We start from the raw sequence: 144,179 nt of genomic DNA, 5'->3' as shown, positions 1-144,179 counted from the left end.
CGCACACCCCCTTTAAGCCTACGCAAAGCCCCCCCGCCCGCCAATGGCCCGTACAAGTCAATCGCACGCACAAGTACGACACGCACCCCCGATCAAGCCTACGCGAACACCCCCACCCGCCAACGGCCCGTACAAGTCAATCGCACGCACAAGTACGACACGCACACCCCCCATCAATCCTACACGAAGCCCCCCACCCGCCAACGGCTCATACAAGTCAATCACACGCACAAGTACGACATGCACCCCCGATAAAGCCTACGCGAACCCTCCCACCCGCCAACGGCCCGTACAAGTCAATCGCACGTACAAGTACAACACGCACACCCCCCATCAAGCCTACGTGAACCCCCGACCCGCCAACGGCCCGTACAAGTCAATCACACGCACAAGTACGACACGCACACCCCTTTAAGCCTACGCAAAGCCCCCCCACCCGCCAATGGCCCGTACAAGTCAATCGCACGCACAAGTACGACATGCACCCCCGATCAAGCCTACGCGAACACCCCCACCCGCCAACGGCCCGTACAAGTCAATCGCACGCACAAGTACGACACGCACACCCCCCATCAAGCCTACACGAAGCCCCCCACCCGCCAACGGCTCATACAAGTCAATCGCACGCACAAGTACGACATGCACCCCCGATAAAGCCTACGCGAACCCTCCCACCCGCCAACGGCCCGTACAAGTCAATCGCACGTACAAGTACGACACGCACACCCCCCATCAAGCCTACGCAAAGCCCCCTACCCGCCAACGGCCCGTACAAGTCAATCGCACGCACAAGTACGACACGCACCCCCCCATCAAGCCTAGCGAACCCCCCCACCCGCCAACGGCCCGTACAAGTCAATCGACATGCATACCCCCCATCAAGCCTACGCGAAGCCCCCCACCCGCCAACAGCTTGTACAACACACCCGCACGCACAAGTACGACACGCACACATCCCCATCAAGCCTACGTGAAGCCCCCCACCCGCCAACGGCCCGTACAAGTCAATCGCACGCACCAGTACAACACGCACCCCCCATCAAGCCTACACGAACCCCCCCACCTGCCAAAGGCCCGTACAAGTCAATCGCACGCACGAGTACGACACGCACACCCCCATCAAGCCTACACGAAGCCCCCCACCCGCCAACGGCCCGTACAAGTCAATTGCACGCACAAATACGACACGCACACCCCCCATCAAGCCTAAACGAACCTCCCCACCCGCCAACAGCCTGTAGAACACACCCGCACGCACAAGTACGACACGCACAACCCCCATCAAGGCAACGCGAACCCCCCACCCTCCAACGGCCCGTACAAGTCAATCGCATGCACAAGTATGACACGCACCCCCCATCAATCCTACGCGAACCCCCCACCCGCCAACAGCCCGTACAAGTCAATCGCACGCACAAGTACAACACGCACACCCCCATCAAGCCTACGTGAAGCCCCCCACCCGCCAACGGCCCGCACAACACACCCACACGCACAAGTACGACACGCACACCCCCCATCAAGCCTACGTGAAGCCCCCCACCCGCCAACGGCCCATACAAGTCAATCGCATGCACAAGTACGACACGCACACCCCCCATCAAGCCTACGTGAACCCCCGACCCACCAACGGCCCGTACAAGTCAATCGCACGCACAAGTACGACACGCACACCCCCTTTAAGCCTACGCAAAGCCCCCCCACCCGCCAATGGCCCGTACAAGTCAATCGCACGCACAAGTACGACACGCACCCCCGATCAAGCCTACGCGAACACCCCCACCCGCCAACGGCCCGTACAAGTCAATCACACGCACAAGTACGACACGCACACCCCCATCAAGCCTACACGAAGCCCCCCACCCGCCAACGGCTCATACAAGTCAATCGCACGCACAAGTACGACATGCACCCCCGATCAAGCCTACGCGAACCCTCCCACCCGCCAACGGCCCGTACAAGTCAATCGCACGTACAAGTACGACACGCACACCCCCCATCAAGCCTACGCAAAGCCCCCTACCCGCCAACGGCCCGTACAAGTCAATCGCACGCACAAGTACGACACGCACCCCCCCATCAAGCCTAGCGAACCCCCCACCCGCCAACGGCCCGTACAAGTCAATCGACACGCATACCCCCCATCAAGCCTACGCGAAGCCCACCACCCGCCAACAGCTTGTACAACACACCCGCACGCACAAGTACGACACGCACACCTCCCCATCAAGCCTACGTGAAGCCCCCCACCCGCCAACGGCCCGTACAAGTCAATCGCACGCACCAGTACAACACGCACCCCCCATCAAGCCTACACGAACCCCCCCACCTGCCAACGGCCCGTACAAGTCAATCGCACGCACAAGTACGACACGCACACCCCCCATCAAGCCTACACGAAGCCCCCCACCCGCCAACGGCCCGTACAAGTCAATCGCACGCACAAATACGACACGCACACCCCCCATCAAGCCTACGCGAACCTCCCCACCCGCCAACAGCCTGTAGAACACACCCGCACGCACAAGTACGACACGCACACCCCCCATCAAGGCAACGCGAACCCCCCACCCTCCAACGGCCCGTACAAGTCAATCGCATGCACAAGTATGACACGCACCCCCCCATCAATCCTACGCGAACCCCCCACCCGCCAACAGCCCGTACAAGTCAATCGCACGCACAAGTACGACACGCACACCCCCATCAAGCCTACGTGAAGCCCCCCACCCGCCAACGGCCCGCACAACACACCCACACGCACAAGTACGACACGCACACCCCCCATCAAGCCTACGTGAAGCCCCCCACCCGCCAACGGCCCGTACAAGTCAATCGCATGCACAAGTACGACATGCACACACCCTATCAAGCCTACGTGAACCCCCGACCCGCCAACGGCCTGTACAAGTCAATCGCACGCACAAGTACGACACGCACACCCCCTTTAAGCCTACGCAAAGCCCCCCCACCCGCCAATGGCCCGTACAAGTCAATCGCACGCACAAGTACGACACGCACCCCCGATCAAGCCTACGCGAACACCCCCACCCGCCAACGGCCCGTACAAGTCAATCGCACGCACAAGTACGACACGCACACCCCCCTCAAGCCTACACGAAGCCCGCCAACGGCTCATACAAGTCAATCGCACACACAAGTACGACATGCACCCCCGATCAAGCCTACGCGAACCCTCCCACCCGCCAACGGCCCGTACAAGTCAACCGACACGCATACCCCCCATCAAGCCTACGCAAAGCCCCCCACCCGCCAACAGCTCGTACAACACACCCGCACGCACAAGTACGACACGCACACCTCCCCATCAAGCCTACGTGAAGCTCCCCACCCGCCAACGGCCCGTACAAGTCAATCGCACGCACCATTACAACACGCACCCCCCATCAAGCCTACACGAACCCCCCCACCTGCCAACGGCCCGTACAAGTCAATCGCACGCACAAGTACGACACGCACACCCCCCATCAAGCCTACACGAAGCCCCCCACTCGCCAACGGCACGTACAAGTCAATCGCACGCACAAGTACGACATGCACACCCCCCCATCAAGCCTACGCGAACCTCCCCACCCGCCAACAGCCCGTAGAACACACCCGCACGCACAAGTACGACACGCACACCCCCCATCAAGGCAACGCGAACCCCCCACCCTCCAACGGCCCGTACAAGTCAATCGCATGCACAAGTACGACACGCACCCCCCCATCAATCCTACGCGAACCCCCCACCTGCCAACAGCCCGTACAAGTCAATCGCACGCACAAGTACGACACGCACACCCCCATCAAGCCTACGTGAAGCCCCCCACCCGCCAACGGCCCGCACAACACACCCACACACACAAGTACGACACGCACACCCCATCAAGCCTACGCAAAGCCCCCCACCCGCCAACGGCCCGTACAAGTCAATCACACGCACAAGTACGACAGGCATGCCCCCCATCAAGCCTACGCGAAGCCCCCAACCTGCCAACGGGCCGTACCACACACCCGCACGCACAAGTACGACACGCACACCCCCCATCAAGGCAACGCAAACCCCCCCACCCGCCAACGGCCCGTACAAGTCAATCGCACGAACAAGTACGACACGCCCCCCCATCAAGCCTACGCGAACCCCCCCCGCCAACGGCCCGTACAACACACCCGCATGCACAAGTATGACACGCACACCCCCCATCAAGCCTACGCGAAGCCCCCCACCCGCCAATGGCCCATACAAGTCGATCGCACGCACAAGTACGACACGCACACACCCCCATCAAGCCTACGCGAACCCCCCCACCCGCCAACGGCCCGTGCAAGTCAATCGCACGCACAAGTACAACACGCACACCCCCCCATCAAGCCTACGTGAAGCCCCCACCCGCCAACGGCCCGTACAACACACCCGCACGCACAAGTACGACACGCACACCCCCCATCAAGCCTACGTGAAGCCCCCCACCCGCCAACGGCCCGTACAAGTCAATCGCATGCACAAGTACGGCACGCACACCCCCCATCAAGCCTACGTGAACCCCAGACCCGCCAACGGCCCGTACAAGTCAATCGCATGCACAAGTACGACACGCACACCCCCATCAAGCCTACGGAAAGCCCCCCACCCGCCAATGGCCCGTACAAGTCAATCGCACGCACAAGTACGACACGCACCCCCGATCAAGCCTACGCGAACACCCCCACCCGCCAACGGCTCATACAAGTCAATCGCACGCACAAGTACGACACGCACACCCCCCATCAAGGCAACGCAAACCCCCCCACCCGCCAACGGCCCGTACAAGTCAATCGCACGAACAAGTACGACACGCCACCCCATCAAGCCTACGCGAACCCCCCCCGCCAACGGCCCGTACAACACACCCGCATGCACAAGTATGACACGCACACCCCCCATCAAGCCTACGCGAAGCCCCCCACCCGCCAATGGCCCATACAAGTCGATCGCACGCACAAGTACAACACGCACACACCCCCATCAAGCCTACGCGAACCCCCCCACCCGCCAACGGCCCATGCAAGTCAATCGCACGCACAAGTACAACACGCACACCCCCCATCAAGCCTACGTGAAGCCCCCACCCGCCAACGGCCCGTACAACACACCCGCACGCACAAGTACGACACGCACACCCCCCATCAAGCCTACGTGATGCCCCCCACCCGCCAACGGCCCGTACAAGTCAATCGCATGCACAAGTACGACACGCACACCCCCCATCAAGCCTACGTGAACCCCCGACCCGCCAACGGCCCGTACAAGTCAATCGCATGCACAAGTACGACAGGCACACCCCCATCAAGCCTACGGAAAGCCCCCCACCCGCCAATGGCCCGTACAAGTCAATCGCACGCACAAGTACGACACGCACCCCCGATCAAGCCTACGCGAACACCCCCACCCGCCAACGGCTCATACAAGTCAATCGCACGTACAAGTACGACACGCACACCCCCCATCAAGCCTACACGAAGCCCCCCACCCGCCAACGGCTCATACAAGTCAATCGCACGCAAAAGTACGACACGCACCCCCCATCAAGCCTACGCGAACCCCCCCACCTGCCAACAGCCCGTACAAGTCAATCGCACGCACAAGTACGACACGCACACCCCCATCAAGCCTCGCGAAGACCCCCACCCGCCAACAGCCCGTACAACACACCTGCACGTACAAGTACGACACGCACACCTCCCCATCAAGCCTACGCGAAGCCCCCCACCCGCCAACAGCCCATACAAGGCAATCGCATGCACAAGTACGACATGCACACACCCCCATCAAGCCTATGCGAAGTCCCCCACCCACCAACGGCCCGTACAACACACCCACACGCAGAAGTACGACACGCACCCCCCCCCACCAAGGCAACGCGAACCCTCCACCCGCCAACGGCCCGTACAAGTCAATGGCACGCACAAGTACGACACGCACCCCCCCATCAAGCCTACGCGAACCCCCGCACCCGCCAACGGCCCGTACAAGTCAATCGCACGCACAAGTACGACACACACACATAACGCCAACACCTAGTCCAGCACAAGGACTTTGCTAACGAGTCGCACTACAACACTGAACATGTCTCCTGTGTACACACCATTGAGAATCAATGTCCTGGTCACAGCCAAACAGGCAAACAGAGGTCAACACTAACACCCACCCCATATAACACACACACCACCAATTCAAATTAAGCCACACCCACTATTTGACCAATAAAAGGGTCCACACATATAACCCATCATCCTTTGCAACATACCCATTCTTGCGAAGGCACAGACATCTCACCAACAATTGCAGCCACACACCTTCACACATACACCCTATCTCATCTACACCCACACCACCCCTTCACAGTCAGACCCACACACCCTCATCCATACACACCATCACCCCCTCAATCACATACACCCCACACCATGACCAAACCCAAGAATCCAAAGTTCACTAACCCGGAGAATGAGATACTTACAGATGAAGTCATCAGAGTCGAGCCACAGCTGTTTGGCGCATTGGTCCAAAAGACCAGCATGGCAGAAAAAACACACCTGTGGGAGAGGATCATAGACCGGGTCAATGCTGTTGCACCCATCAGGCGCACCAGGGGGAAATGCCAGTCCAGGTGGTATGAGCTGCGGAGGATGGTGAAGAAGAAAATGGACCAGGACTACGCCTCTGCACACCACACTGGAGGTGGTGGTCCCCACAGACCTCCAATATACCATCCCTGGGAGGAGAAAGTAATGGCCCTGCTGCCACTGGTGGGAGTACACGGAATTGAAGGAGCCGTTGAGTCTGGTGAGTGTACAAAAAAACATGTTACATGGGTAGACTTAAACAGTGCCCAGCAGCATGGGGTGGGTGGCTATGAGTCCCAGCAGTACACAACCGAATGGGGGCAGTTGCAAGGGGGAGGCACAAAGGGTGGAAGGTGTAGGGTAAGAGGCTGCTCCCATCCCATATGTCCCAGGGACATACCCAAGCACCATGCCCAATGCACAGGGATAGGGAAATATCACTCAAGATAGTAGACCACAGCTCATAAACTATTTCATGTTGCTGACACACCTTTCGGAGATGCATCATTTTGTGACACAGTAAGGCAGTATTGCAAGCGAGCGAGCACAAACAACCTGTTGTCCTCCCTCCCTCTGACTCCCTCCATCCCTGTCTCCATCCCTCTGTTGCCCTTCTCCCTCCCTCTGTCTCCCTCCCTCCCTCTGTATCCATCCCTCTGACTCCCTCCATCCCTGTTGCCCTTTCTCTCTGTCTCCCTCTGCCTATGTCTCCCTCCCTCTGTCTCCCTCCATCCCTCTGACTCCCTCCATCCCCGTCTTCATCCCTCTGTTGCCCTACTCCCTCCCTCTGTCTCCCTCCATCCCTCTGACTCCCTCCATCCCTGTCTCCATCCCTCTGTTGCCCTCCTCCCTCGCTCTGTCTCCCTCCATCCCTCTGACTGTCTCCCTCTGTCTGTCACCCTCTGTCTCACTCCCTCTGTCTCCCTCCCTCTGTCTCCCTCCCTCCCTCTGTCTCCCTCCCTCTGACTCCCTCCATCACTGTTGCCCTCTCTCTCTGTCTCCCTCTGCCTATGTCTCCCTCCCTCTGTCTCCCTCCATCCCTCTGACTCCCTCCATCCCTGTCTCCATCCCTCTGTTGCCCTCCTCCCTCCCTCTGTCTCCCTCCATCCCTCTGACTGTCTCCCTCTGTCTGTCACCCTCTGTCTCACTCCCTCTGTCTCCCTCCCTCTCACTCCCTCCCTCCCTCTGTCTCCCTCCCTCTGACTCCCTCCATCCCTGTCGCCCTCTCCCTCTGTCTCCCTCTGCCTATGTCTCCCTCCCTCTATCTCCCTCCATCCCTCTGACTCCCTCCATCGCTGTGTCCATCCCTCTGTTGCCCTCCTCCCTCCCTCTGTCTCCCTCCATCCCTCTGACTGTCTCCCTCTGTCTGTCACCCTCTGTCTCACTCCCTCTGTCTCCCTCCCTCTGTCTCCCTCCATACCTCCCTCTGTCTCCCTCCCTCTGACTCCCTCCATCCCTGTCGCCCTCTCTCTCTGTCTCCCTCTGCCTATGTCTCCCTCCCTCTGCCTCCCTCCATCCCTCTGACTCCCTCCATCCCTGTCTCCATCCCTCTGTTGCCCTCCTCCCTCCCTCTGTCTCCCTCCATCCCTCTGACTGTCTCCCTCTGTCTGTCACCCTCTGTCTCACTCCCTCTGTCTCCCTCCCTCTGTCTCCCTCCCTCTGACTCCCTCCATCCCTGTCGCCCTCTCTCTCTGTCTCCCTCTGCCTATGTCTCCCTCCCTCTATCTCCCTCCATCCCTCTGACTCCCTCCATCGCTGTGTCCATCCCTCTGTTGCCCTCCTCCCTCCCTCTGTCTCCCTCCATCCCTCTGACTGTCTCCCTCTGTCTGTCACCCTCTGTCTCACTCCCTCTGTCTCCCTCCCTCTGTCTCCCTCCCTCCCTCCCTCTGTCTCCCTCCCTCTGACTCCCTCCATCCATGTCGCCCTCTCTCTCTGTCTCCCTCTGCCTATGTCTCCCTCCCTCTGCCTCCCTCCATCCCTCTGACTCCCTCCATCCCTGTCTCCATCCCTCTGTTGCCCTCCTCCCTCCCTCTGTCTCCCTCCATCCCTCTGACTGTCTCCCTCTGTCTGTCACCCTCTATCTCACTCCCTCTGTCTCCCTCCCTCTCACTCCCTCCCTCCCTCTGTCTCCCTCCCTCTGACTCCCTCCATCCCTGTCGCCCTCTCTCTCTGTCTCCCTCTGCCTATGTCTCCCTCCCTCTATCTCCCTCCATCCCTCTGACTCCCTCCATCGCTGTGTCCATCCCTCTGTTGCCCTCCTCCCTCCCTCTGTCTCCCTCCATCCCTCTGACTGTCTCCCTCTGTCTGTCACCCTCTGTCTCACTCCCTCTGTCTCCCTCCCTCTGTCTCCCTCCCTCTGACTCCCTCCATCCCTGTCGCCCTCTCTCTCTGTCTCCCTCTGCCTATTTCTCCCTCCCTCTGCCTCCCTCCATCCCTCTGACTCCCTCCATCCCTGTCTCCATCCCTCTGTTGCCCTCCTCCCTCCCTCTGTCTCCCTCCATCCCTCTGACTGTCTCCCTCTGTCTGTCACCCTCTGTCTCACTCCCTTTGTCTCCCTCCCTCTGTCTCCCTCCCTCCCTCTGTCTCCCTCCCTCTGACTCCCTCCATCCCTGTCGCCCTCTCTCTCTGTCTCCCTCTGCCTATGCCTCCCTCCCTCTGTCTCCCTCCATCCCTCTGACTCCCTCCATCCCTGTCTCCATCCCTCTGTTGCCCTCCTCCCTCCCTCTGTCTCCCTCCATCCCTCTGACTGTCTCCCTCTGTCTGTCACCTTCTGTCTCACTCCCTCTGTCTCTTTCCCTCTGTCTCCCTCCCTCCCTCTGTCTCCCTCCCTCTGTATCCATCCCTCAGTGTTCCTCCCACTGTCACCTCACCCCAGCTCCCTGGGCACACACACAGTTGCACAGGCCTCATACAGACCATAGAGCTGAGTGTTTAGGGATGTCTCCTAATTACCAGCAGTCATCTACTAAGTGCCTGCAACACACCCACCATTTGCATGCGAGACTGTACTGTGTCAGGACACACAGTTTGGAAAGCTCTGTAGTACACAATGGGCACAGGTGTAGGCAGCACAAGTCACTCCTGTGATCATTGCAAACACAAACACCAGGACAAGGTCACACATCCTGTGCAGGAACACACAACCACGATTATGCCAGCATGCTACATGAGGGGACAGCCACATCATGAATGATGGATGCTTGCAAATCACACGCAAACTACTAGCATGGCCTGTCATACACCCCCCTTACAGAAACTCATCCCCTGGGGACAGGCAATGGAGTGCAACACTGTCCCAATTGTCATGTACCACAACTAAACACTCACTCATATGAATACGCATACAACTTTTACATGCACATTGCAGATGCTCCAGTCCATTGTGCCTCTCACACAATGCACGTGCACCATCTCATGAACGTTGTTGATGCACTTAAGTACCAACATGGACATGGGTATTGACAAGGAGATGCGTCTTGTAGAAGTGCCACGTTCCTAAGCCATGATCTAGAAGTGGGTGTACAGGTCCAGGGATGTTGGCATTGGTTGCCCATCACGGAACAGCAACACCTATCCAAAGAAGAAGATTTTATGCAATTAAATAATGCACTGTCTCTTACATGAACATGCTGCATCTAAACTCTGTGCATGCTTCACGCAGACATAAGGATTAACACCGTATCCTGGATGTTGCGTGAACCTGAGCACTCCTGTATATGTCTTGTGCTGGCAAGACAAGACACAGCAATGGCTATGTCAGTCATTGTCAAGAGAATGGAAGAAGGAAAATACCCCAGAGTACATGTCAAATTACGACCACTACTATCACAACTGAACAATGACGACAATGTAAAGCTTGTGGAACTGTGATGCAGATAATGTCTAACTCAGGTCACTCCTACTCAAGAGCTTTGCAATTCCCTGAATACTTTCTTTTTAAATAAAATCATCACTATAAAGCAGAGTATTTTAAATTCACCTCCACTTCCTCTGGATGATGTTTATTATAACACGGCTATTTTAGAAACTTTCCCTCCCATTGATGATAAAATGTTGTCTGTCCTCCTTACACGTGTTAAATCTGGCTCGCCGGATGACACTTGTCCCCCACATATTTTCAAGGAGGTGGGGCTAGCAATCCCACAAGGCGTCCTTCCGTTATTAAACGGATCGTTGTCACAGGGCAATGTGCCTAGCCGTCTAAAGAAAGCCTTGCTCATCCCACTCATGAAAAAAAGCAGGAGCAGATCCTTATGATCCGATAAATTATAGGCCAATATCTTTATTACCATATGTATCAAAAATTCTGGAAGCCCACGTCTCTACTTGCGTGTCCCAATTCATAGAGAATTCTGAATACCTTGAACCTAATCAGGCCGGCTTCTGTCCCTGTCACTCGACTGAAGCCGTGATTCTTGCTGTCCAAAACACCTTAAGACGCAATGCAGATAGAGGCATCCACCAGGCCCTGGTGCTTTCAGATCTGTCGGCAGCGTTCGACACGGTTGATTACACTATTCTCATCAACCGTGTCGAACAAGCCGGCCTCAGGGGTCCTGCTTTAAGATGGATGGCCTCCTTTATTACAGGTCGCCCGCAAGCAGTAAGACTTGGCGCTTTCACAGCTCCTTTAACACCCACTACTTGTGGGGTACCGCAGGGTTCATCATTGTCACCTTTATTATTTAATCTTTATCTCCGCCCATTACTTTATTCCTTGAAGAATGCCAATGTCACCATTTACAACTATGCGGATGACCTCCAACTTGGTTTTCCTCTTAACACTCCAGACTCTGTGGTGGAATTTGAGAACACCATGATTCACATACAGAGGTGGATGAGTCTTAATCATCTAAAGCTTAACCCGGGCAAGACAGAACTTGTCTTGCCTGGGAAAAGCGAACTGACTTGGAGTCCATGCTTTTGGCCATCTAGCATGGGGGCTCCACCTATGAGATCGCTCTCGGTTAAGAGTCTGGGAGTCACACTTAGTGCTGATCTTTCCCTGAAAAAACAAGTTGGTACAGTAGTCTCCGCTAGTTTCTTTCAACTTAAAAAAAATTAAAAAATAGCCCAGTTTCTCACGCAAGCCGCACTTACTCAGGTTGTTATTGCCCTTGTCTTGTCCCGACTGGACTTCTCAAACAGTCTCTTCCTGGGAATCCCAGCGGGCCTGCAAAAAAGACTCCAACTTGTTCAAAATCAAGCCGCTAGGCTTGTTCTTAAACAAGCAAAATGGCAGCCTATTAGACCTGGCTTGAAACAACTTCACTGGTTGCCACTCGCACAGCGAATTGCGTTTAAAACTGGGTGTATCATTTTTAAAACTTTACAGGACTTAGGCCCGAAATTTATAAAAAATCTTTGTTTCAGATATAACCCTTCATTAAACCTTCATTCTGCTAATAAAGCTTTATTGGTTGTTCCCTATTTTAAAAAAAAACGTCTTGGCGGCTGTTGTTTTGACCATCTGGCAGCCACTTTTTGGAACACGCTACCGCTTTCTTTAAAAATGAGTCCAGATCTCTTCACTTTTAGACACTCTTTGAAAACCTGGCTTTTTAATCAGGCTTATTGCTGAAATCTTCAATTGTTGTGTTGTTGGGTTTTGTAATATTGGTTTGTTCTCTGCTATAGCGCCATGAAGCCCTCGGGCGTACGAGCGCTTAACAAATAAATTGTAACATAATATAACATAACATAACATAACTAATTAAGATGTCACTTGATAGTGCATTAACAGTGTCTGTCTCTCCCACACACAGAGCAACATGTGGAGCCCCCCCCCCCAACCAGGGGGGAGAAGGTTCCCAGTCCCAGGCTCAGCAGGACCCTGACCCCACCGACAGCGACGCCACTCAACGCACTGTGGATGAACCCAACCAACCTGGCTCCTCTGGATCCCAAACCCCTGCAGCAACTGTACCAGCAACATCTCTGCCGACCACCGGAACCATTCCCACCACATCCCAGCAGACAGGTCAGAGCCCTGCCCATGATCCACAAGAGAGCCTGTCTGAAAATGAGGGACACCTTTGTCAGGCACCCCATAGGTGGCTGACAACCTCCACCCTGCCAGCACTCGGGGGCCCGTCGATCGGATGTGCCCACAAGCGCAGGCCGTGCTTGTGTGGGTCAGGGTGGTGGGAGTGGCGCAAGGCGGAGGCGAGATTCTGGCCAGTCAGCTGCAGGGCCTGGTATGCCTGAACTGACTAACATCCTGTAGGCATACCGGCGGGACACCAGAGAGGTAAGCCAGCTAGCGGAGGCCCTCAACCAGGTGAAACAACAGCAGGCTGAGCAAATTGCCAGGCAAGACCAACATTATGGCCGGGTGGAGGCTAGTCTGGCTGAGCTCTTGACGGTGCATCGGGAAATGAGCCAATCTCTACGTCAGATTGCTGCCAACATGCAGCATCCTCCCTGTGTCACAAGGCCAGCTACATCAAGGCAAAGTGCAACACCAGCCACAGGGAGGGAGGAGGAGGAGGAGGAACTGTCTGACGTCGCGTCCCATGCATCCTCCATGCCTGCACGTGAGGGTCCCCCTAGGAAGGTGGGTCGTCCACGGCTAAGACGTTGAGAGGCAGTGGGCCATGCACAACTCCCAGGACACCTGACCTGGAATATTGCCCTTGGGTGCAACAGCATCACCTATGAGACTCTCCCACATGGACTTGCTGGTCACAGTCTGCCCAATGATGCCAAGCACTGTGGCCTGGACTCTGTTGACTCAAACTGTAAGGCATCTCATCTCCAGCAGTGAACTTTGGATTCCACCCCTTTCAGTACAGCACCTAATCACGTTTCCTGCACAAGATCACCCAATAAATATTCTAAACATCATACGCATTTGGTGAGTTATCTTGTACCCACAGTATAAAATGATATGTGTGTGCAAACGTATGCAATGCAAGGGTATTCAACAAACTGCAGCCATCCACACACTTGGATCTGATTCCGGGTGAGGGCACACATCGTTCACAAGTTCCTAACAACTAGAAACATGGATGGAAAGACACACCTGTGTGGGATAGTAAATGCTGGAGGGGGGTTTGGATCACAAAACTGCAATAACAGCCATGCCCAGGAGAGTCATTTTGAGGCATACAGCTCAGTGTGACAAAAGTAGTTAGTCCACGTAGGGAGTACCTACATCTGTATCCTCAGGCATGTGAACTATCATCAGCATGATGCTGTACTGTGGATGTGATGAATGGAGCACAGGACAAGGGTGGCAGGACAGACAGTGGGCAATGGGCTGTAGCCCTCTACCCAAGCACACCCGATTAGGTGACCTCCCCCTATGGAGCTACAAGTACCATACTCCTGTGATGTGTGCAACACATACAGAACAACTACCCACGTCTGACAATTATCTACACCACAATGTGCAAATCACACCACACACAAGAGACGTGGTCATGGTGTGTGTCCCCTGTGGCTACTTGACTGACTGTGACGGCTATGTTGAAGTAGTGTGACCAGGTCGTGTACTGCCACGTGACTGTAAGGAAACCAATTTTTGCTGCTGTGGTGTGGACAAGGTAACACTGTACAATATTGTGCCTATGGAAGGGGGGTGTGTGCTGTACAAGGCACATGACCTGGTGGTACGTTGGCACACTGTCATGTGGCTCAGCATAGTCTTGCCAGTATGTGTTGCACACACAGGCATAGAAGCTGTAATGGGTGAGTTTGAGGCATCGTGATACCAGGAGGATGATTGTCTGGTATTCTCTGTGTGTAGTGTGGCAGGAGCATGCTCTACAAACGGATGGAAGGAGGGGTATCCTGTAGGCGAGTGTGGTCCTGGATAGTGTGCGCTGCATTGTGGCTGTGTATGCAGCAGCAGGAATGAGTGAAGACATGACGGCAGGAGGGGTGTGACAACTTGAAAAACAAGCACATACCACAAGGGCATTGGCAAGCCACAAACTGACATGTGTATGTGAATGCAGGAGTGTCTGCTTCACTCAGGGTCACTGCAAATAAAATGGCACAGTAATCACCAGAGATCTCGGTCACTGGATCAGGCCCCTTAGGGACAAGTGGGGCACAGGACACACAGCGTCAGCAGGTGTAGACTACAGCTAGTGTGTTCCAAGCTAAACAGCAGCTACACAGCCATCTACCTCACACACAATATAGTATTTTAGCCTTAACCAACACCATGCATGTAGTCACTGTACACGTAAACACATAACAAGCATAAGCTTACATCATGCCATACAGTGGTAACTAGACATAATATCGACTCCATAATATCGAATGGACAAAATATTGAGTTAAAAATATCGACAATAATAAAATATCGATAACAAAAATATCGTTGGCAAAAATATCGATTAAAATAATGTTAAAAAAATATCGAGTACAAAAATATCGACTCAAAAAAATCGACAAGACAAAATATCGATAAATAGTGAAAGTAAAAAATATCGATAATATGTAGAAAAAATGTTAAAAAATAAATAACATTTTTTAATATTAATATAAATTGTAGTTAATGTTTAGGAGCGGGATGTTGGGTTAATAGGGGATAAGGGTGGGGAGTAATTTAAAATAATTAATTAATTAATATATGTTTGTAAATAATTTTTATTATTAATTAATTTGTAAATAATTAATATTAATTAGTTAATTAATTAATATAATTTTGTACATATTTTTATTAGTAATTAATTGGTAATTAATTAATATTAATTAGTTAATTACATTAAATAGAGTAATTATTATATATATAATATTTTGTTATTGTTAATTAAATAATTGGGAAAAAATTATATTAATTATTACATTAAATTAATTACAGCTAATGTGCTAATATATTAACTTCTTTGTTATTTTTATAAATTGTCGTTAATGTTTAGGAGCGGGATGTTGGGTTAATAGGGGATAAGGGTGGGGAGTAATTTAAAATAAATGATTAATTAATATATGTTTGTAAATATTTTTAATTATTAATTTATTTGTTAATAATTAATTTTAAATAGTTAATTAATTAATATAATTTTGTACATATTTTTTATTATTAATTAATTGGTAATTAATTAATATTAATTAGTTAATTGCATTATTTAGAATAATTTTTTTATATATAATATTTTGTTATTGTAAATTAATTAATTGGGAAAAATATTATTAATTATTACATAACATTAATTGCAGCTAATGTGCTAATATATTAACTTCTTTGTTATTGTTAATAATAATTAATTGGTAATTAAATAATAATAATTAATTTTGGGTAAAGGAGTATTTTTAGGGTTCAGGGTCAGTTTTGGGTTTTTGGGTAAAGGGGGATTTTTAGTGTTCAGGGTCAGTTTTGGGTTTTTGGTTAAAGGGGTATTTTTAGTGTTCAGGGTCAGTTTTCAGTCTTTAGGTAAGGGGGTATTTTTATGGTTCAGGGTCAGTTTTGGGTTTTTGGGTAAAGGGGTATTTTTTAGGGTTCAGGGTCAGTTACAAGTTCTTGGGTAAAGGGGTATTTTTAGGGTTCAGGGTCAGTTTTCAGTTCTTGGGTAAAGGGGTATATTTTTGGGTTCAGGGTCAGTTTTCAGTTTTTGGGTAAAGGGGTATTTTTAGGGTTCAGGGTCAGTTTTCAGTTTTTGGGTAAAGGGGTATTTTTAGGGTTCAGGGTCAGTTTGGGGTTTTTGGGTAAAGGGGTATTTTTTAGGGTTCAGGGTCAGTTTGAAGTTCTTGGGTAAAGGGGTATTTTTAGGGTTCAGGGTCAGTTTTCAGTTCTTGGGTAAAGGGGTATATTTTTGGGTTCAGGGTCAGTTTTCAGTTTTTGGGTAAAGGGGTATATTTTATGGTTCAGGGTCAGTTTTCAGTTTTTGGGTAAAGGGGTATTTTTAGGGTTCAGGGTCAGTTTTCAGTTTTTGGGTAAAGGGGTATTTTTTGGGTTCAGGGTCAGTTTTGGGTTTTTGGGTAAAGGGGTATTTTTTAGGGTTCAGGGTCAGTTTTAAGTTCTTGGGTAAAGGGGTATTTTTAGGGTTCAGGGTCAGTTTTCAGTTCTTGGGTAAAGGGGTATATTTTTGCCTTCAGGGTCAGTTTTCAGTTTTTGGGTAAAGGGGTATTTTTAGGGTTCAGGGTCAGTTTTTAGTTTTTGGGTAAAGGGGTATTTTTTGGGTTCAGGGTAAGTTTTCAGTTTTTGGGTAAAGGGGTATTTTTAGGGTTCAGGGTCAGTTTTGTGTTTTTGGGTAAAGGGGTATTTTAGGGTTATTGGTCAGTGTCCAGCACCTTCCATGATATTAGCTTGACTGGAGTAGCAATAGTAAATATTAATTGGTCAGTGTCCAGCACATTTGCATATAATTGTACATTACCGTGTTATTATATTATAAAATAATGCAACATGGATGTTTTCAAAAAACTTTATTAATTTATTTTTATTTTTTTATGTGTACTACAATACAATCACAATCAAAAATAACATAACATTTTTTGGAAATGTAGTATTTGCAGAATAACACATTATCATTTATGTACATGTTGTAAATTATCACACAACATTATTTAACAACATTTTTTCTGTAAATAAACTTATTTATCATCATTAACTTTGAGTAACAAGTATTTATATTGAAATAAATAAAAAACCAGTTTTTTTTCAGCTTCTTCCATTTATATTTAATAATGTTAATATTATATATTAATATTATTAAATATTTATTTTTTAATTTACATTTTTATAAAGTAACATGACAATTATTATGTTTGCTCAAGATATGGAAATACAAATTAAGACATTTTTTGGTACATATTTCAGACAATGTTGTTTTTAAATGAAACATATAAATATATTATGTTGTCAACTTTATAACTGTATAGGGGAAGAATATGTTTAATAATAATATCTGGTATTGTCAAAAGATTATTTATGCAATGATATACTTTTATAATACTTAGAAATTATTATAAAACATTTTGTAATAATTAATAAAAATAATAACAAATATATTTATTATTATTATTATTATTAATTACTAAACATAATCATTTATCTCTTCTTTTCTGAAAAACATACATTCAGAGAAATAAAAATACATTATTTCAGGGTATTGGTTATATATTAAATGGTTATAATTTTTTTATTAATAACAATAAATAAGTTATATTATTTATTATTATTAATTATTACCATAAACAATTATAATGTTTAGTTATAAACAAACACAAAGTTATTCAAACAAATGTACACAATAAGAAATTATTTACATATATTATTTCAAGTGTTACAACATTTTTTAATATTATTAACATATAATAATTACTACATATTAATTAATATTAAATATATTTATATTTTTTAAACAGTGTAAATTATAATGAGTCTAGTGTATTAATTTGTTAAAATAACAATGTGTATGTATTATATTTTTTAACAAAAACATTGTATTTTCTATGATACCTTTTCTAAAATGGTTTAAGGTGACTACTTTTTTACCGCGTAAGGTTATTGCGCTTCATTCAGGACTGGAGAAGCTCGCGGTTGGGAGTTGCTTTGCGTGGAGAGAGGTAAGGTTAATTTTACATACAATTTATAACAGAGTGGTAATGTTTGAGGGTATATTCGAACTGTGTAGTGTTTTTGTGTGTATGTATGAATTGTTTATGTAGCGTTTAGGTGAAATGTCGTCGTTATAGATGCGTCGTGTATGTTTTAGTTCTAGTGTTATTTTAAGTGTTAGGAAATGTCTTCTTACATGGTTAATGTTAATTGTGAGTGTATTTACAAATGTTATGGGCTATTTGTGGGTGGGTTTCGTTATGTATGTTTTTTTACAGGTTCCGGTTCCTCGCATGAAAACTACATGGAAGGAAGCGTGTTTTTTTCAGGAGAAACTAATGTATGACTTATTATGGTTTTATTTTGACATGTATCTCCTATTTTTCGTGTTTGCCAGGAGCGGTTTTTAAATTTTTTTAACATTTTTCGGGTTTTTGGAGGGTTTCGTATTGGATTGATACATTGATATGCGTGACCGTTTTTTTAAAGTTGTGTGTATATCACTTTAAATACTAAAGTGTCCACACTACTGTTTTCGGGATTTCCTGGAGCGTTTATTTCATTTTTACATATTTTTCGGGTTTTGGAGGGTTTCCCCTATTGGAATTGTCCTACATTGCAATGGATTGTATGGATTGTATTTTGCTTCATTACGTCTTTTTCATCTACAAAAATTGTAAGTATTTAAAGTACTTTTTTTATTGGGTGGGAAATGTCGATCTTTATGTAATGTGTATGTGTGATGTAATTATAAATATTGCATATTTGTTCAGAACTAATGTCCCAAATTTTGATAAGTTTCTTAAACAAATATGTATTATTTATAATTGTTTAGAAATGTTTATGATTTTTATATTTACCATTATTGTAAGAAGACATTAGTATATTTTGTAGACATTTTTATAGTAGGCTTTTAGCTATTATTGACAGGTATTCTAATCCTCTAGTTGTAGGATATAGTGTGACTTGACTTTGCAGTAGTCGGAACATTTGTTTAGTTTGTTTAGTTAGTTTTGGACCAATTTGGGTCACAGATTGTTCCATTCTTAGTTCTTGATAGCTTTGTTCTTTTTTCAAAGCTTCTAGTAGGTTATGAAATGTGGGTTTGGCTCTGCTTGTGGTAGCTTGGAAAGCATTATGCCACCCTTCTACACTGTTGTTTGTTTTAGCCTCTTGGTTTAAAGTACTAAGATAGACATTCCACCAAGGGATTTGGAATTTGGGTTGGCGTCGATGTCCAGATCTGTGCAACCTTCCCACCCAAGTATCTTCGAAATAGTCCAGTAATGGGGTTAGTTTATCTTCATTTCTCTTGTAAGATGTGCTGTCAATTAATAAATTATAGTGTTCCGCTACATCGGTAACAGGAACGTAGGCCAGTGCTATCAATTTTTTAATTTGATAGGCAAAGGTGCTATCTGTTGAGTATAGAATACTTAAAGTTGATTTCTGGAGATGTCTCCATATGCTCTGATTGAAATGATAGTAGCAACCATGGATTGCTGTGTGGGGAAATGTTTTCAAAATGCTATTAATTATAGCTAATTCGAAATCAATAATTATTTTTTGTGGAAAATAATTATTGATTTCATTTTTGAGAACATTTAATATTTCTGTATAAGTGTTTTGCTGTTTGTTAGGTAGCAAACAGTAAATGAAAGGGATGTTATAGTTATGGTATAAACCGTGGATGGAATATAGTTGATAAAAAGGTTTTGGGCATGGTTTAAATGTTCCATCCATCATCCATTGGGGACATTGTTGGATTTTTCTTAAATTACTTGCAGTTGCAAACATTATGATTCTGTTTGTACTACTTTCATTGTCAAAAAGGATACATTTGTCTTTATTGTGTGTGATGCACATTTCTGGTGAAATAATAATTTCCTCAAAAGTAGTAGGGTTGGGTTGGGTTGTGGTAGTGAGTCTTTTAGTGTATGCAATTGTGCGTTTAAGGGAGTCAATAGAGGGTAGTTGACCTGAAGCATGGGCTGGGACTTTTAGCAGTTCTTCTTTAAGGATTTGTGTTGTTGGTTTATCACTTTGTGTGCTAGCAGTTTTTATACTTTCTAAAGCATATCTTATTTCAATTTCTGTGACATTGGGGGGATGATTGTGTTCCCTGGTAAATAACACATTAGTTTCCTCAGTAGTAACCCTTCCATAACATTTGTTTGAGTAATATTTGGTACATTTCCAGAAAACTTTTCTACCACTTTGTCTTTCCTGATTATAAACATAACCCATATAACATAACAGTAATTTATTTTTCTGTGACATAACAAATTCTGCACCTTCTGTCATTTTGTTTTACTTGTTCTAGGAAAGAGTAGAAAGAAACAAAATCAAATACATATATTTCACTTTGTGGTGCAAACATAATTAATGATGTATTTATACTTACAGTTACTAAAAGTAGTAATCACAAATGCAGAACTGTATTTTGAAGGATTTTCTTGTATGTATTTCTTTATTTACTGTTGGTATGAAAATATAGAAATGCTAAGTTAATGTTTACACATAACAAACGTTTTTCCTAGGAAAAAGCAGTTTTCTATTTTGCTTAGTAGTACATTTGATGTAAACATTACATATACTTACTTGTTTAAATAGTTGAGTTGTAGTATTTGGTGGAGTACATCAAGGTAGTAAAGTTCAGATCTGTAGAGAAGATAGAATAAATAAATGTAAAATATTATAAATAATATTTGGAACCGTTGGGAAATTTGAAATATTTAAAAGTATACATACTTCTAAATAAGTAGTTTTGTTTGCTGTAGGTAGAATAGATGTATGATGTATTCAGAATATCTGTAGAGGAAATATAAAATAAATAACATGGTGTTAAGAACTTTGTTTTTTTTGTTGTTGTTGCCCAAAAAATTTATTGGTTGAGCCACCAGTCTCCTTAGTAGAGACATCTTTATTGCAAGAGGACCTACGGGCACCTCTTTTTGGAGCCATCTTCTTCAGATGTCGGAACAACAGGCCGCAGCAGCACTTCTTCCTGGCACTGATGCTCAACGATGATGCGGAGTTTTGTGCACCTAAACGCAAACGAAGACAGAGGAACATCAGTAAATATAAATGTTGCATATGTAGCGCTTGAATAAACAGTTTGCAAGTAGGCATTTATGAATACACACGTGCACACTGCACACCACCACACAATATGGAAATTTCAAAATTAGGATTTGCTAAATTTTTGGGAAACAGGAATTTAACATTGATCCAAGAGAGCAAACACACAGAGGGTTGTACTTTCATGTACCCCTGACTCCGCCTGGGCACAATGGGTGAAAGCAAGGCACAATGGGTGCAGGCCTATGTCTCAAAGCTCACTGCCTGCCTTCAAAATGGCCGCTTGACCCCCCCATCCACATGGCCAGGACCATGCCTCAAAATGGCCACCACCAACATAGCCAGCACCCAACCCCTACTCCAAAAAGTCAAAAAACACAACACAAATCAAATCACCACAATCCAATGCCATCCATCCATTTTCAGAAGGCTTATGCTGCCTGCTGGTGGTTTTCCGGTGCAAAATTGCAATTTTTACAATTTCGCGAGTGCGAGATTGTTGCTTCACGGTGCGAACGTGGCAAAAACCCGCAAAAACCGCGAACAGACCGATTCTGGGCCCCCCTGGGCATAATGGATGACATCAGAGCACAGTGGGTGCAGGCCTATGGCACAAAGCACACAAACTGGCTTACAAATGGCCCCTAGACCCCCACCCACACGGGACCAGACAATAAAATGGCCCCCACCCACATAGCAAGCCCCCAACACCACCCCAAAAAGTCCTAAAACACACAAAAATCAGCACAATCCAATGCCATCCATGCCCTGGCCAGAATCATGTTAAAAAAGAATTCAACAAAACAGTTGTATCATGCATGCACCCATAAATAAGCCTGGTGGTTTTCTATTCATGTGCAGCAGAATTGTAATTTTTACAATTTCGCGAGTGCGAGATTGTTGCTGCGCGGGACACGAGCAGTGCGAACACAAGCAAAAACATCCTCAGCTCGCGAACTTGCAGATTTTCCCCCCAAAAAGTCGAAAAAAAAGCAACACACACAAAAATCACCACAAACAAACAACATCAACTTACTTCTTTGTGAAATCAAATTTCGAATCCAAAAGTAATCCAAAAGGCCTCAAATCCAAATATCCAGCAGCAACCACAAAAAGTAATCCTTCCCAGTCAAGATCGAAATCAAAGTGGCCAGGAAATGGAGGAGCTTGCTGGACAGGAACAGGAAGTAGGAGACTGGGGCACTTCCTTCACCCCACCCCTATGGGAGGAGCTTGCTGGACAGGAACAGGAAGTTGGAGACTGGGCCACTTCCTTTACTAATTTTTGTACTTTCGCTAGTGCGAGATTGTTCCTGCCCGTGCCGCGGACCGCGAGCAGCGCGAGCAGTGCGAACACAAACAAAAAATCCGCTTTGCGCGGATTTTGCGTATTCTCGCCGCATCCGCGAGAGTTTGCGGATTGCGGATTCTCCGAAAATACGAAAAATCCGCGAGCGTAACGGATTTTACGCCCATGCTTAGTCTTAGTAAGCATCTTCCTTTGCAAATCATCATGTTGGAGGGGGGTCTGTGACACCTGTTGGTACCTTACATGTAGCTCCACATGTGCACTGTGACAGCCCTTCTTCATATTTTGGCACTGATCTTGGGTCTCAACATGTATTTTCAGCACGAGTCAGCCTCAGTGGCCTTTCTCCATGGTACATTTTCTAATTGTCATGTGTTAGCTACAGGTGCACGCTGTACTGTACAAGTGTACTAAATTTGGCTTGTGCATACTCACACTGGGCAGTGCGTGTGTGCATACTCTCAAAATATGGTGCATGTAGTTTGTAAATAATATTGATGGTCAGCCACACAATGTGGCTTTGGGTGTAGACAGCTGTGATGCCAGTGTGAGGTGTTGGGACATTTGGTTCAGGTCCCAGGATGGCATCACATGGCAGTTCAGGCAGGACTTTTCCCATGTGGCACAAGGTCAAAGCAAAACAAACATGAGCAGGTCTGGCTTTGGGTGGCAGGGTGGGCAAATGAACTGTGATGCATCATCAGCTATCCTGTTGTCAGGCAGTGGCTCATCATTGTGTCTCTCATACAAGTTTTTGCCTTGCCTGTTGCTTGTATCCTACTATACATTGAGCATTGTCTCTCTTACAGTTGGCCAAAACTAGACTTAGCATTGTGCAGAGTTCTGTGGCATGAGACTCATGATGCATGCCATGTTTATAATTGTGCCCAAAGGATTTGTAGCTGATATGTCTGATGTGTATAGGTGACTGATATGTTTTTCTTATTCTCCTTGCCAACAGCATCATCATCTGAATCTGGAGGAGACACAGGCGTGGACCAGGCAGAGGGACCCAGCGACAGTGCCACCTGCTTTGAGGAGTCAGAGGGAGGCAGTGGCACGGAGGGTGAGGAGAGTCTGTAGGCCGGACGACATGTGACTGACACATCCTACCATGCGGACGGCTCCGAATCAGACTCTCAGGAGGAGGGGGAATATGCAGCAATGGTCACTTCTTCATCTTTGGCTGGCCTCCCCTCCTCCAGTACCATCTCCACCCTCCCAGTTGTTAGTGTCCCTAGGATCCCTGCTAGCCCCTGTGGCTCCTTTGTTCCCGGCACCGCAGCCCTTGCCCCTGCATCCCCTGCTGCCCTCAGTGCTGAGTCTGTGGACCTACTCTGGCAGCTTGTAGTAGGTTAGACATCAATGTTGACTGTCCTCCATGGACATACCCAACTTATTACACAGTGGAGAAGTGTGGCTCAGTGGTTAGAGGCGGCAGACCCGGAAGCCGAGATCGGCCGTGGACCAGGGTTCGATTCCCCGCCTCGGCGGGTCACGGGCTCTAAAATTCCACGGACTCGATAATTCTCGCTACGGTGCCTACTCGACTCACGGGGTCACACTCTGCGACTCTGGGCAATAGCTTGCTTAATCTCCACTACGGCCCCTCGCGGCGGGATGCCTGGCTTTCACCTTGTGGATACCCTGCCGGGGTATCTCACAGGGGAATACCAGGACGGGTTCCCTAAGCAAGCGCTTAGATACCGTGTCGGTGATTTGCGCTATATAAATACATGTACATTTACAGTTGGTCTCGTTCATGGAGGGCATGTCATCTGCCATGTCTGATCTACGTCGGAGTGTGGCTGCCATAGAGTCAACACTGATGGCAGCTCTGTACACCCAGCAGCATCTGTCCCCCCCTCCTTCAGACCCATCCACCTCTGCCTCTCCCATACCTACCCAACATACACGCAGACGCCACAGGTCAGACACAACACCAGACACACCCAGCACACCCACAGGGCAGAAGAAGATCAAAGCTCCACGGACCCAATCTCAAGGGGATGTAGGCACACCCACAGGGAGAGGGGACACAGCTCACACACACATCCACAGACCCAGGAGAACAGAATCACAGCCCACCACCAATGTGTCCCCGGGTTCAGGTGGTAGTTTTTCCGAACTGGCTGAAGTGTGCAGCCAAGTTTATCTTGCTACTTTCAGCGATGCACCGGCCAGTGTGGATGAATCCACAACACCTGAACCCACTCGACCTGTCCTTCCCTCTCCTGTCCATGCGGTGCCGGAGGATTCCACAGATGATGCCCCCAGAGTTACCACAGCGGATTGAACTAACTACATGTGCAGGCAAGTTTGGGTGTGAGCACATCCATGAAGGCCCACACTGTTTTTCTGACTTGTTTGGACTAGCCATTGGCATTTTATGAGCAGGGACTCTTATTTACGTTTTCGATTTTGAACCATCTGAATAAAGCTATTTATTTCAGCTTCTGAACTTTAGTTTGTCTGATGATGTCTGTGACTGCTATGTGCCTGGGAGCTGGTGTGATGTTCAAAATTGGGTATGTTAACATGTGTCTATCTCCTGATGGTAATGAGGTTAACAATGGTATGTTTTTGATTTAACGGCTGGGGACTGGTGGGCACTGGTGGTGGTGTTAGCCACACACACACTCTGATGCTGGGCACTGGTGGGTACTAGTGGGGGTGTTAGCCACACACACACTCTGATGCTGGGCACTGGTGTGCACTGGTGGGGGTGCTAGCCACACACACACTCTGATGCTGGGCACTGGTGGGCACTGGTGGGGGTCTTAGCCACACACACACTCTGATGCTGGGCACTGGTGGGCACTGGTGGGGGTCTTAGCCACACACACACTCAGATGCTGGGCACTGGTGGGCACTGGTGGTGGTGTTAGCCACACACACACTCTGATGCTGGGCACTGGTGGTGGTGTTAGCCCCACACACACTCTGATGCTGGGCACTGGTGGGCACTGGTGGTGGTGTTAGCCACACACACTCTGATGCTGGGCACTGGTGGTGGTGTTAGCCACACACACACTCTAATGCAGGGCACTGGTGGGCACTGGTGGGGGTCTTAGCCACACACACACTCTGATGCTGGGCACTGGTGGGCACTGGTGGGGGTGTTAGCCACACACACACTCTGATGCTGGGCACTGGTGGGGGTCTTAGCCACACACACACTCTGATGCTGGGCACTGGTGGGGGTCTTAGCCACACACACACTCTGATGCTCGACACTGGTGGGCACTGGTGGGGGTGTTAGCCACACACACACTCTGATGCTGGACACTGGTGGGCACTGGTGGGGGTCTTAGCCACACGCACACTCTGATGCTGGGCACTGGTGTGCACTGGTGGGGGTGCTAGCCACACACACACTCTGATGCTGGGCACTGGTGGGCACTGGTGGGGGTCTTAGCCACACACACACTCTGATGCTGGGCACTGGTGGGCACTGGTGGGGGTCTTAGCCACACACACACTCAGATGCTGGGCACTGGTGGGCACTGGTGGTGGTGTTAGCCACACACACACTCTGATGCTGGGCACTGGTGGTGGTGTTAGCCCCACACACACTCTGATGCTGGGCACTGGTGGGCACTGGTGGTGGTGTTAGCCACACACACTCTGATGCTGGGCACTGGTGGTGGTGTTAGCCACACACACACTCTAATGCAGGGCACTGGTGGGCACTGGTGGGGGTCTTAGCCACACACACACTCTGATGCTGGGCACTGGTGGGCACTGGTGGGGGTGTTAGCCACACACACACTCTGATGCTGGGCACTGGTGGGGGTCTTAGCCACACACACACTCTGATGCTGGGCACTGGTGGGGGTCTTAGCCACACACACACTCTGATGCTCGACACTGGTGGGCACTGGTGGGGGTGTTAGCCACACACACACTCTCATGCTGGATACTGGTGGGCACTGGTGGGGGTCTTAGCCACACGCACACTCTGATGCTGGGCACTGGTGGGCACTGGTGGGGGTCATAGCCACACACACACTCTGATGCTGGGCACTGGTGGTGGTGTTAGCCACACACACACTCTGATGTTGGGCACTGAGGGTGGTGTTAGCCACACACACACACTCTGATGCTGGGCACTGCTGGGCACTGGTGGTGGTGTTAGCCACACACACACTCTGATGCTGGGCAGTGGTGGGCACTGGTGGGGGTCTTTGCCACACACACACTCTGATGCTGGGCACTGGTGGGGGTGTTAGCCACACACACACTCTGATGCTGGGCACTGGTGGTGGTGTTAGCCACACACACACTCTGATGCTGGGCACTGGTGAGCACTGGTGGTGGTGTTAGCCACACACACACTCTGATGCTCGGCACTGGTGGTGGTGTTAGCCACACACACTCTCTGATGCTGGGCACTGGTGGGCACTGGTGGGGGTCTTATCCACACACACACTCTGATGCTGGGCACTGGTGGACACTGGTGGGGGTCTTAGCCACACACAAACTCTGATGCTGGGCACTGGTGGGCACTGTTGGGGGTGTTAGCCACACACACACTCTGATGCTGGGCACTGGTGGTGGTGTTAGCCACACACACACTCTGATGCTGGGCACTGGTGGGCACTGGTGGGGGTCTTAGCCACACACACACTATGATGCTGGGCACTGGTGGGCACTGGTGGTGGTGTTAGCCTCACACAAACTCTGATGCTGGGCACTGGTGGTGGTGTTAGCCACACAAACACTCTGATGCTGGGCACTGGTGGGCACTGGTGGGGGTCTTAGCCACACACACATTCTAATGCTGGGCACTGCTGGGTGTGTTTTCTACACACCTCTTACACTTACACTGACATGGCAGACGTATGTCCGACACGTCTCCGTATTACACTGGTGATATGCGGTGACGTACCGTACCCCGAGTTCGATGACGTAGGTGCGGCACGTCTCCGTATTACACTGGTGATGTGCGGGAGTGTGTGGCGCAACGTTCCCAGACATTACAGTCGTGCAATGGAGATGTGTGCGTGTGGCACCACGTACAGGTATGTTGGACTTCGTTGTACTCACCGTCTGCGCCGTCGTCGGTTTCTATGTACGAGGTGGTGGCCGTACAGGATTGGGATGAGACGGACGATGGAGTTCATGTCTTGTTTGTCGCGTACCGTGGTGCGGTTGTGCCGGAGTCTAGTTTTACGGTAGTTTTCAGCTCTCGTACAAAAAGAGCCGTACGGAGTGTGTTCTACACGGATCGTACTTCCTGGTTCGGGAGACGCGGTCTATTTACGTTCGGACGTAGCGTGGAGCGTCATCCGACTTACTGTACGGAGTTTTTTACGAGGCGTACGGAGTGATGCTTTTGGTTGGGATCGTACTTGCTGGTTCATACGGGGACGATTCGTATGCGGAAAAATGCTCCGAACGGCAATTTGAAGCGCTTTTTACCGGATCGGAATCGACCCCCAGGTGTGTAGATCAATGAGAAAAACAACTCTGTTTGTGCTGACTTGAAACACGTCAGGAAGGCACCACAGTTCATGATTCAATATCTCAGGAGAAGGGAAAATGGAAGAACTGATGTTCACAAAAACGAATAAAAATAAATTTTACACATCCACATCTCAGTGAGTGAGTTGACTAGGAATTAAAGACCTGTCATCTATGCAACTGCCTGTCTACAAAAGTTACTCAACACACCCTAAACATGCCAGAACTCCCGAAGCATGGAGAGAATTACCATTGACTTTTTTGGTCCACTCGATAACGGATATCACCTGATGGTGGTTGTGGATGAATACTCGTAATTTCCATTAACTGACTCTCATCCACCACTCAAGAATGAGTCATTGAGAAACTGGATGGCATGTTTGCGATATGGAGTGTTCCAGACATACTAAAATCTGACAATGGACCACAATCTGGAGTTCAATGACTTCTGAGAGCATCTAAGTTTAGAGAATCAAAGAGCACTCCTCTGTGATTGCAGGCCAACGGACTGGTTGAGAGATTTATAAGTATGCTAAAGAAAGATGCGTGCAGAGTACTACTCTTGAAAAGCTCAATTTACAAACTTTGTTAAACCCTATATTGTGAGCTTACTGTTCGACACCTTGCTTGACCACCAGAGAAAGTCCGTCAACATTGAGGTTTGGGAGAGCAATAACAACCAAGATACCCCAGTGGACCAATCAGAGACAAAGAGATAAGAAAGCAACTTGTTTGAGGGACTTGGTTCAGAAACAATAGATGAAAACATATGCTGACAGAAGAGAACATACAGAAAGTATTGTCTTCCAAAAAGGAGACGGAAGGCTCTCATGGGAGATGCGGAAAAGAAGATCCTGTGACTGCCCAGCGCCCTTAGCAGTCTATTACCAGAGACTCTTCTCACTTAAAGCATTTGATTTCTTGTTCACTAGATCTCCAAGGTGAAGGAGAGACTGATTCTGAAGCATTAGTGACTGATGTTGCCTTTTCACCAACCCAACTTATCTTGGGTCATGACGGTGACCGGTCTCAACTTTGCACAACATGGTCAGGTCGAACAATTACAGTGCCAAAGAGATTAATTGAAGAGATTTAAATGTACATATGTAGATGTCTTTATTTTTTGTTTACCAGAGGGGTAGATTTTGTTACCAATGATGTAAACTTTTGGGTTCCTGATGAACTCCGTTGAGCTATGACGTAATGAATAGAGTGTATTGCAGTGAAGGAACTTATGGGCACCCCGGCTGTGAAGAGGCTACATATGACAGTTACTATTGTAGTGCTCCTGGCTTACTAACTTTTCCAGAAGTAGGACAGGAGTACACCAGCTCTACTCCTGAAATAAAGGAGTAAGTCAACAGTACTATTAAGAGTAAGTCACCACTACTCAAAGAACAATCATAGTGACTGCAGCACAAATTCTCAGGCAAATCACTTCTTAATACTTTGCAGTCCTACGCAATACAGGCATTATCTCATGGGTGGGCCTCAGTACCAGCAACAGAGTGAACTTAAGGTATGTTAAGTCAGATTGTTGGCATAACTCATTAGCGAAATTTCATAAGTGAAATGCTACAGCTTCATGCATGGAGGAGTCAGCATCTGAGATCTTTTTACAAAGATCAATGTCCGGGTAAAAACCATGTCAATTGTATTGGTCTTGGAAGCTACTATAATTTCATTATAGTAGCACATCTTTTAACGTATTCATGCACAAAAAGAATAAAGAGTACCATTAAAGAGTTTCAGCGTTTTACAATTTATAACATTATTGCATTTAGAATATGGCAATAAGAAATGTGGGAGGGGGCATATGTTGGGTTTGGAGGATGCTACAGGTATGCTGAATTTCACAGTAAAATGAAAAAGTACATTCATAAATTAATATAATTTCATTACCAGAATCCATTCAGACAGCTGCCTTAAGCCTGTGCGAAAATTAGTGGGGCTCTTTTATTTAACAGAATAAAGTTACAAACAGAATGAGGTGGAAAAACCAAGGAAGACTTGTGGTACTCTCATGACATTGATGCTCTATTGAGATAGAAGGATGAGATCATTAAATGTAAGTGGTGTAGATAAAATTAAAAAGTGCATCTCTTTTATCACAGTACAAATTTATGAGAAGCATATTACCTTCTTTTCTTCCGTTCCTCGTCCCATTCCTTGCTCAGTGGAGTGAGTGCACCCATTCACTAGCCTTTATCCCTTACTGCAAAGCTGTTTTCCCTTTCCGTGAAAGGGTCATAAGAAAAAGATCCTTAAAACTCCTCTCCTTCACCCTGCACTTCCTGGTTTTTCCTATGTGTGCCCTGTCAACTGAAGGGCTGCTGAGGGTTGGGCACCCTGCCCCTCCTGTGTCAGAAGCTCACCTCCAGGAGATTGTTAAGAAGTTGTCAGAGGCATATAAAAAACATCCCAGCAAGAGTTCTTCTCCATTATCCCCTAGATCTTCAATCGGTTCTGCTTGATCTGCGTCTTCTCCTTCATCAGTTTACTCCTGGGCTTCCACGGATTACAATGAGGAAAAACTGGGCTTTTCCTCTGAAGCAGCTTCTAGAGGGAAATATATTTTGAAGAAGGACCTGGAGCCTGTGGTTTTGTATCTTTCTTCCAACCTTTAGCATCCTGCAGCTTTAGAACAGCCCAGTACTAATGGTAAATAGTTCTGCCAGTTCATACGGCCAACTGTTTATGAATTGCTGGTTATTTCTGCTATCCAGACTCTTACAGCAAGAAGGGAGATACCCGGAAAGAGTCTCGGTTGCTCGGTTTGTATGGGGGCTATAACCTTTGTCTAAGGAAGAGAATGAATTGTCTCTGGTCCTTGGCTTGGATCCTGTGATTATCAACATCACTGGAAAACCATCTTAGCTGCCAGAGAATGTGACTTTGAGTGACCGGGTGGGTAGGAAAGTGGAAGCTGCTTTGAAGAAAGCTCATGGTGGTCTCAGCCTTTCTTTGTGGTCCGAACTTTATGATGTATAATATTTCTCAGTCAATGGTAAAGAATTTCCAGGCTCTGTCTACTGCTATTCAAGAGGGCAAAAACCTTCATGAATTTTTGTGTTGCATGGAAGTACAGGCTAAATTTCTCTTGGATACAGCCTTCAATACTTCAATATATGCTTCTGCAAAGGCCTCTGCTAGTTCTGTAGCTGCAAAACGCCATTTACAATTATGAGTTTGGAAGGTGGAGGTGATGCAAAAGAATTGTTTATTACATATGTCTTTTGGTGGCAGTAATCTTTTGGTGATGAATTAGAGGATGTTCTTAAAAGGTTCTTCAAGAGCTAGATGCATATTAAGCCATTCCAAAGCAAACATAAGGAGATGATGGATAGAGTGTTAACTTTTTTCAGACACTCACCCCCAGTCACAGATCTGGGTTAAATCCATCATCATTCTTTAGCTCACTTTGCCACCCCAGTTCAGCTTTGAAAGAAAGCGTAGCCTCTCTGGTTCTCAAGCAGAGTCGGAGTGAGGTTGTGGATGTTACTCTTGTGTGTTCCTCATCCAAAAGGCCTCAAGCGACTATCGGTTGATTTTAGACCTTTGGTTCCTGAACAAGTTCATTCCTACGGTACACTTTAAATTGAATACCTTACAGTAGGTAATTCCTTTGGTTTTACTGGGAGACTTTTTTGCATAATCTAATCTCCATGATGCAAATCTTCATGTACCTGTAGCTCCTGCCTCCAAGCAGATTTTCAGATTTGCAGTGGTGTCTCAGCACTGGCAGTTCTGGGTGCTCCCATGTGGACTAAATGCCACTGTTTAGATCTTTACAAAGGTTCTTACTCCAGTGATAGGTCTACTGCATTCACAGGGGATCATTGTCAATCCCTGTCTGGAAGATCTGGTCATTCAAGCCCCCTCGGAGCACCAGGTTCTATTGGATACCGCTGGCATGTTTCAAACCTTGGATGATTATGGTTTAATTGTCAACCTTTCAAAGTCTCTTCTTGTCCTTTCTCGTATAGTGAAGTATGTAGGGGAAGTTTCCGACAAAGCACAGGGAACTGTCTTCCTTCCTGAAGCCAGATGGACTAAGTTGAGATGAGTGATCCTGCATGTTCTTTGAGTCTGGGAGGTCTTGTCAAGAGATTGGTTACCACTTCAGGGGCAGATGGTAAGCTGGATATTTGAACATCCCTTTGATAGCTGAGGTCTCTGTCACAGTGGTGTAGTTGTTTACTGTTCTCTGTCCTATGATTTTTAGACAGTGACTTTGGACGTCATCCCTTGTGCTCACCTTCACCTGGGTCATGTGGTTCGACAAATCTTGCTCCAGTAGACTCCAATTGAGGAAGATTACGATGTGCAGATCCCCGTGTCAGCATCCATCAGACAGGAACTCTCCTGTCAGTTCATCTCTCCTTCTCTTGAGAAAGGTACCCCTCTTTGCTATCCAAACCACTTGATTCTAACCACAGATGCCAGCAGTTTAGGCTCGAGTGCAGTGTTGGAGGGTCATTCAGCCCAGGGTCTCTGGTCTTTGTTGGACAACACACAATCATCGACCTGGAAGGAACTAAGAGGGATGAATGCACTGTTTGCCTTCTCAGGGACCCTGACGGGTCACTATGTGGTAGTCCATGTCAACAACTGGCTGAAAATGTTGGCTATAAATCTCCAGTTTGCCATTGGACTAGCTCACCCCATCGGCTCCTGGGCAGAAGCTAATCACCTGGGATTTAGGGCAATCCACATCCAGGGAGTGTTGAATTGTCAAGTGGATCAATTGAGTCAAGAATTTCCATCTTCTCATGAGTCGGTTCCAGTTCCTTAGGTATTCTCCTAAATGTGCATGCAATGGGAGGTTACAATTTTGGACTTCTTTACCAACCCCTTGAACTCCAAACTACCTCTGTTTTTCTCCAGGTTCCTTTCTTGTGGTGCTTTGAGCACTGATGTCCTTATGAGTCCTTGACATCCAGTTCTCCTCTAGATGTTCCCTTCAATATCATTGATTCCTCAGTTCGTATCTCGACTTCTCAAGGAACAAGCTGAGGTAGTATTGGTGTTTCCATTGTGGGTCCTGGGGCTTGGTTCCCTCTTCTAAAGCTCCTGGCTCTGGAATGAGAAAGGCTCTGTCCTCTGAATCTGTCTCTGCTGCCTGTCCCTGTTTTTTGTCTGCAGACACTGGCCAAATTAATACTTTCAGTCAGGTGGGTGAGAGGGAGGCTTACTTGAATAAAGGTCTTCCTTTGTCTGTATCCCATTCCCTACAATCGGGAAGCTGTGCTTCCACTAATAAGGCTTATGAACATCATTCGATTTCCTTTGGTAGATGGTGCAGGAGAGTTTTGTCTCCCGTTTCTGCTTCTACTACTGACAATGTTTAGTTTCTTCAAGAAGGGTTTGGTAAAGGCCTATCAGTTTCAACCCTTAAGCTTCAATGGTTCTTCATACTTTCTATGCTCCCTGGGACACTTAGTCTTCCATTGAACTAATGGCCTCTAAACGTTTTAAGGGTTTTTGTCTTCTTAGACCTAAGATCCATGTTGCTTTGCCTCTGTGGGATCTTCCCCTGTCCTCTTGCTCTTTTATGAGTTGTGTTATGAGTCCTTGGTGTCCATTGCTCTTAAATTCCAAACCTTGAAGGTTTTCTTTTTGGTGGCCTTTACCACTGCAAGATGTTTGAGGGAACACATTAATCTTGTCTGTCACCATCCATGTTTATGAATTTTTGTTGACTGAGTAGTTCTATCTCTAGATCCTAAGCTCTTGCCAAAGGTCAGTTCTGCGTTTTATCATGACCAAAAGATGTTCTGCATATTCTGCAATAGGAAGGCGTTCACCCTTTTCTCCCTCTGTTATTGTGGTACTGTTAATATGGAAGTAGTTGATGCTAAAATGATAAACAATACATTCATGTATGAGAACAAAACCTCATCTTCATTAACAAATTCCCCCATTGTGAACTACACATCAGCCTGATTCTCAAAAACGTAATCCACCATAAACTCAGATGCCACATGATTTAGGAATATATAGCCAATCAGAATACAGTACACACAGTGATCATGCACTCCCCATGCCGTACATCTGGACTAGTTTCCCACTGGCCACCCTGTGTCCATGCAAGGTTGAGGCCCACCTGGACTTTCCATTAGGCAATTAATTTATGACTCCAAAGGCAGCAGCTTATATTCCTAACCGTACATGGTCCTCCGGAAATAAAAAGGTCTCCCAGACTGTGAATTGATACAGTCATCACATGCTTCGCCTGTAACTGTTCTCCCTGCCCCTCTGTTTAACTAAACAAACGAATTCTGTTTTGCCAGTCCCCTCTTGTCTCTTGTGTTTTCAAGATATTTTGTGTTCAAGCAACAGTCACGGCTCTCAAGATTTATCTCTCAAGATCTTCAGAGATTAGACATTCTGATAGCTTTTTTCTCAATTTTAGTCATGTGAAGAAGAATGAAAAACAGTCTTCCTCTATCCCAGCCTGGTTGGTGAAAACGGGTATTTTCTCAGGTTATCTGGCACAAGGTAAAAAAATACCTGGAGGGATCAAAGCTCAGTCTACTAGAAGTATGGCAGATTCGTATGCTGAGTCGTCTGGTATTTCCCTTGGGCACATCTGCAGAGCTGCGACGTGGTCCTTGCCTTCCACTTTCATTTCCTGTTACAAGTTACATATTGATCAGGGGTCTGAATTTTGTTTTTGTTCAGGAATATTTAAGGCTACTAGGTCTGCTTCATAGTCTTTTTTCTTTGTGGTCTCCCTGTTCCTCTTGTTGACTGTTGTTTAGTGTCCTTAGCTTTTCGGGCGTCAGGAACTTGTCTGGAGGTTTTTTCTTGTCCTGTTCTTTCTACTTCTGTAAGATTGACAAATAAAAAAATCTTCTTGTGTGTCTCTATTTTCTGGGGCTGCTGAAAGAGGTTTTTGCTTTTGAATACCTCCACCAAGTAGGGAATGGGACCAGGAAAGGAATAAGAGGAGAAAATGCTTGGATTACTTATATTCTTCATTACTCCAATTCTGCCTTACTCCTCCCATTCATTACGACTCTCCTTCCCCGCTCTGTTCTTTCATCAGCCACATTTTTTGGGCTTTGTATTGAACAAAAAGTGCAAGGAGAAGGGTAGGGTTTTTATGGATGTTTTCATTTAACCCTTTCATAGAAAAGGAAAAACAGATTTGCAATAGTGGATACAGGGGAGTAAAAAGGGCACACTCTCTTCACTGTGTAAGTAATGGGACAGGAAAGGGAGAATCGGGGTAAGGAAGATTACTGGTAAGTAATCCGAGCATTTCACAAGTTTAAAATAAGACCCTACAAGGAGCCCATTAAAAGAGGCAGTTGTGTTTCTGGTGATTTATTGATATACTAATATATTGCTACCGGGTTACTTTTTCCTCAGAAATACTAATTCTTTTGTCCTCAAACTATATGCAGAGACCACTTTGCAATTCTGCATAATTAACTGGTGTACACTTTATCATCATCCCAAATCGCTATGCAATCCTCGTAAAAGCTTATGACATCCATCAAAATGTCATGAGCGATCACCTGGCATTAAGTGTGAGCATAGCTATTCCAAATCGAGCTCCTGGTAAATCACACAATAATACCACGTGGGCTAAGAATATAGAACTTGATAGGAAAAACGGATACACTATCCATTGGGCGAGTCGGGATACGACGGATTTAAGTAAAGTAATTGTTAATAAAGCACTAGATCCAATCCAAATATGCCTAACTGATTGCCCTACCCACAAGGAAGTTCTAAACGTCTTTAGTTGCATCACCGAGGTGGTTAGAAATATATTGACCTCAAACAGCAAAGGCCTGCGAAACTTCAAGAAGGGCTTGTTCAATAATGAGTGTACTAAAAGCAACTCAAACTTAAAGAAAACCCTACACAGAGTGGTAAGGGACAACTATGAGATTAGGGCTTGAAGGAAGGTGTATAACGTAGCCAGAAAAAATAGGATGAATGAGCTGGAAGATAAGGCTTGGAACAACCTCACCAAAGCACCTGAGCGTAAAGAGAGTTGGAATTTTTGGATGGAAGTAAATGCCCCATTCCTTAATAGCAAAAGAGACGCACCATCAGTTGAGGTGGCCATTGAAGAAAGAGTCTGGATTGACTTTTTCACTAACGTTTATTCAATACAGAGGACAAACGAATACACATCCCAGACCTATGATATTGATGGGGCAGACCAGCCTTTTTTTCCCATCGAGTTCCACATTTCACTCCAAGATGTTAAGACTGCCGTTAATGGAAGTAAGAGTGGTAAGGCTGCCGGTCCCAATGGGATACCAATCGATCTATACAAGTCTAATCTGGAGATTTGGGGCCCAGTTTTACTAGAGTCTTACAAGCGTGCTGATCTAAAGGCTTTATAAGTACATGGTCCGAATCAATCATTGTCCCCATTTTTAAAAAAGGTGACCGCGAAAACCCTGCTTGCTACCGACCAATATCCTTGTTGGATTCTTTAATGAAGGCAGCGGGCAGGATTGTTTTAGATCGACTACAGGCATGGACCGAAGAAGAGAGTATTTTAAGTGATGTCCAGTATGGATTTAGAGAGCAACGAGCAGATTTTAAATTTCAATATTTTAATCAGTAAATATACGCAGGCCAAAACAGGGAACCTCTATTTGGCCTTCGTAGACCTCACAGCCGCCTTTGATTGTGTTGTTCATAGTAAGCTGTGGGGTGTTCTCAAGCATTTAAAGGTTGACCCTGTTTTAATCCGTTTTTTAAAGCAATTGTACTCTGGAGCCACAGCAAAAGTCTGTTATGGAGTAGAGGGCGAGTGTACGGCCCCATTTAAAGTAGAACGGGGCGTGAGGCAGGAGTGTGTCTTGGCACCACTCCTGTTCTCATTATACACAAATGCCTTGGAGCAGGAGTTGGTGTCACACCAGGGATCCCCCAACAGTAAATACAAGGCCAATATCGTCTCTACTCTATGCCGAGGACACAGTACTAATGGCCCGCACCCAAATCGGTTTACAGAGGACGCTTTCCTTTTATTCTAGTTTCATGGACAGGCTGGGTTTAAAATTGAATGCCAAGAAAAGCTTTGTCATGTCATGCGGGAGAGGGAATATTAAGAAGATAAGCTATCAGGCAGGGGGAAATATGGTGGAAACAATTAACTCGTTTAGCTATTTGGGCGTTCTTTTCGATAGATCCGGCTCTTGGGCTCCAGCAGTTAAAGCTAGGAGCTTACTTTTTATGTAGTCTACTGCGGACCTAGCACATTTTTTAAAAAAACTGGGGAAAAGGCCGTCTGAAGTGTTATTAAAAATCTATCAAGCAAAATGCGTGAGCATAGCAGTGTACGGGGCTTGTATATGGGGTTTCCAAGATAGCCTATTAATCCAACGTATTGAAAACGCTTTTTTAAGGTTTGTTCTAGCCGTCCCAACAAGTGCCCCGGTTTTTAATTGCCATTCTGAGTTAGGGCTGGTTTATATTTCTGATTTAATAAAGGTCCAACCTCTACTGCTGTGGCACAGAATTTGGTCGTCAGAGAGTACGGGCCTTAACAGAGAAATAATAACAGATGCCCACAAAATGTTATGGCTAAAATATATTAAAAATGTTATGCAGGACATTGTTCACCCGGAATACTATACTTCTCCAGACAATATGAGGTCTATCAATCGCAAGGAGTTTAAAAAAGTTTGCATGACTCACCTGGAAGAAACCAGGTTAACCCTCGAGAATGATAAACCAATGGTGCCCAAACACCAAATTATCACTATCACGTGTGATATCCAACCTTACCTGCTACATGTAATGGACGGGTATGACAGATATCTATTGACTAGATTTAGATTCGGGACCTTCCATCATTTGATTTCCCTCCCTGCCATTAACGATTGGTCAAGGGAACCTCGTTGCTGCCCTTGCGACATTTCCCTGCAGAGCACCATACACGCCATTTTGTTTTGTAAGTACTACAGTAGCGAAAGGCGTAGATGGATAATACCCCTATTAAAACAGGGAGGATGGAGGCAATGTTGCCCAGCCTTTATGCACTTCGAGATGCTGGGAAATTTTTACTGTATTGGCTCAATGGTGAGCTATTTAAAGGGTGTGTTGAGGGTCAGGAAATCTTTAAATAACTGAATCAATGGATAAGAAATGTGATGGCCATTTGAAGTGTTAAATGGATTGATTATGATTGCCTCAGATAATTAGAAAATGTTTGCATTGCACACTATGAATTTTTGGACGTTTACCAGTGATAACTGTGTGTTAATGAATTTTTTCGTTTTAATTATGATGATGTAATAATAATAATATAATCTTTATTCGTTTTTTAGCATTTGCAAAAACCATAAAAGATATCATAAAAATACAAACAATCACGAGAAAGAAAAATGCAATCAATTGTACAATTTGAAAATGAGGAATAAAAGATATCAACAATTTACTTAAAATTGTGGGTAGGTGCTACATTTTTTTTAAAGGTTATTTCTGTGTCTTATAATGCATTTAAGAAAGTTTAGTACGTGGTACACGGTGGATTCAGAGTCCAAATATTGTAGGGCCAACATAGCAGGGCGGCATTGTCTGTGACCCCATTTTTTTAGTAGGGGAATAAGCCATATTTTTCGATGGGGATGGAAAAACTTGCAGAACAGTATTGTGTGGATGGTGGACTGTATGGAAAGACCGTCACATGGACATGGATCCATCTGAGTGTTCCAGTTGTTTTTTTCCGGAAATGTCACTAGTCTGAAAAAAAGGTTCATTCTGAACCTGGTGAGGAGCATCTTTTCGTATGTCGAGATCTCTATAGTCAAATATAGCTGCATTTTCAGGGACTGCTGCGTCATAATTGCATGCATGACAGATTTTTTTGCAATCGATGAAGACAATCTCAGGGATTCCAGGTGGCTCAACGCAGTTCGCTTCAGATCTTTTTTGGATATGTTTTTTAAGTTTTCTGGTTCGTGGTAGTATTGTGGTAACCCTAAGTCGGTAAAAAAATGTCTTACATAGGAGAGCCAAGCTATTTTATTGGCATGGTCCAAACCCATGGTATCCTGTAAGATGCTTTTGGTCAAATTATTTTTTTCCGACAGCCATACTCGCCTCCAAAGCATAAGTGGTTGGATTTTAATTAGATCTTCGATATATGAGATTCCCAGTTCGATATGTGAGGCATAGGTGGAAGTGCCTCGTGGAGTTGATAAAAGGAATCTTAAGAAAATATTTTCTTCTTTTTGTATGGAGCAGATGGATGTATGACCCCAGATCCCTGCACCATATAGCGCTATAGATTGACATTTTGCAGCATATATCTGTAATAGTTCTGCTGGTGGTCTTTTTCCGAGCTTGTTTGAGAATTTGATCAGCGCCATAATTGCACGTTTAAATAGATGTCTCCTAGCCTCAACAGCCGCTTTCCAGTTCAGGGCGTCATCTATCATTACCCCTAGATAAGGGTATTGTGAGGTTTTTTCAATTTTTTGATTGTTCAGAAAAGTGGACTTGGATACTTTTCTTGGTCCGCCAACCACCATAACAAAGGTTTTTTTGATGTTAATGTGCAAATCCAAGGCACCCATGAAATCTGCATATTTTGATAGAGATTTCTGCAATTCGATGGGAGTTCGTGCTAGGATGACCGCATCGTCAGCGTAGAGTAGTGCAGGGACCAAGCGATCTTTTGCTCTTGGAAGGTCCTTCCCCCCTCTCAGCATGGCCTCTTCTAGTCCGTTGGTGTAGAGTGAGAAGAGGAAGGGGGCCAGGACACAGCCTTGCCTCACACCTCGCTCTACGCTGAATTGCGCCGTCAATTCTCCTCTTGTCCCATATCTCACTCTTGCGGTAGCTTTACTGTAGAGCTCCCTTAAAAAATCCAAGAGGGGGGATCAACCCCCATGGTGCCCAACAGTGACCAAAGCTTTGCATGTGAGACGCAATCGAAGGCAGAAGACAAGTCCACATATACCATGTAGATGGCACCAGGTTTACCATGGGTGTACTTAGATGTAAGGAGGCTTAAGTTTAGGACCTGTTCAATTGTTCCAAAGCCCTCCCTAAAGCCAAACTGTAGGTGCGAGAGGATGTTTTTATCTTCTACCCATTGTTGTAACTTTCCGAGGAGGACTCAGCCGACTAGTTTGCCCAAAGAGTCAAGAAGGGAGATTGGGCGATAGCACTTAGGGTCTTGTCGGTCCCCCTTCTTATAGATTGGGACCATGATGGAAGAAGACCATGAATCTAGCAGGCCGAGTTTCGATGTTGCTATGCAGACTCTTGTAATTATTGGTACCCAGAGATCGGGAAGATACTTAAATAAATCAGCTGGGACCCCGTCAGGGCCTGGGGCTTTTCCAGATTTACTTGAAGAAAGTGCCATTTCAAAGTCGTGCAGATCTACCTCCAGTTGTATGGGATAGGTTACTGGTTTGGAATAGGGCTCATAATCTTCGGTGTTAGTTTGCTGTTTGAAGATTTTTGAGAAATGGTTCACCCACGTATCCTCATCAATAGCTACATCGATTTTTGGTGCGTTAGAGTCGGTTAGCAGAGGGGATTTGACTATTTTCCAGAATGCCTGACTGTCTTTCTGGAGCGCACTCTTATGCAGGGCTTTCCACAAGGATTGTTTTAACTCTTTTTTTCTTGTGCTTCTAGCAGTGTTATACTCCCGTCGAAGAGCTTGGATGGTGGTTTTATCTCTGATTGGATTTCCGAGTGCTTTCCTCAAGTTGGTCTGCGCTTTGGTACAGTCACGGTTGAACCAACCTGTAGAGGTTTTCTTATTTTGTATAGGTGCATTGGTTAGCAGATTTTTGACTTGTTCTATTATTTGGTTGAATTTTTCCAAGATTTGGTTAGGCTCTGCATGTGGGTCAAGACAGATCAAGATGTTGTTATAAGTGGTTGTTACTAGCCGCTTTGTAAGAATGTTGGGGTCCACTTTTTCCCATTTTATCGTGAATCCGTTAGTTTTACCCAGCTCGAGCCTGTTCTGATTTAGCATATTTGCTATGGTTGTCATCGATGACCTTTGTCGGGTTATTTGAACTTTTAAGCTTAATGCAGAATGATCACTAAGGTTGTTTTCGAGGATTAACATACTGTTAATTTGATCTTTCAATCCTTCTGTCACTATTACATAGTCCACAGTGGTTTCGTGGCCCCTTCCTCTGTAAGTGGGTTCCAGCCTGTTATTAAACTCTTGAATGGGGTTTATGATTTGCAAGTCCAGATCAAAGAGTATTCTATTCATGGTGAGCCCCACTCCTGAATGGATGAAGTGGACAAGGGGATTATCATGTTCGTCTACCAAACCACAATTGACATTGTTGGAGCAGGAATGAAGGTTAAAATCTCCTCCCCAGATTACGTGGGAATTTTCTTTCTTCTGTTTAGGATGGCAATGTTCAGCTATTTTTTCCTCAATTCGTAAAAGAACGGCTACAAATTTGTCTTCCACTAGGTTGTTATATATATTGACTATTGTGATGGGAGGATTTTTGCCAGTTATGAGGGTAAGAATCTGGAAGTTCGATAGTAGATCAACCTCATGGATCTTTGTATCAGCAATTGTATTTGCCAGGTAGGTTACCAATCCCCCTTTGGGTCTACCTGAAGTGCTGGTAAGGGCAGGAGATGTAAATGTCCTGTACCCCACGAGATGGAGGGGGGTCGTTGCCCAGGTCTCTTGTAGGCAGATAATTTGTGTGTGCTTCAAGAAGCCGGCAACAGAACCATCCTCAATTTTCTTTCTGAGGCCCGCCACATTCCAGAAGACTATCGAGAGCTGGGTGGATGTATTGTCTAAAGCTATATTTTTCGTTTGTGGAGGGGTAGGAGGGGAGGTACGCAGATCCGGAGTTATTCGAGAGGCCTCCGGATTTTTGGTTTTTGGTCAATCGACCATTTCCAGGCCACTGAACCTGTTCATGGTCGAAATACCTCGCCAATTTTGTCCATTATTGTTATCTCTATAATTTGACCCAAATGATTGATGGTGTGGTCTCTCCCATTGCTCCCAAGTTCTGGGTCTGTTTTGTGGGCCCACAATCTGCCAGGGTGCTTCTCTCTGCTGGGGATTTCGATTTACTAGCCACCAAGAGTCATCGTGGTTGCTGTAATGCGGTGGTAGTCTTGGCCCAACGGCCTCTAGCTCCCACGGCTGCGGAATTGGTTTCCGCCAGATGTTATCAGTGTGGCGAGTATGGTTGTGGGTGTTATACCTTTTTGGGTAAAAGTAGGACAGAGATCTTGTTGCAATCCCCCCCGAGGTGATGTTGAATTCCCGGGAGCAGATGTACTCAGCTATACTGGGTTCCTCGAACGTGATTACAATGCAATCACCCCGGAGGGTTTTTTTCCTGTAACCTACCCACGGGGTCCGACATACTGACGCTATTTTACTATTCCAGTGGAGCGGGACGGGGCGATTTGTATTCAACCAGTGCTGGACCTTATTCTGTAGAGACCAATTGGGCTCTATTCCCTCGCCTGTAAGTTCTGGTACCCCTGTCATAACTATCACATATGGAGAAGCCTCAGGTGGCATATTTAAAGTGGGTCTTTGATCAGTCGGCCTTCCTGGGGCATTTTTTGGAGGGTTTGTGTTTATTGCTGCGGGAGTACTAGGGGCCGGTGTATTTATAGTTGGGGTAATTGCTGTTGGAGTTAGTTGGGAGCTGGTTTGTAAGGAGATAGTCACGGGCTTGGGAACTGGTTTTTGTGCAGCCGGGGGATTGACTACTGTTAGAAAAGTTGGTGTAAATTGTGTTTTGGTCTGTACAGGAGGTAAGGTGACAGATTTCTTAGCTGCAGAAAGAGTAGTCGTAGAACTTTCGGGTGGTTTTTGGTGCGATTGTAGGGGGATAGGTTTAAGAGAGCCTAAGATTTTTGTTAATTGGCTCTCCATATTAGTGAGTCTGGATTCTAGCGGGCGAATGTAAGAATTCAGGAGAGAGGCTATCTCCTTCATTAGCCTCGCTAGTTCTCGCTCTCTGCCTGATTGCTGTGGGCTTGGGGATTCTGGAATTAAAGAATCTTGTAGATCTTGAGGTAAATGATGTACTATTACTGCATTGTTTATTAAGGGAGTAGGATGGTGGGATAGGGTTGGGAGGTTTGAGTCATCGACCAGAATTGAATGATCGGTTACTTTGGTATTTTCGATGGACTCAGTAGTCTTCCTTACATTTCTTTTCTTTACAGCTCCCTCCCGCCTCCCTCTCATTTGCCTTGTTTTTTCAGGCGTTGGTTCAGGGAAGATGTCTGGGGTTTTTTCCAGATCACTTTCTACTGAAATTTGTGACACTGAGAGGTCTACATTGTTTGGAAGACTAAGCCTATTTGCGTTCACCGCAGTTTGAATAGGTGCTGACTGTATTTCTGGGGTTTTTGCAGTTGCCAGTAGTCCCAATGAAGATCGACGAGCGATTTCAAGTTCAGTTGAGACCCTTCTCTCAATTAAGCTTATGCTTTGGTCGATAAATGTGTTTGCTTTGGCTAAAAAGTCGTCCATTGGGCCCAATAGTATTTCTCCTATACCATTCTTGTTTGGTTTTTTCAGCTTGGTAGATCTTGTATTCATTTTCGTGGTCATTTTCCAATAGTTATGCGTTGATGGCTCTTTTTATGTTAGCTTTCAGGTAATAGGGATGTTCATTAAACGTAGGTAATACCTGTATTGGGAATGACCACAAAGTTGAACTTAGGGGGGTGGGCCGGACCGGACTCTCACGTTCTCGAACGGCCTCAAACGGCCCGCTCTTTGCCCGGTCTTCGCCCCGGCCTTAGCCCCGTGCGCGTCCCGCGTGCGCGTTACTGCCACAGATTATATGGAAAGGTCAGGTGGAGGGGCGGGAAGAGGACCAGCTGCGGCCGATCAGCGCCGCGCTGCACGCTGGTCCTCGCAGTCCCGCCTCAAACCTTAGGGTCCAAAAGTCAACTGGCAGAGGTCGCGTTGGTGCTCCTATGCACTTTGGAAGGTCCAGGGACAGATGGCAAGCAGAGTCCTTAGCCTGCGAGCGGCTCCCGCGGAGCGGGGGCCGCGAGGCGTTGCTTGGAAAACAGGAAGGAGAACAGTTGAAGGGAACAGCACTCTCGGCAATTCAGCTCCAAAGCAGGTACCCAGGCTGCTCACACACCGCGATGTTTTTGACGGGTGGAGGGGCGGGATGAGGACCAGCTGCGGCCGATCAGCGCCGCGCTGCACGCTGGTCCTCGCAGTCCCGCCTCAAACCTTAGGGTCCAAAAGTCAACTGGCAGAGGTCGCGTTGGTGCTCCTATGCACTTTGGAAGGTCCAGGGACAGATGGCAAGCAGAGTCCTTAGCCTGCGAGCGGCCCCCGAGGCGTTGCTTGGAAAACAGGAAGGAGAACAGTTGAAGGGAACAGCACTCTCGGCAATTCAGCTCCAAAGCAGGTACCCAGGCTGCTCACACACCGCGATGTTTTTGACGGGTGGAGGGGCGGGAAGAGGACCAGCTGCGGCCAATCAGCGCCGCGCTGCACGCTGGTCCTCGCAGTCCCGCCTCAAACCTTAGGGTCCAAAAGTCAACTGGCAGAGGTCGCGTTGGTGCTCCTATGCACTTTGGAAGGTCCAGGGACAGATGGCAAGCAGAGTCCTTAGCCTGCGAGCGGCACCCGCGGAGCGGGGGCCGCGAGGCGTTGCTTGGAAAACAGGAAGGAGAACAGTTGAAGGGAACAGCACTCTCGGCAATTCAGCTCCAAAGCAGGTACCCCCTATGATGATGTACTTATCTTTTATATGTATGCTGTTATGATTTTAATGTTTAAAATCGAATAAAGCTCGTTTCTGATTTTGATTCTGAACTGGGGTACATGGATCGGTCAGCTTAAGATATAGCTTTTAAAGCCACACAAACTGCTTGTTAGCACCAAACTATGCCGAAGATCAAACAGATGATGCTCGGTCCCACAAAGAAGAAAACACCACTTAAAATGCTGCTTACACCGTGCAGGGCTGAGAACATTTGGAACTATATGGTTATCAATATGTGCACAAGCATTTTGAACATAACTGGATACTAGAATTGAATAGCACAATGCAGGCAGACACGTCCATTTTACTATAACTGAGCAGTCATTCACATTTTGTCTTTTGTCCTACTAGAACCACTCTTTAAAACATAATTTAGAAGCAAGCAGCGCCCCTGTTCAAGAGGGTTTATATTTTTTACAACATTCATGACAAGCATGTGGGAAGACAAAATTGAGAGTTGGTTGCCTAGTTTCACACCATGCGAGCAAGTAAGGACTAGAACATGTGATTTCTGAAGTCACAATGAACAATTTTTGCCACCATGTGCCCTACAACTTACACAAACATTTCAGCAGCATATACAATCCACTGGGCTGACCGACCGTGACCGCTTCATTCCATGCAAGTGTGTTGTAAGAAATACATTTTTCCATATACTTACAAATCAAATCCATTTTGAATTTTTCAACAAAATTGAACCGGTTTTTACTGTAGTGGAAAAAGGACGGACAAAATTGGGTGAGATTAAATGTTTCAAATGAATTGGAAATATTAGTTAATGCTATTTTATGTGTGATCAGAGCGATTTGGTAATGGTATTTTTCCGTCACCATTGTGCAGCATGCATTATTAAAAATGTGTTTTGCCATTACTAATGTCGAAATTATAATGTTGGTATGACAATGTGTTCACAGACATGCTAAATGGTGTGTGCTTTTTTAACAAGACGTCTTGGGTGCCATTACACCTACTAGTAAAAACCTGCTATTTAATGTTTTTTTAATGACAGAAGTGTGGTTATTTGAAAACACATCATTACATGGATAAACAGGGCAGAATCTGTCTGAATACAGCCAGTAGTGGTCAGCGGAGGGAGTGCTGCTGGGCAGTGACTTGGGGCAGGGGAGGGTCAGGGTGGGGTTTAGTAAACTATGGAATACAACCAAATACAGGTAAGTAAACATATAAATAAAGAAAACACATTTTGTTGCCCGCACTGTATTGCCAAATTCGATGCAGTGAGTGCAACAAAATTCGTTTTTATTTATTTATATGTTTACTTACCTGTATTTGGCTATATTCCATAGTTTACTACCCCCACCCTGCCCCTTCCCCCGCCCCACGTCACCACCCGGCTGCACTGAAGTTCAAGACTGGCTGACAAAGAATCACCTGAAACTCAACCCCGATAAGACAGAAACACTCCTCATCTCAAACAAAGAAGATAACCCTCAAATCATCGAGTGGCTAAAGTCGATCGATGCTCTCAAGGGTAACCTCACGCTAGCCGACTCCGTTAAATCCCTGGGCTTCACCTTAGACCCTAAACTAACCCTGTCAAATCACATTAAGAACTCGGCGAAAAGCGCTTTCTTCAACCTCAGACTTTTGAACAAAATTAAACCTTACATTCCCAACAAGGACCTCAAACTAGCCACGCAATCTCTAGTTCTATCAAGACTGGACTATGGGAACTCAATCCTAACAGGCATCCCCAAATCCCACCTGGCTCCACTAAAAACAACACTTCACGCGGCAGCAAGAATGATCACAGGCTGCAAAAAATATGATCACATCTCCCCGGCTCTCAAAGAACTCGAATGGCTCCCTGTGGAAATGCGAAGTACCTTCAGAACGGCCTGCCTAACCCACAAGGCCCTCCACACCAGCAAACCGGAATACCTGGCTAACAAGCTCAAAAAAGCAGGCCAAGCCAGAAACTTGAGAAGCTCTAATTCCCTGCTGCTCATCCTACCAAAAACCAGAAGGAAAAGAACTGCGGATTGCTCTTTCTCAGGAAATGCCCCCAAAATATGGAACGCCATCCCCCCGCACATCAGAACTCTACCGTCCTATGCAGAATTCAAGAGCCAACCTAAATCCTTGTACCTGATCCGCTCCCTTGGTTATGGATAACTTGGAGCTGCAAACGTCTCAGAATCCATGCGTTATTGTTGAATCCAGTACTGAGAAGCCCTGCTGTCCGAACTTTTCTTCTTTCCAAATTGTCTGTCGCCGATTGCTTTTATTGGGTTTGTTTCATGTTGTTCTCTTTTTCATGCCCACTACTGTGAAGCGCTCTGATACCTTCGGGTCTTGTTAGCGCTATAGAAAACTTCTAAATAAATAAATAAAAAATAAAACTCCCACCACCGACTGCTACTTAGTACAGCAGAAAAGTAGTGTAGAATCTGTGCTAGTTAGAACGCATCAAATATGAGATGTGAATCTGTGCTAATTGACAGAACATATAGCTACATCGGGGCATATTTACAAGCCCCTTGTGCCGCCGGTGCATCACTTTTAGGGACACACCGATGGAGCAGTGTGCTGGCCCATATTAACAAGACCACACAAAGCCGCCCTGAATGGCTTTTCATGGCCTTGTAAATACGGCCCCTATTCGCGCATCACTTTGCATGAAAGGGGCGTGCAATGGGTATTGCTATGGGTGTTCAAACGCAACACCCATGTATTCTGCTGCATTCCTAGATATACAATGTTGCGTAGATCTGGAAATACATCATAATTTTACTCCTACCCAGGGAAGGAGCAATGAGGAGAAATATTTGTATTTCTCCTAGTATTTTTCCTCTTGCTATGCGTGCCACATTAGCGTGATAGCATCTCCAGGATTGATGGGAGCATGCTAACCCAGTGCTCATTTTGAGGCTGTGGGTCTTTGCCAGCAATTACTCAACTGTTTGACAGCCCGGGGACTTGCTGGGTCTACAGAGCGCTTGTTGGACTGGCGGTAAATAGCATACCGACCAACCCAACATGTACACTGAATTGGCAGCAGTAATGCTCAAATAGCAGGCTTCAACCCCACCCGCTGCCTCACTCTTGCGTTGTATACAGCACGAGCTGGGGCTAAATATAATGGCATTGTTATGCCATTTAATTTATGTTTTTTACCTGCTGTGTGCGCAGCAGGTGAGGTGACGCTCCTCCACTCTTGTTGTAAATTAGGTCCATAGTGTAGAATGTGCTATTTAGCAAGCTAACTGGTTAAATAGTGTTGTTTCTGAGGTATTTCACAGGGAATCCAAAAATAATAATGTAGTTTATCTTCATTATTTAACTCAACGCATACTCAATTTTGAATCAATCCTGTTGAAGAGGACATTTGGAAAATATAGTGTACAGCCTGTGTTAATTATTAGAAAATGTGGAAACATTATGGAGAATATTTGATATTTTAACGCACCTTCAGACAAATAAGGCAAGAGACTGTTCTATTAAATAAGGACAATGTGATAAATAGCCGTTATTCATTTTAATGACTCTGAATGGCAGGAATGTATCGTGTATGTGTGGATTTCTAAGCAATACAAGTAACTGTTGTGCCCCACAGCTCCGGGAGGAATTAGCACACATTTAGAAAACCAACATACTCACTGTGCTAGAATTGCACATTAAAAATGCTTTAAATGCTGTAGAAATAATCACTTTTGGAAAATGACTAGTAGGAAAAGTGCAAACGCATAATGTTTGGAATCCTAGTAAATGAAATGGGAAAATACATTAGTTAGTCACATGTAGGATTGAGAATGTATGCTTAAATTGTTTGTAAATGAATGTGTGTTTTAAAACATGTTTACACCAGGAAACCATTTCTTAACGTGATTATTAACAAGGCCCAACAGTTTTTTCACTTGACTCTTGCTCACAGTTACATGAATTAGACATTTAATAAACTGCTTAGCATTAGTGACATCCTTTAGAAATGACTACAACATCATGTTCATCCGGCTCCCTATCCCATGTTCACTCATGTTAGGATACAAAAGGCTTATTAAAACAGCTTATGTTACTTAGAGATTTTTATGAATGCTGTTTCCGAATAACCTTGATAGTTGCATTCTTATTAGTGACTAGCTTTTTTTCATACACTGATCTCATAGTACATCCTTTAGCTTAGGTAAGAGGGTTCTCTTGAGAACCTTCCCTCATGTAACAAATGCAGTGAGAATTGTATTGATCATGGCGACGGGAGTACAGACTTTAGGATTCGGAAAAAGATGCATTGTATGACGGATAACACCATTTCATGAACTATTCTCATTGGATATCGACAGAGTACGCCTACAGAATTGTTACAAAAGTAGGAATCTATATTTTTGAGTGTTCCTAGTTAGTTTAGGCTGAGACACCTATTCACTTTACTCATCCTCATTATCTGAGACTTACCTATTATTTAATTCCTTTGACTTTTCCAGCCTGTGATCTGCTGCAGGATCTTTCTTTGCCCTGAAACTGCTCTTTATAGAGATTTGATTTCATTGGCTATTTTTCTGAGGTGACAACTTTTGGAATATTAGTGATCAATGCTAATGCAAGGATTGCACATTACAGTTGGTAATGCAGCTGTAGGGACCTTGACTGAGTTTCCAGCACTACTCTTTATAATAAGTTCATCTCTTATTTGCTCTTCTCCAGAGGAACTCTTCATGAATTCTATTTTAGAATATGTCTCTTAGTTAGCGTACGAGGTTTCTTAATGTAACACTGTGTATTTTTCAATGCTGACTTCTAACCAACTTACTAAATTGAATAAAGATAATTAGAGATACTAACTTCATGATAAGTAAAAGTTTATGAAACCTTCACCAACTTCTCATCATTAACTAATCGACTGATCTAAATGTCATTGATGTTTAATTATTTTGAAGGCGCTCTAATTCACCCACAGTGGAAAAGGTTCATCAACTTTTCTGGAGCCACAAGGATTCTCCACAGCGAAATTTGGAAATGAGTGTATATTAAGATTGAACCATCTTGGTGAATCCTTGGGCTTTAGCAGTTTCTGGTGGCAGCAATTATGGTTCAACACCCAGAATAGAGCTAAAAGGCTTATTTATGAGCCCTTGCGTCACTTTTGCGCCGCCGGTGCATCTCTTTTTGTGACGCAGCAGAGGCGTAAAAAATGTGCCTTGTTGCACCATATTTACAAAGTGACGCATCTAGATAGATGCGTCACTTTGTAAACCTCTGCCCAACATTATACCTTTGCCACGTATAGTGTATGCAGGGGGGTAGTTCCCACGCAAGTAAGCCTTGTAGAAGTGATGCAGTGAAATCTATAAAATTTCACTGCACCACTTCTAAGTCGCAAATGCGTCAATATCTTACGCCTGTCTCACGTCAGACATACGACCGACGCAGACACATTTCACATGGGACTTGCCCATGTGTAATGACCCATTGCTGAAGTTGCGTCACTTTTGTGACAACCTCCAGCAATGCGTCATTTTTGCGCCTATAGATACGTCAGAAATACTGACGTATCTGTAACTCCTTACGACATGATGTGTCATACTGTAAATATTACGCATCATTGGTGTCCCAAAGAGGGTGCAATGAAAAGTGACGCATCACTGTTTTCTCACAGCGATGAGTCACTTTTCATAAATGAGGCCCAAAGTATCTAAAACTGTTTACATAATTCCTGATTGCAGTTTCTAGTGCCCAAATCCAGATGGAATGACAAGCAGTTACAGTCCTGGCAGTCATGGTTTGGAGGTCTGAGTATCAATATGGAGAATAATGTTGTGGTTGTGAAAGTAGAGTAAATGTGTTTTCTTTCATAGTTAAATCAAATATTAAGAGAATAGTATTAAGAAGTTGTTGTAGTGATGAAGATGATCTCATGCTCCAAGAAGCCAAAAGATCCTGGGATATTAATCTTGTTTTGCAAAGAGATCAGTAGATGTGAAGTGTGAGGTACCATCACTTCCATCAGTAACTATAGGGACAAATATTGGCAATTAATTAACTTTGTTAATGTTGGTGAAACCTTATGGCGCTCTACGGTGAAGTTGCATTAATTGGTGTGGATTTTCGCCAGTTGAAAAGTCACTTACAATTGTGGAATACTCTTGAGTGAATGTAGATCTAAATTTTCCTTGTAAAGAAGACTTAAGCAAACAAGATTGGTCAAAAAAGCGTTTAAATAGCGATGAAGAAGAAAATTGTAAAGGAGGTTGGATGATGCAAGAGTGAGAAGTTGAAGTCAAAGGGCCTCATTTATGAAAAGTGGCGCATCACTGCATGAAAACAGCGATGCGTCACTTTTCACTGCGCCCTCCTTGCGACACTAATGATGTGTCATATTCACAGTATGATGCATCATGGCACAAGGAGTTACATATACGTCAGTATTTCTGACGTATATATATGCCGCAAAAGTGACGCATTGCTGGAGTGTGTCACAAAAGTGACGCAACTCCAGCAATGTGTCCTTTCACATGGACTGAGCCCCATGTGAAAGGGCCTGCGTCAGTCATACACCTGATGTGAGGCAGGCGTAAGAAATCGACGCATTTGTGTCCTAGAAGTGGCGCAGTGAAATCTTATAGATTTTACTGCGTCACTTCCATGACCCTTTCTTGCATCAAAACGCCCCCTTGCACTTTGTAAATATGGCGCAACAAGGCACATTTTTTACGCCACTGCTGCGTCATAAAAAGTGACGCACCGGCGGCGTAAAAGTGACGCACAGCCTCATAAATGAGGCCCATAGTGTTTCGTGCTGAGATTGGCTGGTTGATGTGTTTCGCTCTGTCATTGGTTGATTGGTGTTCTGTACTTCATTGCGTATTGGATGTTGTCAGTTCGAGCTATGGTCATGGATTGGACAAAAATTAAAACTGTTATTTGATTGGCAATCAGAAAGTTTGACGAATACGGAACAAAATAACAACTTCAGTTTTCGTAAAACAAATCAATAAATTGGGATGTTAAAATGAAATGATTTTAAGACATTTGTGAAAGGGGATGCAACCATTCCTGTTCAGAAAGGTATGGAATCGCCTTCTGAGGATGCTCCAGCTTACATAATTACTACTGATCATGGAGTAAATACATGTTAATAACTAAAACAATGGATGAGGATTACGGAGGAAGGTGCATTAAGCTTTCCTAGATTTGGAACTTTTAGTACCAGGATCTAGATCATTCTAGGGGAACATTTTATGAAATGAAGCCACCACCTTGACCCATGCAATATGAAGCTTTACACATCTGGGAAAAGGTTGGGAAAGAGAAAGCAGAGGAAAAATATCAGAGGAGAGCAGGAAGAGCAATGAAAAAGTATGCAAATGCTCAATGGGATGAACAACAGCATAGGTGGAGGAAATTAATTATCAAAAGAACCAGACAGTACCCAGTAATTACATCAAGGATTAAGGATAAGGATAAGGACACAGTAAAGCGTGAGGGGAGGATTCAGATACTGATTCAGGACATAAGATATTGGAGGAAATTTTGTCATCCCGACCATCTTCTGTAACCTATACAGATCCAGGAGAGATAAGTGTTAGTGCTAGTCAGACTGTGGCTACTGCTCCAGTACTTCCAGATCCACATTCTATTGAATGTCCTTTTACAGGTTTTGCAAATTGCCCCAACCATAGTGAGAGGACCAATAACCGTGGCTACAAATGAAACTGATGCAGTTGCGTCATCAGTGGCTCCTACCGCACCACCCCAAATTGAGAGAAAACCAGAGGTCACGACAACTCCTGTTGTTGATATACTGACAACTCAGTTAGTATTGTGGAGGCCTCACAAAAATTTACAAGATGAAGAATGGACTTTGGTCTTTACCATTCCTTTAGGTTCTAATTAGTTATCCGGAAGTGGAGGCAGAGGATTAACATCTTGGATTGAGAAATTGACTAGGGAAAGAAGGGCAGAGGGTACTGAACTTACAAAAGATACAGAAATTTAACAGGACAAACCTCTAGATATTCCAACACTAAAGATTGATACAGAGGAATAAATTAGAGGGTGCTTACATTTTGATCATTTGGATCGATATGAGAGACCTGCAATTATCTATCTATGAAAAGAGATTACTAGAAGAGCAGATATCACACACACAGTCATTTGGTAGCAGTGGCAAGGAAGTATGATGTGGATCTTACTAATAATGTGCACATAAGGCAAAATCAAAGAGTTGAAATAGATGGTCAAGCAATTGAAAATGTGAGAGTTGCAGGTATGCAGGCACACAATATAGAATTTATTAAGTGCATGTGTAGATGGAAAGATGTGGAGAAGATGGGACTTAGATGGGCAAGAAAACATGAAAAGAAAAAGAAGGAAACCAAGGGGAAGCAGAAGGAAGAGAGAGAGAAGTGACAGAATAGCCATTGAAGGAAGTAGTAGGTGGTGATTATGTACATATTCCATGGAATAGAGGTAACTCTATTGCATTTAAAAAGAATTTCCCAAAGCTGAGAGATAAGCCAGTGCAGTGGTGGAAAGGTTCATAAAGATTTTGAAAGTGTTGTGGAAAGACCTAGATACATTCGTTGACATTGTGCTCCCAGCAGATTTATGGTTAGAGTATGAGATATCTGTACAGTGGCTGACGGCTGAGTCTCAGAGAGAAAAGGTAAAGGGTGCACTGTCACCAATAGTGATGGAAAAGTATGAGGCAGAAATTCCTTCAAAAGATATTGATTGGCTGAAAATTAAAAGAACATCCCAGAAGCCAAAAGAAATGGTTCATGAACATTGCACCCCAGGTCGCTCCCTACGCTGCACGGCTCCTCCTGAGTCTCTGCCCCGCTTCACCGCCACCGCCGAGGGTTCGCCGCTGGTGTGCCCCGGGTGACTGCTGTACCGCTAACCTTCTTTCCCCATTTGACTCTGTTGTCTTAATTTTGTGCATTATTGTATTTTGTATTCAGCCTGTTACTGTGTCCTAGGCGTCCCTTTGCGCCCTTCCCTCTGTGCCCCCCAGCCAACCGCTTCCCACCGCTGCCTCCCTGCGGCCCACCCCCTTTGCCTTCGGCCGTCCCGTGCCTCGCCCATTGGCCGCCCCGCTCCCGCCTCCCAGCTGCTCCTCCTCCCACTTCGCCTCTTATGGAGGCCACGCTGCGACCGCGCAGCGGACGCGCGCCGCTGGTGCGCCGAAGACGTGCCAAAGGCAAGCCTGTATGCGCCCGTCCACGCCTGGACCGCGCCCAGCGCCAGAACCCCTGGACCCCGCGCCCCCGTGCCCCCGCGCCACAGTCCCTCGTATCCGGAAAACCACCGCCGGCGGCAGATCCTTCTCCTACCTCGCCGCCAAGACCTGGAACACTCTCCCTGCCAGCCTACGACAGACTCAGGACCTGCTGGCCTTCAGAAGACTCCTCAAGACCTGGCTCTTCGATCAGTAGCGCCCCCCCCAGCGCCTTGAGACCCTCACGGGATGTAGTGCGCTTTACAAATGCAATGATTGATTGATTGATTGATTGCAAAAGGTTGTTGCATATTTTTAAACAGCACAGTGGAAGCTAATATCCTGAAGAGAAGAAGGATATGAAGATTTTTGTGCCACAATTTGTTCTAGGGTTGAAACCTGAGATTAGTTATCACATTATGCAAAATGCCATCTGTTGGCATACAAAATCACTTGATGAAATTCAGCCATATGCAAAACATTGCAGTGACAAATTGGACAGGAAGCAGAGGAAAATAAAAGAGAAATTCATGTTGGCTCTTCGAAGTTAGCTCAGAAAGGGTTTCGTAATCCGTTGTTGGCTGGAAATCAGGGTATGAAACAGGGAGATGTTCCCCAAGCTGGGTTTACAGCAAATCAAAATGGCATGTGAATAGCACATGGATGGGGTAGAGGTGTGGGATCCGGAACAGATGTTGCTGCCTTAAAGAAAGTTACTCTCTGTCACATTTGCAATAGGGTGGGGCATTGGAAATGAAAATGTCGATTTAATTCTGACAATATTTCAGGACAAGCACAATACCCCATGAATAACAGGTAAGAGAATGCACCTATGACATATGCAAAACCCAATGCAGAATCAAAGCCAAATGATACCCGGTATACCGGGTCAAATGGGAAATCTCAGAATGAACATAAACCAGTTGCCGGAATTAAATCCAAATCAAGGTAAAAAAAGGCAATGTCGCAAATTTAAAATTTGAGTCAGAATATGTTTGGGCAATTTCCTTTGTTTTAATTTGATGAGGTCAGCCTTGCAAATTCCCAATGACAGTGCCTAAGAGAAGAAGAGGATTGTGTACTTGGTGCAGTACTAGAGTTAGACCAAACTGGCCCATATGTAGATGCTAATGTCTTTGGTCATGAGGTGTCATTTTTGATCAGCACAGGAGCTACCAGAATCACAGTTAGAACAGTGTAAGTTCCAGACTTACCTTTCTCAGGAAGTAACAATCCAAGTAATTGGGGTAGCAAATAAACAGATGTCAATTCCTATTTCAGAAGAAGTTCCAATCAGAATAGGGACATTTGAAGAGAAACATCAATTTGTGGTTTGCGATTCAAGCCCAGTGCATTTGTTAGGAAGGGACTTGTTATGTAAACTAAACTGCACAATTTATTGCACGCTGTACATTGTTGCTTTTCAAACTCATGATGAGGATGTCGATTTCAAATTAGTTAAACCAAATTCTGACTCAGGAATGTTTACTTTGCTAACTGTTGCTGCATTGCCAGAAGATCTCATAGCAATTGTAAATGCTGAAGTCTTTACAGGAAAGGATATTGGACTTATAAAAGTTGTAGAACGAGTACAGGTCCAAATAAAGCCAAATGCAATTTTTCCAAGAACGCCTTACCCATTTGTCAGCGGCGACAATTACTGAGATACAATCCTTACTTGAGGACATTGTTCAGAAAACATTTCGGCAGTCCTTGTATTTCACCTATAATGGGTATCCAAAACCCAAATGGAAAATATAGAATAGTGCAGGATTTAAGGAAAAAAATTATAATGTGGTGTCCTGTTGTCCCATTGTGCCAAATCCTGCGACTATGCCTTTTCAAATTCACTGAAATTCAGAATGATTTAGTCATTGATTTGTATCAGGCTTTCTTCCCAGTGCTCCTGCATGAAGATTGACAGTTTTTATTTTCATTTGTGTTCCAACAGAGAACAATCACGTGGTGGCATGTCCCACAAGGGTATACAGAGCCTCCTTCTATTTTCAATCAGATTCTAAAGAAAAATCTTGAGTTTCTACAAATACCATGTGACTCAGCTTTAATCCAGTATATTGACAATTTCCTGGTAGCTTCATATACGCGAGAAGCTTGCAAAAAATAACACCTTTGAATTATTGAATCACCTGGCAAGAAATGGACACAAAGTGTCTCCAAGTAAACTGCAGTACCATCAAAAAGAGGTTCATTATCTGGGACACATCATCATGAAAGGTGGAAGGAAGGTGTCACCAAAAAGAGTGGGAGACATTTTACAAAATAATCCACCACGGACACAGAGAGAGCTCAGGATGTTTTTGGAATCATTGGCTATTTTCAACAGTGAATGCCACGTTTTTCATTGAAGAAAAAGTCCCTATCAAGGTTGACACATCAAGATGTGGTTGATCCAATCCCCTGGGACAAAGAATGCACACAAGGCTTCCTAGAACTGAAAGATAAATTATGTCGCACAACAGCTCTAGGAATGCCAGACTATACAAAAGACTGTACTTTATTTTGTAGTGAAAGAGATGGAATGTGCACTCTCAGTGTCAACACAGATGCATGGAGGAGCCAAAGACCTGTGGCTTACTTTAAAACTGCCCTTGATCCTGTAGTGTCAGGACTCCCCAGTTGCTTGAAGGTCGTGGCTGTGGTAAGTGTGATTCTGGAAAAGAGCATACATATAGTGATGGGGCATCCTTCACTTGTAATGGTACCACATTCTGTTAATTTGTTACTTATCAGAACTAAAACACAGTATCTGATGCATAATAGACTCAGCAAGTATGAACAGACTCTGCTTCCACCAGACATTGTTACAATCAGGCTCTGTAATGTGTTGAATGTTTTGACTCTATTGCATTTGATTGAAACAGAAGACAGAATTGATGATTTTCATCATGATTTCCTAAGTGTCACTGAACTATGCATGAAACTACATCCAGATATTAAGGCTGAACCTCTAATTGAGTGCAACTATGTTCTATTTGTTGATGGTACATTCCTGAGAAGTAGTGAAGGCAGACTAAGAGCAGCATGTGCTGTGTATACTATAAATGATGTGGTTGAATCCTCCTGGCTCTAATCTGTTTTCTCTGCACAAGTTGCAGAATTAATTGCCCTTACCCATGCCTGCAGTTTAACTTCTCAATTGAGAGTCACTATCTTTATGGACAGCCAATATGGTTTCATTGCAGTCCATGATTTTGGGCAATTATGGATGCAGAGTGAGTTTTTGACTTTGACAGGTTCCCCAATCAGGAATGGACAACATGGGAAAGAACTGCTTGAAGCATTGCTCCTGCCTGAAGAAATTGCTGTGGTGAAACGCCCGGGATACCAAATAGGCAGTGCATATGTTGCCCTAGGCAATAGATACACTGAGTCTGTAGCGAGACATTGTTCCCTGTTAGCATGCACAATAAATGGAGATTTCTCAGTAAATTATGATTTCACTAGCAGATCTAATGAAGAAAGTGATTTTGCAATGATGATGGAAATAACTGATACTTGGTAAGAATTAAAGAGAGTACAGGAAACTGTGCCTGAAGCTGAACAGAATGGGTGGATGCGAGCAGGTTGCATGAAAAAGGCAAATAATATTTGGATGTCAGGGATGGGAGACAAGTGTTACCAGAGAGCTTGTTGTTTCCAATGGCTAGGCATTACAATGTTTAGGGACCAATGGGATGGTTAGGTTGTTTTCATACAGAGTTGGTTCAACCCAAGATTTTGAATGATTGCTGATGAGAATTGTAGGAGATGTGTCACACGCCAACAACTGAATGTAGAGAAAAAGGCATCAGTCTGAAGCACACATCTAGGAATCTCAGTTGGTCCTTTATGGAGATGCCTGTTCAAAATGGGCTGAGATATATCCTTGTGATCATCTGTGTATTCTCCCGATAGGGATGACAGTCTCACAGTAGTAAAACTGTTTTTGCGAGAAATAATACCTAGGTTCAGAATGCCGCTCCTTCTTGAGTCAGATAGAGAAAGACACTTCAACAACGAAGTGAAGAACATGCTATGTGCTGCATTACAGACTGATTAAAAGGGACACTGTAGCTACAGACCAGAAGTATCAGGCATCATTGAGCAAATGAATGGAAGAAGCAAATCCAGGTTGGTAAAAGTCTGTTTTTGACATCCCTGAAATGACCATAAGCAATACCATTGGTACTAATGAGTGTTTGATGCATTCCAGATATGAAGACAAGAATATCCTACATGAAATACTCATGTGAAGAGCCATGAAGTTACCTGCTGTTCCAACCAACGCCTTAGTGAATATCACTGATGATATGATTATGGACCAATGCAAGGCCCTCGCTGATATGATTCATTCCGTTTCTCATTAGGTGTCAGCTGCTACACAAGATCCTCATCACGAACAGTGCCACGATCTCAACCCTGGAGATTGTGTCATTGTCAAGAAGCACATTCAAAAACTTGTCTTGAACCCAGATGCAAAGCCTCCTATCAAATTTTGCTCATGGCAAACACTGCTGTTAGATGAGTCGGAGTTCCAAACGTGATTCAGGCTTCATGCACCAGAAGAGTGAGCAATCCAAAAGACGCATTACTGGCCTATGATCTTGAAGAAGAGCACAAGTGGTTGCACAAGAGGTGGAGAGACGAGTCCGACCTGTAGTACCTGCAGGAAAGAAAGCAGGAATACAAGCAGAAGCACAATGAAAAGTAAGGAGTGAAGACGAAAGACAAGAGCAAGTGCCTGAAATAATCGCAGAGTAAGATTGAGGTCTCCAGTGAGGAAGAAGAAAAGACTGAGTTAACAGAACAAGGAGAAGAACAAAATCCAACTGAAGGAGCACGTTCTAAAATGAAAAGACGATGTTGACAATCTGAGTTGCCAAAATGTTAAGGCAAAGAAAGACTAAAGAGGAGTCTGTCAATAGAACAAATTCAAGAAGTTGTGCCTGAAGAAAGTGAGACGGAAGAAGAAAACTCACTTGATCCAAATAATCAAGTATTGAGAAGATCCAAAAGGACTCAAGTATCTAGTAGAAGATATTCTGCACCTGAATGGTCCTACCACGTGAACACTGCACTTTATGTGACTTTTGAAGATCTGTGCAAGGTAAATCCTGAACTGTTAGTACCTCTCTGAAAACAAAATAATTCATTGTGGTTTACAGTTTATATTCTAAGAAAAAAAATGAAATATGAAGATAAAGAAAACAGCTATGAACTGTGATTATTAGTGGTTGTTATTTTAGTTATTTGTTTTACAGTAGACTAACCTAGGCCCAAGAAGAAAGTTGCAGAAGAGTTGGGGATTACCTTTTAGGAGAACACAGAGTAGAGTCAAGGATTGTCTATTAGGAAAGTCCCAAAGAGAAAGAAGAAACATTTTTAAAAAAAACAAGTAAACAATTTCCTCATAAGCTAGCTACTGACTCAAAAAGATGTGTTACATTAGAAGGCATTGTAAATGCATTGGCCCCGATTCACAAAGGTAAAGTGAGATGAAAGTCTAACTTTACGACTTTTGGTATTCACAAAGAATATTTCTGCTCGTAAATGCCCTTCATGAATACCGAAAGTCGTAAAGTTCAACTTTTGGTATTCACAAAGGGCATTTATGAGTATTAAATGCCCTTTGTGAATACCAAAAGTCATAAAGTTAGACTTTCATCCTACATTACCTTTGTGAATCGGGCCCTCCATGTGTGTGATTTTCATAATGACAGTTATCATGATATCTATAGTATTAATAGGATTTTATTTAACAGCCGATCCAGAAACGTCTACAATTAACTATACAAATGCTCAGAATCTTAGCAATGACACATTTACTAAAACTTTCACAAATTTGAAAAAGGAGGATTATTCTACAAATGTGTAGCGCAAGAATACACAAATGCTTTAAATGTTGTGGATTGTTAGTCTTGTGTACATTCAGTTTCAGAAGAAGTCACCACCTCTTTGTTTCCTATGTCTTATGTAGTCTCCTGTAGTATTTTGCCTTCCCTGATGTATAGGCGAGGACATTTTGAATACTTTCATTTCAAATTAAGATTTAGTTTTGCCACAAGTGCCCTTAAGAGAGCATGAATTTCCACCTGCAAAGGAAAACAATGGACACAGCTTGATATTATTTTTTTCCTGCACTTGCCTTCAAATACTGCAGAGCTTATAAAAATAATATGACCTGCTTAATGCATCCCAAAGAGAAAGTATACATTATGGCCCTAAATGAAAGGCACATGACGATAACTAAGTCTGCAGATAAAAATGGAGAGGTGTTGGAAAATGCATGGAAGGAGGAGAACGAATTCAGGATGAAATTAATTTCTCCAAAACTTATATTGGACAGTCAACATGAAGGGAAAGTTTGTTTGTGTAAAAGATGAACATAAAAATGAACAAGACATGTGGGGACTAGCAGTTGTGGACACACATTAAAAAATTAGAGTGAACATTGCACATTTTAAAGGGAGGCTAAAATGTAATTCCTAGAGTATATTATATATATGGGCAAAATGCTTATTTTTTACTACCGGCTGACTGGGAAGGAACATGCTTTTTAGGTATACTAATTCCGAAAATGTATCATGTTTCCAGCATGGAAGCATTAACTCTAGCACCATCAGGTCGACATAACTGCGTTACAGAAAGTGGATCTTCCTTAGTGGGAGATATATTCAGAGCAGTGATACCACCAGTAGGAGTAATACTAAATGATGAAAAAAAAATCAGTAATCCAGCTATCATAGTAGATAAAATGGCAACTAGCACATCTGGAGCTTTACTCTTAATTAAAACAGAACTAATTGCTATATGGTTTGCAGGGCACATATCAAATCTGAGACCCCGAATTGCAGGAATTGGAAACACTTGGGGGTCGATTCCGATTCGGGAAAAAAAACCTCCGTACGATTTGTATCCGGAGCCCTCTCTGTACAAATCGTACCCGTCCGTCCGAGTCACGTAGTGCGATCCGTATTCCGTGAATCCGTCCGAATCGCCGCGATCCGTACGTATTGCAAGGCTGAAACCGTGAACCGTACGTCTCGTACACATGCCTTACGACTCGTACACATGCCGTACGACCCGACGAGTACGATCCGGACGGGGGTATGAGGATGTGATTCCTACGGTCCACGTCAGGTAAGGGCGAGTCATACGGAAAAGCACACAATCACATACACACCGTAGGGTCCGTACCATCCATGATCGCAGGGGTACGGTGCGTACCCCTGCGATCATGGTGTGTACGCACCGTACCCCAAGTACGATGGGTGTATGCACCGTACCCCATGTACGATGGGTGTATGCACCGTACCCTTGCGATCATGGGTGGTACGGACCGTACGGTGTGTATGTGTTTGTGTGCTTTTCCGTACCCATCGTACATGGGGTACGGTGCGTACACCCATTGTACATGGGGTACGGTGCGTACACCCCATGATCGCAGGAGTAAGCACCGTACCCCTGCGATCATGTGGGGTAAGCACCGTACACGGGGGGCCGTTCCATACCTGTTTTGGCGTGAACTCTGCTTTTATGGCTGTTTTCAGCTCCCGTAGAAAAAGGGTCATACGGTGCGTCCCCGACACGTATCGTACTTGCTGGGTCATAAAAAACAGCCTCGAACCGTACAGATGTCGCGTACAGCGGGTTCCGAGGGAGAATCGTACAGAGATTAGAGTCGTACGGTCTCTGTACGACTCGTACGGAGTACGGCTCCTGGTACGAATCGTACTTCGTCGTAGGTACGGGGGACGTTGCAGGGTACGATCTGACGGAAAAAAAGTTCCAAACGGCTATTCGGAGCAGTTTTTCCCGAATCGGAATCGCCTCCTAAGTCTGTATAAAAAGTTTGGGAAATGAATAAATACAATTGGTTGTTGGTTCTTGATGGCTGCAAAGGGTATAATACATTCTATATTAAATGCCTATACTAATATTAGGATTATGTTTAATGTTACTGTATGTCATATAGATGAGCTGCAAATATTTATTATGCAAAGCGTTTCAAAAAGGATACAGGTTTAATGGGGATAATGAATGATTATTGTATGAAAACATTATAACATAGGAGGGGGACAAAAAGAAAAGACGGGATACACTTAAGGATGAAAGAAACCACCTTTTAGATTCAATTTGAAAGTGAAACCAAATTGTGATGATGATTTACATCATCAAAAGGGAGGGAGTTTGGGAAAAATGAGCACACATTTAGAAAACCAACTTATCCACTGTGCTAGAATTGCAGATTAGAAGTGCTTTAAATGCTGTAAAAATGTTCACATTTAGAAAATGACTTATAGGAAAAATGTAAATGCATAACGTTTAGAATCCTAAGAAATGAACTGTGAAAATACATTAGTTAATCATGCGTAGGATTGAGAATGTCAGCTAGAATGCTTGTAAATTAATGCGTGTTTCAAAAAAGTGTTTGCACCAGGTAAACATTTTTAACGTGTATATTAACAAGGTCCAAAAGTCTTTTCACCCAACTCTTGCTCACAGTTACATTGAAAAAGATATTTAGTAAACTGATAAGCATTAGTGACATCATTTAGAAATGTGCTGACTATAACATCTTGTTCATCAGCTTCTCACCCCATGTTAGACGATAATGTAAGGAATAAGAGCTTACTAAACCTGCTTATGATAAAAGATGACTTAGGGCTAGATATAGGTAATTCTCATTTACAGACTCTAGAATACCGAATTTTACCGATTCGGTATTCTAGATTCGGTAAATGAGATGTAGTTAAAAATTCGGTATTTTTTACCGAATCTGTAGGATTCTGTATTTACCGAATCGGTATTTACCGATTCGGTAAAAATACCGATTTTGCAAGGGGGACAGGGTGTCAAAGTGACACCCTGTCCCCTTTGCAAAATAGGTACCCCTGATACTGGCTTGTGTGCCATGTGACACACATACATGCCTTTAGGGCACAGGTGTACATGCACAGATGTGCATGTACACAGGAATTCGTTATTTACCATGGAATAGTATTCCATGGTAAATAACGATTCGGTAAGGGCCTGTGGCACTGATTACAGTGCCACCTACATGTAGATTTACCGATTCGGTAAATATACCGATTCGGTATTTTAACGAATCGGTAAATTTACAGAATCGGTAAATATACCGATTTGTCATATTTTCAGGCCCCTACATCTCCATCTGCAAATACCGGTCGGTAACGGCCGAAATCGGCCGTTACCGACCGGTATTTGCCTTCCTACATCTGGCCCTTAGAGACTTTTAAGAATGCTGTTTCCAAATAACAATTTTAGTTGCTTTCATTATACTGACTAGCCATTGTTCATTCATTGAGCTCCTAGTGTATCCTTTAGCCTCTATATGAGGGTTCTCACGAGAACCTTCCTTCATGTAACAAATGCAGTAACAATTGTATCGATCATGGCGACAAGAGCGCTGACTGTGGGATTCGGAAGAAGAAGCATTGTATGGCTGATGACTCCACTTTATGAACTATTCTCATTGGATATTGACAGAGGACTCTACAGAATTGTTACTAAAGAATGAATCTATATTAATGAGTGTTCCTAGCTTGTTAAGGCAGAGACACCTATTCATTTCTCATCCTCATTCTCTGAGACTTACCCAATATTTTATTCCTTTGACTTTTCCAGTGGTCCTGATGCTGGATCTTTCTTTGACCTAAGACTCTTCTTTAAAGAGTTTTGATTTCCTTGGCTATGTCCCTGAGATGGCAACCTTTGGATTATGAGTGATCAATGCTACTGCAAGGATCACACTTTTACTTACAGTTGGTACTGCAGCTGTAGGAAACTCTTTATGAGAAGTTAATCTCTTATTCGTTCTTCTCCAGAAGAACTCTTAATGGGTTCTATTTTAGAATAGGTCCCTTATTTAGTTTATTGCTTTCTTTATGGAATACTGTATTTTTTCCGATACTGACTTATGTTAAGTAGGGATCGGAGGAGGACGGGTCAGCTGGGAGGCGGGAGTGGGAAGGACACACTGGAGGGGGAGGGGTCACGGGGGAGCAGCAGCATTGGAAAATGAAGGAAAGAGCAATAAGAGGGAAAGAGAAAAACGAAGGAGAGAGCAGAGGGAAAGAGTGAGAGCAGAGGGAAAGAGCGAAAAGAAAGGAGAGAGCAGTGAGAAAAAGTAAAAAAATTAAGGAGAGATCAGAGAGAGGAAGGAGAGAGCAGAGGGAAAGAGTGAAAAATGAAGGAGAGAGCAGAGTGGAAGAGTGAAAAACAAAGGAGAGAGCAAAATAGTACAAAGAAGAGGCAAGAGAGGCAGAGTCATAGCAGCAGAAGAGCAGAGTTCTCACCCACTGGACCACCAGGGACGAGATGCAGGCAGGATCCTGCGGTGGAGAAGGGCCTCTTCTGACAGAGACACAAGAAACACTTACAATTTTTATTTTAACCATGGTGCTCTAATATGCAGTATACATGCCACTATAAGTAAGAAAATGCCCAACACAAATACGGTCAGCATAGTAAGTAATCCATAAATCATACAAGGAACTGTCATGGTTTTAGACAGAGTAGACTACCCCCTCCCTTTCTAAAGACACAAAGTGATTATATGTCAAAAAATCTCTGGGAGTTTGCAGTGGACCCCTACCTTAATAGGCACAGATGATAGTTCTACGTATCAAGAGTAGTCACAACCTCTTCTCTGAAAAAGCTCTCGACAAGTGTGCATTTGCATGCCTGTGCATACCTTCATGACAAAGAGTATGTGCTCCCAAACAACAGCTGCATTTGTGTGTTGTGTCTAGGTGCTAGAGCCTGACCAAACAGAATAACAAATGTCATTGTTGTTTGGCTTTGTCTACCATGTTCAGACTAAATCCCAGGTAAGAGTAGAACGCAAAAACAACGGCAAGTTCTATCTGAAAATACAGCATGGCACGGAGCAAAATACGTTTGTATAGTAATGTGTGCAAAGAGAGAACAGCCTGCAAGGTGCTTAGGCTTACTTTAGGGAAAATTACAATGTGCCTGACCAGGACATAGGAAAGTGAGATGGCATGGCACAAAAGGATAGGAATGCAAACAAGGTCATGGATTGGCATGTTTCACACTTAATTGATGTCTTTCTCCCTTCGGTTTCATTCATTTTTCATTGTGCTCTCTCTCCCCTCCTATGTAGTATTTGATATATGCATATTTTTTCGATAGACTTACCGGTTCAATTGTTCTTTTTGTAATATTCCTCTTAATTTCAGTCCAGATTTCAGATGTCTTCCTTTTCCTGATTAATCATACCAAGTTATGTGTTACCTTGGGGTTGTTCAAGCTGATTGTTATTATACCTCATGATGGTCCCCTTGCTCGTCTTCCCACGTTCCCCCTAGTATGAATTTGGTCTTTTTCAGACCTTTCTCGTTAATTTCTATTCCCTCCTTCTCTTGCCTTTCCTTGACTATCTGTCTCTATCTTCTCTCACTTTCATCTTTCTCTTTCTCTCTTCTTTCTTTTCTCTCTTTGGATTTCCTCATAGGATTCTCCCTTTTTGGTCTTAATGCTTTGTGGTTGGCTGCTTGTATTGGTGCTGCTTGTTTGCTTTCTCTCATCCATGTATTGTATTTTCTTTTTTCTGCAAGATTATGTCTGACTTGAATGTGTTGTCCCTTAATGTTAAGGGTTTGAACCATCCAGTCAAGAGGTCAAAAATATTGGATTATTGCAAATCTCTTTCCTCGGATCTAGTTCTTTTTCAGGAAACGAAGGTCTCTACCAGAGAGGCACTTTTCCTAAAGAAGGAGTGGGTATCAGATGTTGTCTGCTCCGATGCTTGTGGTAAAAGAAATGGGGTTATCACTTTAATCTCTAAAAATTCGGGCTTGTCCATAGTCTCTTCTGAGCACGATACCGAGGGTCGCTGGCTATTAACTAAGCTGTCTGATGGCAATGCTGATCTTTATGTCATGAATATTTATGCCCCTAACAAGGATGATCCGTATTTTTGGAAAGCAGTTACCAAAAAATTGAACGACACACCTCACTCGGGTAATCTTATTGTTGGTGGGGATTTCAATTTACCAATGGATCCCAGTCTAGATAGAAATTCAGCTTTTCAGTTTCGCCCTCCTAAATCGCATAAACAACTAATTAATATGTGTTCTATATCTCATCTTGAGGATATATGGCGTCTACATAACCCCACTGGTAGTGATTTTTCTTTCTTTTCTTCCCCTCATTCTACCTTTTCGCGGATTGACTATTTATTGGTACACTCCTCTCTGGTTTCTTCTTCCTCCTCTCCGCTTATACACCCTATTCTGATTTCTGATCATGCGGCGGTTACTTTTACGTTGCTGTCCTTTGCTCCTAAGACAAGACCTCGCTCCTGGGGATTAAATACTGAAATTTTGCATGATGATTCCCAGATTCGTGAATTCTCCAATGAAATTAATACTTTTTTTCTTGAGAATGAAGGCTCAGTTACTTCCCCAATTGTCCTCTGGGATTCATTTAAGTGTACTTTCCGTGGTCAGGTTATTAAGTGTATGTCGAAAAGGAATGCTGCTATCAAAAAGGAACTTTCCGATTTGGCAACTGAGATAAAAAATCTAGAAGCTCTCTTTCGACATTCTAAAGATAAATCCTGCCTACAGTCGATTAAGCAATTAAAATATACATATAATACCATAGTAACCAAGAGAGCCCATATTGGGGTTCAGGCTCAGAAATCCAAAAGGCTATTGTTAAAAAAACGAGCTGGTAAGATTCTTGCGGCTACCCTAAAATTTCAGGAATCCTCTTATAACTCTTCTCAGATTTCTTCTATTAATGATCACCTGGGCAATAAAAAAATTCAGACTGAGGAAATTCTTGAAGTTTTTCGTGGTTTTTATAATAACCTATATACTCCTTCTAATCAATCCTCTTTTGAGCAATGTCAAGAGTTCTTAAAATCTGTCCCAGTAAAATCTATTTCTGTGGAGGATAGTAGTTCTTTAAATGGACCAATTACCTCTGACGAAATTATTGCTGCAATTAAAACCACTCGTTCTGGAAAAGCTCCAGGGCCTGATGGATACCCTATTTTGTTTTCCAAAACCTTTCTTCCTTTGATTGTTCCCAAGCTTCAATCTGTTTTTGATGCCTTTATTAAGGATGGATCTGTTTCTGGTTCTGCTGCTGATGCCACCATTGTAGTGATTCCAAAAGAGGGAAAAGATCACTCTGACCCCAAAAACTTCCGTCCTATTTCCCTTCTTAACATGGAAGCTAAGATTTTTGCTAAAATCCTAGCTAAGCGTTTGGAATCCTTCATTCCTAAACTGGTGCATCCATCTCAAACGGGTTTTGTAAAGGGTCGTCTCGCGCGGGATAATATTAGAACCTTTTCTCATGTTCTCAGTTCAGCTAAACGCTCCAAGCTCCCGGCCGCTGCTTTGGCTCTCGATGCAGAAAAAGGCCTTCGATAAGGTCTCTTGGCCTTTTCTACGTGCTGTATTATGTGCACATAATCTTGGTGACTCCTTTATTCATATGGTCATGTCCCTCTATTCACAACCCCGAGCCAACATAAGAGTCAATGGTGCTACGTCGTCCTTTTTTAATCTTCGCCAGGGCACTAGACAGGGATGTCCTTTATCTCCACTTTTGTTTTTATTATCCATTGATCCCCTCCTTAGACTCTTTGACATACATCCAGATATTAAGGGTTTTTCTTTTGGCCCTCACCGGATTAAAACTGCGGCTTACGCGGATGATGTCCTTATTTTCTCAGATGATATTGCTTTGGCCATTCCTGCTATTTCTGATACCATCTCTCTTTTTTCAAAGGTTTCAGGATACACCTTAAATAAGGACAAGACTGAGATGTTCCCACTGAATGCTTATTGTTTTTCTACGCATATGGGCTCTGCTGGCTTTAATTGGCAATCTAAGCAATTGAAGTATTTGGGTATCTATTTTTGTTCCACCTTGTATGATGCAGTTGCTTATAATGAAAATCAGACTATTCTTAAAGTACGGCGTCTGTTGGACACCTGGTCTCCGAAACACATTTCATGGTGGGGGCGCCTTCAGACTCTTAAAATGATGATTACGCCTATTATTAATTTTGTCTCTTCCATGTTCCCAGTAAAGTTATCTGTTTCCTTCTTTCATGACATTGATGTTCTTACTTCTAAATTTTTATGGAATAATAAAAGGGCTAGAATTGCTTATAAATTTTTACGACAACCTTATGATATGGGAGATTGTAACTTTCCCGATTGGGAAAAATATCAAACTGCCTTTCTGGTATCTCAAGGTGCTCTCTGGTTTTCATCCCCTCCTATTAATGTTCCATCTTGATCAAAGTGGCACTGGCTAAGGTGCGCCTTCATCCTACTTTCCCTACGATTAGTCTCTTTCAATTATGGATTAGGACTGGTCACGTAGCTTCTATAATTTATACATTTTTACAATCTACTTCAATACCTACCCATACTGTAGCTCAGCAAAAATGATTACACCATTTTGAACAGAGTGTCACGGACCCTATTTCTTCAGACACCTGGCAGATGATTGGTAAATTTTCTCTTTGTAATAAAATCACCCCATCGTTAATGCAATCTAAATTTTTCTCCGTTAACCTTCTCCATTGGACTCCTACTCGCTTACACTCGTTGAATCTCAAAGAGGACAATCTTTGTTGGAGTTGTACCTTATTACCAGGCGATTTTCCTCATATGTTCTTTGACTGTTCCCTTCTTCAACCCTTTTGGGATCTCATTCACAAACACCTCACGCTCATTTTTGGTATTCAGTTTCAACTATCTTTTCCATTAATCCTATTAGGCCCTTTAGCATCCCCAGTCCCTCTTCCCTTAGATTCCATGGAATTACAGCTGTTAGATCTTTTATTGACTGTTGCAGTTAAAGTAATTTTAATGGAGTGTAAATCATTTTCTTCAGTTTCTTATCATACTTGGTGGGCTTGGGTTTCCTTTTTACACAGTGCTCATACCTCGGTTGATCACGCCCATCTTTCTCCGTCTATTGCTAGTGGTGTTTGGACTGCTTTGGATACCTACATGGATTTATCTTCCAAAGGGTTGGTTGTACAATACCCCTTTGATATGTCTGGTTGAATGGTGTCTTGTCTGTTGGGATGGTCCGGTGGAAATCCTCCTCTCTCTTTCTTTTCTTGCTTTTTCTCTCTTTCTCTTTCTTCTCTTCTTTTCTCTCTTTTCTTCTTTCTTCTCTCTTCTTTCCCTTCCTTTCTTTTCCTTGGGTACTCTAACTGATAGTGATACTCTTGATTCTTGTTTCTGATATATATTAATTGTTTTTACTATACTTAATTTATTTATCGGATTCTGGCGGGCTACCTTTGTTACAGATGTCTCTTTTACAACGCATGCTTGCCTACTATATTTTGATTGTTTTTATCCTATCTCAATTGTATCACTGACACTTGTATTGTGTATCTTCATTTGCTTTTTCAAAATAATAAAATTCTTTGAAGTGAAAAAATAATAATAATAATGCATTGAAAGAATGGCACAATGTTCAGAATTCACAAGGACTTGCCATTACCACCAGGGAGGCCCAACATTTCAAGTATTGTAGGGCCCACTGAATGACTATCTGAATTTGTGGATGTGTTTCTACAACCTTTTGTGATGAATTTGCCCTCCCATATATGCAACACCAAACATATACGGAATTTATTGAACTATGTAACATGGAAACATGGCATGCTAATGGTGACACTTAATGTTGCGTCACCATATACAAATATCATGCATGAGAAGGGGATTACAGCACTCTCACACATACTTAAGCTTCAATCTTCCAGCTTACGGGTGCACACGGAAATGTTGTTAACATGACTGAAATTATCTTAAAAAATAATGTGTTTCTGTTTAATAATGATTTGTGTAGACAATTGAAAGGGACTGCGTTGGGTTCCAGATTTGCCACCTTTTACGTAAACCTCTTATGGGGTGGCTGGAAGACGGGCAGATCTGGGGCCCACGCAGTGCAAGATGGAATGATCACATTTTGTATTTTGGTATCTTATGGATGACTGTGTCATGATATGGATAGGAAATGTGACACAAATTGAGAGTTTTTGTGAATGTATTAATATAAATGACGCAAATATACAGCTCACACATCACTATATTGAGGAGAGGATTGTCTTTATTGATGTGAAACCTTTCAACGAAGACAGTAGAATTCACAGCACACTATATCAGGAGCCAACCTCTCGTAATTCAGTTTTACCTGCATTTAGCTCACATTCCTAATGTCAGAAAAATGTGATTCCGTTTGGAGAAATAATGCTAGCAAGACACAACTATATTGATGAACAGGAGTTTCACTAAAGTGTTTACAATACATGGAGGTGAGATTTCTGTAGAGAGGTTACAACCCACATGTGATTAGAACAGCTAGAAATAGGATCTTACATGTTGATAGGGAACATACCTTAGGTGGGGGTAAATGTCAAAAGGAAAAGTCAAAAAGTGTTTGTTTGATCAGCAACTTTAGCTTGCTATTATATGGATTTTGCAAATGCCTGCAGAGACACTGGCACTTTCTACGAGTGAAAAGAATGTTGAATAAATGTGAATCAGATTGACCAAATATTACTTTTCATGGCGGCAGGTCCATAAAGATTCTACTGCGCCCCAGTTACTCTAAATAACAGCAACAGACATATTGGTTAACACATCACACACTAAAGTTTTATAAATGTGACCATTGTAGGATGTGCAGATGGGCATTGGACAAAACAAAACGTTTAAAAAATGGAGATATATAAGAATATACAATATGTTCAAATATCAACTGTAGCACCAAAGATTTGGTGTATGTTATTGTAAGTGTAACCGTGTATATATGGGAAATACATTAGAGCTCTGGGAGACAGGGATGGCGGACATTTGAGGGCACTTAAATAAGGAGATGTTAGGAACTCAATTGAGCTCCATGGTATTGAATACAGAGCACAGGGACACCACAAGAGCTTTAAATTGTTTGGAATTGATCAGGTGAACAGGGATCCCATAAGTGGAAATAGCTAATTGAGTCTACAGTAACGTGAAGCCATGTGACTATTGAAATTACGAGTGGTTGAAGAAGGGTTAAACCTAGACAATGAATTGTAGTATTTCCTAGGAGTCTGAGATATTGCTGTATTGCGATGGGTGCATCATTGCCTCACAATCACTATACTACTAGTGAAGAGTTATGTGATTTGGGCCCATGTTTTTTCTCGTATGGTATTGTTTCATATGCCATGCTCTTACACTAGCTGTGGGGAGAAATGTTTCAGTTTAATCCATTGGTTCGAACACTGGAATACTGGGGTAGCTGCAACAGGGCTGGAAAAATAACCATAAATATAATATGATTTGATTCGTACGGTTGATACATACATCCCTATATTTGGTGCAATATTGAAATAAGTAAGAGGCATGTTGGTTTAATGAGCGGCTGGCTTGAAAGATGATAAGAGGGCTAGTGGCATGATTTATTCAAATGATACAATAGCATTGCTGGTAACTGATGAGGGAGTACACTATTAAGCGACACTGTGAAGAGACTTTTTTGTATGCTTAACTAGATACGGGAATTTAGATGGATATGACCAAAAAGGCTGTGAATAATAGTAGGCAATGCATTGACCAAGACTTGTGCACAGGTTGTTGAAAAGGGAGAATATATACTTGGCAGGTTACTGATACTTAAAGAAGGCGCCCAAAAATTTGAGAAAAGGGCAGTTATCACTTGTCTTGATGATAGGTTGATTTGGAAAGGCTGGTTCATTTTTTAAAGATATAATTTGTTCTCTAAAGATACTATTTGTGCTGATATTTACAGCAAAAAGATATGTGCCCAAGGAGGATGCCGCGATACCAGATAGACACATTGTGGTAAATTTAAAGATGGATGCCAGATTTCAAAGGGGGGTTTGTCCTATAATCATATAACCTATACTGATATATACAGCAACAAGGCTGGTTCATTCTCTAAACATATAATCGGTACTCTAAAGATATACTTTGTGTCAATATTTGCAGCAAAAAGATAGTGCCCAAATCTGACGCTGCGATATTAGATGAAGACGTTTAGGTTATTTAAAAATGGTGACTGGATTTAAAAGGCTGGCCCGCCTCTAATCATGCTACAAGTGCCTATATTCACAGCAACAAAATGGCGCCCAAGTAGGATGCTGTAATGCTAGGTATACTCACTTTAGGATATTTTGCATGGATTGAGTTGGGTTTGCACGGTGAATAGTGGAAGCAGTGAGGGAGGGAGAGACAGGGAGAGTCTGGCATTAACGGCAGTTGGGCGAAGGTCCCTTATGCGGTTGTATGATTTCTTTTAAGAGATATGGCTCCTCCGACTGCAGTGATTAAGCGGACACACTATCTCTCTCCTAAAACATGTGGTTTTGAACTTGGTAAGTGTTAGTGCAGTGGAGAGTGGGGCGTGGATCCAATGAGGGAAGTGGCATTTTGACGTATTGCCATATGGATTGAAGCCTTGAAATGTTGTCTAATTATTACTTATAGTGATACAGTCGAAAGTCTAATAACGTTCTTGGGCTCTGCACCGTACTGGTGACAGTTTTCTGGGTGTGAGGTAGGTAGCTCATCCGTACATTTAATGAGCAGGAGGTTTAGGTATTATGATAGTGGTCTATAATATGTTCTCGATTTTCTTATAGAATAATTGAATAAAAAGAAATGCATTTGTAACACTAATGGTGTTTTGGAATCTTTGGTGATGCTCATATGTCTAAGCATTATGTTTTAGGCAAAGTTTGAGTTAATTTATTTAGTTTTAGATATGCGCCTTAGTGATCAAGGAATGGTATTTGCGTGACGTTTAACTATGAGCACATTGAGGCTTTTTTAAGTTGATGGAGGAGCAATCTGCATGTGATACAAGGGGTTATAGATACATTTGAATAATGATACAATTATAAACAAATTATGAATTAAGTGTTTACTGATGTGTTGATTATGTTCGATACACTAGACTTGTATACTAATTTAACTGATGCATAGGCGTCCACTGTAAAGCTACTCTGATTTTAATATGAGTAGCTTGCACATTATGCCACAAGGTGACTGTTTTCATGCTGAGGACATATGTTTGGCTTATGTAAAATACAGGCTTTTGTTTTATTTTAGCCCTGATGAGGCCCAATAACGACTAAACACGTGTTGGCAGTGGGCAGAGGACCAATGAAGATTGAATATTTACTGATAATGAAATCCAACATTTGAAGAATTTTTTCACAATTTTGAGTATAATGGGCGTGAACTTAAGGCTGTGTAACTGGTACTTTTATCAACTAGAAAGGGGTTGCTCCAAGAAATGCTTAGCACTAGGCTATAACGGTTGGATTTAATGTGCGAAAACCATGGGATAAGATGCTTTTTGCCTGTGCTCGGGACATCTTTGGCAACGAGTCTATAATGCCGTAACTATATAGGAAGGTTAGTACACATTTTTGTATGTGGGATTTCCACATACAGGCTTTGTCAATCATGACCCCAAGTAGTTGAACTAATCTACAATGTGCAGATTCGACCCTCATCAACTGAATCTAGGCTCTATATGTTGTATGGGATTTGAACACTATGATCTTGTTTTTTATAGTGTTCACTTCTAAGCCACGATGGTTACAAACATTTACGAATTTGTTAAGCAAAGTTTGAAGCTCAGATGGAGTACGGGATAGGAGAAGGCTGTCATCTGAAAATAGCAACGCTGGGATGGATGAACTGCCCAGCATTAGAGAGTCAGGAATGCAAGCACTCAGATGTCTAACTACATCATTTAAGTACAAAGAGAACAAGGTTGGGCCGAGGATGCATCCCTGGCTCACTCCTTGATTGACTGGTATGTGATAAGTCAACTTTCGCCCCTCCCCATCATACTTGAGAATAATTTTAGTTCACATATTCAAATGAGTACGTCTAATAGAGCAGGATTAATTCCCAATTTAGCTAAGGTTTAACACAATTGCTGTCTCGGGATGGGATCTAAGGCCACCATAAAGTCCATGAAAGCCAGGTTTAAATGGTCCCTAGAGAACCTACGGTATTTCCAAACAATAAGGGCAAATCTAAAAATCTAATCAATTGTGCTCACCCTAGAGTGAAAGCCTGCCTGAAAAGGAGATCGAATATCAGTCTCATCAATCCACTCAAGTATTCCTTACTATTAGTGAGAGGAACGTTGAAGTTTCACCTTCAGAACTCAAAAGGAGTAATGTTGTCGCTGAATAGCAGCCATGCAGTCAGGGAATACCAGAATCGTGGAGTTGTCCATCATCAAAGGCCCGGGCCCTAGAATGCAGCAGGATTACAATCTCCAAAATGTAGCATCTTAGCCATCATGCTTCTGGGCAACGCACCCAGCTTAGGAGGTATACTGGGAACTATATGTCCCCTTTCAATTCTGAAGAAACTGATACACGTTCTGTGTCCAAAGCCATTCTGATCCACTCCTCAAGGAAGTTTTCTGAGTCCATGCCCTCCTTGCCTTAAGGAAAGCCCACAAATTTCTGTTTACTTCAATAGTGCCTGCATCCGGCATGTTGCGGTGTGTATTTGAGAAACTGCACCTTCTTCAAAATGTCTGTCATTGCTGCCTTCAACATGTAGGGCAACCTTTTTTAGACAATACTCGGTTCTAGTTACCTTTTAAAACTATTTTATTGCTCCACCCTCACCAGGGAGCGAGCCAGTGCCACAAGCCTATTTTCTAGAGTCATCTTAGTGTTAATTAGAGTCTTTGGACTTGAGTCCAGTGTGGTAGTGCCTGCTGAGCCAGCAGCCACCAACAACGTAGGAACCTGAACACAACCAGGTGGCTCTAGGTAGGGCTCCACTGATTCTACGTGCACATTAACTTTACCTACTCTCAGTTTTCCTATACTGCGACCCTGGGAGGGAGTATCCAGCATCAAATGCAGCACAGTCTTTGGCTCTTCAGCTGGCAGGGTCCACCGTGCATCTGCATGAGGCCAGGTTCTCTTCATTACACAGGGGATGACTGTCCTTTGGGTCTCCCAGGCAGTTTCTTACTTCCTCATAGAAGCTTACTTCCTGATGTGGTTAACTGTACCTACTAACCAAGTAAATGGAAATTGGACCAATGTCTCCTCCACAGTTCAGCTTTGAAATAGGCCAATCCATGTCTGCACGCACTATGGACCCACCGTTCACCTGAGAATCCCCATTGTCCTTTGTTCAATGGCACTGTGGGCCACCATTGTTCTCCTACTGGCTGTCCGAGATCTTATTGTCAGTGGCAACTGTCAGCAATTAGCACTGAATTGCAGTGCGGCTGGTGACTTTTGAAACCAGTGAGGTGTACTTTTAAACTTTGATTTTAGCCTGTGTAATTGTGTCACATTTGAATTTGAACTGAGTCAGTCACTGCTCGCACCCGATTCCGCCCAGCAGATTAATTGCTGATGCGGAGAGGGTTGCCATAGCAACGCCGCCCTTCGGCTACAGGCCACGCCCCTACACGCTGCTCACGCCCACAGCCAGCCCATAAGAAGCGACGCGCTGATCACTAGCGCTGTCGCTCAGACTCTCTCGTGAGGCGGGAGATTTTATGCTCGCTGCGACTTGAAAACTGCTTTAAACCTTGATTTTAGCCTGTGTAATTGTGTCACATTTGAATTTGAACTGAGTCAGTCACTGCTCGCACCCGATTCCGCCCAGCAGATTAATTGCTGATGCGGAGAGGGTTGCCATAGCAACGCCGCCCTTCGGCTACAGGCCACGCCCCTACACGCTGCTCACGCCCACAGCCAGCCCTTAAGAAGCGACGCGCTGATCACTAGCGCTGTCGCTCAGACTCTCTCGTGAGGCGGGAGATTTTATGCTCGCTGCGACTTGAAAACTGCTTTTAAACCTTGATTTTAGCCTGTGTAATTGTGTCACATTTGAATTTGAACTGAGTCAGTCACTGCTCGCACCCGATTCCGCCCAGCAGATTAATTGCTGATGCGGAGAGGGTTGCCATAGCAACGCCGCCCTTCGGCTACAGGCCACGCCCCTACACGCTGCTCACGCCCACAGCCAGCCCATAAGAAGCGACGCGCTGATCACTAGCGCTGTCGCTCAGACTCTCTCGTGAGGCGGGAGATTTTATGCTCGCTGCGACTTGAAAACTGCTTTTAAACCTTGATTTTAGCCTGTGTAATTGTGTCACATTTGAATTTGAACTGAGTCAGTCACTGCTCGCACCCGATTCCGCCCAGCAGATTAATTGCTGATGCGGAGAGGGTTGCCATAGCAACGCCGCCCTTCGGCTACAGGCCACGCCCCTACACGCTGCTCACGCCCACAGCCACCCTTCCAGTTCTACTTACATGTACAGGAACCGGAAGCGCAGCGGACGAGCGCAGCAGGCGCGATGAATGCGCGCCGAAGGCGCGCATAAGGCAAGCTCGTCTGCGCTCGTCCGCGCCGAGGACGGGCCTAGGGCCACCCCCCCTGCATCATCTTGCTCCCGGTCCATCATTAACTCCCCACCACTATCCTACTCCTTCGCTGAACTCCTCACCATCAAATCCTATGCAGAGAATGCCCATTCCATACCTTGCCTCAACTTTAACAACCCTTGGATAGGACCGCTTAAATGTCCTACCTGCACAGAGACGCGGCCTATACACCCCACACTTTCTCCCCGTTCAGTGTCAGCAGCACTCATAAATGTGCGTTCTCTATCAAAACACAAAATTGAAATCGCCGATTTCATAGATGCGCATAATTTAGACATACTATTTATCACCGAGACATGGGGAGACGAATCGTCTGGCCCTGACTTCAGAGTTGCAACGCCTAGTAATTACTGTGTAAGTAGGTTAGACAGACCACTAAGGAAGGGCGGGGGAATAGCGATTATTCACAAGGACCACCTTAAACTTACTACTACAGAGACCAACCTTCCTGAATGCGAGGCTCTCCTTTTTGCCATATGCCTCTCCAGTAAGACAACCTTTAAAGGCATGCTAATTTACCGCCCCCCAGGATCCAGAACGAAATTTCTCTCACTTTTAGACAAAGTCATTGAGATGTCAATGGGATCCCCTCAATTTACCATCTTGGGTGATTTCAACTTTCATCTTGAATCTCTTGAAGACCCCGATACTGCAACAATACTCGGGGACCTAGAGGCAGCTGGTCTGTCACAAATCGTTAAACTACCTACACATTTAGCAGGACACACCCTAGATGGTCTCTTCACGAACAACTCAGAGATCTCTATTACGAAGGTCCTCCCTTTAATTTGGACAGATCACTCCGCAATCTGCTTCTCTATTCCCATTAATTCCGGTCCACGCCCCCAGATAAATTCCCGGTCCACGAATTTCAGAGACTGGAAGAATATCAATCTTGACCACCTGACCCAGATAATACATGACAGCCCGGGGCTAAATAAACAGGACCCCTCTGCAGCTTCGGATACCTACTTAAACAATCTGAACGAAGCATGTAACAAGTTAGCACCCATAAGAACATTTCACCGGAACAGAAATCAACCATCAGCCCCTTGGTTTTCTGAATCTCTCAGATTACAGCGTCAACATTGCAGAAACCTAGAAAGGCAGTGGCGTCGCCACTTCAATATCTCTGACAAACTGACCTACAAAAATGCCCTCTCCAATTACAAAAAACTCTTAACTGCTGAAAAAACCACCTACTACACCAAGCAAATTGATGAGGCCAAAAACTCTCCAGGGAAACTATTCCAGGTGGTAACATATCTCTCTAATCCTCTGTTACCCCGGTCAGAGGGATCTCAGGCCCTTGCAGACGCACTGGCCAAATTCTTTGAGGACAAGGTCAGTGCTATTTTTTCCACCTTTTCGCCTGACCCTTCTCTACCTTCTACCAAACCATCTACCCCAGATAAAACCCCGAAATTTGTAGCCTTTGAAAACACCTCGGTAGAAGCCATCCAGCCCTTGATCGTCCAAACCAAATCCGGCTCACCTTTGGACCCATGCCCTCCAAGCGTTCTTAACCGCATTTCAGAAACCATTGCCCCTCCACTAACTACTATCTGCAATGCAATGTTTACATCCGGCACCTACCCCTCAGTATGGAAGGAAGCCATTATCAAACCTTTAATCAAAAAGCCCACTCTAGACCCTTCCCTGCCAGCCAGCTATAGGCCCATTGCATGCCTCCCATTCCCGGCCAAGATTTTTGAAAAGATCATGAATCTCCAGTTGTCAACCTTTATTCACAACAACAACCTACTGGATGACACCCAGTTTGGGTTCCGCCAGGGACATGGCACGGAGACTGCGCTCCTAAAAGCTGCGGACGAGATACGGTCCACTATGGACAATGGAGGAGCCGCAATCCTAATACTCTTAGACTTGTCCGCCGCCTTCGACACGGTCGATCACGTTACCTTGATCGACCGTGTCGCAGCTATAGGGATAAAAGGCAAAGCTAAGGAGCTTCTCGCTTCATTTTTGTCCAACCGCTCACAATCTGTGAAGCTGGGCCAATACACCTCCCAGACCTTTTCTCTGCCTTGTGGTGTACCCCAGGGATCCTTGCTAAGCCCGACACTGTTCAATATATACGTGTCGGACTTGGCGAGGGTCATCAAATCTCACGGAATCCTCCTCACTACATACGCTGACGATACCCAGTTGGTGTTGTCCATATACGACGATGGTTCCGCTGTAGCTGCGAATTTCCAATCCGGAATGAATGCGATAAGCTCCTGGATGTCATCAAACTGTCTGAAGCTTAACTCTGATAAGACAGAGGTGATGACATTCGGGAGACTACAGCCGTCCTGGTCTCCACAATGGTGGCCACACCAGATGGGACATCCTCCAGAACCAGTATCTAAAGTGCGAAATCTGGGGGTTGTCTTTGACAACAAGCTGTCATTCCAGCAGCACGCCAATTCTGTGGTTTCCTCCTCTTTTTACATTCTAAAAAGGATCAAAAAACTTATTCCCTACCTACCATCATCTGCAGGCAAAACCTTAGTCAGTACATTAGTTTTCTCTAAAACTGATTACTGCAATGCCCTATTTCTCAATGCACAACAAAAGGTCCTCAATAAATTGCAGACAGTGCAAAATGCAGCGGCTAGGACCCTGCTATCTATTCCCAAATTTGCACCTGTTTCCCCCTACATCCGACAGCTACACTGGCTGCCTTTGAGGAGCCGTATTAAATTTAAAGCGTTATGTATAGCTTACAAGGCTATCCACAACCATGGACCGCTATACTTAAGACAAGCCTTCCGCCCGCTTGAACATCCTAGGACACTACGCTCATCCTCGGCTCACCTGCTAATAGTCCCCCGCACTAGGAGGGTCAACTGGGGAGACAAACGTTTCACGGTTGGCACAGCCAAATTATGGAACACACTACCCCTCCACATCAAATGTGCTCCAACCCTGCTCAACTTCAGAAAAAATCTGAAAACTTGGCTGTTCTCAGCCTAAAATCTCACCCACCCGCCAGAGAGTTCAGCAACTTTAGCGCCGAGACACCTTCGGGTATTTGCGCGCTCTAAAAATCGATAAAAATAAAAATAAATAAATAAAAATACAAGTTGGGGATCAGTGACATCACAAGAAAGAGAAGAGAGTGAGCCTGACCAACAAATGGGCACTTTAGGGGTGGCTCCCTCTGAAAATATTTTTAAAAAGAAAGTCATTTAAAAAAAAAAACTATTTAACATACAATTAGGCCTAGGGTCAAAAATGTTAAACAATTCTAGCAACTCCTTTTTTTTAATTAAATTGATCTACGTGCGTGTGCAATTGTACCTTTTAGTACTTGGGTAGCGCAAATTCTGTTCTAATAGAAGCACAAGAAGAAAGGCGTTCAATGTCATTAGGCACTGTTAGGGTCACGTGATGAGGAAATATGCAGGAAACGGATTTGATAGGAAGAATGCGAAGCATCGGTCAGTGGCTCGATACCACACAGTGAGATTGACCTTTCATTAAATTTGATTATATTTGCAATACAACCGCTGCGTACACCCCCAGGATAATTGGAATTGGCGGTGCTGTTGTCATTTTTTTATCAGACTCGTGGGCAATTATACACTTCCAGTGCATCGGAGCATGGTATGGGCATGGGGTGTGGACTGCATAAATGATCCTTCCCAGTGCATCCGAACAAGTTCTTGACATGAGGCTACTGTGCAAATGGACTACTACATGTTCATCTGAGCCTGTCCTGGACTTGGGTTCAGGGGGGCAATCCAGATTCAGTCAGCAGCCTCACGGGCCACTCACTTTACACCAGTCACCACTCGAGAAATGTTCATGGTCAAGCAGCTTGGTCAATGTGCCAGCTTGAGTCACAGTGCTGTCAGTGCCAGTGAGCACAGCCTAAACATGCTTATCTCCATTCCCAGGCGTGTGCTCTGTAAGGTACTTTAGGGCATATTTACAAGTAAGTAATGGAAAGCAGAGCTGCAGCAAATTTTGAAGTGCCACAATCCGCCATTATCAAAATGCAGGGATGTACCGTATTCACAACAATATGGCGCAACCCCCTGTTGTCCCTAGCGCTGGTTCTACAAATAGCTGCCTAACACCGACACAGATACCCTTGAGCCATAGTGCAAGGGTGCCTGAATTGCAGGGAATGATTCTTTATGTGCAAGAATGTGTCAATCAATCAATCAATAATCACGATTTATTACTTCAATTGTTTATGTGACGCAAGGGACACCTTACAGCATGTAAACAATAATTAATGGCATTTTGCTATTTGTATGTGTGCAGCACACATAGAGAGAGTTGCAGTACACAAGGTCACATTCATATTTTAGGCACAGGAAGATTAAGTAATTTAGCTAGAACGGGCTATTGATCTGACACCGATACTTGAACCTTTCTTCACCGTAGCAAAGTCGACAGCTCAGACTGTAATGTAACCTCTCTACTTCTCCCCTAAATATAAATATATAGAAGAAAAAAGTCATGAGGCTGATCATGAAATCTTGCTCCTATAAGTAGTATATTATGCCTCATAAATGTTTGAATCAGTCCAGTTGTGATCTGGAGATACTTGCACATAGAGGATCATTATTTTTATAGTAATAGGCGGCCTCAACCTCACTTTGCACAGGCATTGTAAAGAATGGTGATGTTTTGGTGTTTTGGTTCATATTCTATGTTATAACAGAGGTTCATACTTGGGTTCTGCAGGGTGCCTCTTCAATGTCGAACAAAAGGCTAAACATGCCAACGAGCCAGACTTAGATTAAGGCTTGTGACCTGCCCCACTGAAATCTTATGTTTTTTCATTTATTTACTGAGAATCGCTGTTAGACCTGGCACCGTTGGCGTCGGTCTCCCTTCCATTTTTGTTGTTGCCTCATGTATTTTTGCGGGTGTTAGATGCTTTGGGCACTGTGCCACTGCTGTCCAGTGCCACAGTTCAAGTGCTCCCTATTGTAAATTGAAGTATGAATCAGTGGTTCCATGTTTGGCTATTTGGTTTACTTGTCAGACCTTAGTCTAGTGCTCTGAGTGTGCCCAGGGCGTGTAAATCCAAATGCTGCTGGTGGGCCTGCAGCACTGGTTGTGCCACCCACAGAAGCAGCCTTGTAAAATGTGTCTAAGGTCTGCCATTGCAGAGCCTGCGTGCAGTCTGGTACTGTCATGCTGACTGGGCAAGTGCACCCACTTGCCAGTCCCTAAACCTTCCCTTTTCTTCATATCAGTCACCTCTATAGTAGGCCCAAGGGCTGGGTGCATTGTAAGGATAAGGTAGGACAAGCCCTGATGTGTGTGGCATGGCCTAATAGTGAATTACAGCCATTTTCGTGTTTCACTATTGCAAGGCTACCTGTTTCCATAGGCCAAAATGGGCTGTTAGAGTTATTACATTTTATAATCCTAACTGTCTCAGAGAACATGGTAGAAATTTGAATTTAGTATGCCTGAACTCAGAATAATAAAATACATCTATTAGTAACATTTATTTTAATATTCTGTGTTTGCAAATACCACTTTTAGAAAGTAGGTCTTTGCTTGTCTAACCATTCAAACCTGCCCCTTCTAGGTTGTGTATTCCTATGTCTGGTTTTGAGAGTTACAGAGCTGGGGAATTCCAGGAGACAGGCTGAGTCACCCAGTGGTGAATAGAGAGATCTGCATCTAGATGGGAGGGAGGAGTTGCAACTGAACCTTGAATAGGGCTGTGCCTGCCTTCCACAATGCTGGCTCCACCCCCTGGGGAGTGGCTGATGTCTCTGCCCTGCACAGAGAAAGAAGAGAAGGAGTGCTGTAAACAAAGTGCTCCAGGACTGTACTTGCCTTCCACAATGCTGGCTCAACCTCCTGTGGGGCGTCTGATGTTTCTGTCCTGCACTGTGAAAGGAAAGTAGAAGTCTGGTAAACAGACTGCTTCAGAACTGGTTTGGACTGGGCAAAGGCCCCTCTCCGCTCAGAGAACAAAGGATTTTGGGGTATAAATATTGGGACTCTGATCCCATGAAATTAGATCACTTTGGACTACAAGAAGAAACTTTTACTGAGGAGAGGAACCTGAAGAAACTGAGGAGAGACTATTCCCAAGCTGAAGTGCTGCTTGGGGGATTGGCCTGCAGTGGTTGCCTTACGGCCAAAGGAAGGAGAAAGGAACTTTGTTTACTTTGCTTTCAAATTGTGAAGGATCTCCAAGGGCTTGGAAAAGAGCTTGGCTCCTGCTGAAGTCTCAGGGACAACAGACTTCACCCCCCAGCTCCCCAGAGTTCTTGTGGAACTGCGTGCTGTTGTTTTGGGACTTGTGAGGAACTGTGTGTTGCAAGGAGCTGGAAGCGCGACTCAACGAGAAGAAGCGTGTCGCCGTCGCTGTGCCTGCCGTCGCAACCTCGAAGGAGGGTGTTGCAGCTGGAACTGTCGCACTGTACCGCATCGGAGAGAAGCGTGCCGCAACGAAGACAAAGCGTGTTGCCGTCGCTGCTGCCGCCATCGCAACACCGAAGAAGGAGGGTGTCGCCGCTGTAGTTGTCGCACTGCACCGCATCAGGAGAAGAATCTCGCAACGAGGTCGGAGCGTGTCGCCATCGCTGTGCCTGCTGTCGCAACTCCGAAGGAGGGTATCACGCTGGAACTGTTGCATTGCACCGCATCGACCAAGAGCACCTCGCATCCCTGAGAAGCTCACCGATATCGGAGCTGCTGCCATCGCATTTCGGATGTCGCCGCTGTTGTTGTCGCATCGAGCGGAAGCTTCAAGCATCGTAGAAGAAGAGCGTCGCCGCTGGAGCTGTTGTCGTCGCATCATTAGGGTGTCGCCGCTCCAGTCCACGCATCGAACCGAGGACTTCTCGCATCCCCGAGAAGCATGCTGCATCTGGAAGATCTTCATGTCTTTATTTCTTTGTATCTGAACTTTGCTGCATTTCCCATCGCTGCGACATTGCTTGTCGTGGAAGCGCAACGCAACTTAAGGTACAGTGACGCAGAGTGTCGCATCTCTGAACTGAACTGAATTAAGCTTAAATGTACCATCTTAAAGTAATCCTATTGTGTATTTTTGTCGTTTATGTTCTTGTGGTAACTCTATATAAAGTCTACATATTTTTTTATATAAAACCTGTCTGGTGTCCATTTGTAGTGTTGTCACTGGGTTACTGTATGTGGTCACAACTGTTTAACTTGCAATGCCTCTGAAATAAGCCTTGACTGCTCGTGCCACACAACCTAGAGGGTGAGCAGGGGTTATTTTAGGAGTGTAATCCCCTTGTCCTGACTGGAGGAGAGGGTCCCTATTTGTCACAAGTACCTACCTGTGCCAACTAGAGACCCCAAAATCTAACATTGGCAGTCAGCAGTGAGGATTCTGGATTTTCATTTGTGACTCATGTGCAGTGACTGGTGAACACTACTTAGTGAATGCAGACCATAACGATACCACATACTTTTTGGTAGATTCCTTTTTGGATTTTTGTTCTATTTTTGAAGGATTCCTAATTCAGTGGAGAGAGCAGAATCTGTAGTCTCCCTTAATTGCGAATGGGAAGAAGAGAGGCTGGAATGCTACACAGTAAAGCAGCTGAAGTACTTTTGCAAGAAATTCAAGGTTTCCACTGCTGGGTGCACCAAGAAAGAAGAATTCTACAAGGCGCTGAGGGCCTGGGTAGAAGCAAGAAAAACTCCTGAGATTGAGGAGGATGATGATGCAGAAGTACAACAGGAAGAGCCATTGGGCTTGGGAAAGAAGATAATACCTTCCCCTGCAGGTAGCAATGCTTCTAACAAGAGTCTGTCTCCAGAGGAGCTGGAGGACAGAGAGAGATCAAGAAGGCATGAAATGGAGATGACCAGGTTCAAGGTGGATAGGCAGCTGGAATTAGAAAATAGAAAGTTAGACCTTGAGGAAAAGAAAATGCAGTTTGAGCATGAAAAAGTTTTGAGGGAGTTGGAGTTTAAAACCAAAGGTTTAGCAGCTACTCCCTCTGGAAGCAGCATACTGTCAGTACATACAGAAAGTAGAGTGTATATTCCCATGGATGTGGTGAAGGAGTTTTACAAATATGATGATATGGGTCAGTGGTTCAGAGCCTATGAGGTAGCCATGTCTTCCCACCGGGTCCCTGAGAGAGATTGGGGAGCGGGGTTGTGGGAAGGTTCCTTAGTGAGGGTCGGGATATATTGTTTGACTTGCCTTCTGAAGTCCAAAATTCATACAGCCACCTGAAAGATGCATTGATGTCTAGATATGGTTTAACAACTGAGCTCTATAGGCAGAGGTTCAGGAAATGCAAAAAGTTAGAAAACTGTACTTGGGTTGAATATGTCACTTTCTTTTGAAGAGCATTGGATGTTTGGGTAAAGGGCAGCAAGGTTATTGAATTTCAAGATCTCTTTAATTTGATTGCATGGGAGCACTTGTCTGATAATTGTTTTCAGAGTTGTGCCAGCATCTGATAGATAGCAAGCTGACTAACCCTAGGAAGGTTGCTGAGGAGGCGGAGTGCTGGGTTAGCACCCGGGTCCACAAGGGTCACATGGGAGACTCAGCCAAAGGTGGGCAGGGACCCCATCAGAAGAGTGGGGGGGACAAGGGCAAACAGAAGGAGTTCCGCAAAGGGCCCCAAAGTAGTCCCCAAGGGAACCCTGTGAAAGGTTCCCAGCCCCCCCTGAGAGAAAGCAAGGGGCCCGACAGGTATCCTGTTCCCCAGGGGCCCCTGAAATGTTACAAGTGTGGTGACCTGGGTCATAAGACAAATGATACCAGGTGCCGCCTGTTTGGTAAACAAGTACCCACTGGTGCTCCGCCCCGGCAGATGGCTAGTGTAGCCTTGGGGGAGGAGATTGATGTCCAAGGTGGGTGGGGTCCCGCACAGATGACCCTTGTCTCTTTAGGAGACTGTGGGACGGTCTCAGAAGCTCAGCTACCCAGGAACACTAAGAAATATGGGGAGCGAGTTACCGTCAATGGCCAAAAGGTGGAGGCTCTCAGAGACACAAGAGCCAGTGTGACAGCTGTCAGGTGTCAAATGGTATCTCAAGAGCAGATTGTCCCTCATGCATTTTGCCGAGTTGTTAACACCGACAACACAGAGAGCCTTTGTCCAATTGCTCAGGTTCCCTTTGAGTGGGGGGGTCCTCTGGTACTCTTCAGGTAGCTGTGAGGCCCGCCATGCCTGTTGACTGTTTGTTGGGAAATGAGTTGGAGAGCTCCCCTTGGGAAAAGGTGGATAAGACAACTCACTTGAAGATGGTGGGACTGCCTGACTGGGCATGCGTGACCACCCGGTCAATGTCAGCCAGTATGGGTTCTCAAGAGGACATAGAGCCTGAGAGGGAGGGCCAGGACCCTGCCGAAGAGAGAAGTGGCGAGGGGTGCGGGAAAACGGCCCGAAGTATCCACGGCCCAGGAGGAGGTAGACCCTGAGGGGGATGCCCTGGAGCCTACCGGGGAGCAAGTAGCTGAACTGGGGGACCTGCCTGAGCTGACCCATTGGCAGCAAGAACGAGGCCCCTCCTGGGAGGAATTGTAAAAGGAGCAGAGAGAGTGCCCTTCTCTTGTGGACTTGCGGCAACAGGCTGCAAGCCAGGCAGCAGGTGATCAGTCAGGGTCACACTTGATTTACTGGGAGCCTAAGGTTGCTGAGCCGTCTTCAGCCAGGCTTGCTTGAATCCAGTGGCAAAGTGAGCAAGGGACTCACGTCTGAGCATAGCCTGCCAACTTATGGCAAACAAAGCGGTACAAAAGGGGGTGGTGATGGACGGAGCATCTGAACCAATCAAACACTCACACCCAGTCAACAGATCTGGGTTTAATCCATCACCGTTCTTTAGCCCCTCTCTGCCACCCCAGTTCAGACATGTCCATATGCAAATCAGTCTGACCCTGTGCCTCATGGGAACAGTCCAGCCCGAACTGCCAAGCCATGCCTTCCCTGGACCGGAATTAAGCTTCCTAGGACCGGTTTCTGGCATTTCAGCCGTCTTCAGCCAGGCTTGCTTGAGTCCAGTGGTAAAGTGAGCACGGGACTCACGTCTGAGCATACCCTGCCAACTTATGGCGAACAAAGCGGTACAAAAGGGGGTGGTGATGGATGGAGCATCTGAACCAATAAAACACTCACACCCAGTCAACAGATCTGGGTTTAATCCATCACTGTTCTTTAGCCCACTCTGCCACCCCAGTTCAGACATGGCCATATGCAAATCAGTCTGACCTTGTGCCTCATGGGAACAGTCCAGCCCGAACTGCCAAGTCATGCCTTCCCTGGACCGGAATTAAGCTTCCTAGGACCGGTTTCTGGCATTTCAGCGGTCTTCAGCCAGGCTTGCTTGAATCCAGTGGCAAAGTGAGCAAGGGACTCACGTCTGAGCATACCCTGCCAACTTATGGCGAACAAAGCGGTACAAAAGGGGGTGGTGATGGACGGAGCATCTGAACCAATCAAACACTCACACCCAGTCAACAGATCTGGGATTAATCCATCACCGTTCTTTAGCCCACTCTGCCACCCCAGTTCAGACATGGCCATATGCAAATCAGTCTGACCCTGTGCCTCATGGGAACAGTCCAGCCCGAACTGCCAAGCCATGCCTTCCCTGGACCGGAATCAAGCTTCCTAGGACCTTTTTCTGGCATTTCAGCCGTCTTCAGCCAGGGTTGAGTGTTTGATTGGTTCAGATGCTCCGTCTCCGATGCGCCAACACTGCCAACTGCCACGGCCTAGTTCCCGCGTGGCAAGCCGCGGTCTTTCCCAGCGGCTGGCGCCAACCTCCGAACTGCCCACAGCTTCAGCAGCAGTCCCGGGCAACCCTGCCCCACGTCGATTTTCAGGGACGGATCGTAGGAGCGCTTCAAGACTTTCACCGATGAGGGAGGTCGGTTCAGTTAACACTCCGATGCTCTTTCAGCTAAGTCGCAGCCAGTTATTTAGGATAAATGATGGATTTTGTTTCCAGGCAGCAGGAGCCTCACGCAAGTGCGGCCATTCTGCTTGCGCGCTCTCTAGCACCCCCCAGGGGTCAATCGATGATATTGGTGCTGTTGGACCTCTCTGCTGCGTTCAACACAGTCTCACATGAGTTATTGTTCAGGAGATTGGAAGAGATTGGACTAAGAGGCTCCGCCCTCCGGTGGATGATGAGCTTTCTCTCCTCTAAGACCCAGACCATTAACCATTGTCCTTATCGCTCGGCGTATGTGAAGCTGACCAAGGGAGTTCCCACGGGCTTGTGTCTGAGCCCTATTCTGTTCAATATCTATGTGGCTCCCTTGGCAAACCTTCTCAGAACCTGTGGTTGTATTCCCATCTCCTACGCCGATGATACACAGCTGCTATTTCTCCTCAATAAAATTACCTCATCTGTGCAGTTGGCTATCTCTTCTGGAATGAAGGCTATCTCCAATTGGATGAGAGGTAATTACCTCCAATTCATCTTGGGGAAGACAGAAATCATGCTCTTCGGAGACGCACCCTTATTCTGGACAGTTGATTGGTATCATGTAACCTGGGCACTCCCCCATCCCTAAATCTACTGGCAAGACCATAGGCATTTGCCTGGACCAGGCTCTCACCCTGAAAGATCATGCAGCTCAGACAGCTGGCTCCTGCTTTTATATGCTGAGCCTAATATGCAGAGTATTTCCCCTGCTTCCCAACTCCACTCAGAAGACCCTGGCCGAGGCACTGATACTGAGCCGCCTGGATTATTGCAATGGCCTCTTGGCCTCGGCCAATGAGTCCTCGCTTTGTAGATTTCAGGTAGTCCAGATCACGGTGGTGCGACTGGTCCTAAATGCCCGCCTATCTTGCCAAGAAATGTACGCCATACACACCCTCAAGGTCCCTCCGCTCTGGAACCAAATCACTACTTGTGGTCCCTTGAGTAAGGAAGGCCAGACTAGGTGGAAAGGCTTTCTCCCAAGTCAGTCCTCTTTACTGGAACCAACTCCCTTTGTACTTGAGGCAATGCCCTGATTAACTCCAATTCAGGAAGCACCTTAAGACCTTTCTTTTTCTGTCTTTAATCCTGATCCAGTCCCTCAGCTTTCCAATTGCCTGTCCGCAGCACAGAGATACCCCTTCAGTGGTCGATTCAGGCACTATATAAATAAATAAATAAATAGCCCTTGCACTCACCTCCATTTTTAATACAATTTTTTAAACAAGGTACTTCCCAAAACTGCTTGAATTTGTTCAGTATTACCCCTGCTAAAGAATCAGAGTCTTGATCCCAAGGACCCAAATAACTTTCGACTGATATCCTGCCTTCCACTACCAGTGAAAATGATTGAGAAGGCAATGAATGTGCAACTCAGTGCCTTCCTATGAGATAACCAAGTGTTGGACCCTACGCAATACGGTTTTAGAGAAGATCACAGTACTGAGTTGGCACTAATTAAAGCCACAGAAAAGGTTAGGGAAGCCCTGAATAAGGGAGGTAAGGCCGCCTTGGTTCTGCTTGACCGATAGGCAGCCTTTAATATGGTGCATCATGACTCACTGATGGACCGTTTTTTGGCATGCGATGTTCAAGGTAAAGCTTGGAAGCTCCTAAAATCATTTTTATCTGGGGGTTCACTAATAGTCACGCTGGATCAATTTCACTCTAAACCTTTTACCCTGCCTTGCGGAGTGCAACAGGGGCCTTCGCTCAGCCCCCTACTGTTTAATGTGTACGTTTCATCACTTGCCTCACTGATCAGCTGCTTTGGTTTTAATCTAACATCCTACGCTGATGATACACATATCGTCCTGTTGCTGCGGCCATGTTAGGGAACTGAACTAGATTATCAGTTCCACTACTGTATGGAAGCTGTTGGGAGATTGATGACACAAAATTGCCTGAAATTAAATTCATGCAAGACAGATGTCATCCTTTTTGGGAATAATGCCAAATTTTCGACTCCTAACATGTGCCAATAACACTGGGCACTCTTCCTACACCTTCAAGGAAGGTAAAAAAACTTAGGCATCATGGTTGATGACAAGCTTTACTTTCATGATCAGATCAATACCTTGCCATCTGCCACCTTCTATGTGCTTAGGATGATCAAACAATTCTCCCCTTTCTAGGGGCTTAAATCCAGAGGACAGTGGTCACAGCCCTTGTCCTGTCTAGGCTCTATTATTGTAATGGCCTCTATCAGAACCTACAGGAACACTTCATGAACAAACTACAACTGCTGCAAAACGCGGCAGTGAGATTGCTGTCGGGCATACCTAAATTTGCGTCCATCTCCAAGGAAATTAGTAAACTTCACTGGCTGCCGGTCAGGAAATGGGTGTGCTTTAAAGCCCTGTGTACAGTTTACCAGGCTCTTCAAGGAGTAGGCCCTGAGTATCTGAAACAGAATATTCAATGGTACTGGCCTAAAAGGACCCTGTGTTCCATGGAACCCAAGTTGGTGAGAGTACCATCATAAAAACGCCTCTTGGGGTGGAAGAAGCTTTGCTGGGCATGCTGCAAAAGCCTGGAATTACCTTCCTTTTTTCCTGAGAAACAGCACAGATCTTCTGACATTTAGGTAAGAGTCTAAAGACCTTGCTTTTTAACCTGTAATAACAGTGTTCTGTTTGTTACCCAAGGGATAATAACTAGCACCAGGACACCTCCGGGTAACCGCTGCGCTTTATAAGTTCCAATAACATAACATGATTGCTAGTTAAAAAACCTTTGAAATAAACTGAAAAAAACACAGGTTTCAGAGAGGTTATAGTCAGTAATCAGCATTTGAAAAACCTTAGATATTCAATGAAAAACCCACAGGTTTCTGGGACGTTATAGTTAGGATGACATTTCACTCGTACAAAACCAGAGAAATTCGGCTGTTATAGTTAGCTGAGCTAACTATAACTCGTGCCCACGCAATGTATGGGTGATGGCATCACTTATTACATCACTCATGACATTGTCAGTGACATCACTAATGACATCTCAAATGGTATCCCTGATGACATTACGGATGACATCATGCACTTAATATCTGATGCACCTCCTCACACCCTAAAATAACCTTTGTTAATGTTAATGTTATTGGTATTTATAGAGTGCTAACTGTTACCTGAAGGTGTTCTGGCGCTGTGTGAAAGCCTACAGAGGACTAAAGCGATATGGGAGATTAGCAGGATCCATTTGAAAACAACCATGTCTTCAGTGTCTTCCTAAAGGCCAAAAGATTGGTCACGCTCTCAAGTAAAATGGCATAACATTCCATGATCTGGCTGCATAAGCTATAAAGCTTCTGACACCCCAGTTGGCTTTCTTTAGCCAAGGGATAATCACAAATTTTGTATCAGATGATCACAGTGCTCTTGGTGTATATCAGCGGAATCGCTGTTTTAGAAATTCTGGTCCGGTTCCCTGGAGGGCTTTAACGACCAGACATAGAGACTTAAACTGAGTACGTTTCCTGACCGGCAGCCAGTGAAGTGTTTTTATTTTGGCTGAGATTGATTCAAACTTTGGTGTACCTGTAAGGAGTCTGGCCTCTGGATTCTGCAGAATCTGAAGATTATTATTTGACTCCTTCTGGATATTAAGGTATAGACTGTTGCAATAGTCTAATCTGGACATTATTAATGCAGTAACAACTGTTTGTTGCGTATCTTTGGGTAGTAGTGGCATAATTGTTTTGCAAGAGCTTAGGATGTAGAAAGTCCATGAAGCCACTGTGTTCACCTGGTCCCTGAAACTCAGTTTCTCATCTATCCAAACCCCCAGATTCTTCACCTTCCTAATAGGAGTGAGGAGCGGACCTAAAACCTCTGGCCAACAATTAGGGGTCCAGAAGTTAGGTTTGTTGCTAAACAACACAACCTCCATTTTGGTGGAGTTGAATTTCAAGCAGTTTGGGGCATCCATCTACCCACGGTGTTCATACAATACTGCAGTCTTGACGCAGTTTCCTGGATCACTTCTGGTTGAATAGTCACCACAATTTGGGTGTCATCCGCGTAGGAAGTCAAAGCGAAACCAAAAGATTCAATCAAGGGTGCCAGTGAGGACACATAAATATTAAAAAGTGTCAGACTCAGTGATGACCCCTGAGGCACACCGCAGGGTAGAGAGAATGATTCTGCTTCAAATTCGTCCAGGGCCACTGTTTGCATTCCGTCAGAAAGAAAAGATTTGAGAAGTTTCCAGGCAATGAACTTGACTTCTATTGCATCCAATCGGTCCATCAGCAAGGCATGATGGACTGTGTCGAATGCTGCAGATAAGTCCAACATGATAAATACAGCTTTCCCTCCTTGGTCCAGAATTGTCCTAATCTCCTCTGTTGACTTGAGGAGTGCAGTTGCGTACTGTGGCCCTCTCTAAAACCATACTGAGATGGGTGAGCACCTGAGAATCATGTAGAAACTTGTTGAGTTGGGCATTCATGTTTCTTTCTATGATTATTGCTGGGAGAGGCAATCTGGATATAGGTCTAAAATAGTTTGGATCCTTAGCATCCAGGCTGGGTTTCTTCAGCAAAGGCAAGATTGATGCGTATTTCCAATCTTTAGGAAAATAACCTTCTGTGTAAATGTTATTAATGATGAAGGTCAGTTTTCGTGAAACTGGCTCTTCAGCTAGTTTTACTACCAAACTCGGGCATGGATCATTAGGGGAGCCTGACTTCACTTTCGCCAATAGATTGAGGGTGTCTGATTCCTTTAAAAAAGGCAAATCTGTCTAGTCGTGGGGCATCATTATTTGCTTTGATCTGATCCGTTGCCAAATCAATCATTGTTTTGGATGAGGAGTCCAAAAAAGTTAGGAAGATACCGTTTATTTTATCGAAAAATAATTTGGCAATTTTATTGCAGTTCTTTACTAGCTGGAATGGTTGGAGAGCATGGGAGGGTTACGGTTTTATTATTTTAAAAAGCTCTTTAGGTGTTCTTTTTTGCAGATTTGATTCTATTAGTAATATACTCTTGTTTAGTAATTTGAAGCAGCTGTTTGAAGTATACAAAGCTTACTTTATAGTCCTTGTTGTCCTTTTCCTTATATTCCTTCATCCAGTTTCTTTCCAGGTGCTTACAGTCCAATCTTAGGCTCCTGAGAATACCAGGGGTAGGAAGGCTGCTGCCTTGTGCAGTGAAGGCATTTTTTGGGTGCTAACTTGTACCCTGCTGCTTTTAACCATTTAGTATATGACCTAGTCACTTCGTCCATATCACTAGGTGTTGAGGTAGTAGGCGAGGTTAGCAATTGGTGTAGCTTCTCGGCTTCTATCTTGTTCCATGCTCTTTTCTCTAAATATTTTGAGGCTAATTTCAGAACCGTACGGTCCAACATGGTAAGCTCAAACAGTACTGCCGAGTGGTCTGACCATACCAGGGGAAGGATGCCCGTGAATGTCGAGTGCAAATTATTTGAAAAAATGCCGTTTAACCTATGGCCAGCCTGGTGAGTTGCACCTATCACCTGTTGTTCTAAATGTCTGACCTTCATCAGATCCACCAGACAAATGGTATCAGGGTCAGTGATAATATACTCAAGATGATAACTAAAATCTTATAGGAATTGTTGCTAATTCTGTTTTCTTGTACGCTGCCAAGTTGTGTTAGTGTTAAAAATCGTCCTCTCGGACCCGGTGGCGTACAGATGAGAGAGCCTCTAAAAATATAGTGATGTGAAAGATAAAGAGAAAACTCTAGCGCTTCACATTCCACATTAGCTTTAGGATTAAAATTTGCTGCGATAGATTTGTGGTAGATGACCGCTAGTCCCCTCCTTTCCTCGCTAGTCTGGTTAGCATGTAGCAGAGGTAAACGGGAGGTGTGGCTTTCACTTGGTCCGGACCAAACGCCTGTCAGTCCATGATTCCGTGATGAATGCAACGAGAATCTTCTCATCCTCAATAAGAGAGGCACATTTAAGGCTGTGTTTGACCAGAGACCTAGCATTAAAAAGGGCACATTTCCGAACAGAGAGGGAGGCATCCTTTCCACTCGATGTTTGCTGATGTTTCAATGTAGCTATAGATTGAAGCATAAACTCTGGTGACTTAGTTTTGCACCCTGGACAGGTTGTTTGTGCCTCAGGGGGCCTAGAGTCAGGACGAAGGCTACAGCAGTTCTGGGTTGACATGATAAGATTTAGTTGATTCAGATCTTTACTGGAGTAATGTTTTTTTAACCATACCTGGTAAAATTTGTGCAGAGGGGCTGTCGCTGAGCATGGAACGAGCATGGTTGGGCACAGACGGGCTTGCCTTTGGCACGTCTTTGGCGCACCGGCGGCGCGCTCTTGCCATTGGCTGTTTACATATTGTCAGGGGCATGAAGACTAGCCCGCTGACCTCTCTACCACCAAAATGTCTGCCCAGGTATCGGAAGTACTGCACACAGCCTGCAGAAGACTTCGTGCTGAGAACCTGAGATCCTGAGTCAGCTGGTGAGTGTACAAGTGCGGAATGCGCACAGTTAAAACAATAAAAGCAGTTTTAAAATGCAGGCAGTATCGGAGCTAAAGTGCAACTGCAGCAATGATGAACAAATACAATTCTAGGTCTCTCCCGGCTCAAGCCTCAGGAGGACAATAAATGAGCCAAATTAAATACTAAAAACTGTTTTAAAATGCAGCGAGTAACAAAGCTAATGTGCAAACGCAGCAATACAGAGCAAATACAATGTAGGTCTCTCCCGGCGCAAGCCTCAGGAGGACTTCACCACCTACATACACCTACTCTAAAATACAAACTACCATTCTCATAACCATAGACACACCAATACCAGTTAGTGCATACCCACTCGATGATTCATAGGTCTACACAGACATCCACTCACCCATACAGTCACTCATAAATGCAGTCACTCATCAACACAGCCACTGATATATGCACTCATACACCTATACAGATACTCACACACCACCACTCACCCGTAGAGTTATCCCACACCTAGTCAGTCACTCAAAGAATCAATCACACAGCAGCATACTCATTATACATTTATACACACACACCACCTCACTTATTCATACAGATACTAACAAATACTTACTCTCTTATACAATCACTGACACAAGCACACACTCATCCATACAGCCACTCTCACAATCACCCACTCACACAAACATGCAGGGAGTCACACAACCCACCCTCCCACACAGACACTCAGGCATTCATAAAGGTACTCATAAAACCAATCAATAACCCATCTAGACATTCATGTAGCTACTCACCAACCCATGCAGCCACTTACACACCAACTGACAGACTGATACAGAATTGACACAGATTAGTAACTAACCCATGCATTCAGTAAGACACGCTTAATCACTCATGTATACAGTCAGTCATGCACATACTAAATCATCCATTTAGACACTCATACACCCACTGCATCTTCAATACACCTTGGCGTATATATATATAAAACAAATTTGTCAGAAACACAAGTCACTGGATGATGTCATGAGTGATGTCATCAGTGATGTCATTTGAGATGTCATGAGTGATGTTATCAGTGATGTCCTTGACCATGTCATGAGTGATGTAATATGTGATGTAGTCAGCAGTGCATTGTAGGGGTGCGAGTTATAGTGAGCTCAGTTAACTATAACGGCCGAATATCTCTGGTTTTGTATGAATAGAATGTCAGCCTAATTATAACATTTCTGAAACCTGTGTTTTTTTCTGTGAATATCTAAGGTTTTTCTGCTAATTACTCACTATAATGTTCATGAAACCTGTGTTTTTTTCAGTTAATATTTATATATATGTTGGATTTCCAACATTTCTGAAGCTTCAGTGGCAAACTTCATCAGATACAGCTCCAGGTTGTCCTGCAGGAGGATTTTGAGCGCCATAAAAACAGATGAAGTTTAGAGGTAGAAATCTTGATCAGGCAAAAACATGAAAAGGGTTTGCCCAATGAGAGGGTTTCAGTGGCTGCGAAATTTCAATTTCTCCTGCCAATATTAACAGGTTCAAATGGACCTCATCCAGCAGTAATCTGGCTTTGAGAGGAATTTGGCAGATACAAACCTCAACCTTACGCTACTGGATGGTTCTGACTTACTTCAAAAAAGAAGAATAGGAAGGAACAAACTGTGACCGGTCAAAACACTTAGGACCCCATTAGGATGGCAGGCAGATTGCCCCAGCCAGGCTAACGGTAGTCACCCCGGCCTGGCGGGGGCAATCCGCCCGCCATCCTCACCTAAATGACCCCCTGCCATATTAGTATGCCCCGGTCACCTTGCAACCGGGGCAGAATAGGTCTAATATGGTAGCGATGTCTAATAGACACCGCCAGCCATAGTAGCATGGGCTTGTTTAGATGCCTTTCCGTGGCGGTAGGCATGCGGTCCCAGAGTGAAGGAGAGGTGAGGATGCACATGGGGGTACCTGTGGTACCCCCCTACATTTGCATAAACAAAGCGGCAGGCACCACGCGGTGCCTGCCGCTTTGTTTATGCAAATGCATACGTGCATTTTTAGCATTGTGGCGGGCGGTGCTGAGAGCACCGCCGCCCGCCACAATGCTAAAAATGCAGGATACACCCGCCACAGTGGTGGGTGCATCCTAATATCCCCCACGGGACCCCCGCCCTTATGGCGGGCGGTCCCAATCACCGATAGGATGGCGGGCGGACTGAGTCCGCCCGCCATTCTAATGACCCCCTTAGTATGTCCAATTTACATGCCATTGTGGTGGGCACTTTAATTTTCTTTTGCCTGAAAGCATTAAAAATGCACATCTCTCTTTCCACTTATTGTATTTCTTCATATTGGTGTGAAATGTTCTTGCTAAAATGTTCTTACATTTTAGAAACTCTTTTTGGATATGTATTGAGTTATGTTTTTAATTTTTATTGTTTAAGTATTGCTAAATACATTGCTCATTTTCCTAAATTAAGATTGTTCTTCTATGCCATAGCTACCAGGGGCTGAAATGAGATATAAATGATTGAAGCTGTGCTTCCCAAGCAACAGCCACAATCCTTTTTCCGCTTGAACGACAAAGTCATTAAATTAACCTGTGCTTAATACTCTGGTAGCTTGGTACAAAATCATTCAGCTTAGAGACAATATGTAAAGTATTTATGCAGCAGCTCAAAAAATAATAAAGTGAAAACAGAACAAAAAACACACACAATTTGGAAAAATACAATAAAATGTAATACATTATTTGACAGGAAAATAACAAAAACAAATCAATAAAAGCAGATGTATGCACATTTAAAGATTTGAGGTAAGTATAGCACCTTAAAGGAGGAGGTGACCACCGCGTTTAGAGCGCTCAGTGCGAATTTCTGCATAGCGCTGTGTTGTGGCTCGCGCTCTGCATTTTAAAAACCCTTTTGCCTATCTTTGTTAATTTCTGTGCATTTACCCTTGTTTTTACCCCCCTGCTGCCGCGACCCCCCCTGGCCCTTACCGCATTTAAAATACATTCAACCACCGCTATTTTGCGGGTCCGGGCTCCGGGGCTCCTGGGTCACGTGACGACGCCGCCATCTTGGGAAGGCTGTTCCCTTCCTTGTTGGGGGTTAGCGCGCTAGCGCTTTGTACCACCAATCGCCTACTTAAGGCGAGCTTGGACTCGGGGTCAGCCTGGAGGAGGTGACCACCGCGTTTAGAGCGCTCAGAGCGAATTTCTGCATAGCGCTGTGTTGTGGCTCGCGCTCTGCATTTTAAAAACCCTTTTGCCTATCTTTGTTAATTTCTGTGCATTTACCCTTGTTTTTACCCCCCTGCTGCCGCGACCCCCCCTGGCCCTTACCGCATTTAAAATACATTCAACCACCGCTATTTTGCGGGTCCGGGCTCCGGGGCTCCTGGGTCACGTGACGACGCCGCCATCTTGGGAAGGCTGTTCCCTTCCTTGTTGGGGGTTAGCGCGCTAGCGCTTTGTACCACCAATCGCCTACTTAAGGCGAGCTTGGACTCGGGGTCAGCCTGGAGGAGGTGACCACCGCGTTTAGAGCGCTCAGACCGAATTTCTGCATAGCGCTGTGTTGTGGCTCGCGCTCTGCATTTTAAAAACCCTTTTGCCTATCTTTGTTAATTTCTGTGCATTTACCCTTGTTTTTACCCCCCTGCTGCCGCGACCCCCCCTGGCCCTTACCGCATTTAAAATACATTCAACCACCGCTATTTTGCGGGTCCGGGCTCCGGGGCTCCTGGGTCACGTGACGACGCCGCCATCTTGGGAAGGCTGTTCCCTTCCTTGTTGGGGGTTAGCGCGCTAGCGCTTTGTACCACCAATCGCCTACTTAAGGCGAGCTTGGACTCGGGGTCAGCCTGGAGGAGGTGACCACCGCGTTTAGAGCGCTCAGAGCGAATTTCTGCATAGCGCTGTGTTGTGGCTCGCGCTCTGCATTTTAAAAACCCTTTTGCCTATCTTTGTTAATTTCTGTGCATTTACCCTTGTTTTTACCCCCCTGCTGCCGCGACCCCCCTGGCCCTTACCGCATTTAAAATACATTCAACCACCGCTATTTTGCGGGTCCGGGCTCCGGGTCTCCTGGGTCACGTGACGACGCCGCCATCTTGGGAAGGCTGTTCCCTTCCTTGTTGGGGGTTAGCGCGCTAGCGCTTTGTACCACCAATCGCCTATTTAATGCTCGCCTGGAGCGTAGCGGTCTAGCATAGCGGTCGCGCCCTCGCTACGCCTGAGTCTCGCCAGAGTCCTGCCCGTCTGCGCCCGTCAGCGCTAAGGCAGGGCTAGGGCAGGGGACTCTGGCTCCCACAGGATGATATCTGCTGAGACCTTGCGTTTACTGCAATATGAGGTAAGCGACTGCTTTCATGGTTCCTTGGATCCTCTAAGTGGCCCTTTCCAATGTCCCACATGTCCTTTCAAACTTCCTATGCCTTTGCCTATTAAGGGTCTCCTGTCTAGGCCCCCAGCAGATAATAAACTGGATGCCGTTGTAGATACAACTACTCAATTTACCCTTAAAGTTTTCCATCTAAATGTCAGATCTCTGACATGTCATTCTCAAGAAGTTTGTTCCCTGATTACTGATGATCATCCGGATATTTTCTTTTTCACGGAAACCTGGCTGCATGATCAATCCATGGCGGTTTTGAATTTAGCCCTCCCTGTGGGTTATACCATGCACTCCCTCCCTCGCAATGCTAGAGGTGGAGGTATAGCAGTTGTGGTAAAAACTTGCTACCCCTGCATTTGGAAACCTATCACTATAGCAGGATGTGAGAGTGCACTGTTTAACATCTCAGTAAACCCCCACTTTACCTTCTCGGGACTATTAATTTATAGGCCCCCTGGTCCTGATGGCGCTTTTCGTCAAAGTCTACCGGAGGTGGTCTCTTCCCTAGTGCTAAAAACTGCTAACTTTACGATTATTGGCGACCTTAACTTACATATGGATGCCCCACTTTCCAACTCGGTCCACAGTTTATTAGCAGATCTTGAAGCGCTTCAATTAATTCAAATGGTACAACTACCGACTCATTCTCGCCACTTATCTATTTTTGATAACTATAGCTTTTAATCTGTACCTTTATTGGTTTGTGAAATTGTTTTAATAAACTATGTGTTATGTATGATTAGTAACTTTTATGATGATGTCATGCGAATGATTTGCTATTTTATGTTTATTGTTTAATAAATAATCCAACTCTTTAAGTAAGCCATAGCCAGTTGTTTATTCTTATTATTATTATTGTTATCCAAATACTAATTGCCTAGGTCGTTGCCTTTCAAATATATTACTTTCCCTGATCTAGGAATCATACTCAGGGGGTCCTTGTTAAATATACGTCGACAACTACCGACTCACACAGGTGGCCACTTATTAGATCCCTTTCTTACGAATCTTGCCACTAATATCACAGTGCTTCATCCCAGACCTATGGCATGGACTGATCACCATCTGATTGAAACTCGTATAATCACTACCATCTCATCCCCCAGAAATAACACCCAAGCCAGTTTCAAACGCCCCTGGAGAAACTTGAAGTTAGAGCATTTTCATCAGCTTCTGATGAAATACCATCCTCTACCCCCCACCGAAGTTTCCCGTGGCTACGATAGTTTCTGTGATTGGCTAAATCACTCGTTAGATATGCTTATTCCAGCCAAGTGGAGTAAGACTAGATCCAGCCCCTCCAGTCCTTGGTATGATGAATCGCTCAAAAAACTCAAAGTCTCCTGTAAAAAAGCGGAACGCGCATGGCGTAAAACTTATGATACTGACCTCAAGGCGGCCTATAGGGCCTGCACTAGAGTGTATCATCGGGCCATATGCGCAGCTAGGGCTGCTTTTTACTCCCAGGAGATAAAGAACAGCACTAATCCCACCAAGGTCATCTTCAGGGTGTGTAGGGACCTTACAAGCAAAAGGATTAACTCTGCTACTCTCGAACCCTCCATGGCACACTGCGAGGATCTGGCCTCGTTCTTTGTCGAAAAGGTGGAGACCATTTATAGGTCATTCTCTCATCTTTCCATCAGGGAGAATATGCCTACATCATTGGTTTCCAAACCATTGCTGATTATTCCCAGCCCGACTTTGGATGAGTTTAAAGCCTTGACGATTAAAGTCAAATCCGGTTCCCCGGATGACCCCATGAGACCTATTCAATTCCGGGAACTTGCTGAATGTTGCTATCCTGCCTTGCATAATCTCATTAATATGTCCTTCAGCACGGGCAGTGTTCCTAAGGCTTGGAAACAGGCGACGGTTATTCCTATTCTTAAAAAACCCGCCTTGGATCCTACTAAGCCAGAACACTATCGACCCATTTCCCTACTCCCCTGGTCAGCCAAGTTAGCATAAGCGCATGCTAATTATATCTTATCATCTCACCTGCAGGAGTCGAATATACTGGATAACTCCCAGAACGGATTCCGTGCAGGTCATAGCACCGAGACTGCTTTCTTGGCTGTGGTGGAGCACATCAGGAAGCTGTTGGACCAGGGGCAGACGGCGGCACTGATCCTTTTGGATCTCAGTGCCGCCTTTGATACGGTGTCCCACCAGATTCTTTTACATCGTCTGGTGGAGGCTGGAGTTGGTGAGGTGGCACTTGAGTGGTTTCGTTCCTTTCTTAAGGATCGGGGCTTCAAAGTATCTACACCCCCTTTTGTCTCTGCTCCTCGCCCCATACTTCAGGGTGTCCCCCAAGGATCGGCTCTTAGCCCTACCTTATTTAATTTGTATGTTCAGCCATTGGCGGAGGTAGTCCAGCGCTTTGGTCTCTCCTTGGTGTCATACGCCGATGACACGCAGCTGGCGGTGGCACTCAACGGCGATTCCAACATGGATGCCCCCACCTTTCAGTCAGCTCTAAAAGCCGTGGCTGGCCTCCAAGACTGAGGTCATTATTTTTGGTAGGGAAAGCGGATTATGGGGAGATCAATGGTGGCCCTCTGAATTAGGCCCTGTCCCCACCCCCGTGACTGAAGTCAGAAACCTCGGGTGTGGTTTGACGATAAGCTTTCGTTTACCTCCCACACTAAACGAGTGGCTGGTACATGCTTAGGTACTCTGCAGTGTCTTCGGCCTATTTTTAAGTTCTTCGATGCGGAGACTAGACAGATTATAGTCCAAGCTCTGGTTCTTACCAGACTGGACTATGCCAGCTCTCTGTTTTTGGGCCTAAATCAGGCCGAGCTTTCCCGCCTTCAGAGGGTCCAAAACGCGGCGGCCAGGATGCTAGTCGGCCTCCCAAAGTTTGTCTCGGCTCGTCGAACTATTCAAGATCTCCACTGGCTACCGGTAGGGCAACGTATTAAGTTTAAAGCTTTATGCTTGACTTTTAAAATTCTTAAATTAGCCTCCCCTCCTATCCTTTCACAGACGATTCTTCACTATGTCCCTGCCAGAGCCCTTCGCTCTGCTGGATTAAATCTTGCCATTGTGCCACGTTTTAAAAAAGCTAGAATGGGTGGACGTTCGTTTTCCGTGCAGGCGGCAGCCCTTTGGAACTCTCTGCCGGCTCCTCTCCGCTCCATCCCTGACTTGCTCCCTTTCAGGAGGGCTTTAAAAACCTTCCTCTTTTCCACAGTTTAGACCCTGTTTTTCTCTGATCTTCTCTGATGTGTTGTGTTATTCAATCCTCCAAAGCGCCGGGACGCCACTTGGCTGCGGCATCCGCGCGCTATATAAAATAAAAATAACATAACATAACATAAAGCGCAAAGCACCACTCGTGGCTTTCAGATAATGCTAGATCGGGTGAAAGTCACAAGTTCTGACCGACTGTGATGGAGGGCTAGTCAGACACAAGGACCAGGTTTTTCCCACTGAAAAAGATACTTTCCGAGGTCTAGTGTGAAGAGTTCCATTTGCGAGGGAGGAGACCACGAGGACCAGGGATAGTGTTGCGGATGTTCGTCGCTGTTTTGCTAAGATCCTATCGGATGGCTCGGACAGTCGTTGCTGGAAATTTGCATTTGCGGTTGCTGCGGGCAGTCTATGCATTTGCATGAAGTGCAGATCTCCAGTTGACGTTCGTCACTGGTGGTCACTGTAGACCAAAGAGTCTGGCTCACTTATAATTTCAAAGGGAGGATACCACAATGAACATATACTATAGATCTATATACTCTAGATCAAGGTTCTTCAAAGCTGGTCCTGGAGGGCCGGATCCATGCCAGATTTATAAGATAACTGCATTTAGCTACTTGGGTGTATGTTAAAAATCTGGCATCGATCCGGCCTTCCATGACCGACTTTGGAGAACCCTTCTCTAGAGATAGTTAGAAATTACATAATCAAGATTCTAAAGGAATTTAGAACCTTCATTGTACAGAAATACGATTTGAAATAAGCAACTTCAAATACTCACAAAAAGAAGATTATAAGAGTCGAAAATCGCTACCATAATATCAATTTCATATTCACAATACATTTAAATGTAACTGTGTTGGCAAACTAGGAGCCCTGTTTTTAGTTAGGAAGAAATATGGGTCGAAAGAGGAAATAACGTTTTAAAGCAGCTACATTCTTTTTGATAAAATACTTTTGCAAGTAGGTCAAAGAAACGTTGCAGCTCTTCGTGAGAATCAAACATGGCTATTAAGCCAGGTAGTCGAGAAAACAACAAAGATGTTATTGGAATAAAGTGACACTGGCGTTTCTCTGAGGAAACACATTACACATTTGACGCCCAAACTTCAATAATGAATGGAAACAATTGTTTCTAAAATAAACCTGCTGTTGTGTAGTTTATCACAACAAATGCCAAGGGTATCTAGGGTTTTCCAAACAGGGGTCAGCATATTAACACATATAATTTAGATCAGTCACATTCAAGTGATCTCAGTTATACATGAACGATGTTTAAGGATTTGGACATGCGAATAAAGAGAACATTGAAAGCTGGCATTTATGGCAATGTTTACAATTAGCCAAAAGAAGAGTAACTATAGAAACAACCCTGATGATGGTAAACCATGACGGGTCCTAATAATAAAAGTGTTTAGGCACCTGAGGTCATCACAAATCACTCTCTTTTCGGAGAAAAGACACCAGCCTAGCATCGGCAGAAATAGTGGTGCTAGGGTACAGGCAGAGGGCAGACGGGGTAGAGAGAATCAGATATAAGTAGGTGCAAATATGTAAACCAGAAGTAGGGGTAGAAGTAAGTTAGAGGCACTGCTAGAAGTATGATGGTACATATACAGGCACCAGGTTCACATAATGTGAAGCGAAGTGTAGTGCTACTAGTGCATACATGGCCAACACTGTAGTAGGGAACAGGTACGTTTAGAAGAAATATAGTTTAGTTATTGGCAAACATAGTAGGGTATAAGTAAAATTACCACAATATAGGCAGGGATAGAGATTACTGCGTAAAGGCCGGGCTTAAAGTATTATTGTAGAGGCAGGAACAGCAATATTAAGGAATAGGTAGAGCTACCAGGGCATAGGTATGGATATAGCTCATAGGGTATTTGTTTTATAGGTATTAGAAATAGCATATTAGTATGAATAAAAATACTACAGTATTAGTAGGAGTCAAGGTACCAGTGTGTAGTGTGGACCAGTGTCACACAGGTATAAACAGCGGAAATGTACACTGTATAGCATGGGCATATGTAAAAGTAGATGAAAGAGGTTACCGGTGATGTAACAAGGTCTAGGCAGGCATAGAAGTATGAGAGTAGCGTTAGAGGGTACAGGTAAAGTAGGGCTATAGGTACTTGTGTGCAGGTAGGAGTAAATGTACTAAGGTTTAGATTTGGATACAAGTAATTTTCCTAGGTTAGACATGGAGAGCGAGAGGTACTGGTTTGAGGCAGAGGTGGAAATACTAAGATATAGGTAGGAGTAAATGTAATAGCATGCAGAGAAGGACAGATGTGGTATCGATAGTTAGAAATAGAAGTACAGTGAGGATAATGTACTGAGATATACCTAGGAATAATGGTTGTGCTTACTTTGAGCCAATGACTGCACTTGGTAGGCACCAGCACTTATTTTTGAGAACTAGGACTTTTTTTCATCTTCAGAATTTGACACTGATCAAGAGAGTGAAAGGGATCAAATGGAAAAAGAAGGATGAAGAGAAAGACAGGAAAAAGTGACATAAGTAGAAAACAGCCATGAACAGGGAGCAATAGAGTACAGTTTGGGGGGAAAGTTGGATGGTACTTAGAATGGAGGGTATAGCTTGAATAAAGAACTAGAGTCACAAGGGTAAGGGTAGAAGAGCTGAGTAAAAGTCCTAGGGTACCACTGGGGTAGGGGTCAAGTAGGGCTTAATGTATTAGGGTACAGGTATCAGTAAGAAGGCTAAACTATAGGTAGGGGTAATGATGTATATGCAGCTGTGGATCACTGACAAAATATTGGCAACAAAAATATAGAATGGACAGAATATTGACACCAAAATATCGAAGATCAGAATATCAACTGCCTATCTACAAACAGGTAAGTACAAAAATTTCGAAGACAAAATATTATTGTTTAAAATAAAGTTTGTAAAAAATAATGATTTTTTTAAATATGTTAAAAAGTAATATCAACTTAATTAAATAATCAATATATTTAAATAAAACATACTTAAAGTTAATTTAAAAATATTAGAATTAATAAATAATATATACAATCTCTAAAAATAAATTTAGATCAGCGTTGGATAGCGGGAGGGTAAAATGTACTATTCCCACTCCCGTGAGTGCAACAGTAGGGAAAGCGTTGGATAGCGGGAAAGTAAAAATTACTATTCCCACTCCAGTAAGTGCAACAGTAGGGAAAGCATTGGATAGCGGGAGGGTAAAAATTGCTATTCCCACTCCAGTGAGTGCAACACTAGGGAAAGCATTGGATAGCGTAGGGGGAAAAATTATTATTCCCACTCCAGAGATTGCAACAGTAAGGAAAGCGCTGGATTGCTCAGGGGTAAAAATTACTTTTCCCACTCCAGTGAGTGCAACAGTAGGGAAAGTAATGATTAATTTTTAAATAAAAATAAATTAATTATCAATAGCAATAAAAATTTATTAAAATGAATTACCAATTACGAAATATTTAATAATGAATTAGTTATAAATACCAATAAATATTATTTATTAAAAAGTAATTACATATTAATAATTAATTAACAACCGATTAATTATCAATACACAAAAGTAATTTCAGTAATTACTTAATTACAATTAAATTACTGCCCACCCTATTCCCCTATAAACCCACAACCTGCTCCAAATAATAAATTAATACAATTAACATAATTATCAATTAATCAATTAATAAAAAATAATGACCAATTAATAAAAAATAATTACCAATTAATAATTAATTGACAATAAATTAATTTTCAATACCAATAAATAAAAATAAATATTTACTTAATTACAATTAAAATACTTCCCACCCTATTCCCCTATAAACACACAACCAGCTACAGAACTAAAACGCAAAATTACATAAAAAATAATTAATAATTCCTAAAAATTCATATTTAATTTACTATAATTAAATTACTTCCCACCCTATTCCCCTATAAACCCACAACCCGCTACGGATTTAAATCACGCAAAAATTGAAAAACATAAAATTACTTACTTTAAAATAAATAAACATACATTACAAAAATATTATATTCTTTTAACACATATACTAACATACAAAACACTAAAAAAATCAATATTATAAAAAATTCGATATATTTTAATGTCTATATTATGTATTTCGATATTTTGACAGTCGATATTACTTACCTGCATTTCGATATTATTAACCACTATATTATGTCCATTCGATATTATGTCCAATCTATATTTTGACTTCGATATTCTGTCCATTCTATATTTTCTATTCAATATTGTGTATAGTTACCGTAGCTGTATCAGGTATAGGTAGAGTGACAAGGATTCAGAGTCCATTATCTGCCTGTTTTTCAGCCTTGCCTTGTACAGGTAGTTGTATCATTTATCTGCTGTGTTAGAGGTATTTGATTACAATTAGTTGCTTTTTTTCCAGTTCTACCTTTTTCCACCCTAAGAAGCTGTACACTGATGCATGCTTTTGAACTAGAATCCTTCATGTTGAGAGTTATTGACGCGCAGCAGTGTGTGTGTGTGTGTATGTGATATGAGGGGATTATGCTGCTTGGAGAAGCTTAATGAGAACTACTGACTGCTTCTTTTCCAGCCCCTCCCCCCTGTTACTCTCAGCCAGCACCATAAGATGCAGTCTACTGAAATGTGATTTTGCTCTGCAAAGTTATTTTTTCAGAGCTGTTGATATGCTTTTTGCACTGATACATTCATTCACATGTGGATTCAACTTGTGTGGTGTGAGCAACTGTAAGAAGCCTAATGGAAAGTATTGACTCCTCCTTTAGAGCCCCACTCCTCTCCCGCACTCACCACCAAAAGAGGCATAACTCTGATACAGTGTCAGCACTGCAGATGAAGGGTGTAAAATGCATTACTGGGCCAGGAATGCTGTCAATTGGAATCTAGAATCCCTTTAAAACTGAACACATCTCTGGGAACTGCTTGCTGTATGTGCTATGAGTACCACGGACTAAACCTACCCACAGTGTGTTTATTCAGTAGGGAATGGCCCCACATTCCCAAACTATTTGTCCACTTCCTGGCATGTGTGCTAAATACTATATCACAATTTAACTTTTTATCTTTATTTAACCATGTTGAAGTTTAGATCACAGGCGTTAGCAATTATAAGATCGGACTATGTGTGACCACAGCATAGGCTTGTTGACCTGGAACAAATATTCGTATAGAGGTTTGTCTGAGAAAGAACCCTGAGCGTCTTTCTTTAGCCAGGAAAAAAGACCTTGCAATTTGTTTTGCTAACAATGCTGTAACATTGTTACAGACACCTGGTTGGTAGAGTGCCCCCTTATTTGATAACGCTGAATGTATGATACAAGATCAGGAGAATGTGGGGCTTAGGTTATTATTCAGATCTGGCCCTAGGCTGGTACTCCCCCAGTACCCCGATATGCCTGAAAGACAGCCTAAGTCTTCCACTCAGGAGGGCGGTTATCACAACATGGGCAGATCTGATGACAACTGAGGGGTTGCATCCTACGGAAGTCTTAAAGGCAAAAACTGGAAATAACCTGTCCAAGTTTAAATTTATCCAACTGTCTTCTTGGTTTGCAGACTCAAAACGGGAGATAGGGGGTGATTGTGAGCTAGAGCTTCTTCTCCAAGACACAAGTCCTAAGAGTAAGGAGGTTGCAAAGGCGTGTGAGAAAGTTTTGGAGGCTGAGGAGAAGAAGCTATCACCTCCCCACCTTGTCTGGAGAGGAGTCTTCCGGGAGATAGACAATAAACCGGTTTGGAATAACTCCCTGAGGCTCCTGTCTCCCACTATCAAACTAGCCAACTTGAAGAGGAATAATTTTTTCATCATTAACCGACTCTACTTGACACCATTCAAAGTTGCTAAGTTTTGCCCCCCCCCCAGACTCCTCCCAAGTGTAAAAGGTGTGGTTGTGTGGAAGTCAAGGACGTACAATTTTTTTTCTATGTCCCAGGTTAAGTGACTACTAGGGAGGGATAGAACTATCTTTCAAATATATTCTTGGTGTGGAGATCAGTTTGAATGCAGTGCTGGTTCTTTTTGGAGTAGATGAGATAACAAGCAACCTTCTAAGGTGACATCAAAGAGGGCTGCTCTTCTATCTGATATTAACTGCTAGAAGATAAATCTGTAAGAAGTGGGTATGGTGGCTAGATCAGGGCTCAGAAATTGTCCGCCGACTGGCTATATGGTCTGACTTCTCAATTTGGTGCAGTTCTTTGGGAACCGGCTAAACATTCAAATGATTACACCACGGCACCAACAGAGGTGAAGGTCCTGTATGGTGTCTGGATTCTGGGCAAATGCAGTGACCTCAGGGCGGACAGATCAATTGTGCAGTCTCCTGAGAGTTGCAGACGCTTCTGGTGGTATGAGGATTAAGAAAATAAAAGTTGTTGACAGGTTTACTGAAACTGACAAAAAGGCATCCATTTTAATTGTTGTAGACATTCAGCTATCAAGACCAAAGAGAGAATCTGACTGGATATTAATAAATAATGCTGATCTTCAACTGGGGATACCAATATGTCTTCCTTTATTCTAGTTAATTTATATAGCCATACAGATTTTATTAATGTATTTAAACAAAAGAAATAGCCACACCAACAATTAAGCAACTTGATTACTTTTTAACCTTAGGTAATACTTACATTAGTATATTAGCAGGTGATTTTAGTCTGAAAACATCTTGTCCAAATGGTTGTAACTTTGCTTGAACAACTTATATTGTTAAGGAGCGCCTGGGCTATAATAAGCCCATTTTCATTACCAGCGGGCATAATCACAATAAGATCTTTATTGGCAGAATGGGACTTGATCTGCTTTTATGTTTTAGTTTCAGATAATAAAGTAGCCAGGCAGACCTTTTTATTTGTTTCTAAATTGTCTCTTATGGATTATATATTTGCCCCCCAGAACATTATAATAAGTTCAGTTTGAGCTGAGGGATACAAGACATGGCATTCATTGAACTTGTATGTTTATGATTCTCCTCTAAAACCTTAGCCAGTCCCTCTGTAAACAGTAACATATCTTCATACACCCTCATTTCCAGTTGTGGTATTTTACCTTGAGTGTTAACTCCAACGTTAGAATTAGAAGTGGGTCAAGGCCCAGAAATATTTGAAATGGATCAATCTGGGGACCATGTGAAGTTAAAATAGTTTTCGCATGGTTCTGTTTATATCATATGTGCTAGGCCCAGCTGCACAAGTGGGGTACCACTTTGTATTGGAGGATGTTTTAGAATGCTCTGTGACTGATTGGATACCCACAGATTCCGCGTGCTCTCCTTACCGAAATGTGAGGGAAAAGCATGATTTAGTTCAAGTTTGAGGCTTGCTCGGAACTTTGGTTAAGGAATCATAGTGGGATCCATGGAATTCACACCACCCTGACCTCCTCTGGGTGTATAGTTTTCAGAAATGTATTCATTTAGTAGGTTTCCCTGAGCTAGACATCGTCAAAAAGGGTTGGTTTTCATGCCAAAAACCTGATGTTGATACATCACTTTTTGAGGCTTTTCTCATCGCGGGCGATAGTTCGGCCTACACAAGTGGTATATGGTGTTTATCCAGAGAAGTGTGGAAACACAGAATAGTAGGAGATTTGTTATTATAATATGGATTTATCTCCATTTTTGTCTTTCAAATGTGCACCAGTGTGAAGAAAAGAGCACAGTTTGCAAAATTCCTTCTAAATCACATGATAGAGGTGTACAAATATTCACTGTTCCTAAACTCAGTATCAAGTGTCCATTTCAAAAGTACATAGGTTTCCTTCATACCTATTTTTTATTCATTAGATTTTACCATAGGAATTGCTGCATGGTAGGTACACAATGAAAAAACGCATAAACTGCAGCGCAGTTGTTGGTATTGGGTATTATCTTTTTGCGAACAACCAACCATCACTATGTATCCATGGATTTGAAAGGGGCTGATGGACATAATGCAAAGTTACTTTCATGAAATGGACTTAGAGCCAAAAAATTACACATGAAGATTGCTAACAATGACTATTTTTTCAAACATATTGTAATTTTCTGCCTTCCACGGTTTGTTTCTGTTGGAAAATCATGAGAGCAATCTGCACAAATGACCACTTGTTGAATTTCACAAGCTTAAATAATTTTCAGAAATGTATAGCTTTCCAGATGCCCCCATGGTTTTTAGATCTGTTTCCATCACAAACCATAAACAAATTAAAACCATAAACAAATTGTAAAAAATGGCTTACGGGTTACAAAAATGCAAAAACTGTGATAAAAAGTGTTTTTTAGTTAGACCTGTCAGCTCTACAGTGGTTTCCCCCAAACATTTTGTCTTCTCCCCTCTTGTTTTGCAGAATTCATTTTTGTTGGCCTTAGGATTTAGGACACACTTCACCTCAACTAACCAGTGCTAAAGTGCTTGTGCTCACTCCTAAAATATGGTACAATTTGCTTACATCTGATTGGAATATTTAAGTTACTTATAAGTCCCCAGTAAAGTGGCATACCATCTACCCAGGGCTGGTAAACAAATGCTACTAGTGGTCCTGAAGCATTAATTGTGAAACCCACCTACGTAGCCCCTTAAACATGTCTCAGGCCTGCCATTATAACGTGTGTGCAATTTTAAACTGCCAATTTGAATTTGTAAAATAAACCTTTTGCCAAGCCTGTAACACACTTTTGTAATACATTTAAGTCAACCCTAGGATAGGCCCTAAACAGATCATAGTGCAGGGTGTATTGAACTAAAAAGTTAGACATGTGCGTTTAAGTTTTACATGTCCTGGTGGTGAAAAACTCATATTTATTTTTTACTCATGTGAGACCTACCCCTCCCATATGATAAAATCTGGCTACCTTATGCTTAGTAAGTGATAACTTTTGTTTGGGGGCAGGTAGAAAAGGTGTGGTTGGCGTCTAAGGAATTGTAATTTATGATCATCTTTACTGGTAAAGTTGTATTTTAAGTCACAATTCTGAAAATACCAATTGTGACAAAAAAAGGACTTGTTCTCACCATTCGGTGCCTGCAGCCTGTTTCCTGGGTCATATGACTAGGAATGGTTGGCTGTTGGCCTTTGTGTATTCTCCCAGACAGCCACACAATAGGGGGACTGGATGGGAAGCGGGCTGTGCACATCCCCACTTGCACTTAGGCCTTGATTGCAGGTCTGGCAGTTTACGGACCGTCAGACTTGCGGGTGGCATGGCTGTCTCCTGACCGCCCTATTACAATTAGAATGGATGGACTGTCATTACCACTGCCAGTGCCCCGCCACAGCCGTAGGGAAAAGCGTTCCCTGGCCGTAGTGAAGCAGTACAGAGGCATCAATATGCTTGGCAAGACCACCCCAGTCCTGTCAGGAATATACTTGACGTATGATGAAATGAATCCGCATCTTAAGAGTGTGGATCGCACTATCACACATTTTGCGACGTTAGGTTACAAATTCAATTTTGCAAAGTCGCATATTGCCTTTTTGGCAGTCCTTTTTCTTGCTTAGGAGATCATTAATGAAGGTAGGAGTTAGCCCCCAATTTCTTTTCGAAATATGCTCATTTGCAACCTCCATCTACTCAGTCATTGCTGAATTTCTTGAATTTTGGCAGGACTTACATTCATGATTATGCCCAGCGTATCAAACCTCTATATGCATTGATGCGACCTTCTTTTTCATCTTCCAGTTGGCTTCTGGAGCATACCGGAGTACTTAGGTCTTTGCAGTCTGATCTCCTTGCGACTAAATTCTCATTAACTAGAGACAATACCACTAATTTGGTCATATGGATTGTACCAGGTGCCTTAGGCTTCACCGACGTGACTTTTAATGAAGGGGATACTGGTCCCATAGCTTACAAATCACATTTGTATACCCCTGCTGAAATGCGCTTCTCTTCTATGGAAATTCTTTTGACAGCTGTACAGATGGCTATGCTAAAGTAACACTTTCTAGCTTAAGGAAAACACATTTCATGGTTTCGCCAGTGCCCACTTTAGAAGCTGTCATGAAGGCGAGTGCACTCAATTCTAAAGCCTTGCATCCTTGTTGGATACAATGAGCTAGTTCTTTTGTAGTGTAGTTCCTATATACCCAATAGTCTCTGCGCATTGGAATAGTATATCCTGTAGTTTAGACGTAGGACTGAGGTCGACTAGGTCTCCACCGAACATAGTAGACTTAATTGTGTATGTGCCAGCTAGCTCAGAGGTCACTAGAAACGTTTTCGAATGAACAAGAAGGGATTAGTTTCTGACAACCGCTTAAAACATGTCAACTTTGTTCCCCAAGTATAAGAAATACATCTCTAGAGTCGAGGATACAATAGATAGTTATTTCACTCAGTCAATCGTGCATGCTTCGTTTCACCAGAGGTTCAGAGAAATAGAGAGACGGGCTTTTTCAATAAAAAGTATTTATTGAACAGTCTTCTTTCTCAAGCATAAGAAATGAACTGCTACAATCGTAATACTTGTTGTAAAGTACAATGCGTACAGTACGAAGAGTATTATAAAAGAATACTGTAAAAGCATGATATGGTTTCTAAGCCATATAGTACATAAAATACATACATTGATAAATAATGACTAAAAGTACTCAACTGGTGCTTCTAAAATACGCCTACCCCGGTATACCTTACCTAGGTCTAGTACAAGGGAAGAAGTATGTGAGGTGAAGCTTAGTTTAAGTATTCTTTGCCAAGAATCTAATCCAAGAATTCTCTTAGGGTCTAATCAGCTCTGTACCTTGGTTTTAGAATGTAGGAGGTCTGGTATCTCTCTCTCAGGACTCGATTTCCCAGCAACCCGCAAGGGTAGCCTGAAAACACTGGAGCTGGATTTCTCGGCTGCAGAAAGTACAGCGTCTCTCAGTGCGTCAACTGGAGGGTCCGCTTCCTTCGGCACTTGCAGCAGCAGGGCGCGTCGGGCAAGTAGATAGTCGAACTGCTCCAAACCACTGTGTGTTTGTTTGGACAAGTGTGGGCATATTTATACCTTGAAGGTGCTGAGTTTGACGTGAGATTGGACATGATAACGTCATTAGGGGCTTAATTCTCTGAAAACTCTATGAGTTTTTGGATAAATTAATATTCATGCAGGGGGAAGGTTCTGACTGCTGAAGGCGGGTTTTTCCAAGAAATCGTTGTAGATTTTCGGAACTAGTGGAAGTAGCCAAGCCGTATTAGGACTCCTTGAGCTATGTCTTAAAATGGTTATGATTTCAATGCCTATATAAGGATTCAGTCCTTTATGCCTATATAAGGGCATAAATCAGGAAAATTACACTAGGGTCCTAAAACGCTATACAACACCCACTCCACGTGTTATATCTTATATTACTAAATCTATAAGCATAAAAGACATAACTCAAGCATGAGTTCATAATCCCACCCAAAATACATGAAATGCACCAAAACATGGTTTATACACATACATGAGTATTTGTCTTGCACGTATTTTATAAGCAATACTGTCATTAAAGATTGCTATCTAAATGAATTATAAAATGACATTAATGAAATGGCTCTAAATTTACAGAAGAAAAAAAAGGTCGAGACCATTCCATAGCATAATATATAAAATGCCATATATTGTCTATAGGAAGTATCAAATGAATTTCTTGTTCTCTAAGAATAGTTCTACTTTAAGCAGATAACTTTGTGCCAATTGACAAAAGTTCTATTCTGGGATGGAGAGAAAACATTTTCAAATGTAGATTGTAGAAACATGGAGTTCCCAAGTTAGAGGGTTTGTTTTGAAAAACCGAAGGCCGAATTTCAGAGTTCATGGAACGCTGTGTGCACTTTTCAAGTTATTCTCGGTGGCGGGAGAAAACATCAAATCATCTAAGCTGGTAAAGAACCGTCTACCACAGTTGATGAAAGTGGAACTACTTCATCGAGTAGATCAAATGTGCATAGATGAGAAGCATCGCAGTCAGCGTCATCCGCATTAGCAATGTTCGATGTAGATGGTACCTGTGTGCCTGTTGTTCCACATACCTCACCAATAGCTGGATTCGCCGGTGAGATCTCAATGAATGCCGTCATCAGGATTGGCAGCCATTGGGGGTAACACGATGTATGAGTCGTAACGGGACCCAGCAAAGTGTCAACATCCGTTGGCAGTGCTGATGGAAGTGTAAGACAACTGTCTAACACACATTCTTTTCCGCAAAGCAGGCATCGTAGAACAGGTAAGATGCAATCTTGACAGATTGGTCTGAATGAAAGGAACCAAGTGGTATTCAGATATCTTAAACGAACCAAGCCAAGAATCTGTGTAATTCTGTCACGATACCGCATGGCCAGGAGAGCCCGTTCCGTTGTAGTCTGGGTATCGTCGGTGACTGGATTTGCCATATTGGAGCAGAAGGAACAAAAATAGAATTCCTTCTACGAGTCCCAAAATGAGAGGCAGCCCACCAAACACAGAGTGCGCGAAATTTGGAAAAATGCCGAGGACTGCTTCGAATGGTGCTAACAGTCCTGAAAAGATCGTCTTAAATACATGTGCGATACCACTGGTATCAGACATCTTTAAGATTTGACCTAACATTTCTGCAAAATGTACTGGGCAGTTTGTTGATAATAATGCATGTATTTCTGCAGAAGTCCTTGCAACTTGCAGATCTTACGTTTCTCTAGACGAGGTCAGTGGCACAGTTTTTTGTAAAAGAATGGCTTTCATTCTGCTTAGAGTATCAATTCGTATAGAAGAGATATTCAGTGAAGGCCATAACGCCGTGTCTCCGTCTGTCTTGCTTTTTGGATACAAGAATTGCATACAACAAGTGTCCCTGGCCGACACAGTAACTAGATAGGCTTTTCCTGGCAACATGCCACAACAGCTGTGATCATTGAGCATCACGTAGCTACCATGGGAAAGCTGCCTGAAAATCTGGTCTATCACTGCTGCTGGACTACCGTGCATGTGGCAAGAAAGGGTATGTAAAGAACCTTCGCAGGTTCCATGTAAATTAATACCTTCACATAAAAGTGTACCGCTTAGTGAGTTTTTAAATTTTTTTGTACTAAGAAATATCTCCTTTCCCCCACTCCAACATTTGTGTGTGTATGGTAAAGTCCAGGTTGGCTTTATGTATCCTTTACCCAACCTTTCATACAGGCCTGCTGGTATATGCCGTTGACAATACTGAAATTGGAAAATCGTCACTGGTATCGTGATGGTGCCATGTATTATCCATTTTACGACAGACTTCTCAGAAACTGTTAATGGTAATCTTTCCAGTTTTTCAATGCTCAGCATCGTATAGTCTGCTCCTCTTTGTGCCAAAGAGATTTGTTTATCTGTAAGGTTAAAGACAGTAAACAATGACGTGGTATTGATTAGACGCCATGGCACGTAGCCTGAAAGGAGACTTTGTAACGTCCAGCCTAGCAGCATTATAGAACGTAATTGAGATTGGCCATGTTATAACATTAGCAAATCCTGTTTTAATATGTCAATGGCAGATGATACAATGCTGTCCAAAGAATATATTCTGGAGGACAGAGTCGTTAACCCATTGTCCACTACAGAGAGTGCTCTCTCTAAATTAATATGATCAATTTCACGTATTTTGTCTGCAGTTTCCATTTGTGTTATTTTCCAACCTTCGTTGTACGCAGCGTATATACCGGCCTATATGAAATGTTTTTGACATTGTTAACGAGGCCCTAGTAAGAAGTCTTGTAAGTCAACCCCTTCTTTAAATAAAGTTAAGTGTTGTTTAATTTCAGGAAGTGTGAATATCTGTAGCCACTGAAGGCATAGTTTTCCTACACTGTAAGTTGTTATTATCCCTGGATGTTGTCTCTGGGAATATCTCGGATCTGGCCTATTCATTTTGAACCCTTTTGTTCTGTTCATGAATATATATTGACAGTTGTTTGTGTCTATGGGCCAGATTAACCATTGTTTCCAATCAGGATTGGTTCTGTTGTGTTTTAAAATCTGTTTCACATCTACCTCCTCATCTGCAGTGTTATTACTGTCAGGCGTGGGCTTAGGTATTGACGGTTTGTTAAATCTTTTATCTTAGCTATGCCAAGGCATGATGTTTGTTAAACAGTGTCATTTAAAAATATAATTTGTTCTGTGATAATGCAGGCTCTGAACAAGACTTCTAAACCCTGCACCTGCCAGTCTTTTGTGCCCTAGACAGTTTTTGTCTCAAAGTTGTCTTTCCAAAAGTTAAACCCTAATGTAGACAGCTGAGCATAAAAGTTTGCAGAATAAATGTGTTTAGTATTGGTCAACACGTTTTTCATTCCTGTCTTATTTACATTTTTAAAATAAAATGTTTCTGGATTTGTCACATTAAAACCTGTTAAGTATGGAAATTTCTCATAAAAGGTTTTAGAGCTGCCTTTGGTGGCGTTGGACAATGTTCCCATTGATTGTAAGTGAAAACATTTCTGGGATTTACAGATTTGTACAAATAATGGTGACCAAAATGATTATAACAATACAGTTCTTCATAACTTGTTGAACCTTCTAGGTGTTCATGTTTTTGAAATTTTGCTAACATTTCTAAGTCTGACATCATATTATTAACAGTTTCAAAGTCCCAATCATCAGAAAAAGTTATTGTTGAAACAAAATCACTTAAAGAAACCTTAAACTGGTGTGGAATTTTCAACAATTCCACCGGGCCATAAATGTCATAATCAGTTGTGTCCCATGCTATACCACCAGGTATAGGAACGGCTGTGATGTTCACTGATGACAGGTCTCTCATGATGAGATGACTTGTGAGGTTGCAGGAGCAAGTTGATATTCTTACTTGCTGTGTCCATTGTACTGTATTTTCCATCTATCATTTGTCCCAAACTCAATACAAGAATGAGCCATAGCAGGAGAGAAAGTACACCTAATCCAATCCAAAATTCAACCCATGTCGAAACCAGATATGTTCTCTCAAGTTGATGAAGGTGTTCTGTTATTTTTTCTTTACAAAGTGTTTTTGCTGGCATTATTCCTGGTTCACTGGGATCCTCCGAAAAGTTATCGAAGTTGATAAAATACCCGGAGGCAGTTCTGCCAATAGTGGGTATTGCATCCGGATTCTTTGAAATCACTGGAGTTGCTTCCTCCTTTGACATGCTTGAATAGTCAGATGCTACATCATTGTAGACAGGAGTTTCTTGATGAACTGATATTTGGGTATCAAGAGGGACGAGTTCCATGGCTGTGTTGCAAAGTTCTTCTTTTCTCACTGCAGGTTTATCAAAGGTGATAAGTCTTTCAGTTTGAACCTCTTGAATAGTACCCAGATTTGGTCGTCTGCTACTTCTTGGGAGTCCACTGGGCCTACTACTTAGTATCGGCCACATGATTGTGGTTTTACCAGGTCAATTGATACTGTTCTGTTCTCCCTTTTTCCAGCAAGCGGCAGTAGTAATACTGATCTTGTTCCAAGGATTGCTAAGACAGGTACTGCTTTTCTATAAGAAGGCCCAAATTCCCTCTTTACCGCATTTTTTTCCCTGACTAGATCCCCAATCTTTGGAATCCAGACAGGTCTTGCTGGGACAGGTGGTTTTCCTTCAGTGGTCGTTGGGCTTTGTGTTGTGTTACTCAGACTTCTTCTTGTTTCATTTAAGTCCTGTAAAACAACCAAACGGTCTTTGATATCAAAGGGTTTCTGTTCCACCACTGAAGTTTGACAATCAAGATCCTGGATGACCATTCTAGTACCAAATAATAATTCATATGGAGTGATTCCCCCCAGAGAATTTCTTGGCATATTATTAAGACTACGTTGGACACTATTTAGATGTTTGACCCACCCGTCACCCAAGCCTAATACCCTAGCTGTTATAGATTGCTTTATGTCACGTTTTTTTCTTTCCACTACCGCATTTCCCTCAGGATGGAAGGGACTTGAAAACCGCAAGATAAAGACTTGCAAATCTTTTATAACAGTTCTGGCATCACATCCAATTGTGCAGGAATCCACTGCGACCATGATATATTTATAGTTACCATCCCTTTGTAAGGGACCACAGTGGTGCAGGTAAACAGACGCTAATGATTTATCTGAAATCAGAAGGGGCGTCTGCGCAGGTCATTTCACTGTAGACATTTTTATTTTTTGGTAGATTTCACATTCTAGAACATAGTTTCTAGTTTGTTTCCTCATGCGTGGCCACCAATATCTCTGTTTTAATAATGATACTGTGGCAGAAACTCCTCCGTGTGCAGTGGCGAGTCCTTCGTGTGCTGCTGAGGTTAGTCCTAACCTATGATCCATGTTTGGGATTGCCCTATCTCCCACTCCGGGGATTTGAGCAAAAGGAACAATATTTGCATCAGTTATATATGAGTACTTTACAGGAAAGCCTTTCGGGAGTGTTTTACCACTGTCTTTTACTGAAGCAGTGACAGCTTGCATTATTTCGCTGTCTATTTTTGTTTTTGAACGAGTGATTGCAGCTACGGAAGCCGTTTGCACAGCTTCCTTCGCGGCCTCATCAGCCAATGAATTCCCTTCAACGTGAACCCCATCACACTGATGACTCAGTGTATGAATCACGTGAGTCTTTTGTAGTTCTTTTTGTAAAAGAACTACTTGTTCCCATAGCATTTTATGCTTAATTGTGCCACCTTTTGCGTCTTTGAAACCGTTTTGAACCCGGTTCTGCAGATATTCATTGTAAGCCTGGACGCAGTAATACGAATCGCACGCTATGAGTGTGGGGTTTTAGAATGTAGGAGGTCTGGTATATCTCTCTCAGGACTCGATTTCCCAGCAACCCGCAAGGGTAGCCTGGAAACACCGGAGCTGGATTTCTCGGCTGGAGAAAGTACAGCGTCTCTCAGTGCGTCAGCTGAAAGGTCGGCTTCCTTCGGCACTTGCTGCAGCAGGGCGCGTTGGGCAAGTAGATAGTTGAACTGCTCCACACCACCGTGTGTTTGTTTGGACAAGTGTGGGCATATTTATACCTTGAAGGTGCCGAGTTTGACGTAAGATTGGACATAATAACATCATTAGAGACTTAATTCTCTGAAAACTCTATGAGTTCTTGGATAAATTATTGTTCATGCAGGGGGAAGTCCCTGACTGCTGAAGGCGGGTGTTTCCAAGAAATCGTTGTAGATTTTTGGAACTAGTGGAAGTAGCCAAGCCGTATTAGGACTACTTGAGCTATGTCTTAATATGTTTATGATTTGTATGCCTATATAAGGATACAGTACTTTATACCTATATAATGGCATACATCGGGAAAATTACACTAGGGTCCTAAAACGCTATACAACTCTTTGACATTGGCTGATATAAATTTGCTCTTTGATCCTTCTTTGCAAACACAGGAGATTTTACACTATGAACATGTTCATCCTCCTCCTTTATCACTACTTCCGCTTGATCAGTATGAATGTGTAATTTATACTGATGGATCAGCACAGCCTGCCATTGGTTCTAAACATGCTTGCTCCGCAGCCTGGGTGGTTGTTGTGTGTCCGATTGTGGACCGTGATCTTAAATCCTCCTTAGTTCACCCACAACCCCATGGAGATTGCACAGCACAATTGGCTGAGTTACGTGCTTTGGTTCTGGCTCTTGAATTTGCCCATCCTGAGGTGACTACTCTTGTAGTGTGCGATTCCTTTTACTGTGTACAATCCTTTACTGACAATTTGTTCTTTTTGTAAAAAATGAATTTTGTGTTTCAAAGGGCAGCGCAATAAAGCATAAAACACTTTGGGTCTAAGTGGCCGCTCTTAAGGAGCGTTTGCCACTCACACATGTTATCCATGAATTGGGCCATCAGCGTGTGGGAGCACACGGCACTGGTAATTCCTTGGCTGATGAGGCCACTAAATCTGAAGTAGCCACATGCTCAGTGGCATCTGTTACTAGATATATGACAAAGTTGATGTTGATATTTTGACAGCTAATGCTGCTACAAAGGAGGGAACGCAGTTTCCCCAGGGATTCCTTTTGCGTTACACTTAACGTCTGATCAGATTCCATTTGTAACCATTCTCTCAGTTGTTGATCGTTTGATTACCAACGAGGACCGCAGACTTTCTTTAATTTTGGCTGCTCATGAAGCTATGGCTTCTTCACATGGGGGGTGTCAGTGACAATTTCGCTTTTACAGCAATGTTTTTAGTGGTGTGGCTTATACCAGCAAACGCGTAAATATGTTCTTTCCTGTGACATTAGTCAACAGATTAAACCTTCTACTGTTTCAAGCCCACCACATACTCAACTTTTCAGCTTAAATCAATCAATTGGTTATATTTATCTTGATCACTGCTGTCCTTTAAAATCAGATAATACTTTTAAATATATTTTCGTTGCAGTGGATTTGTGCACTTGATTCCTTTGGGTTTGGCTGCAATGCCGTGCTGATGTTTGAACTGTTATAAAAGATTTGTGTGTCTTTGTAGGGACATTTGCCTGTGGCACCTTCCATTCAGGCAAGGGTCTGGCTTTTGCCTGTAAGACTTACTGGGATGCAATGAAGTCTTTGGGGGTGCAGGTGCAATTCTCGTCTCCATATCAACCCGAGGGCAATTCTGTTGTGGAGCGGATGAACCGTGACTTAAAGCAATCTTTAACAGCAAGGGTATTAGGTATGGGTAGGGTCTGGTTGACTCATCTACATGGAGTCCAACGTGCACTAAATGGTCTCCCTAGAAGATCTCTGAGTGGGCAGACCCCGTACAAAACGATCTTTTGCATTAAAATGTTTGTGCCAGACCTTGATGGTCTAGACATTGTGGTGGCTGCCACAACGTTTGATTGTGCAATGTTACAGGATCTACAACACTCTTTCAAAAGCTCAACTGCCATCATCCACGGCTGAAGCATTGTTCATCCTAGTTTCTGACTGGCTTCCTAAAGTTGAAGATCTGGTCCGAGAGAAGGTGGAGAACAAGAAATAATTTGTTCCATTGTACCATGCACCGGTCCCAGTCCTTGATTTAAAAAGCACCCGTATTGTGATCTTACCTCCGCTACCTGGTCACAAGGAGAATCGTTTTGTTTCAATTGAACATGTCATGTTACACCATATGGCCAATACTCAACAGCATGCCTAAAAGTGTTCTGGGGAAGGATGCTATTTTTCTTCATCAAATGCATTCTGTTTCCTCGAATTCTCCCCAATTACAGGAAGGGGATATGGAGACTACAATGGATTTATTGCCTGTTTTGCCTTCTTCATCTGCAACTGCGGAAAATGAGTATGCTTCGCCACCAGTTGACATTATAGTTGATATTCCTGAAAGTGCCATTCACTCACCTTCCAATGAAGAACAGCGCCCATTATTTCAACTAGGTTCCAGTGGTTACTATATGGACCAAGATAACTTTTCATCAGATATGTCTTTGTTGTCCTCGTATGTGCCAGAGCCACCTACGCAGATTTGTATTTTCATCTCCTGGTTAAAAAGAACTTACCTGGTCCCGCCATGGACATACATCTGGATTGTGTTGTTGATGATGTTTCTCTTTATGTGGATTGGCTTTGTGGCAGTCTTTTTCCTTTTGATCTTCAGTCACTACTTGCCTGAACGCTCTGCTGCTGACTTGGTTGACAAGTTCTGGCCCCACATACTTCTTCTCATAAAATGAAAAGAGATCAAACCCTAGTAAACATTTCAGCTTTCCCGGTCGCTGAAGGCCTTGTCCTACGGAAATTTTAAAAATGTCATATGTCCTCCGAGTTTCTTTAGGGAATGTTGTATTTCTTGGAATGTACTTCGACGATTGGGATGTCAATGCTGTTTACTCACTGTTTTCTGCTCTGCAACATTATACTGTGTTTAATACTGAAATTTGGTATTTAAATTCCACAAATTATGCAGATTTATTTTTCTACCAACATTATGGCAATCAGTGTTTGCACAAGACCAATACTCAGAAACCACAATTTAGTTACACTCAATAGGAGCATTGCCCAACACCATTTAAAGGGAGTTCCATTACACAGAAAAGAAAGTTTACATATTTTACTGGAGTTGTTCATGAAATGTTATGATTATTGGAAGGACACAATTGATTTAAAGTCTATTTGGGGAGTGAAGAATTGGCAGGTGCAGGGTATTGAGTCCTTGTATTGTGCATGTTTAATACCGTCTCAGCTAATATTTTTAAATCAGATGGTTCAGCAGACTACCTGCTTTAGTTTGGCAATGGCTAAAATTAAAAAAAACTCCTTCATTTCTGCCCTGGGCCTAATTCATCTAGTATTGACCCTTTGGGTTGGTTGCAGTGGCCCACAAACACCAATGCTTGCTATTTGCACTTTACCAATGCCACAACAGGGTTCACTCAAAGTAGACCTTACCCTCGTTACCCCCAGTCCCATACAGTTAACACATATTCTGTTGGTAAATTATGGCAACAATAGTTGGAATACTCAACACTGTCTTCTGTGAAACAACATCTCTCCCTTTGGTCAGGTGACGTTGATCTAGATGATTTTCTTTTAGGGCCACAAAACACTCGCACTAAATGTTTTGCATATGCTGCATATAATTAATTTGGGAAATCATCCCAAATGAAAGCAGCAGTGCACTTATGTGCAATTAATCAGGATAATTTACAAAAAGTTACTGCAGTGGTTGATAACAGTTTAAACACTCTGCCTTCTCATATATAAACTTTGGATAATATTGTGTCATCTGGTATTTACATTGTTCAAAATGAAGTGTCTACTTTGTATCATGGTCAGAATCAGCTGTGTTCTGTTATGCAGTTTGGTTAGACTTTGCAAACACTTAAAAATGGGAGAGTACAATGGGATTACCTGAATCAGACTTTCATCGAAGTTAACGCAGGTTACCCTGAAATTCTCCTGACTGCCTCTGGATATGAGGAGCAGCTCCACTCATTTAAATTGCTTAGTTGGATGGTATGCCTTTTTAATATTGAAGGTTCTGACAGGTTGTTGGAACTTATGGCATTCCAATTATACCGCAAGGTTTTTGGCCCAGAAGATACGCTGTGAGTGGATTTCCAATTCCCCTGTCCCCCCTTTCACTCTCCATTCAGCTCTGATTTTTCAGTCCACCATGATTCTACTTTGGATTTGACTGGCTCTTTGGCCTTTCACCAACACGCTTCGCCTCTGCTTACCTCTGATTTCCATTTTAGTCCAGGGCTACCGACCTGACCAAGGGGCGGGTTTCATATGGCCCATGGGCCATTGCCACCTTCTCTAAGTTAGCATGGGCACGCTGCAGAATGTTTGCTGCTTTCCACATGCTACTACAAGAGTTTATTTAGCAAATGCCGCATTTGCGGTTTTCACATGAGAACCGATTGCTGTGTTCGCATTCTGCAGGTTACTGGGATTAAATCTGAACATTGAGAGCAAGGTCGATCAACAATGTCCTTTGTTATTCTGTTCTGGTCAGGCCCTAGCACCTGGACAAAACATACTGAAGCAGCTGTTGTTTGGGAATATGTACTTTGGTCTTATTATATTACATGAATAGGTATCACACACTTGGAGAGGAACCTTGCCAAGGAGAAGAGCAAGCCAGCACTCATGGTGTAGATCTACCATCTATAGACTGAAGTACGGGGTCTGCAGATAACACCCAGAAATCTTCAGCTATAAATTAATGTTGCTTTTATACAAGGGAAGGGAGATTAGGCTTTACTGTCTTTTTATAATAACAGCTCCATTCATGATTTACGGACTAATTGCTATGCTTACCATATTTGTATTATGCATTTTCCGGTTTATTGCATATACTGTCTAACATGGCAGAGGTTCCTCTCAATTCCAGAAGTAATCTAAAGTTCTGGGGTTTTAGGTCCAATATTTTATCCTATTTTCTTTTTGTGGTCTTTGTTTCAAGAATCTGAGCTCAGTAAAGCCAGTTCTGTCCTCCCTGGTCCAGCTTCACTCCAGGAGGTGGATACAGCATTCTGCTGAGCAGATACAGCCTATTCAGGTGCTCGTGAAAACTCCTCATACCATTCTAAATGCAGAAAGGCCTATTCAGCCTGGCTCTGAGTCACCCAGGAGAGGCAGGACACACCTCAACCACCCTTGCGACTATCAAGAGTGAATGCACATCCCCAGCTCCTGTCAATCTTAAATTAGATGGTGAATACACAACCAGGCATAGACAAACAGGATTGTTAAACAAGAAAAAGCCCACTTTCTAAAATTGGCATTTTCGAACACAAACTTTTAAAACTAACTTCACTAAAAGGTGTGTTATTAAATTCTGAGCTCAGAGAGTCAAAATCCAAATTGCTAGCTGTTCCCATTTGAAAGCTACACATGTAAAATCTTACAACACGCTCCAATGATAGCCCATGGGAAAGCTAGCCCTTGTAATAGTGAAAAATTGAAATGCCCAGTATTTCACTAGCAGGACATGTAACACACACCATTACAAGTCCTACCTTTCACATACAATGCACCCTGCATTTGGGGTACCATGGACCTACCTTAGGAGTGACTAACATGTAGAAAAAAAGGAAGGTTAAGACCTGGCAAGTTGCCAGGTCGACATGGCAGTTACAAACTATATGCACAGACACTACAGTGCTAGATGTAAGACATCTCAAGGACTACTTGTGTGTATGACACAACAATTGCTGCAGGCCCACTAGAAGCATTTGATTTACAGGCCCTGGGCACACCCAGTGCACTTTACTAGGGATTTACAATTAAATTCAGTATGCCAATCATGGATTACCAATCAGATTTACAATTGACACAGTGAGCATATGCACTTTAGCATTGATCCACAGTGGTAAAGTGCCCAGAGTGCTAAGGCCAACAGGAACAGGGCCAGAAACATAGGAGGCAAAGGGCCAAAGGTTTGGAGCTGAACCTGCAAAAAGGGCCAGGTCTAGCAATTACTGTTTATGTACTGGATAAATAGTTTACATTTTACCGCTAAGTTAAGCCTGACTGCTTTTGTGCCAAGCTACCAGAGGACAAAGCACATGTAAATTTAGTGTTACAGCTTGACAAGGATTGTGTTTTTTGCTTGACAATGGTTTTACCCCCCTACAATTTTTTACAGCTTTATATAGCTCAAATGCAAAGCACAAGCTGTCATCTCTGCACTCAGCCAGAACAGCTCTTCATGATATGACCCTTGGTCGAAAGAGCTCACTGTCCAAATTTCTGGAGAATTCATTTTAAAGATTAGATTCAGTAGACCTCGGTCACCCAACATTACACATATCATAATAAGCATATAAGGATAGAAATTGTTTAATTTGACAAGACCTTCAGAAATGGAATGGATTGAAATGTTTGAGCCAATGTTTTTAATCACTGCGAATTTCACCTTGGTGACGTTCCATTTGAAATTATAAAAATCCTTGACACACTGTGTAGATGTGATTTTGCCCATTCCCCCATGACGATTTCTTGTGTTTTTGCTATTGGGAACGTTGTGGGGTAAATTAATGCTGAAGGAGACTAAAACTACAAACTGGTGCTTTTCTTGGTCATCCTATAGTTTGCTCTACCATGAGAGGGTAGGATCTAAAGCCCCAATTCACAAAGGTAAACTACTCGTAAATGCTCTTTGTGAATATCAAAAGTCGTAAAGTTAAACTTTTGACATTTACAAGTAGAAAATGTTCTTTGTGAATACCGAAAGTCGTAAAGATCGACTTTCCTCTCAGTTTAGTTTTGTGAATCAGGGCCAAAGATTGTAATATGTAAATTAAGTTCAGAGAATTGGGGCATATGGGGGGCTCCCCCTGTGTTATTTTTCAGCAAAGGTAATGTTCACAATCGTTACATGTGCACAAATATTATGAGTATGGTAAAGACTTTGAGAAAATTGTCAATGCCCCTACCATTTAAATTATTTCTCCTTGTTCACAAACATTTTTCTTTTTTGTAAGAATGTGCTTGCAAGATGGAGGATGTGTCCTGTCAACAGTGGACAAACCAACATATAATTTGTCTCCTGTTCCTTGAATAAGATACATGTTTGGAGAGAATTTGCAAAGTTTTATGCACACCCCTCGAAGGTGAGCCTGAACATAAGGACAATGACATGCCTGATTGTTTGACCTTGTAAAATGCACAGACTACTTTCCAACTGTCTGAATATAAGCTGGGACTACTCTTCATCTCACTGAAAATCCTTTAGTTAGGGCCTACATAGACCCTGCTGCTCTTTGTGATTTTCACAATGAAGAAGCTTACTTACACCATAAGTATAAATGAGGTGACAGCTTTAACCATAGTGACTAAAATGTAAGAAGTACTAAATACATTCTTTAAAAAATTTGTTTAAAAAAAGAGAAGCTTAGTTACAAGTGCAGACTTTCGTTTGAAAGGTAACTTTATTCAAAAAAGTGCTGCCAATGCTTTTACATTTGAGAGCTGGTTTACCATTCCTTTCCCTTACTGCATGAGTAGGGGATGTTGTAATTTTTACTAGGAGCACTCTTGCTGGGGTTCAGGTGCAAAGAGAATGAACGCATGGACTTTACTTGTTTTCTGTAGGACGCTTTGTATAAGAACGTTCTATGCATTAAATAGGACTTTACTCTAATTATTAATCATTCAACGTGTTGCTGACACAGTATATATTTCTGGATATAACTGTTGAGGTACATGGTTGCCTTCATTATCATAGACTACAATTACAATGGAGTGATCGAATTTGACTGTTAGTTAATCACGTATATGCTTTAATCACCTGATTTCTATTTTCAGCTCATGGGCACAGGAAGATGGAATGTATTACGAATACATTGTGATTTAATGTGGTAGTGACATTATATACAGATCGTTCATCTTGCAGCTTTTTTCTTAAGCAGATAGTTACAGTTGTGATATTATCATCATTATTGATGCTTAGTGAGTCATATAACAGGGCGTTATCATCTATTCACATTGTAAGGTAGGGTTGTCATGTATTCTTATTATCATTCTTAATTAGGACCTTACCTTTACCTTAGATTTCTTATCACTTACCATATTTTCGCATCGATGGATATGATGGATACGGTGGGAACTTGTGTGCTTTTATTATGAGTTCTACATAATTTCATGTTTTTTTTTTGCGATGAATGCTCTTTTACTTTAAGTGTGGGTCCTTCCTTGGGATCCAATTTCACATGTTATGATATACTCCCCTGTACGATATTGCTTTTAAACTCTGGGTCAGGTCAGACATGGTAACACTTTCATTTGTCTTCACTTCGAGAGACAGGTGAAACATCGCGAAGGCCGTTACGGGTGAGTGATTATTTCAGACTAAGGGGCAGATTTACAAGAAACTGACACATCTGTATAGATGCATCAGTTTCCCTGCGCCTGAGTGAAAAACACTTGCGCCACCATAGATACGCCGTATTTACAATATGGCGCAGTATGGCGCAAGGATTGACAGATGTGTCACGCATTGCTGGAGTTGTGTTGCAAGCACGACTCAAATTCAGCAATGCGTGTTGTGGCCTATTTCAAATACACTGTGTCCTTCCTTACGCCTGCTTCAAGCAGGTGTATGGTTTTGACGCAGTGGTGTCCTAAAAGTCACAGAGTGAAATCTTGTGGATTTCACTGCGTCACTTTTACGAAGCTTTCCTGTGTGGGAACGCCTACCCTGCATACATTATACTTGATGCAGGTATAATGTGACGCAGGGCTTTACAACGTGACTCAGCTCCCTAGATGCGTCACGGTGTAAATGGGCCGTATTTTTGCGCTGATGCTGCGTCAAAAAAAGTGACACAACTGCAGCGCAAAAACGACGCAAGGGGCTTGTAAATCTGCCCCTTAGATTCTACGTAAAATTCAATGTCGCTATTATGCCACCGTTTTTGATGCCCACATATGCTTTACTTTGCAGCTGTGACATTGACAAGAAATGGGTATAGAAGGTGTACAAATCCAAGAAATAAGTAACTCCATTTGAGAGCTCTTTTTAAACTCGGGGGTTAAGGAGTGATGAATTGCGGTTGTTACACACTACACAGTAGGACTATTGCATGATTTTTTTAAACATCGGCCGTCACGTTGTGGACAGATTCCAGCATGGAATTTCCCTTTTGGTCTTTTTAAATAAAGTTTTACACTTTTATCAAGAGTCTATGGCCCACATGCATCAAGCATTTTTGGAGTCGCAAACGGTGCGATTCCTTAAAATCGGCCGTTTGCGTTTCCAAAAGTGCTTTTTGGGATGCATCATGATATTTTAGAAATCGTAACTTTTTTGCCATTCCTAAAATTGCGTTTGCTTTTAAGAAGTCGCAAATATGCGATTTCTTAAAAGCAATGCATGATTACTTTTAAAATTGCTAAATCGCAATTAGGGGGTCAAATTTACCGAGTGGTTGAACCACTCGGTAAATTTGCAAAAAGTGTTTAAAACGCTGAAAATGCATTTTTTTCAACATTCATGTTACGGACACACATGTCCATATGTGTGTGAAACATGATGCGAAAAATACATTTCAGGGGTGCATGGGGGGGTCCTTTGGACCCCCCCATGCACCCATGAAATGCATTAAAAGTGAAAATCGCAATTTGCTAATGCCTTCCCATTGCATCCTATGGGCCTTTTGGCCCATAGGAACCAATGGGAATAGCGAATTCGTAAATTGTATTTCGGTAATTTATGCGATTCGGTAAAAATTGCGATTTTTACCGAATTGCAAAAAAAAAACGAAAATATTCATGCATAGGCTTTTGCGATTTCTAAATTGCAAATCGTTATTTTTCGCAATTTAGAAATCTCAAAAGCCGAGATTGATGCATGTGGGCCCAAATCACATGCATGTACAGGACAGCAATTCAATGTGGAGAGATGGTTGTGATAAATAGATGGAATGACACTATCACGTGATTAGGCACGGTTGCCATGTTCAGTTAATTGTAGCAGTTGGAGATCAAAGATGACCGTTATGCCATGTACTTGAATAGACTTATAGCCTAGTTTCTTCTAAGTTTGTAGGGGCAAGCCCCTAACGAAGGGCAGGGCCCGAGGTGCATTGGGCGCAGCTATGTTAAAGAAAATTATATTTTCTAATCTATAATCATGATGGATACTATGTGATGAAAATGAGTAGGATTCTTGAAAGGAGACAAATTGAAATAAAATTTTAATTTATTACCAGAATACTTATTTGAATTCATTTTCTTTGTGTGCAGTTGGGGACGCTCCCTACTTGTTTGGGATAGTGCTTCATTTCAGTTTCATTTAGCTCATACTCAGGAGGATCTACCAACCTGCACCAACAAACTGGTTTAACTTTAGTAGTGAGTGTGTAATTCTCAATATGGGTCTAATTGGCAATTATGTTTGGACATGTATGCCCAGGTGATTACTTGATTAGTTTAAATAATTGTGTGTTTGTTCTTGCAAATAATTAATTGTTGCAGTACTCTGATTCCAAATCAATTCAATTCATAAATCTTTATTCGGATATTGGTATATCCATAAACGCACAAGTCGCATAATAACAGAAGGGAGTACACAAATCCATTAGTCGTAAAATGAATGAGGTAAAATCTTACATAACAAAACATATTAAGACAAGTTAGTAGTTAATAATAAAAAACCCTATAAATCATTTGAGGTATTGTGAGCTGATTAAAAACTAATCTATAGACAATATCTATTAAATTCATATAAAACAGGACCTCTTTATATCAAATTAGTGAATAAAACAAGCTTCATAAAGTGCACATTGTGTTTCGGGGGCGTACTGCAATTTTTTAGAAAAGTGCCTACACGAACAGCTAATTCATCATCTTCCAACTTGCGAATTTCCATGTAGGCTATATCTAAATGAATAAGCGCAATTTTATTTTAATTGGGATCAGAAACTGTTTTGTGTATTCTTTGTAGAACTTACAAAAAATAGGAAGTGGTGTGTTGTTTGCCCACTCCTATCATCACATGGGCATGGTAATTGATCTAAATTAGCAGTGTACCCCAAAGGGAAACACAATAAAAATGTTATTGTGCCAGCCCTTTAGTGGAAGAGGAGTCATCTCTCCCAACGATCTATTGAATTTAAAGATAACTAGATGGTATATTTGATACATCTGCAATGGGCATATAAATTGCTACAGATGTTTTCTAGGCCTCCATTTTGTGTCTTATACTTTTGTAATGATCATAAAGAGTCTCCGGAGGACTTTAATATTCATACTATCAATTTAGTTGGGATTTGAGTACTCCACACTCATTTTCAGTCGGCGTTCAAGCAGAACAAGGATGGAAAATGAGTGTGGAGTACTCTCTGCTACTCGGGCCAGAAGGATTTTAATTTGGGTATCTATTGTCCTGGATGGAGGACAGGAAAGGAATGATGAAACCTAAATCATTTTTTGCCGCCTGGACTAGAGATATTGTGAGATCCCTGATGAAGTCAACGATGCAAACGCGTATTGGCTATTTGAAGAACATTGTAGCATGCCAAGAGAAGATTAATTGTGATCTTTGAAGAAAGTATCTAGAAAATAAACATCGAATTGGAAAGAAAACGGATTGGACTTTAATTCTATAATACACATGTAGTGGTTCTCAGGATAATTTGGTTCTTGTTGCAGGTCTCGATTTATCTAGTCCATTTGTGTGGGTATGAATAACAGCCCTCTTCCTTGGAGCACACAATTTGATATTTTTGTATTTGACTGTGGGGATTATTGATAATTTTGCGCAAAGAGCCTTGCCACATTCAATTTTCGTTATCTATTCCTGCTATATACCACATGGTCAACCCAAGAACTATTGGCAGAAAAAACTAGCCCCAAATAGGGAAAAGTTCTGCAGCATTGTAATTTTTGATTGTCTACAGTAATAGTGTTTAAAAGATACCTTTTTCAGCCCACAAGACATGATACATGATTTTTGTAAATAAGTACACAAATCTAAATTACCCATAAAATCCACAACGCCGCGCACTAACATACGTAAGGCATTCGGCCCATTAAGACTGCATCGTTGCCGTACAGTAGGGTGGGGACTGGCTTACCATTAAATCTGGGGACATCATTAGTAAGTACGATCAAAGATTTATGTAAATCAATAATATATAGAATAAAAAGCAGTGGGGCCAGGACACACCCCTGCCTTACCCCTGTTTTGACTCTTATGTCATCTGAAATGTATCCTATTTTATTGATCTTCACACGAGCTCTCAGGTCCTTATGCAGATAGGCTATAAAATTAACTAAAACCTCATCTAAACCATATTCTAAAAGGGTGGACCATAAACAAGACCGGTTAACAAAATCAAAGGCTGAGGTGAGATCCATAAAAGCCAAATATACAGTGTATTGCTGGGCTATAGTAAACTTCCCAATAATTACATTGAGATTCAGGCATTGTTCGATAGTACCTACTTTACTTTTAAATCCTAATTGGCATGGTTGTAAAATACAATCCTCCTCGGCCCATCTCTCTATCTTGTTATATAAAATCCTCCCTAAGATTTTCATAGTATTATCTATCAATCAATCAATCAATCATGGCATTTATATAGCGCGCTACTCACTCGGAGGGTCTTAAGGCGCTTGGGGAGGGGGGGGTCCGCTACTGATCGAACAGCCAGGTCTTGAGCTGCTTCCTGAAGGCGAGGTGGTCTTGGGTCAGGCGGAGGTGGGTCGGGAGGGAGTTCCACGTCTTGGCGGCGAGGTAGGAGAAGGATCTTCCTCCTGTGGTGGCTCTTCGGATGCGGGGGACGGCGGCGAGGGCGTGGTTGGTTGATCGAAGCTGGCTTGTGGGAGTCTAGAAGTTGAGGCGGCTGTTGAGGTATCTTGGGCCTTGGTTGTGTAGGGCTTTGTGTGCGTGGGTGAGGAGTCGGAACGTGATTCTCTTGTTGACCGGGAGCCAGTGCAGGTCTCTCAGGTGTCCGGAGATGTGGCTGCGTCGGGGGATGTCCAGGATGAGTCTTGCTGAGGCGTTCTGGATTCGCTGGAGTCTCTTCTGGAGTCTGGCAGTGGTTCCGGCGTAGAGGGAGTTGCCGTAGTCCAGTCGGCTGGTGACGAGGGCCTGGGTGACCGTCTTCCTGGTCTCGGTGGGGATCCACCGGAAGATCTTACGTAGCATGCGTAGGGTGTTGAAGCATGACGAGGAGACGGCGTTGACTTGTCTGGTCATGGAGAGGGAGGAGTCCAGGATGAAGCCCAGGATGCGTGCGTGGTCTGTTGGTTTGGGTGCGCTGCCCAGGGCGGGGGGCCACCAGGAGTCGTCCCAGGCGGAGGGCGAAGATCCCAGGATGAGGACTTCCGTCTTGTCTGAGTTCAGTTTCAGGCGGCTGTTCTTCATCCACTCGGCTACGTCTTTCATCCCCTCGTGTAGGTTGGCTCTGGCGGTGGCGGGGTCGTTGGTTAGGGAGAGGATCAGCTGGGTGTCGTCGGCGTAAGAGATGATGTTGAGGTTGTGTTGGCGTGCGATGGCTGCAAGGGGGCTCATGTAGACGTTGAAGAGGGTGGGGCTGAGCGAGGAGCCTTGAGGAACGCCGCAGATGACTTCGGTGGCTTCTGATCTGAAGGGGGGAGGCGGACTCTCTGAGTCCTTCCGGCGAGGAAGGAGATGATCCAGTCTAGTGCCTTCTCTTGGATTCCGACGTTGCTGAGGCGCTGCTCTAGGGTGCGGTGGCAGACAGTGTCGAAGGCAGCGGAAAGGTCCAGGAGGATGAGGGCCGCTGTTTCCCCGTTGTCGAGCAGGGCTTGGATGTCATCAGTGGCAGCGATGAGGGCGGTCTCGGTGCTGTGGTTGGCCTGGAAGCCGGACTGCGAGTGATCGAGGGATCCATTCGTCTCGAGGAAGGTGGCCAGCTGCTTGTTGACGGTCTTCTCGATGATTTTGGCCAGAAACGGGAGGAGCGAGATGGGGCGGTAGTTTTTGAGTTCGGTAGGGTCCGCTGATGGTTTCTTCAGTAGAGCGCTGAGTTGGGCATGCTTCCAGCTCTCCGGGAAGGTCGGTGTGTCGAAGGGAGGTGTTGATGATGTCCCGCAGGTGGGGTGTGATGACGGAGTCGGCCTTGTTGAAGACGTGGTGAGGGCAGGGGTCGGTTGGGGATCCGGAGTGGATGGAGTTCATCGTGCGTAGGGTTTCCTCGGTGTTGATCGGGGGTCCAGGCGTGGAGGGTGGTGGTGGGGGGTGCAGGTGCTGTCATGGGGTGCGTCGGCTCTGTGCTGAAGCTGTTGTGTATGTCCCTGATCTTGTTGTGAAAGTAGGAGGCGAGGGAGTTGCAGAGGTCTTGTGATGGAGTGATGTCGTTGTTTCCGGCGCTGGGGTTGGTGAGCTCTTTGACGATGTTGAAGAGTTCCTTGCTGTTGTGGGCGTTGTTGTCCAGTCGTTCCTTGAATGCGGTTTTCTTGGTGGTGTGGATCAGTTGGTGGTGTTTTCGAGTGGCGAGCTTGAGGGTGGTCATGTTGTCTGGTGTTGGGTCTCTGCGCCAGGCTCTCTCGAGGGCTCGGCAGTTCCTCTTGGAGCTCTTGAGTTCGTCGGTGAACCATGGTGCTTTCTTGCTGCCGGGTCTGCTGGGCGGGGTCCTCAGTGGGGCGAGGTCGTCTGCGCAGTTGCTGATCCACTTCGTGAGGTTGTTGGCGGCCTGGCTGGGGTTTGCTGAGCTTGCGGGGGGGTCCTGGCTCAGGGAGGCGGCGAGCTGGTCGGCTGTGATCTTGTTCCATCTTCTGCGTGCAACCTGTTGCTGGTGGTGGTGTATCATGTTCTTTTTGTAGCTGAAGTGGACGCAGCTGTGATCCGTCCAGTGGAGTCCGGTGGCGTGGCTGAAGGAGATGTCCTTGCTAGAGGAGAAGACGGGGTCGAGTGTGTGTCCGGCATAGTGGGTGGGGGTGGTCACCAGCTGCTTGAGGCCGAGGGTGTCGAGGTTGTCCAGCAGAGTGGTGGTGTTGCGGTCGTTGTTGTTCTCCAGGTGGAAGTTGAGGTCCCCGAGGAGGATGTAGTCAGCGGAGGGGAGAGCGTGCGGGCTGATGAAGTCGGCGATGTCTTCGCTGAATTGTGTGCATGGTCCCGGGGGTCTGTAGATGAGGGTGCCTCTGAGGGTGGTCTTGGCGTCAGTGTGGATCTGGAAGTGCAGGTGTTCGGCGGTTGTGAGGGTGTCTCCGGAGTTGCTCGTGATGCGGATGGTGTTCCTGTGGATGATGGCGATGCCTCCTCCGGTCTGGTTGCCGCAGTCCCTCCGGATGATCTTGTAACCGTCTGGGATGGCGATGGCGATGTCGGGCGCTGAGGAGGCGTTCATCCAGGTTTCCGTGAGGAAGGCGACGTCTGGTGATGTTGTGTCGAGGAGGTTCCAAAGCTCGACGGCGTGTCTGTGGACGGAGCGGGTGTTGAGCAGGATGCACTTTAGGTGGTTGCTGTTGGTTCTCGGCGTGGTGGGTGCGGGTGCGGTGCAGGTCCTGATGCAGGAGAACTTGCAGGAGTGGCAGCTGAAGGGTCCGTGGGTGCACCTCGGGGTGGCTTGGTAGCATCCAGGGATCCCGCTGATGTTGAGTGCGATGAGTTCGGCGGCGTCGTAGGTCAGTCGGGTCGTCTTCCGTTGGTGGAGGTCAGGGGTCCTGGCACTGGGCGCGGTCCAGGCGCGGACGGGCGCAGACAGGCTTACCTTTGGCGCGCCTTCGGCGCACAATCGGCGCGCCCTCTGCGCGTCAACGCTGCGCGTATGCACGGTCGCCATTTATGGCGAAGTGGGAGGGAGGGAGGAGCAGCTGGGAGGCGGGAGCGGGGAGGGCACAGAAGGAAAAGGGGGCGTGGCCGCCTGCAAGCGGCGGGGAGCGGGCACAGGGGGAGAGAGGAAAACGGCACAGAGCGACAATATGGGAGACAATATGGAAAACAGGCAAGCTAAACAAACAATATGGGGGACAGTACAGAATGATGCAAAATACGAAAGAAAGCAGACAGAGTAAATCACAATCACGTTATTACGGCGGAGGGGGGGTCGACGGGGCGGACTCAGCGAGGCTGAGGTCAGAAGCAGGGAGGAACGCACACGCTACAGCTGGTGGCCGTGCGGCGCGGGGGTGTCCTGAGGGCAGGTCACACTCACCTGCGCCGCACGGTCGCCATTTATGGCCAAGAGGGAGGGAGGGAGGAGCAGCTGGGAGGCGGGAGCGGGGGGGGCACAGAAGGAAAAGGGGGCGTGGCCGCCCGCAGGCGGCGGGAAGCGGGGAGCGGGGCGGGGGGCACAGGGGGAGAGAGGAAAATGGCACAGAGCGACAATATGGGAGACAATATGGAAAACAGGCAATCTAAACAAACAATATGGGAGACAGTACAGAATGATGCAAAATACGAAAGAAAGCAGACAGAGTCAATCACAATCACATTATTACGGCGGAGGGGGGGGTCGTCGGGGCGGGCTCAGCGAGGCTGAGGTCAACAGCGGGGAGGAACGCACACTCTACAGCTGGTGGCCGTGCGGCGCGGGGGTGTCCTGAGGGCAGGTCTAACAGGGAGACTGGCCTATAACAGTTAGGCTGGGAACGGTCACCCATTTTGAAGATTAGTACAATAGTACTTGTTGACCAAGTACTTGGAAGTGGGGCATTGCATTAGTTAAATTATTAAACACGTTTAATAAAAGTGGCACCCAGAACTCTGGTTTAACTTAATTTGATCAATGGGCAACCCATCAGGTCCTGGGGCTTTATTTCCCATACTTTGATTAATAGCATCTTCAACTTCCTGTAAAGATATTGAAATTCTCCGGGAAGGCCTGATTCTCTACAGATGCCTCATTCTGTGTTGGTACTGAGTAGATCATAGAACAATGGGCTACCCATGCCTCACTAGTTATATTGCAGCTTATGGAAGACAATAGTTGGCCAAGGGATCTCATGTCTTTAACCACAACGCAGAAAGCATTCCAATTATTTAGTATGGTGGCCTGTGCTAGTGCATTCCAGCGCTCATTCACAAGTTCTTCTTTCCTTTGTGAGATGGCTTTTAAGCTTGGATCTATTTAGAAACAAGCTTAAAGAGGAATATTTCCAGATCCCACAAGCTCTTTTTCCAGTTAAAATTAGAACGAATAAGAGAGGGAAATTGCTCCTAAAAGAATTGTCCGAAACCGAGGGTATTATAGCTAATGGAAGGCTTCCCTCCGACACACCTGCACTTTTTACGCATAAATCCAATCACAGTGAGTCGATATTGGACTATATAATCGTGGAATATTGCTTTTTCTATCTACTAAAAGATCTAGTGGTCTCACAGACTTCATTTAGTGACCATAAGGTAATTACTTTAACTCTTTCTATAACTCTGCCTCCTACTGACCCTTGGACTCTTAATGGTGATCTGGTTAATTTTGGTGCTAAATCTGGAAGATGTTTTTGGAACTCAAAAGCCATGAAGGGCCTGGAACATATTCTAGATAAAACACTCAAAGATCTCCATGATTGGCGAGGGGCCGAATTAATGTCTTTTGAGGTTTTTATGAAGGAGGTTACTCTGGCTGCAAGGAAACCCAACTCAATTACAAAAAAGTCCATACTCCCCAGTTCGGTCATTTCCTTAAATAAGGAAATAAATAAATTGGTGCGGGAAAAATACTTGTCCAGATCCCCCGAAAGATATCGTAAATTAGCCCTCTTAAAAAGAAGGAGACAAAGGGCCAAGATTAAAATAAAAAAAGAAAAAGAGGACTCTTTCTGGATCAATCTGCGTGAGGCCGCAGTAAACGGGCACGCTAGATTGTTCTGGTCTATAATCGAGGAGGGTTGTGGAACAAGAGTTAGTCCCCACCCTATCCACATATCTGAGCAAATCTGGGTTAATTATATTGTTAATCTATATGCCAGTAATGGGCTTGCGGCCGAGAATGGGAGTTTTTGCAATGATAGTGATCTTCTAATAGATTTCCCGTCCGAAAAAACCATTGAATCGGCCATAAAAGAACTCCACCTCTCAGGTGCAATGGGGCCTGATGAGCTCCCTATATCTGTCCTGAAGCAGGACCCAGTTTCCTGGAGCAAAATTTTGTTCTTCTTATTTAGATTTTGCTTCCTGAATAAATCTGTCCCCTCGTCCTGGAAAGGGAGCATTTTGGTGCATTGTTCAAGAAGGGAGATAGGAACGAACCTAAGAATTATCGGCAAATCGCCCTTCTCGACGCAATCGGTAAAGTCTTCTCCAAATGTCTCCTATATACGATAAATGACTGGGTGGAGAGGAATCACATTTTACCTCTAGAACAGACAGGTTTTCGCAAGGGTCATGGCACATTGAACAACCTCACCACACTTCAGATAATTTCTGATAAATATGTAAGGGTTCGAGGAGGAAGAGTATATGTGGCGTTTATAGATTTCTCCACAGCGTTCGACAAAGTGGATCGGCCGTTGCTGTGGAGAAAACTAGCCGCTCTAGGCATGCCTCCTCTCCTGTTGGTTCTGGTTAAGGCCCTTCACTCAGATACTTGGTGCCAAGTCCTTCAAGGAGGGGAAAGGGGGTTATCACAAATCATTCCTACTATCAACGGATTAAAGCAGGGTTGTCTTTTGGTGCCTCTGCTCTTTTCCCTATACATCTCTGATCTTCCTATGTCTTTATCTGCTTGTGAAGGTATTGCTCCATCATTAGGGGGAACCCCAATTTCCTGTTAGTTATATACAGACGATATCCTTATACTGGACCTTACGCCCAAAGGGTTAAATAATCGTCTGCACGCCCTACACCTTTTTGCAGAACTTCATTATTTAAAGATAAATACGGCCAAAAGTCAAATTATGAGTATTTCAGGGAGGAAAAAAAGAAAATATGAGAACTGTGGTTGGTCCGTAGGAGGTCATAAACTGGAGGTAGTCAAGTCTTATATCTTCCTGGGGAAAATAATATCGGATAATCTAAGTGACAAGCCCCACATCGATAATAACGCCCGGAAGGCCCTGTCTCAGGGTAAAAGTTTGAGTGCATTGTACTCTGCCACCGGGAGAAGACATTTCCCTCACATGCTAGAGGTTTTTAGGGCAAAAATCCCGTCATCCCTTCTGTATGGAATTGAAATAATTGATATAGGGCATTGGGGTTTTTTACATGTTGCAGAAGGAAAAATCCTACGGTTTTTAGCCTCTATTAACACTGCCTGCACAGTGGCATCCCTGAGACTTGAGTTTGGCATCCGTAGTAGTTGGGTGCAGGGTTTGGCAGGGCTAGTGCGTTGGGTAGCCAGTCTGGCCAGAGGGGATGTGGGTACCTTGAGACACTTAATGAAGTCGGAATTGTTGGGCACTTTAAGGGAGTTCTCCTCTATTGTAAAGAATTTCAGGAAAGCTGTTGTACTTCTGCAATTGGAGGAGAGCACTCTTTTCACTCTGTCTGCCGTACAGTTAAAATCAATTTTGAAACAGGCCTCGTGGGATCTCAGCTTTAGGCTGGACAGGGAATCTATTCTTGCAAAGAAGAAAGTATCCCCTCTCACTGATACGTGCGTATTAAAACGCATGCAACCCCATGTCGCCTGGAACCTATCCCATGGCACACGGCGTTTCTGGCTTCTTTTGAGGCAGGATCTACTCCCTCTTAATAAGCTTATGGCTAAGTGGTATGGTTGCTCCGCAATTTGCAATTTTTGTAATTTGTCTACCCAGGACTTTATACATGTTCTTTTTATATGTCCTGCACTTCGTTTATTTCGTCGCAAGTGGTTAAGACAAATTTGTTTGAAATTGAATATCCTTACAGCCAATTCTTTTATTTGTGCTTTATATAATCCTCCAAATGAAATGTTCTGCTTTAGCATTTTTAATTTTTTTAAATGTTTCTTAGATATCTACTAGAGGGTTTTATTTAATTGTGTTGTGCTGATTATTTAGTGTTTTGGTAAAAACTTGTTAATGTTTGTTGCATTTGTACGAGTATTTTGTATCATGTATTTCTTTTTATTTTTTATTTTATGTGGACCTCTTCGGAGTTCCAAAACATAATAAACAAACTTGAACTTGTGAGATGGCTGCCTTATACTTTTTCCTTAATGATTTAACAAGGAAAGGGACTTCTGGGGTTGTTGAGGGTGCCCTACGAAGCTGTCTATTAATTAGTAAACTTTTTCCAATAAATCATCTTGGTCCATGTTGTACTCCCGGGATTGGTTTAGAAAGTATACATTTAATACCCTTGCATAGTTTTGAGAAGGCACCAAATACCCCTGGGTTAAAATCAGGTAATGACAAACATGAATCATAACATTTGGGTAGTCCCTAACCATCTTAGATAAGAGATATGTGTAGTGGACTCCTCGCCAAACCAATCTTAGGTTATCTGTAGAGGGTGTCAAATTCCTGGGGCAAACACTCAAAATTGTACAAAGGCTTTGGAGCACTTCTCAGTACTATTATAATAGGGTTGGGGTCGCCTTGAGTAGTGGGGACAACCTTGGCTTTTATTAAACAATCCTCAAGGAGAGAGGAAATAAAAATGTAATCTACAGTAGAGGCACTGCCCCTTCCTCTAAATGTCGGTTCGGGACGTCATTGTTGTTAGTTACCACAGCAATTTCCATCGCATTGATCAGATTATAATTAAGCAAATGATCGCGTAATTCAATGCCCCTATTACATCGATGTATCTTAGTACTAGATCCTGTAGTTGAGGTGATTTCCCTAGGAATGTTGACTCTAAAATCACCCCTCAAACTGATGCCAACAGTATTACCAAATCTGTTGTGTTGTTGTATGGATGAAATAAAGTTGAACAAATTAACACATTTTATATTAGGAGCACAATAAAAATCATTATTATTGAAATTAATTAAGCATATAGATACATCCCTTCTATATATTAATGCTTGAAATATATCATCTTTAGTGTCTAAAACCTTTACACTATATCCAGCAGCAAAAATGACCCAAATTGAAAGGCCACCAGATTGACGACCAAGCTTAGGAATGGGGGCAAAAGTGTTAAAACATTCAAACACTTCGATAAGAAGATAGCCCAAGACTCCTGAAACCTGCACTTTTAACTTTGTGTGATGCAAACCGCTTGATTAATAAGCGTTAGAAACTTAGAGACTTCCTCAGCGCTCCTAAGCGCTTTGTGTTCCTTCCCCCCCTCCCCTGCCTTCGGACCGCCCTCAGCCGAGTATCGACGCCGAGGGCTGGCTTCCCGGTTTCTGGCGGCCATATTGGGTGTGGGTCAGGCGGGTGACGCGCTCTAGCAGCGCCTTAAAAAGAACGGCTATGACTCCGCGCAGCGGACGCGTACTGCGGACGTGCCGGACCTGCGCCGGAGTCGTGCCAGAGTTCTGCCCGTCTGCGCCCGTCCGCGACAGGACGAGGCCGGGGGCCAGGGGCTCAACACTCACGCCTATTACATCTGCAAGAGCCCCTCTCATTAGGTATTCGTCACAAATCCTGCTAGATCTCAGACCTTCCCCTTTTATAGAATGTTCCAGAGACTCTTGGCCTTGTCCTGAGGGCCCTTTTTCTTGCATATACTGCAAATATCAAACCTCTCCTATAAAATCGAGCACTGAGACGTTAGATAAAAAGGAACAAACTCTACCTAAAAGGACAAAGGAGGCAAAGTGCCTTCTCCTAAATGTCTGCTCCCTATCTAGACATCAAGTAGAAATATGGGACCTATTATATACTAAACAACCCGACCTTTGCTTCCTAACAGAGACTTGGTTGAAGCCCCACACGGTTCCTGCCATTGCAGTGGGGGTTCCTCTTGGCTATAAGTTTGTTCATTTTGACCGTCCAGAGAAGACAGGTGGTGGCCTAGCTATTATGTATAAAGAACATTTGAAGATCATAATACTAGAACAGAAGTATTGCCCCCTCCTTGAGATAATAATCTTCAAAATGCAATATGCCACAAACAGATTTTGGAAAGGAACCTTAGTTTACCGCCTTCCGGGGACCTTCACAGGTTTTTCTCTTGCATTATTGGAACTCTTGGTCCCTCATCTTAAAGCAAAGGAAGACTTCCTCCTTCTTGGTGATTTTAATGTTCACGTTGATAATTCAGTACTCCCTGAAACAATTTCCTTGGTTCCCGAATTATCCTCCCTCGGTCTGACTCTGCAAAACCATGAGCCCACCCATACAGGTGGCCACCTTCTCGACCTATTATTTACTAACTTCCCCAAAATACAATGTCGTTCCCCGGTCCAAATAATGTGGTCTGACCACTTTATCGTGGAATTCTTTATATCTAAGGTGGATAAGCCCCCTAATAAAAACTCCCTACCACCAGTCTGGCGTCGACAGTGGCATAAAGTCACCGTAGAGGAACTGCAAAAGGAATGGAAGCAGCCCATTCCCATAGAGACAGATAGTATTGACATCGCATTAACTAAATACAATAATTCTCTCAAAGCAGCAATTGACAAAATAGCACCTCTAAAATTACACAAACAATACCCTGCCACCAAACAGGAAACATGGTATACGGAGGAGCTCAGAACAGAAAAACAAAAATGTAGGAGGATAGAAAAGAAGTGGAGAAAAACACGAACCGAAGAAAACAAGAAAGCACATCATGAGGCCCAAATTAAATATTACAAAAATATCAAACTTGCTCGGAGGAATAGCCTCTCTCAACAACTCGCAGAAGCAGGAAATCGTTCTAGGGAACTATTTAAAATTCTCCAGGAGCTTGTAAAACCCACCGCATGCAAAATCCTGGATGACTTTTCTCAACAACTATGCAACGAAATCTCCTTGTTTTTTGAAAATAAAATCAATTTGATTTATGACAAAATGTTATTGGTCTCAAATCTAAATAGTAATGATCCTTTTTCCCCTTCCATCTTGTCCACATGGAGTAAATCCACACTTACGACGTTTCCAGTAGTCAACAATTCAGATCTCACCTCCCTTATGAGCCACATAAAATCCGGATCCCCAGATGATCTCATATCAGCTAAAATGACTACCTCCTTGGAAAATTTGCTTAGGCCTCACATTCAAACATTGATCAACCACTCTCTTAGGGTAGGATCTGTGCCTACAGAGTGGAAAAAAGCAGTGGTGAACCCAATCCGAAAGAACGCAGCAATCCCATGGACCGACCTTTCCAACCTCCGTCCCATCTCCCTCCTACCCCTTCTCAGCAAGATGACCGAGAGACATGTAAATATTCATTTGTCTAATTACATCGAGGCAGCGGAGGGCCTAGATCCATCCCAAACTGGATTTAGGCCAAATCACAGCACAGAGTCTGCCCTCCTTTCAGTGACTGATAACATCAAGATGTCACTGGATGGAGGAGTTTCAACGATCCTAGTGCTGTTAGATTTATCCGCTGCCTTCGACACCGTGTCCCATGAGATACTTCTCAGTCGTCTGAGGGAGAGGGGAGTAGAAGGAGTGGCTCTTTCTTGGTTGGAAAGCTTTCTTTCGGATCGTCAACAAGAGGTAAGATTGGGCTCCCACCATTCCATCTCAAGGGAGCTCACCAAGGGAGTGCGACAGGGCTCATGTCTTAGCCCCACACTCTTCAACGTGTATGTGGCCCCCTTGGCGGATATTGTAAGATCTCATGGGTTCACCCCTGTGTCGTATGCTGGCGACACTCAGCTTTTGTTCCCCTTTAAAACCCTAACGCCTGCAATACAAAAATCTTTTGCGGACGGAATGAGGGCAATATCACACTGGATGGCCACCAACTGCCTCCAGTGCAATGTAAACAAGACTGAGGTGATGCTGTTTGGGGAGGCCACACTTTTGTGGTCTCCGGACTGGTGGCCCCCGGACCTAGGATCAACACCAAGCCCCAAGCAGATCGTCAGAAATCTTGGTGTGCGATTCGACAAATCACTTTTGTTTAGAGAGCACTCAAATCAAGTTGCAGGATCTTGCTTTCAAGCTATTGGACTGTTACGACGAGTCTTCCCATTTTTATCAGATTCCTTTAGGAAGACTCTCGTCCAGGCCTTGGTTATAAGTAGACTGGACTACTGTAATGGCCTGTTGATTTCAGCAAATGAAGAACAACTACAGAGACTACAGGTAGTCCAGAACACTGCTGCAAGATTAGTTCTCAACGCCCAGCCAAGGTCTGCCTCTCTCCCCCTGCTCACGAAACTCCACTGGTTGCCAATCAGACAGCGTGTAAAATGTAAAATCTGCTGCACTATCCACAGATGTTTGTTTGGCAATGGACCTAAATATTTAAAAACATATTCAAACCCTATATACCCAGTCGTACCCTTCGCTCCAGCAGTCAGCAACAACTTCAGGTTCCTAGGATAAAAAAAGCTAGGCAGGGAGGGCGAGCCCTGTCCTACAAAGGCCCCATCCTTTGGAACTCACTGCCCTCTGCTCTCAAAAACACTGTTAATTTTCAATCCTTCAAGAAATTACTGAAAACCTTTTTATTCGTCGCCTGTTAGGTTTCTCTTCCTTTCTTTTCACTGTCTAGAACCCGATCCTGGCTTTTTGGTAATGCGTAAGCGCGGAGATACCCTTTCGAGGGTTGACTTCCTGCGCTATACAAGCACAAAAATAAATAAATAAATAAGAATGCCCTGCTCTTGTGCTATATCTAGCCAATCTCATAAAGATGTTTTTGACTCTATACCAGCGACATTCCAACTTAGTACTTTTAAATTAGTTACTTTATTTAACATAACATATTCAATTGGCTTTAGGAGATGCACTTCTGTATTCGATGTGAAAGTGGATTAATTGGTTACCAAAGGTGGAGTTAGTCAATCCTGGTTATTCAGATCAGAACAATGGTAGGAACCTGTTGTGCGTGAATGGGTGGGGGAGCATTTTTTATCAGGGGCGCAGGGACCGGCTTATAAAAAAAGCCCAATGGTAATGGGTAGATATGTGTGGAGTTGGTAGTAAAGTCTTCCTGTGTCCTCAATAATGATCTAACCATGGACGGCTGTGTAAGTTAATCACTATGCAGTCCCCCTTAATGTTTTTCCGTGACACCCTGACCCACCCTACCCTTCTTACCATGATGATGTTATTTGTATCTGATGCCTTAAACCTCCTATGTTTGGATAGCCAGTCCACACATTTATTGCGTAATTGATGCCAGGTCTCCCCCTGTTCTTTCTTAAGGGTTGGCACCCCTGCCACCACTAAAACTCATAGTGTCCCTTTCTCTTGAGGTTAGGTAAGCTACTGCCTGACCTTGGGTTCTCGCCGGATAGGATAATCACTGGGGCGGACTGGCAATTGGAGGGCAAGTTTTGACCAGTCCTATATATGTTTTGTGCATTTTTAAAAAAGGTTCAATTTTTGTGCTCATAATTAAACTTGGGTACAAATAATTCCTTAACTTTGCTACATGTTACACATGAGTTATCAAACGAAGGGCCTTTGAGCAGAGTTGGGACTAGGATAAATGGATCAGCTCCAGAGCTAGCATCAATTATTAAGGGCAGATCCTCCCCTGGGGTAGAAACGGTCTGAGTAGTCTCCTATTGTCCACTCATTTTGTTTATTATGGTATCCAAATGGTCTAATAATTCCCAAAGCGAGGTGAAGTTCTTGTCTATCAACTCTTTAATTCGTACAAAAACAGTATCAACAACGGTCTCAAAAAGTGCTTCCCCGAAGACACTATGGGGTAGATTTATCAAGCCTTTTGCGAATTCCGGCCTTTTCGAATCGCAAAAGGCTTTTTTGCATTTTTTCATATGTATCAAAAAATCGCAAAGTAAGGAATTGCAAAAATGTGCGATTCCTTATTTTGCCTAAGCATTTAAGGAATCACAAATGTTGTGATTCCTTAAATGCGATGTATGAATATTTTAGGAATTGCGAATTTGGGTTAAGAAATCGCAAATTACCACAAACTTGTAGTTGGTGGTAATTTGCGATTTCTTTTAAAAATGCCCTATTTGGCATTTGTGAAGGTGGCATGTGACGCATATATGTGCGCCATATGCACACTCATATA

This window comes from Lissotriton helveticus, chromosome 2_1 (genome assembly GCF_964261635.1).
Source record: "Lissotriton helveticus chromosome 2_1, aLisHel1.1, whole genome shotgun sequence".
Classification (NCBI taxonomy): Eukaryota; Metazoa; Chordata; class Amphibia; order Caudata; family Salamandridae; genus Lissotriton; species Lissotriton helveticus.
This window is presented reverse-complemented; position numbering follows the sequence as displayed.